Source organism: Gopherus evgoodei, chromosome 2, assembly GCF_007399415.2.
Source record: "Gopherus evgoodei ecotype Sinaloan lineage chromosome 2, rGopEvg1_v1.p, whole genome shotgun sequence".
Taxonomy (NCBI): Eukaryota; Metazoa; Chordata; order Testudines; family Testudinidae; genus Gopherus; species Gopherus evgoodei.
In genome coordinates this window covers 151979652-152123800 of record NC_044323.1, presented here as the reverse complement: position 1 = coordinate 152123800, position 144149 = coordinate 151979652, and the positions used below count along the sequence as shown (strand labels likewise).

Below are 144149 nucleotides of genomic sequence, written 5' to 3'. Positions count from 1 at the left end.
AAAAATCACATTGTAAGACAAGAAAGATAATAGATCTGCATTGCAGCAAGTACCAAGTCATCAGTTCTGGAGCAAAAAGTTTTTTAAACCTTAAGTGAACTGTAGCTTTGAGATATTTTTCAATTTTCAATTAAAAATTTGGTTTTCTTGGCAAAATCTCAATTCCCAGCAATTTTTCTCCTTCTCCCTGTGATACAGTAATATGTAAATAGTCTTTTAATCTTCGAAGTACTCTGCAAATATAAAGTCACCTTCAAGACACCCTTGTGAGGTACTGTAGGTGAATATCCCAATTTTGCAGATGGGATAGAGAAACAGAAAAGTAAAGTGAGTTGCCCAAGGCTGTAAACAGATTTGTTGTTAGAAGCCGGATTAAAACCCAGGAGTTCCAGCTCCCAGCTGTCTGCTTTTATGATGCCAATCTCAAATATATTTAGTAATAAAACATGAGTAAATAAATTTTAAAAGCCCTCTCAAATTCTCAAACTTTGACAAATGCTATAAATGAATAATGCCTACATAAACCCTAGAGACTTAAGCTCTGTTCTTGACTGTGCCAATGACATGGGTTTCTTAAGCTCCATGTGCCTCACTTTTCCATTTGTAAAATGTAGAGAGAACTATACACTCTTCGTGAAAAGCTTGTAAAGGGAGAATCAGTGTAGCCAGTGGAGAGGGCCCTAGACTTAGATTCTTCTCACTAGCTCTGTGCCACGAGCTGCATGACCTTAGTCAGATGCTCCACCTCATGTGCCTCAGTTTCCCATTTTGCTACAATGAGAAGGGAGGATTGCTCCCATTGTAAAGTGCTTAGAGATTTATACATGGAAAATGCTATATAATAATTGACTGCATTGGCTATATGTATATGGACTAATGCTATATATCATTACTTGCGATCTACCTAGTATAAATGTTGAGTAGTTGTGGTATGGTTACATTTGCAGCCAGATGTACTTGCAAGATTTTCCAAACACGACAGTCCTCTTTTAAAAGATAAAATTAAGCTTATTTTATGACTAGTCATTGGTGCTTTGTTCCAGTACTGATAATTTTAACTTGAGAGACAAGGTGGATGAGGTAATATCTTTAATTGGATCAACTTCAGTTGGTGAGAGAGACAAGCTTCTGAGCTTACACAGAGTTCATCTTCAGATTTTAACTTGAAGCACAGATGGGCGATATTGTCTGATCATATTGTTAAGAGAACAGGGTGGGGTTTCCTTGTTCCTTAACTCCCAAACTGTCTTCATGTAAAATCAACTCCTAACTTCAGACACACACAGCCCTTTTTGCTTTTTTAAATACAAAGCTGTTTAAAGTAAAATCTGAAGAGATAAGTATCTACAATTGTGGAAATAGGCTGAGGAAACATTGAAAAAAATCCATCACTGAAACTTTCAGCAAAAATGATTCTGTAGCCAGGAATATGCCGCAATGAACTCAGTGAGTTTATGTACCTATCAAAGGTATTTATCTGGCCCTCAACACACAGTATCTTTGCACCTCACAATCTTTAATGTATTTATCCTCACAACACCCCTGTGAGTCGGAGGTGCTATTAACTGAGACACAGCAAGATAAGTGACTTGCCCAGAATCAACAACTGAGATCAATCACAGATATTGTGCCTTTCACTTCATAAACATTAACCAGGCATAATCTGGAGTTAATTTGCTGATAGCCAATGGCAGGCATGACTGGGTGTTAGATGCATATTGTTATTTACCTAGATTTGTTAGGTGCAATGCATGCCTTGCAATAGCCAAAAAAAAAAAAAAAGCAAAAGATTCAGTCAAAGATACCGAGTTGCTTGTTACAGGTAAGTCAGATGATTTGCATGTAATAAGAAACTTGACCTGAAGCTTAAACCAAACCAAGAAGCTTCATGCTCTGAAAAGCAGACCCATAATACATCTGTAACCTACTGGTGGGTGGGAGCATGTGACAGTGTCCCTGTCTCTGCCAGATCTGCAAAGAAAATGAGTCTGTTACAGCCCCCCTCCCCAGTTGGCGAATCTTGGCTCTTAGCTCAAACTGTAGAGACTTTGGCTCTGTCTACACCTAAAAATTAGATTGACCTAGCTACATTGCTCAGGCTATGAGAAATTTCACATTCTCTGCGACATGGTTTAATTGATCTACCCTCGCTGTAGGTGCAGCTAGGTCGATGGAATATTCTTCTGTTGACCTAGCTATCATCTATTGGAGAGAGGTGCATTACCTACATGGATGGACCTTGTTCTACAACAAACCAGGATGGATTTAGAAGAGCTGAGAGGCAGTGGGGTGCTCCATGCGGCCGCCCAAGCTTTCTGAAGGCTGTTATCTGCTTCCTGCTCAGTCTGGAACTGTTCCCTTGAAGCTGGAGACACCAGTTCCTCCTTAGACTGTGGACTTGGGCTTGGTCCCTCTGGAAGCAATGTAGGTGATGGGGTTGTTTTCGTTGCTGGTGAACCGCTTTTCGCTGGTGCACCAGGTGGTATTTCAGGTTTTGGCTGAGCCTCTTGGGTATGGTTGTCTGCTGCTTCTGCCAGTTCAGGCTTGCTGGCGCCCTCTGGCGTTGGGGTTGAAGATGGGTTTGCAAGCGCTGGCATCAGTGCTGGCAATGATTCTGGTGCTGGTTGCTTTTCCAGTTCCTGGTCTAGGACTGGAGGCACTGTGGCTGTTTCAGTCATTGTCAGGGAATTCGGGTCCACTACCTCTGTCTGGGTCTCTGGTAACACAGACGGGGCCCCTGTGGATGGTTCAGGGACAGGGATGGGTCTGGAAGCTTGCCTAGTTTGGCTACATGTAACCTTTCCCACTCTCTTGGCCCGCTTCACTTGGTTGGCCAAGTCTTTCCCCAGCAGCATGGGGATAGGATAATTGTTATAGACTGCAAAAGTCCGCATTCCTGACCAGCCTTTGTACTGGACAGGCAGTTCAGCTGTAGGCAAATCTACAGTTTTTGACATGAAGGGGTAAATTGTCACTTGGGCCTTTGGGTTGATGAATTTGGGGTCCACTAAGGATTGGTGGATAGCTGACACTTGTGCCCCCATGTCTCTTCATGCGGTAACCTTCTTTCCGCCCACTCTCAAACTTTCCCTTTGCTCTAAGGGTATTTGAGAGGCATCTGGGCCTGGGGATCTTTGGTGTGATGGTGGTGTAATGACTTGCACTCGGTTGGGGTTCTTTGGGCAGTTGACCTTTATATGTCCCAGTTCATTACACTTAAAGCATCTTCCAGCTGACTGGTCACTGGGTCGAGGTGGGTTACTGGAGACTGGTGAGGTGGGATAATAGGTAGTCTGGGGCTTTCCTTAGGTTGTAGGTGGGGTCTTGGGCTGCCCTTGGTTGTAGGGTTTATTGTCAGTGTGCCCCCTGGGGTGTTCATTTCCCTTGGCAGTAGCTTTTTTTTTTTCTGTCACTTTCATTCATTTGGCTCCAATCTCCCCTGCCTCGGTTACCGTTTTGGGTTTCCCATCTAGGATGTACCTCTCTGTTTCCTCAGGAACACCATCTAAGAACTGCTCCATTTGTATCAGGAGGTGCAACTCGTCCATATTGTTAACCTTTGTTCCTGATATCCAGGCCTCATAATTCTTTGCAATGTGGTAGGCGTGTCGGGGGAATGACACCTCTGGTTTCCATTTTAGTGGCTGTCTGAACCTCCGACAGGATGCTCAGGTGTTATCCCAATTCTGTATCCTGGCCTGGTTTGTAAAAGTTTATTATTGTTCATGTTCTCCTTAGCTATCAGCCCCGCCACCCCTCTGCTAAGGGTCACTGAGCCATGGCCTCAGCTCTATTATGTACTCCGTCTTCAGAGATGCGTATTCATGGCAGGTCCTTTCAAATGTTCTAAGAAGGCTTCAGTGTTATCACAATGCCTTGTAGGGGGAAATTTTTGGGATGTGGAACAACAACTGGCGAAGTGTTGTTAGGATTGGCTGTGTTCGTTGCTTAGCCTGTTCTAATTCCATGGCCTGCTGTGTGCCTCCCTTTGGAGCTCTATTTTTTTTGTGGTTCGCGTCTTTGGCTTCTTGTTTTCTTTTGTAGGCTTCCTCTTTGGCTGCTTGTTCTCTTTTGTAGGCTTCCTCTTTGATTTTTTCTTCTCTTTCTCTCAACTCCACCTCTTTTTCTCTTATTTCTATTCTTTTTGTTTCTTTCCATGTCTCGCTTGTGGTCCGCCTCTCTGAGGTGTTCCTTTGGATCCAGTCTTGCCAGTTCCTGTTCAGGTCCTTAGTAGTCATGGTTCCTGCTTTCTTGTGTTGGGGTGCCCTCTGGTGTTTACTGCCTGAACTGCTGCTTATTTGTTGCCTTCTTAGGGTTGCTTAACACAGTGCCTTTCCCGGTAAAGTAAAAAGAAATGAAAAACCCTTTCATTTGCAGATGTACTTTGCTGGAGTCTGTTGCTGACCACTTAAGCCTGCTTTGTTTAACAAAGTCCCTTGTTAAACCTTAATGTGTGTGGCCCTCAGGCAGTCTCTCTGCACAACCAGAAAGGAGAAAAGGGGAAAAAAATTGTTCTGGTTGTAGTTTTCAAAAAAAACCCTTCTCTCTGCTTATAAGCAGCTAGCAGAGAAAAAAGAAAATAATAACCTTACTGGCTTTTTTGGGTCCTACTTATCCCACCTATGCCACCATGTCATGGTATTCTATCCCCAGTCTGAACTTTAGAGTCCAAAAGTTGGGGTACCAGCATGAATTCCTCTAAGCTTAATTACCATCTTAGATCTGATAGCTGCCACCAATCAGGGCTTGGAGTGCCTGATACACTCTGGTCCCCCCAAAACCTTCCCTGGGGACCCCCAAGACCCAGACCCTCTGGATCTTAACACAAGGAAAGTAAACCCTTTCCCTCACCAGTGCCTTTCCCTCCCTGGGTTACTCTGGAAGATCACTGTGATTCAAACCCCTTCTCTCTGCTTCTCAGGCTTCCCCTCCCTGGGCTATCCTGGAGAGAGAGTCAGATTCAAGCTCCGTGAATCTAAAACAAACAAGACCTCTTGCCAAACTCTTTGCTGAAACTTTCACAGCTGTCTTTCTCCTGCTTCTTTCTGATGTTTCATGGAGATTGTTATTGCCATTGATGGGACATCATGAATAATGTTCTTCAAAGCTGAATCATGCTACAGGGAAATATTGAAGTGTTAAGAATAACCAAATTGCTGGGGATGTCAACAGATGCTTTCAGTTTTTTCTTTATAAAGGGCAAAATTTGCAGTCACCAATTGTATGCAACCAGACACTCAGAGAGGATTGCTAGTGCTTTACAGGAGGTCAGACTCAGGAGAGATGATCTAATGGTTCCCTTCTGTCTTATATTTTCCAATTTATAGATTTTTATGATTATTATTAAGTTTAACTGTAGCATCTAGGAGACCCAGTTCCCATTGTGCACTGTGCAAACCAATTTTGTGATTTTTTTTTTTGTGCCCATAAATGCCAGGAGACAGGTTTTATGCAAAACAGGATTGCAGGCCTGAGCCAAACCCAATTTGTTTTCAATTTGCTCTTTCCTTGTGAACAGGCTTGCAAAAGTTACAGCTCTAGAACACATGCTGATAAGTGTTCTAGACGGGACCTTCTACCAGGCATGTTTCTTAAGGAGGTGGAGCAGGAACTAGACTAGAAACTTCTAAATCATCTCCCATGGTGGAACGAAAACCAGTGCTTTGTGAAGGGTAACTGGCAGGCCAACAATAATGCGTAGAGATATTTCACATCATACTACTTAAAAAAAATAAATTAGCTTGAGATTTGGTTTCTGTATGGAGGGTGTTTTCATAGGGCTGGTCTACACTAGAAAAGTTAGGCCAACCTAGCTTGTGACTCACACTCCTGAAAGATGCAGTTAAACTGATCTAAATCCAAACATTGACAGTGCTAGGTGGACAGAAGCCTTTTTCCATCAACCTAGCTACTGACTCTTGGGGAGGCGAATTTTCTACAGGCAAGGAAGAGCCCCTTCTCTCACTGTTGTGTTTCTAGTGTAGACGTAGCCTAAGGCTAGGAAAACATATCTTATATAAATGGCTCTGTGATTCCTCTAGGAACGTTGCTATGGTAATAGTGGCCATAGGTAACAGAAGCTGACTCCTCTCTCGCTTATACGTGGGGGAAAAAACTCTGTAGAATAATAATATCTAGCTCATATCTAGTGCTTTTCATCTGTAGATTACGAAGTGCTTTGCAAAAGAGGTTGGTAGCAATATTGCTATTACGCAGATGGGAAAATGAGTCACAGGGAGTTGAAGTGACTTGCCAAAGGTCACCTAGCAATCCCTTGGCAGGGCTAGGAATGGAACCCTGAGTCTTCGTCCAGTGCTCTAACCACTAGGCAACAAGCCAATGGAGTTGCAGCAGTATAATGTCATGTATGTATCAAGATTGTGAGAACTATAGCTTCTCACCCTCAACTTCTTACACACAGAGAAACGGATCCTTTGAAACCAATCCAAAGATGGGAAAGATTTCAACCTGGCTCTCAGTGAGTTAGGGTTAGAGTATTGCCCTGTGTAACAGGGAAATTATTCATGCCAAACTATTTTCGGTGAAAAATGCAGATTCAGCAACATCGAAACGTTTAGTGAGTTGTGTCAGGTATGCCAAGTGGTCTCAGTAGAAAACCAAACAAACAGAAATGTTTCATTTTGATCTTTCAAATGAAATGTTTCAATGTTTTGGTTCAAAAGAATTGTCTTTCAAAATGTCCCTGAATTTATTAAAAGAATAAACTCAAGTGTTCAAAGATGAGTCAGACTGAAGAAGTGGTCAAGGATGGAAGAAGTTTCTTTTTTGTCAAATGAAATGTTTGTCTGAACTGAAGCAAGCTTTTATTCCTTTTTGTGTGGGGCGGGAAGAGGTCTGCCAGTAAACCCCCTAAAATCTTTCTTCTCCCAGTTAGTTAGAGCTGGAAACGGTGCTCCATCTAAGAAGCAATGTGTGATACAGCATCCTGAGAGCAGTACAGGGAAAGGATCATGCTCCAGAAAGGCCTTGCCCACTTCCCTTCCCTTCTTGCTGTAGATAGGAAGGGTATATGGGAACGCTGGAGCTAGGGTGTTCTACCTATATATACCGAGTGCAGTGAGAACAGAATAGTGTCCTGGTGACAACATGTTAACAGCCTTCTACTTCTGCCATTTAATGCAGTTATTCCTTCAGAGAGGAAGGGTGGTTAGACCAATAGTCCAGGATTTGAGAGACCCTCATGAAATTCCCTGCTTGGTCATGGACTTCCTGTGTGACTGAGGGCAAACAATTTAGCCTTAGTTCCTCATCTGTAAAATGGGGTCACTAGTACTGCCCTGCCTCTGGCATGTGAGGATAAATACCTTAAAGGTTGTGAGGTGCTCAGGTACTATAGTATTGAGGCCATGTAAATACTTAGCTAGCTAACAGACAGTCTGTGTGGTATAAGCTTGTGTTTTGATTCTGAAAGTCGTAGGTTTGAAGCATGGCAACCTTTGGTGAGGGTCAATACATTACACTAGTGGTGCTGAGCCAATACAGAGAGAACTGGATTGCATTCTGGCTTGGGGGACATAAGAACAGCCATATTGGGTCAGACCAATAGTCTGTATAGCCCAGTGTCTTTGTGGCTGGTGTCAGATGCTTCAGAGGGAATGAATAGAACAGGCATTTAGTGAGCAATCCATCCCCTGTCATCCCAGTCCCAGCTTCTGGCAGTCAGTGGTTAAGGAGACTCAGAGCATGGAGTTGCAGCTATGACCATCTTGGCTAATGGCCAAGCTAGGAATAGAACCCATGTTTCCTCAGGCCCAGGCCATACTCTTCCCACTAGCCCACTTTGTCTCCCCAGAAAGATTTTTTGAAAAACAGCAGCAGGACCTATCATCTGTAAACGCATCTAATTCTTTTTTGAACCCAGTGATACTTTTGAGCCTTCACATCATCCCCTGGCAATGAGTTCCACAGGTTGGCTGTGCACCGTGTGGCAGTGCTCCCTTATGTTTGTTTTAAACCTGCCGCCTATTAAAAAGAAGCACAAAAAATAGCAGCTAAATCTCTAATTGTGGGCTCCTTGTTACTAGTGGTAATGCTGGAGATGAAAAGAACACGGGTGGATTTCCACAGCCCAAAAGGAACATGAAGCACTGTGAATTAAGGGGGGCAATTATTGTGCAAGTCAGGCAGGTTTGATCTGGATTTCACCAACAGAAAACTGAAAGAGGGAGGGACAAGTTGAAGTGCACTTTTAAAAATTGTTTAGACGGGGGATGACTATACATTACAAGGGCTTTGTTACTTTAAAATCGGCTCCCCAAGCTGTCCATTAATGGTGCCTTTTCAAATGATAGCAGTTGACTACTCCCTGGTCCTCTTTCTCTCTCTGCTTTTGCTGGATTTCAGTGGATAAACTGAATTCAGTTGGTAGAATGTCTTGTTGGGAAAGGTGCTGTTTATTCTCATCCATGCTGGGGAGCAGATTACAAGCTTGAACAGTTTCAGTTTCCAGCTAGGGCCCTTAGGAGCATCAAAAGACCCTACAGCTACCTCTGTAATTTTAAGCTTCTCTAACTGCAGCTGTCAGTAGTCCTTGCTTGTTTTTTTCCCTGCACTGGTTGCTAAACAAGCATAAAATGTAAGAGAAGGAGAGAGCGTTGTCTGTCTAGTGGAAAAAGGGGAGGCCTGAGGGCCAGGACTTCGGGTTCTGTTCAAATCTCTGCTCTGACTCATTGTGTCCCCCTGCTTGTATTCAAAAAGCTTTTTTTTTTAAGAAGGCAGAGTGGGCTAGTGGGAAGCATAGTGGCCTGGAAGTGCAGAAACCTGGGTTCTATTCCTAGCTTGGCCTGTGGTCTGCTGAGTGACCTAGGGCAAGTTATTTCACCTCTCTATGCCTCAGTTTCCATGTCTGTATAATAGGGATAATAAAAATGATCTCCCTTGCAAATCCCTTTGAATTTTACAGATGGCTTTGAGCCAGGACTGCTGGGCTCTATTTCAAGCTCTGCCATAGGGGGTGGGTATCATAGGCTAGGGGAGGCTGTTCTGGCGCTCCCCCCTTGCTTCTGCTTGGCATGGCTCCAGTCTCTTGTTCTTCAAAAGATCCACTCTTATAATGTATTAATTCTATTATGGTAGCACAGTTGGTGCAGATGGGGCAACTACTCAGCTGGTATAAACTGCTTTTGTTTCATTGACTTCAGTGAAGTGATAACAATTTACATCAGGATTTGCCCCCTATGTGTTGGACAAGGATACAGCAGGCAGATGAGATCCAGGCAGGAGACTGGGAGGGTGAACCCTGGACTCCCACAGTTTGCTATCCAGAAGCTTCAGCCTTGATGCCCTGTATTGTCTCAATGTTTTATCTCAGCAAACCAAGCTGTATTTACTGTATCACTTTAATAATGCACTCTGTCTGCCGTCCATGCACCCTGCTCAAGAGAGACTGCACTTCCAGAATCATTACACCTTCTCTTCTCAGCAAAGGGAATAATTTAGGGTAATTAAAAGGAATTATGTCAGTATAGCTCCAAGCTAATGTACTGTAACCAATGTCAGGATCAGTGCTAAACAGAAGCAGCTCATTGTGATCACACTTCATTTGCTTATAATAGGACAAACTCTACTTTTGTTGTGCTGTTTGCTTTATGCTAGTTTAAGTTCCCTGACTAAAGAATACAGATCTTTTCCCCCCAGCTGACTCCATTTGGCTCTGAAATTTAAAAATACATGATTGAGATTTTCAGGGGATTTAGAAAGAGTCTTCCACTAATTTTAATAGAAGATGTGTGTCTAAATCATCTAGGCAGCTTCGGAATCTTCTCTCCCAGGTACAAACACCCATATTCCAACATTTAAAGTAGATCTGACCCCGTCTCAATCAAGTTATTTATCTGTTCCATGGAGGATCTGATCATGTTTTCCATGCGGATTTGCTGCAACCCTTAAATCTCATTGCTAAACTCCGGTCTCCCACAATAGTATGGACTAGATGCTGCATCACTGAAGTCAATGGACATTTTGCTATTAACTTTGCTTATCGTTAGGTAACTGGTACACCGAGGCCACGTATTGTTTCCTCATACTCCCCCATCTATCTGTCTGTCTCCACCTGTCTCAAACATAGATTGCAAGCTGTTCATGGGAGGGACCATCTCTTTATTCTATGTTTGTACTGTACCTAGGACAAGGGAGCCCTGATGCATGACTGGGGCATCTTGGTGCTACCATAATACGGGACAATAATAATTACAATCCGTTAGAATGTTTTCCATTGCTCAAACATTCCAGTAAGCTCTTAGAGCAGGACTGTTGACTAGGAATCAAACACATATTTGCTAACATAGATGGAGCAACCACCATACTAGAACCAGGTGCAACTTTTTATCTGAATGATAAATTTGAGGAAGAATGTCATTTCAGGATGACTGAAACTGTTTGCAAATTTGGGTCGAACTCAGTGAATAGTTTTGGCTGAATAAAGAACTAGGGAATAATTTTTTTCCCCAAAAAGGTTGAAGTGGTTCTTTTAGACATTTTCTAAATGAATATGTGACATTTAGTTTTGGAACAACATTATCAAAACACAATGTCATTTTGAAAAGATGTTTGAAAGGTTTTGTTTGACCCCACCTGAATTTTTTTGGTTTTTCAGTGAGGGGAAAAAACAAAACTGATTGTTTTTGCCAGTTTTTTCAGATCCTAATGCAGCACACCCAACCTAGATTTGCTCATTATCAAGGTCTCCTAAAACTTGACTATTTCCCTCTCTCAAACTCTTTCCATTACCTACTTGGGGGCTTTAAGAAAATGCAAGCAAAATTATAGCCTGCTAGTACCTCTTTGGTAAACGTATAAAGCTAAGAGGATTATAAGTAAGAATTAGTCTGACATCAAGAACAGCAGGATAAACTCCTCAGTCTTTCCCTGATTCAGTTATTCTTACTTTCTCCCGCTGAGGTCAATAATATCAGTTTAGTACTGTCCAAGTTAGTTTAGCAATGTACAGCTTACAGTGTATTTCAGAGCTTCCAGGCCATTTGTATTTGTAAGAGAGGTTTCAAGGACACCACCTTGTCCTCAGGAAACAAGGAATATAGAAATACAGGAATTGCCAGACTGGATCCTGTCTCTGACTGCCTGGGAAAGCTAGGTGACAGTCACTGTTAACATGGCCTACAGAAGAAGAAATAACCCTACAGAAGGCATTTAATGGACAATGTGCCTGCAAAGGCCTCTAATGCCACATTAATTAGAGGTTGATTGTGAAGCCAAAGGGTTTGTTATATACATAGCCAAGACACTAGTGATTTTTGTCTGTTTTGTTTTTAGCCCTTACTGTTAACTCTTGATTTTTCCCACTGTCCAGTTCTTTGTTCTGAATCCTGCTAAGCTCTTGGCCTTGACAATATCTTGTGGCAATGAGTTCCACATGCAATTAGTGCATGTTGGGGGAAAAAATGTTGCACTGGGGTTAACTGCGTCTTCCCTTTGGGAAACTAACAGCCTTGGGATGCGCAGGTATTTTGTTTTCCTGTAACAGAGTTACAATATAACTTCTGTTATACTAACCTCTGCAGTTAATAGAACTGATGCATGTTAAACTATTGCTCCTGTATCAGCTCTTACTCTAAAACTTACCAGCGCTGAAGTATAACAAAGTTTTTTTTGCAATTGGTGATAGTCTGCAAAATATAAACACACTAAGAAAAATGGTTATGTTAATGGTCAATAAGTGTCTGACAGTTACTCCATCACTGTGCAAGGTGCCCGTTATATCTCAGGAGCAACCATAGCTTGCCCACTTTTTGCCTTGCCGATTGGCACAATCCAGGGACTTTGAAGGCTGTGGACAGGCATTTTGCATTGGCTGCTGAGGTCAAATGGAAAGAGGTTTCTCTTATTCCCGGAAACCTCTTGACTGACAGTGTTTTAATTCTACTTGCAGCAGTTTGGTTAAAACTGAGAATCTCAGGAAGTTATTTTGGGTTTTGAAATGTAACAAGACTGCCACCAATAAAACTGAATGTGGCATGGAAAATTCCATAGCTTACAGTGCTACTGAGAGATGGTTTCTTCCAAATTTTCCTTTGCTGCAGACAGCAGGGATTTTGGTAGCTCTCCCAGACTTGTGGAGTCTTCTACTTGGCTTATATTCTATGGGGAGTTGTCAAAAGGTGTTAGATAGTTCTCAAGACTCAAGTCTTCTGTTTATCCACAGGGTGGGTACAGACAGGGAAGTCTGGTAACTTTCCCCTGTGCAGCCCTACAGCTGTGCCTCAAATCTGATCAGGAAGGATGGCCTTAGGAGGGCAAATTTGGCCTGAGTTATGTTGATCACATCTACATTATATGCATATCCACACAGCACTAACAACCCTCCCAGTCTTCGAATTCTGAAGGAAAAAGATATGTTCTTAACGTGAGTTAGCTAAAATCCTAGTGAAGACGAGGAATAAATGCACTATCCTTCTCCCTTGTGAAGTAAGATTTTAAAACAAACCTTTAGCAACTTGTAGGTAATAAATTACTAAAAGGTTGCCTGAAAGCTTATGTGAAATTAATTCACACCTTTCTCAGGATGCTGGAACAATACTTCTTAATGCACTAATCTCCTAGATAACGAGGAGTCCAATGTCACCTTCAAATAAATGGATAACAGATTTATTTATGAAGAGCTCTCATGTGCCTATCATAAACAGATAGCTAAGGGTTAATGTCTCTTTCACCTGGAAAGGAGTAACCTGAAACACCTGACCAGAGGACCAATCAGGAAACCAGACTTTTTCAAATCTGGGTGGAGGGAAGTTTGTGTCTGAGTCCTTTGTCTTCTGCCTGTACTCTCTCTCAGCTATGAGAGGATTTCTGTCTCCTGCTTTTCTAATCTTCTGTTTCCAAGTTGTAAGTACAAAGATAGGTTTGTTTTTTTTGTATTTACATGTGTGTAGTTGCTGGAATGTGTTAAATTGTATTTTTTGTGGATAAGGCTGTTTATTCATATTTCTTTTAAGCAATTGACCCTGTATTTGTCACCTTAATACAGAGAGACCCTTTTTATGTATTTTTTCTTTCTTTTTATATAAAGCTTTCCTTTAAGACCTGTTGGAGTTTTTCTTTGGTGGGAAGCTCCAGGGAATTGAGTCTGTAGCTCACTAGGGAATTGGTGGGAAGAAGAAGTCGGGGAAATCTGTGTGTTAGATTTACTAGCCTGACTTTGCATTCCCTCTGGGTGAAGAGGGAAGTACTTGTGTTTCCAGGACTGGAAACAGGGAGGGTGGCATCCCTCTGTTTAGATTCACGGAGCTTGCTTCTGTGTATCTCTCCAGGAACCCAGGGAGGGAACACCTGGAAGGGAGAAGGGAAGGGAAATGGTTTATTCCCCTTTGTTGTGAGACTCAAGGAATTTGGGTCTTGGGGTCCCCAGGGAAGGTTTTGGGGGGGACCAGAGTGCCCCAAAACACTCTAATTTTTTGGGTGGTGGCAGCTTTACCAGGTCCAAGCTGGTAACTAAGCTTGGAGGTTTTCATGCTAACCCCCATATTTTGGACGCTAAGGTCCAAATCTGGGAATAGGTTATGACAGTGCCAATATATATTTGTGCCTGTTTCTGTAATTTTCACTCCATGCATCTGAAGGAGTGGGTTTTTTACCCATGAAAGCTTATGCCCAAATAAATCTGTTAGGTTTTTAGGTGCCACCGGACTCCTCATTGTTTTTGTGGATACAGCCTCCGATACTTAATCTCCTAGATGTGGCAAAGAATTGAAAGCAGCAAGGCTCTTTGGCTCCACCATAAATGTTTAAAGAGATGAGGCGTACAAACAGCATGTGTAATCGTGGCAGGAAACCTCTGCAGAGCACTAATAGATGTCAGCCTGCAATTGACTTCAGTGCAAAGACTCAGTGATAAGCAAAAAGCAGCTCTGCCCCATTACAAACATGGAGTGGATTTTCCTTTGAAAACAGGAGGGGAGGATTCATTAGTGGATTTAGTATTTATGGAAATTAAACTCCTTCAAGGGCTCTGCGTGAGGCCACATCAGCCAATTCCTTTCTTCCTCATTCCCTGTTGCCTACCTGTTCGTCTTTTATAACATTAGTTAACATAAGACTAGGAAAAATTTATAGAAAAATATCATTGTATTGCTTGTCCTGCAACCAGTTCCATCTAGTCAAGTGAAAGAATCACCACTGATTCTATGCATAAAACTGCAGGTGTTAAGAAGTTAATATCTTTGTTGCTATTTTATAAGAAGTCTTTGGAGTTCCATAGTCCCTAACTCCTATTCCTAGGGCTGGTCTCAAAGAGCATGAAGCAGAAGAGGAATGCCTTCTAAATTGCTCTAGGGCCAGATGTAGAATCCAGGGGGTGTCACTTTCAGAACTTTGGAACAAGAAGAGAAGAAGCCTGTTCCAGAGAATTCATCTTAAGTCTTTGTCAAGTGGAATTTTTGCACACTACTTCCCTAGACTGAATTTGAACCATCAACCTAGATGTGAAAGAGTCTAGAACCCCCTTACCTAGCTGCTGAGCTAGCTCCTCCTTAACAATTTGTTCCTCCTTTGTTTGCCCCACAAACAAATCAATATAGCTCCCCCCTCCCTGCTCCAACAACAACAACTTCTATCAACTTTGGCAAAGAGAAGCTTTTACTTGATTAATCAAGCTAAAAGGATTCAATATCTTATTGAGGTATTAAATGCTACACCAAACCTGCACTTAACTGTTTCTAGGAAAATACGCATGACACATTTTCTGCATTGCCTGTATTTGGAAAATTATCCAACGAATGGCAAAGTAAAGGGAAACAGGGCAAGATTCATTCCTGTAGACAGGGGAAATTAACCAGATCTTTTTCCTCCTACTTGCAGATGCTCAGTCGAATCCTGCCCATCTGATGATTCAACATGCCTCAGGCTTTGGGATAAACAAGGCTTTTGGTTAGTAAGAAAGTAAAAAATAATAATTGTGAATAGATTCTATTAAATGGCCATATAAAATACGAAAGCAGCAAAGAATCCTGTGGCACCTTGTAGACTAACTGACGTTTTGGAGCATGAGCTTTCGTGGGTGAATACCCACTTCGTCAGATGCATGACATGCATCTGACGAAGTGGGTATTCACCCACGAAAGCTCATGCTCCAAAACGTCAGTTAGTCTACAAGGTGCCACAGGATTCTTTGCTGCTTTTACAGATCCAGACTAACACGGCTACCCCTCTGATATAAAATACGAAGTGCGTCTTAGGTAATAAGACGCAAGGTGCTGTGATGAGAGCCAGCTAGGCAAATATATCAGGGACAATGGGTCGAGCCACTGTTCCTCTGCACAGATCCATTTCAGCCTGATTCTTTCTTACACTTCACCTTGTGTGGTCACTTATGCCACTGCAAGTTTGGGGGAAGATGCTGCCATACTCATCAGGTGGCACTTCACACCCATTTTGCACTGGTGTAAACAAGTGCATTAGCTGCAGGGTGGTGGAGATTGACGCTTGCTGGTCCCCGTTCCCCTCTGCTTTGTGACTGGGATGGTCATTCACACTCATGCAAAGTGGGTGTGCAATTCTCCCAAATCGCAACGAGAGGGCACCAATCGTGAGCTGCACCTGAACTGATCTTGGTGTTGCTTGAGTTGGGGGGGAGCAAAGCTGGCTATATTTACCATCTTTGAGAAACCTAGACTCTGGTCCAAGCCTCCGTGTAAGAGGAGTCTTAAGGGTAAGGTTAGGTATCTTCCCTACAACACCACCCTTCCATTCAAGCTTTTGGTGACATTCCCTCCTCTCCCACCTTTTCAAATGCTTACTTTTTTTTTTCTTAAATGGTCAACACCAGCAGCCCAACATTCCTGAGCAACCGTACAATAACACACCTGGGAGTACAGCAAAAGAAGAACACCCTGGTTGGTAAGGGCAGATTTTAGGTTCCCATCTATTCTGAAACATACCTTTTCCCTCTGTCCCTGTCCACAGGAGGGGAAACTTCCTTGTCAAAGCCCAGGATGCCAGTAGTGTAAAGGGAGTCCCTGGATTTCCAGAGCCACCATGGGAGGCCGTTTTGCCCCCTGCCTCCATCTAGTCTGTGATCAGAACAGCAGCTTGTTCCAAAGGGCAGAGGCCCCACAGACCCATTTAAGGGACACTCTTGCACCATTCTCCTTACCTCAGGCCCTTTCCGGTGGGTTCCCCCATGGCAAGGGACTAGGGAGCAATGACACAGAATACAGCACTCAATGGGCCAGACCACGTGGGCAGGTCTACACTGCCACTGAGTCTGCGAGTCTGGCTATGTGCGCAGGCAGACACAACTTAAGCCCTGCTAGTGTATCATTCTCAAGATAGCAGAGATGACGTTGTTGCTCAGGCTGGAACACGGGCTCTCAAGCGTAGGGGGTCAGTGGGGCTTGAAAGCCCAAGCTGCATTGTCCACACTGCTATTTTTGGTGTGCCAGCTCAAGCACTGAGTCTACCTGGGCTGGGCCGGGCCGGGCCGGGCCGCTTGTTTCCAGCTGCATTATAGACACAGATATGCTGCTGTTGTAGTATAAAGGGGCTGCAAAAGAGAGCTCACATTCTCCATGCAGAATAATCCCCCATTAGGGGCAGGTAGAGAGCCATGCAACTTTCCCTATCCCAGCTCCTGGTCTGCAGGGAGTGACTGGGAATAGCAGGAAGGGGTGTGGTCAGGGTGTCCTGGCTGAGATCTTTTCAATGTTTTCAATTTAAAAAAATGCCATTTCGTCCCAAACGGAAACTTTTCTTGGGAGAGGGTCAACGTTGATGAATTTCCAATTTTGGACAATGGTTAGAAGCCGAGGAAGCATTGCATTTTGACGCTTTTGAAATGAGAAGTTCTATTTTGGGTTCAAAATGGCCTTTGGTTTAGAAATGGAAGTTACTTTATAGTAAAAAGAAATTAAAAAAGGTCCAAATCAAAAGGAAGCATTTCAAAATGACGGGAATGAAATATTTTGACTGATCTGAAAAAAAAATCAGACTTTCACTTCACAGAATTTTGGTTTGAAGGGGTGAGGGAGAGTGGGAAACATTTTTGAAACCTTGAAAATGTTTCTGGGATGGGAAAACCATTTCCTAACTGGCTCTAGTGCTGTGCTCCACAATTGTGCCTCTCAGGCAGCAGTCATGCAAAACCCGTGTAGCTGAGAGCTGCCCCAGGAGTTGGGTACAGAATTAGGGAAGCACAAAGGTATCGGTTAAAAGGTACCGGTTTCCCACACCCCACATTGGATAGAAAGTATGCACCATCTGTCCTAATGTCCTTAAAATGCAAAAAATCTCCTTGTAAGTCAAGCTGCTCCCTTCTTGAATATTCATTTCAAATACACAGAATATGACGTGGTGTCCTCAGAGCAGTGAAATAAACAAAAGCTATTGAAAAGGATCATAACTCAGTGGTCATAAGGTGCTATTGTGTTTTTAAGGCTGTCAAGATTCTGTGGCTTATTTTATAGTCTCAAAAGGTCAATCTATTGTATTAATGCTGGGAGAGGCTGCTATTGATGAAAAAGAATGGATGGGAAGCAGCTAAAAACTATCGACATAATAGAAGGAGAGAGTCCTTTCAGAAAGGCTGTACTGCGGGGCATTCCGCACTCCCATTAAACCATTAAATGAAAACAGCAGAGAGGAAAAAAAAAATGTTGGAAATAATCATCTTGATTTTATCGTGTTATATACAAACAGAAAAGTGTCATCATGGTGAGTGGTGGGTTTCACATCACTCGGCTAATGATATCTTAGTTACTATGATTAGTATCTGGTACTGAAGGCAGCCAATCATCCTATGCGATGTCCATAAAAAGAGGTGTCATGGTATAATCCCCACTCTGAACCTTAGCGTCCGAAAGATGGGGTACCAGCATGAATTCCTCTAAGCTCAATTACCAGCTTAGTACCCGTAGCGCTGCCACCAACCAGGAATTCCAGTGCCTGGTACACTCTGGTCCCCCCAAAACCTTGCCTGGGGACCCCCAAGACCCAGACTCTCTGGATCTTAACACAAGGAAAGTAAACCCTTTCCTTCACCATTGCCTCTCCCAGCCTTCCTCTCCCTGGGTTACCCTGGAAGATCACTGTGATTCAAACTCCTTGAATCCTGAAACAGAGAGGAAAATGCACCTTCCCCTCTCCTTCTCTCTTCCCCTCCCAGATTCTCCCTGAGAGAGACAGTAATCCTAACACAGAGAGAATTTAGCCTCTCTCTCCCCCTTCCCTCCTTTCTCCTCACCAATTCCCTGGTGAATCCAGACCAGTCCCCTGGGATCTCACCAGAATAAAAAAACAATCAGGTTCTTAAACAAGAAAAGCTTTTAATTAAAGAAAGAAAAAACAGTAAAAATTATCTTTGTAAATTTAAAAAAAATGGAATAGGTACAGGGTCTTTCAGCTATAGACACTGGGAATACCCTCCCAGCCTAAGTATACAAGTACAAATTAAAATCTTTTCAGCAAAATACCAATTTGAACTCCTTCCAACCAAATACACATTTGCAAATAAAGAAAACAAACATAAGCCTATCTCGCTTTATCTACCTAATACTCACTAGTCTGAACTTATAAGAGCCTGTATCGGAGAGATTGGAGAGAAACCTGGCTGCACGTCTGATCCCTCTGAACCCCCAGAGGGAACAACCAAAAACTAACAACACAGCACAAAAACTTCCCTCCCTCAAGATTTGAAAGTATCCTGTCCTCTGATTGGTCCTCTGGTCAGGTGACAGCCAGGCTTACTGTTCTTGTTAACCCTTTCCAGGCAAAGAGATATGAAGCACTTCTGTGCTATTAACTTTTCTTATCTGTTTATGACAAGAGGGATTTGATTTTTGAATGGAAAGGATAGTGGCTACTGAGGAAAGCTCTTCTGCTAATCATTGTAGGGTCAGAATTGTTCCCCCCACCCATTCAAAGGATTAATGCACAAATGGGAACAGACTTAATCCTGCATTGGCAGGGGGATAGAGATGACACCCTATGATAGCTGGGTGCCTCTTCCTTCCTTCTGGATGCAGAATTTAAAAATACATCACCTTTAGGTTCTTGTTTTCCATGTTGCAAGAAGTTCTAATGGAAACCCTGTTAACTAAGATCAGCTTTACCTAGAAGAGGAGCTGGTAGAACAGTTTATACAAATGCAATATAAAAGGACTTCTTTCTGATATGTTTCTGTAGTGCTTATCACTGTGCTTTGGTAATTTTGACCCGCATCTCATAGGGGCACACAGGATGAGAGTCACACCTGTGCCAGTATAAAGCCAATGCACCACATAAGCGCATTTTTGAGGGTTTAAGTGGAATTTAATCGGCCTTGTGCTGGCTCTTTGCACAGGAGAGAACCTACTGTAACACAATAGGCAGCAGTGCTAAAAATAACAGCTCTCTCACTTGTGATGAAACCTGGAAAGTCAGTGAAGAGTGAAGAACTGGGTTGGCTCAGTGTAAAAATGAGCCGGCTTTTGCAGACTCTTTGTTGAGTATGGAAAAGAATTCATTGTGTAAGGGGACTGACTGGCAGTGGAGAGCTGCAGGAGCTTGCTCATACTTTAGGTTTGCAGCAGGCAAAGCAGACACTAGGATTTAGTAGTTCTCTTCATTCCCTGGGAGGTACAGAGAGCATTGTCTGTACAAGCTGGCAGGCTGCTCAATAGGAAGCTGACATTACAACCAGCAGGGAGTCAAACTCATATTCCTTCCATTTGTATTTTTCTTGATGCAGAGAGAGCTAACCGGAAGAGTTGTCTCACATCTAAAACTTTAAAAGCCACCCCTTCTTCTCAGACGTGGATTAACTCCATTGACTTCAATGGAGTTACAGCTGATTTACACGGGTGTAAGTGAGAGGAGAATCTCACCCTATGTTGATGCCTTAATGCCATTAAGATCCATCCAGCATTCAGTTCTGAAGATCAGCAGTACCTGAACCAGGAGATGAAAATTCTATTTTGGTGTGCTCCCCCGTTCTCATGGGGAAGGGAGTTGCCACCCTGGCAGTTAGGGAAATGGCTCTGCATGCGAACACTGGAGCTTGAGAACACGGGAAGGTAAACCAAAAAAAACCAACGCCAACCCCCCACCCCAAAAAAGAAGAAAACTCTACCAAAACAAACCGCTCGACTACACAATTCTGAGCAAATGAGAGAGAAAGAGAATGAACCTCACATGACAGATGTTAGTCATGTTGCTTAATGCATTACTGGAAAGTGCTCTGATACTCTGGTAAGGACAGCAGTCTGATAACTGATGTAGAATAGCATTTCTACGGCACCTTGGAAGTGGGTAGCAGTCCAGAACCACCTGAGCAAAAAAACCTCTGAACTTGTGGAACAAAGCAAATGGGCTTTCATCTCCTGTAGATACCAGTCCTGGTGCTGTTCACCACACTCACTAACATCACCCCAATTCTAATTTGTGTTAGTGCTCACAGACAGCAGAACCTCAATGTGTAGCATGTTCTAAGTACGGGGGCTCAGACTGTGCATGGCCTCTGCATAGTTATAGAGCAGCAGAGGGATAAACTTTCCATCCCTGCTTCAATGCCAGCTTCCCTCGCAGTGGGAACAAAACAAGCATTTTTATAGGCAAACCAAATGGAAGGTGGGGCTTGGGGCTAAGGTGCTGGATTGGGACCAGGAAACTCAGGATTCAATTCCCAGCTCCGTGGCAGGCTGCTTTGAGCAAGTCACTGTCTCCCTGTGCCTTGGTTCCCACATCTGTACAATGGGGCTATTAATACTCCCTTTCTTATTTAACATTTAATGCCTAAAGGTCACAGCCACCTTTGCAGTAGGCCTTATATAAACACACAGTAAATGACAGTCCATGCCCCCGAGTCTATACATTTTTGTCTGTCTTGTCGAGACTTATGTGTCTGTGAAACGCCTGGCACAATGGGGTCCCAAACTCACTTGGGGTCTATAATTACTATCACAGTACAGATATAACTTGAAGTGTGCAGATTCATTGATATAGGCATCTATATGAGACAATAGGGCTTTGCGCTGAATCAGGAACAGTTAATATTTCCCAGTACAGTTGTGATTTGTAACCACTGAGGATGGCTGCTGATCTGTTTTGCTGGGGCACCTAGGGGCTACTTAATACAGATCAGAAACAGATGATTGTTCTCTAACTTTTTGTTGTTTAAAAATTGTGTGAATTCAGTGCTGCAGAATAGCGCTGGCTTGAGAGACCTGAGAACAACATGTTTACACTGCAATAAAGGATCTGCGGCTGGTCTGGATCAGCTGACGGGGCTTGGGCTGTGGAGCTATAAAACTGCAGTGTAGGTGTTCAAGCTTGGACTGGTGCCTGGACTCTGAGACACCATGAGGGGGAAGGTTCCCAGAGATCGGGATCCAACCCAAGTCACTGCAATTGTATAGCCCTGCAACCCTGAGTCAGCTGGCCCAGGCCAAATGCGGCTGCGCTGCAGGTCTTTTATAGCAGCGTAGATGTGCTCCATGTCTTCTGTTTATCCAGACAACAGGTAGCTGAAGTGCAAACTGTTGATGTGCCTCAGGTATGGCCTCCCGGGTCCTTCTACAGCACAAGTAACTGTAAAAAGCTAGATTTCTAAGGCTGCCAACACAAGGACCAATTAGTGCCGCTTGCAGCAGTGTAGCTGTTGCTACTTGTCTGTGCTGGGAAGCAGCTTGAGAGAGACAGGGTCATTTGCAGAGGTTTTGGGCACTGGATATTTTGGCATCTACTTTGCAAAAACATGAAGAAAAAGAAGGCTTAGCAGTGCATGCATAATAAATTCTGTCCTGCCACCCTGAGTGTTAGATCTCTCAGGAGCACCAGTAAACAGAATACAAATACACATTACTAACCTTAGAGGTAGGTGAGTGATCTCCTATTTTCTCTATTCCTTTCCCTCACCTTCTACTCTCTTACTTCTCTCAGTTCCATTCTCTTTCCTACTTTTTTTTAACTCCCTCCTTATTTTGTTCTGTCTCCATCTTCCTTTGGGTCTGCTATGTTCATGGCATACAAAACAGAGAAGATAGATAAAAGGACTTTTGTTGGAAGCTTGCAATGTAACACTACTTTATTGCTTATAATTCAGAGTGATGTTTGCAGTGTTGTTGTAGCTGTGTTCGTCCCAGGATATAAGAGAGACAAGAGCTCTGTGGAGCTTGAAAGCTTCTTTCTTTCACCAACAGAAACTAGCCCACTAAAAGATATCCCCTCACCCATCATCTCAATTCAGAATGTTAGCCTGACTTTGGTCAGGTTGGCATACCTGGTTTTGTCTGCTATATCTTTATTCAGGCTAACAAGAACAATCACACACAACCACCCAAAATAGAGAGAGATGAAGCAGGCTGTTCCTTAAAACAGAGAGGCACCCCACCCTACTCTAGGCTGTCTGTCTGCTGAATGCACTCTGATCACAGGCTTCCCTCCAGAGCCTCTGCCTGAAAGCAGGACCAGAAAAAAACCTTGAGAATTGTTTTCCTTCTCTTGAGAGCCTCCTTTGCACCCTTTCACTTTTCTCCCACTCCAGACCCCACTTTTTCCCCCCGTTTTGCTCCATAAATTTGTGGGGTTTTTCCCCCTGAAAGAGGCATGGAGACTCAATGGAGACAGATCCTCCACTGGTGTAGCTCCACTGACTTCATTAGAGCTATATTGACTTACCCCAGCCAGAGATCTGGCCCAGTAATTCCAAGTGGGTATAAAGGCTGTGAGAGTGTTTGAGGAGGGGACCAAGGGAGATGTGATGTGGGAATGGGACAAAGGGAACTTAAGCCACTGTACTGTAGTTTGTATACCAACAGCCAGATTCTTCTAGTTCTCAGCTCCCACAACCGGGGACCGATTTCTTTAAAAGCATTCCACACCAGTTGTACTGGGCTGTAGAATTCTGTTCACTCATTGTGGTACCTATGAGTACTCCTACACTGCAGTAAAAAAACAACAACCCGAGCCTGAATGTTGACATTACAAATTTTAGTCCCACAGCCCAAGACCTCGGAGCCTGAGTCTAGGCCCACTGTGGCCATGCAGTGGGTCTTTTATTGCAGTGTAGACGTACCCTAAATGGGAGCTGAGCTTGTGAAAATCTGGCCCAAAGGGACAGGAATAAAAGCAGGAGACAGCAGGAAAAGCAGCTACCAGGAAGGTGTAAGAAGGTGGGAGTTAAAGTAGGGCATCCCCTACTTCGATATCCACTTTCTTCTGACCCTTTGTAGAAACAGCTCCCCACCCTAAGGTGGCCTAAACCAACTGTCATTTTACCCATCACCTCTGAATATATATTTACTTACTGTAAGTTCTTTGGGGGAGGGACCACCTTTTTATTCTGTGTTTGTACAGTGCCTCACAAAGTGCGGTCCTGGTCCGTGACTGGGATTCCTAGCTACTACAACAATACATATAATATTCAATCCATACTGGATTTTTTTTCTCTGTCTGAATTTTTTTTGGATGGTTCTTTCCTTAGTGAAAGTTTCTTGTGAAGGGGTGAGGTAGCAAGGATCATTCCTTGACACCCATCATTTTAAATGTCCCAAAGACTCCGTGTTTCATTTCTTCCTTCCATAATCCCCCGCAACCATAAAATCGGGAAAATTACACTGACGCACCTCCATAAAGTGCTTTGAGATCTACCCATGAAATAGTCTACATGGCTGGTGCTGGTGTTCTCAGTCAACAGTTTATTCTCCAAACATGTAATAGAATAGCAATTGACCTAACAAACAAACAAAGCCTCAAAGATGTGTAAACTTTTACTTCAGGGGCCAATTCCATGTAGCATTTCAAAAGCAAGTTTTTCTTCTCATTGGAAAGAAACGGCTTTACAACAGTAAGAGGCATGGATGCTAGTGAATTTTCACAATAAGGAAAAGATCACAATACACTTAAAACCCACCTCAAACCAGTAATTACTATATAGCATTGTGAGGCAGATACATTATTGACTGTAGAGTATGCAGGCAAGTGCAGCAGCAATATGCACTAGAAGAGTAGCTTCCAGTATTAAACAGACATCAGCCTTTCCTCCCGACACATGATGAATGTCTGTGCTGATGTGGCAAGTTGGTCATTCCCTATTGTTTCAGAACCGCCTCACAGGCATTCAGAATTATGGGGGACTTAGTGCACGTCCAGACTAACCCGCGGCATCGGCGGGTTAAAATCGATTGCTCGGGGATCGATATATCACGTCTAGTCTGGACGCGATGTATCGATCCCCGAGCGCACTTACATCGATTCCGGAACTCCATCAACCCGAATGGAGTTCCGGAATCGACACGGAGAGCCGCGGACATCGATGCCGCGCCGTCCAGATGGGTGAGTACCTCGATTTAGAAATTCGACTTCAGCTACGTTATTCCCGTAGCTGAAGTTGCGTATCTAAAATCGATTTTAATACCTAGTCTGGACGTGGCCTCAGTCTGCTTTCATCTTGGTGGCAATGAGAAGTCACTTCACTGAAGTCAATGGGGCAACACCTGTAGAGTTGGTCAGGAATTTTCAGCCAAAACCTTCTTTTTGTTTGACAATGCTGATTCGTCAAAACTGAAGCAGTGCATGGGAAAGGGTCGCTGCCAAGGAATCTCCCATTTCAAAACGTTTGTGAATTGTGTTTCCAAAATGGTTGGAAACTCCTGTTTTGACAAGGAAAGTTTTCATTTTCTGGTTCAAAAAGGCTTTTTTTCGTGCGTGTGAAATTTTAGTTAAATTTGTTATTCACTAAATCATCAGGTATTATTATTGTTAGGGAAAAATGAGCAAGACAAAATATTTCAATGGTTCCAATCTGAATTTATTTATTTTTTTATTCATAAAAATTTTGGAAATTTTGACTTTTCGGAATGGGAAAAAAATTCAAAATCTCAAAAACACACATGGGCTGGAGAAACTGTTTCCTGCCCAGCTCCACACACTGGTGTCAGATCTGTGTGAGAGCAGCAGCAGGCTCCACGGGATGTAACACTGTTTTGTCAGCTCAGGCCGCTGTTAGCAGCATGGACTCTTGAGCAAAGTCTGTGAAAGATGCCCTCTGCACAGAGCATGCTGTCTAGCCCCCACCCCCATGTCTGTGAGTCAGGTGAGAGGAGATGGTTCCTAAAACTAGATTTCCATGGTTCATGCATTTCCAGCTTCTAATTTACAGGGGTGTGTGTCTGATCCTGCAAGGTGCAAAGCACCTTCAACACCTACTAAAGACAAGGAGCCAAAGGTGCTCAGCGCCTTGTTGATCCAGCCCCAATTAACCTGATTTCTTTGGGATTGGATGGAACCATCAGCTCAAGAAGGGAGATGAATAAAATAATAATTAAAAAAGGAACATTCTACCTCCCTCTCTCCCCATCCATTTGGAAAACTGGCAGCCTTTTATCCTCTGAAACCCATCCATACCTGGTCCCATATTCCACAGGTTACATTTGAGTTGGGCAGCCAGAAATTAGAGTGAAATATAGAAACCAATGACTGAACAGAACACTGGAAATAGTAAAGCACTCAGTGTTGCTTGTTCCCATTGAACTGGATACTGCTCCGAGCTGCATAGTGGATTCTGCTCCCTAAAGTAAAGTTATTTTGGTCCATGAAGCACAGTGTGTACTTGAAGTCAGCAGCGATCACGCTGACTGTCCATTGGGCAGTATCTCCTTATGGGCACTCACCAGGGGGTAGGTAATGACCGCCACTGAAAGCACTGACTCCAGCTTTGCGGACGGCACCCGCTCACAGAGTCTCAGTTCCAGGTTCTCTGCACTCAGGTGACTGTGCAAGCTTCTGCCCTCCTTCCTGATGCAACAGGTTGAGGGTCTCATTTTGGCCCTTTCCAGCTGCTGGCTCTCCTGCGTGTCGGCTGGCTCAGAGCTCCGCAAGCTGCAGAAGAGAATAGCCACGAAGCTCTTCTTGAAGTTCTCGTTCATAAACGTGTAGACCACGGGGTTGTTGAAAGAGTTAAAGAACCCGACGGCCTGGACGATGGCGAAGATTATCTTTATGGTGACGTCATCGTAGCTTTCCTCCAGGTTATCTGGGGAGCAAGGGAATGGATTAGAAAGAACCGGAGGGTCTTAGTTATTAAAACCACATCTTTCTGTCTGTTACACTACATGCTCCCTTGCCTTATCATTCACCAGCCTCCTCTCCAGTCCTTCGACATGCTCCCACTGCAAGTAGGTTGAAGCTCACCCTGTGCAAGAGGCCAGCCTGAGGCCTATTCAGTATTTACAGACAGGACTTGAGAGATTAAAAAGGCCTCTTCACTGAGGTTAATTTCACCTGCAATGAGGCAACCTTCTCTGCAGTTCCTGCAATCTGGAATAGCCATTCAACCTCTCTCCAGTTTATCCCTTTTCAAATCTTACACCCCTGTGACTACCTGTCTCCCCAGTTCATAGACTTATAGAAGATCAGGGTTGGAAGAGACCTCAGGAGGTCATCTAGTCCAACCCCCGGCTCAAAGCAGGACCAACTCCAACTAAATCATCCCAGCCAGGGCTTTGTCAAGCAGGGCCTTAAAAACCTCTAAGGAAGGAGATTCCACTACCTCCCTAGGGAACCCATTCCAGTGCTTCACCACTCTCCGAGTGAAATAGTGTTTCCTAATATCCAATCTAAACCTCCCCCACTGCAACCTGAGTCCATTGCTCCTTGTTCTGTCATCTGTCACCACTGAAAACAGCTGAGCTTCATCCTCTTTGGAACCCCCATTCAGGTAGTTGAAGGCTGCTATCAAATCCCTCCTCACTCTTCTCTTCTACAGACTAAACAAGCCCAGTTCCCTCAGCCTCTCCTCGTAAGTCATGTGCTCCAGCACCCTGATCATTTTTGTTGGACTCTCTCCAATTTATTCACATCCTTTCTGTAGTGGGGCCCCCAAAACTGGATGCAATACTCTAGATGTGACCTCACCAGTGCTGAATAGAGGAGAATAATCACTTCACTCAATCTGCTGACAATGCTCCTACTAATGCAGCCCGATATGCCGTTAGCCTTCTTGGCAACAAGGGCACACTGCTGACTCATATCCAGCTTCTCATCTAGTGTAATCCCCAGGTCCTTTTCTGCAGAACTGCTGCCTAGCCACTCGGTCCCTAGTCTGTAGCAGTGCATGGGATTCCTCCGTCCTAAGTGCAGGACTTTGCACTTGTCCTTGTTGAACCTCATCAGATTTCTTTTGACCCAATCCTCCAATTTGTCTAAGTCACTCTGGACCCTATCTCTACCCTCCAGCGTATCTACCACTTCTCCCAGTTTAGTGTCATCTGCGAACTTGCTGATGGTGCAACCCATTCCTTCATTCAGTTATTAATAAAGATGTTGAACAAAAACAGCCCCAGGACCGACTCCTGGGGCACTCCGCTTGATACTGGCTGCCAACTAGACATCGAGCCGTTGATCACTACCTGTTGAGCCCAACAATCTAGCCAGCTTTGTATCCACTTTATAGTCCACTCATCCAGCCCATACTACTTTAACTTGTTGGCAAGAATACTGGCAAGAATCCTTTTCTTCTCCCTCATTACTGCTCTTATTTGTGCCTGCAGCTGTACTATTATTTCAGCATTTTGATTAGAGCTAGTTGGTAAATATTTCCTCTGCACCAGTGGCATTTTTTTTTTTAAATAATAGTTTTTTTGTCAACATTTTTCACAGAAAATTGACAGGGTTTTTTTTGTGACAAATTGAATGGGAAGCAGACACTTTGTACAAAAAACCCCACCTTTGTTTAGTCATGTTTCAGAGGGGTAACCATGTTAGTCTGTATCGGTAAAAACAATGAGGAGTCCTTGTGGCATCTTAGAGAATAACAAATTTATTTGGGCATAAGCTTTCGAGGGCTAAAACCCACTTCATCGGATACATGGAGGGTGTAAGCATGTGGACTCACCCCTGCGGCACCTCCTGCTGGTCTGTCAGGAATTAGCTCTCCAGCCATCAGAGCACCCTCTGCAGGCCAGTGATCCGCCTTACTGCTGGCCCTGTATCCCTCTCAGGACCCCAGTGCCTCAATCTCAGGGTCTTCCCTCCCAGGGGAACCTCCACTCCCTATCCCCACCTCACCTTAGTCTTGGCTACTGCCAGTCACCACTTAGCCCCCATTCACTGAGGCAGACTGCAGTGTATCAGCCACTTATCACAGGCAAGGAGGGTCTGGACCTGCTGCCTCTGCCTTGCCTACGCGGGGGGCTGCCTCCTGCAACCCAAGTGCCCCATTGGCCTTACCCTAGGCCTGCAGCCTGGGGCTTTCCTAGGTTGGAGCTCCCCGGCTCCCTTGGCATTTCCCCAGCCCTGATCCACTCTAGGAACTTGGTTAAGCTCCCTGCTTTCTCTCTCCGAAAGCAGAGAGAGATTATCTGCTTGAGCTCCTGGCTCAAAATATATATATACATATATTTTTTTTACAGACCCAGACCAGTGGGGTACAGTCTGGTCCTATTGGTATCCAGGAGGTGGGTGGGCAAAGCCTGCCCACTTCTAAAGGACCTCCCCCCACCTAAGGGGAGGATTCACAGGTCTGTGACACAAACTAATTCCGTGGGACAACTAATGAAAATAACAGGATCGGGAGTGAGGTCACAGGGCTAAACAAAGGAAACCTGATGGGGACACTGAGCAGAGAACTGTGGACAATGCCCACTGCTCCTCAAAGGCATCAAGGGAGCCAGTGGAGGCTGCCCAGAGGAACTCTGCCCGGATGAGTGAATGGATGGAGGAGCAGAAATAGGCCCCACAGTAGCAGGAAATCCTGTCAGCCAACCTTCTCAAACCTTTATAGGGCCAGCTGGGCCGTGATTGGGGCATGGCCCCAGCTGAGCCTACTTCCTACTCAGCCTGGGCTGTTCTCCCAGCCCTCTCCCAGGGCTGGTTTTAACCCTGTTAGGGCAGGAGAGGGTAGCCACCCTGCTACACAGGGAAAATTATTTTTCGTAGTGACCCAATCACTTCCAGTCTTTATTCAGGCCTAATTTGATGGTGTCGAGTTTGCAAATTAATTCCAGTTCTGCAGTTTCTCGTTTTATTCTACCAATGTGATATATGCCATCATGTGCTAGCAATGCCCCTCTGCCATGTACGTTGCCCAAACTGGACAATCTCTACACAAAAAAATACATGGACACAAATCAGACATCAAGAATTGTAACATTCAAAAGCCAGTAGGAAAGCACTTCAATCTCCCTGGATATTCAATAACAGACTTAAAAGTGGCCATTCTTCAACAAAAAAAACCTTCAAAAACAGACTCCAACATGAAACTGCAGAAATGGAATTAATTTGCAAGCTTGACACCATCAAATTAGGCCTGAATAAAGATTTGGAGTGGCCGGGCCACTACAAAAATAATTTTTCCTCTGTTGATACTCAGAAGCTCTTGTCAACTGTAGGGAATGGGCCATATCCACTCTGAATTGGCCTCATTAGCGCTACAAAAAGTAATTTTCCCTCTGCTGATATTCAGCCCTTCTTGTCAACTGTTAAGAATGGGCCACATAGTTTTTAGGAGAGGTGATGTACCAACAAGGGCTAGAGTCCCATTGAAACTAGCTGAGCTTCTCATTTGAGTAAAGGTTGACAGGATCAGGCCCCATGTCTGTACTGGGCTGAGGTGGGGAATGCTGGTATTTGAAGAGAACTGGGAAACTGATCGTAGGCCCAGACAAACATATTGAGGCCTAAATTGGGAAATGTTGCTTTTTTCCCCCTTGATCACAACACTACTTGCATCGCAACTGGACCTTCCAGGGAGTGTTTATGGCAGGGCTGTTAAGAGCTGCCCTATGCTCTATTGAAGTCCCACTGAATCTCTCAAAATAGGACTGTGCTGCTTGTCTGCATAGTGTTAATTTCACCGCAGTTAATCTTCACAACACCCCACTTACAATCAGGGCCGGCTTTAGGCCGATTCGCCTGATTCCTGGGAATCGGGCCTCACGCCTAAGAGGGCCCTGCGCTTTTGGCGCCTTTTAAATTTTTTTACTTACCCCGGCTGCAGTCTGCTCTGGGGTCTTCCATGGCCCCGCTCCCCTGACCAAAGCGCCGGCGGGAGCGTGGCTGCCCCACAGCCCCGCTCTCTCAGCTGGAGCTCTGACCAGAGCGCAGCAAGCCCCACGGCCCCGCTTTCCTGGCTGGAGCTCTGGCTGGAGCGCAACAAGCCCTGCGGCCCCGGCTGAAGCTCTGGCCGGAGCGCCACAAGCCCTGCGACCCCGCTCTCCTGGCTGGAGCTCCTGCTGGAGCGCGGCAAGCCCCGTGCCCCGGCTGGAGCTCCGGGCCCTTTAAATAGCCCCCAGAGCCCTGGCATAGCAGGGGGCTCTGGGGGCTATTTAAAAGGCCAGGGCTCCAGCTGCCTCTGCCACCCTGGTCCTTTAAATAGCTGCCGGAGCTCCGCCGCCCCCATGCATTCCCCAGGGCTCCCACAGCTATTTAAAAGGTCCGGGGCGGGGTAGAAGCAGGCGAGTCTCGGGCCCTTTAAATAGCCCCCAGAGCCCTGGGATAGCGGGGGCTTGGAGGCTATTTAAAGGGCTGGGGCTCCAGCTGCCTCTGCTGCACCCCCTGCCCTGCCCACACCATCCCTGCCCCCTGCTGCCTGCAGCCAGCTCTGCACCCCCTGCCCACAGCCAGCCCCTACCAAACCCCGTGCCCTGTCTCCAGCCAACCCCTGCCACACACCCCTGCCTGCACCAGCCCTGCACTGCCTGCCCTGCCCTGTCTCCAGCCAACTCTTGCTGCACCCCCCTGCGTGAAGCCAGCCAGTCCCATACTCCTGTCTCCAGCCCTGCCAACTCCCGCTGCATCCCCCTGTGGCCTGCCTGAAGCCAGCCTGCCCCACACTCCCCTGTCTCCAGCCAGCCCCACACCCCTTGCCCTGCCTGCAGCCAGACCCTACCTCCAGTCAGCCCCTGCCCTGCCTCGAACCAGCCCCATGTCCACTGCTGCCCTGCAGTTCCCAGGCCAGTAACCCTGCACACCTGCTTCAATGAGGGGGGCAGGAAGCAGCGGGAACCCACACATGTGCATGCCCCCAGGGAGGGGCGGGGACCCACACATGTGAAACGGCAGTCATTAATAACCAATCAACAGCATATATGATGCAATGTACATAATATACAATGTTATTATTTATATAGTTATGGAAAGTAAATAATACATGGAAGAAATGAAAGGCTTTTTTTTACACTTTTTTCTTTTTAAGTCATCCCTGCCAGGGCCCCGCCGAAAGTGTTTGAACTGGGCCCCGCACTTCCTAAAGCCGGCCCTGCTTACAATGGGAAAATGTTATCACAGTATTACAGCTGGAGAAAATGAGGCAGAGAAGTTGCAGAACTTGACTAGGGTTATGCAGTGAATCAGTGGTAGAGCTAGTATTAGACTGTAGGAGACTCCCTAGCTTCCATCCCTAAGTTCAAGCCACTTTTTCAATAACTTTAATAACACAGCATGTATGGGTATTGTTACAAACCACCCATCGCTGCCTTGCTGCCACAGACTGACTGATGTGCCTAAATATCCTTTTTTATATATGGAGATAGGCTGCATTTATGAATTGGAATGATTTTTGTGTAATAGAGGCTGTCAGTTGATGTTCTGATCATTCATGTGTTGAGTGAGACCTTGCTGAGTTGGCAGGATTTTGAGGAGCTGTCTACGGTCACATTGCACTAATCAGTGAATTACATGCTGTACTGAGGCAAGGCTGTCTCTTTTGCTGGCTATTTGAGAATCTTCTCTTTTATAATGTTCAACATTCCCAAGGGGATGGAAGGAGAACTCAGCTGTGCATGCAGAAAGACAAGTTTGGCAAATATCAGGCCAGTTCCTCCTCTCTTGGCATAGCTGCATTGTCTTCAGTACAGCTACACTGATTTACACCATCTGGCTCGTTGTTCTGCAATTTACTGCTTTCAATTACTTGTAAACCTGGGCCAGATTCAGATTTCATTCTCGTCAGCACAAAGCCAGAATAACTCCACTGGTTGCAGGGGTGTGAGAAGAGGAAATTACTTTGGATTTAGGATGGTGGACCTGTGAGCAGAAATGATCCATCATATTCATTCATCCATTGTATTCAATTCTTATGTTGAGTTCTGCTGAGAAGTTAGACTATGTGGGTATAATTGGTGTATTTAGTCCTTAGCCATAGAAGTATTATTGTTTTTATTTAAGAGACGAAAAAGGCCACTCTGGCTGGAGACCTCCCCTCTGAAATAATTGGAGTTGCACCCAAGCTGTAAAATTTGGATCTGGTTTGATCTTGGCTTCAGTGTATGGGTCCCGTCCATTATAGAAACAGGAACATATGCAAATGGATTTAGATTTCAGCCCACTCAAAGAGTATAAGACTATTTGGAATTAAGTTTTTGGTTCAAGCTCATGTCTAAATACAAGGAGTAATACAGGTAACTCCAAAACAGTGGGTGCTTTTTGCCTGGCAAAAACAAATGGATCAGGCATTCTACTCAATGTAGATAATAGTGTTTCCCCTCTGGCCCAGGCTGTTAGCTAAAGTTCAGGACTTTGCAGGATTGTTTCCATTAGGATGAGAAATTGCTACTGCAAGTCAGGTATACTCTTGGTGTCTGGTTTATTTACAAAAAATGTACACAAAGTCCTATCTCCCTGGAAATTTGTTAGTCTCTAAGGTACTACAAGTAATCTCGTTCTTTTTGCGGATACAGGCTAACACGGCTGCCACTCTGAGACAACAGTAGACAGTTTCCTTGCTCAGAAAGTCCCAAGTCTGCCACTTTAATGAACTCTGTGCCCAAGAAGCTCTGTCTCACTGCTCCCTCTCAGAGCCACATTCACAACTCCATCCCCAGGCTTTCTGCTCCAACACACATAGTCTGCTGCCCATATCCTAGCCATGTGTTTGCAGTCAGGGAACCCCTCAGTCCACACAGCTTAGCTCTAACCTGGCACGCAGCTTAGAGCCTTGGGCAGTAGCCTCCCAGCTGTCATTACTCCATTAAGAGACTTGATAGCTCCTTCTCTTGAGCCTAAAGGGATTTTATTCCAGAATAATTACACTGGAATAAAGTGATTCCATAATATAGTGTCCTTATAGGGAATTATTTGGGAATAGTTTTTGCAGAATAGTTTCCTTGTGTACACTAGCCCTTAGCTATCATCCCCAATGCCTGCAAACTGCAGTCAGTTCTGGACAATGCAGTATCAGAAAGATATGGACAGACAGACAAGAGTTCAGAGAAGACCATTAAGGAAAAAAATTAAGGGGTTTAAGCAATGCAGTTATGAAGAATGACTAGAAGAGCTAAGTATATATTGCTGCTAATGGACTATCTGAAATGGCAGCAGAGCTACTCTCTCAGGGAATGTCTCTTGTTTTATTTTTATTGGTCATTTCAGGACTTTTAGGATCACTCCCTCTCTCTCTCTCACACACACACACACAGAGTTTTTTATCAGTTCAATTGATATCTACTCACTGTATTCAAACAACATGTGGACAACATGAAAAGGTGCCCAGCATGCAGCGAAGAACAGCACTACAATAACCATCATCATCACGGCTCGTTTCTTCTTCCTGGAGGAAGCCATTTGAGACAGAGAGCAAGAGCTGACAAGGAGACATTTATAGCAGGAGGCAAGCAGAAATTCAGCACCTGATCATTTGTACTGAGAGAAATAGACTCAGTTTTTTTATTTTTTATTTTTTTATATTTTTTAATGCTAGGAGAATAAAAAGCATTCACTGTAAAGCATTTACATTCCCAATAAAAGGACAAGAGGATGGTCAATGAAATTGAAGGTGGCAAATAACCCTCCCACCCAGCAATCTGACAAAAGGAAACACCTTTTTTCTACACAATGCAAAATTAACCTGTGGAACTCATTGCCACAAGGCCTCTGAAGCAGCTAATACTGGCCACTGTCAGAGTCAGAAATCTGAAGTAGATTGACCACTGTTCTACTAGTATGGAAATTCTTCTGACTGCATCACAACCACTTATGACCATTATACCAGCCTGCTTAACATTTTTTCATTTGCCAGGAAATTAATATATTTTCTAGAGAGGTTGGATAATGCCTGAAAGGTTTGCAGCTTTGCTTCCAGTTGGATAAGCACCCAGAAAGCTCAGAGACCCCAATTCTGCTCTCACTGACTCTGATGTAAATCTGGAGGGTGCCCATGGAAGTGAATGGAGTTACACTGATGCAAAATGGGTGTTGAGGAGGAATCAGGATAAGGTGTTTATTTGGGCCTTAACAGAATTGCTGAATCCCTAGAGGCTTCCCAGGCTCTGGATAGTTCCTTCTGGGACACTCCAAACTTCCTCCCTCCCTTTGGCAGCTCTTGCTTCTACCTGTGTTCTTCAGGGTAGCTGAATAGGCCTCCATGGTGCATCAGTGCCCACTAGTAGTGCCCACGACTATATGCTCTCCATTTGCCTGTGCTACTTTCATGTCTCTCCCTTTGAACATCACTCTGTAGGTCTCCTAGGAAAAGGGTGGGAGTGGGAATCTAACCTCATGAAAGAATTTCACAGGTGTGGTACAAACGGCAGCCGAAATTCTGGGGAAGGTCTTTGGGCTGAGCTTCCCAACAGCATGGGAGTTAAGTGGCAGGGCTTATGCAACTGGAGAGAGAAAACTGAACCATAGAGAGACTCTTTAGATTGTGAGCTCTTTTTTGTTCTTGTTTGTACAGCACCTAGCACAACGGGGTCCTGGCCAAGGAATGGGGCTTCTAGGTACTATCGTGAATGAAAGATCTGATCATGCACTTACTGAAGTCAATGGGACTGAGTTCTTATTGATTCAGTGTGTGTTGGATCAGCCCTACAGGACTTGCCCAAGGTTCTACAGTAAGTCAATGGCAGAACAATAATAGAACCAGGAAGTCCAGACGACTGTCCTCTTCTAACCACTTGCAACATTGCCTACTAGTTGTCGCAGTGCATGCTTAAGCTACAATGCTTCTCCTCTGGTCTAGGGCTCCAAGCCTCAGGATTGTTCTGGAGTCTCTAGGTATTAAAGATGAATCTTTAATTAAAGATAATGCTATGTGATGAAACCAGGAATTCATCCAACCAACGTTGGTCAACCCTATGCCTGGTCTACACTGCGAGAGGGGTGGAGGGAATCAATCTAAGTTACGCAACTTCAACTATGTGAATAACATAGCTGAAGTAAACGTATTTAGGTCAACTTACCACGGTGTCTTCACCACAGTGAGTCGACTGCTGCTCCCCCGTCGATTCTGCCTGCACCTCTCACGGTGCTGGAGTACAGGAGTTGACGGGAGAGTGCTCGAGGGTCGATTTATCATGTCTAGCCCAGACGTGATAAATCGATCCCCGCTGGATCAATCACTGCCCACCGATCCAGCGGGTAGTGTAGACATACCCTATCTCTGTGCCATTTAAAGCCAGTCAGACAGGCGGCCACCCACCTTGTTATTTTAGCCATTTCGTGGTGACTCAGGGCATTCAGCACCGAAGAGTCTCCAATCCGTTTCTTGATCCACAGCTCGTATCCTATCCGGGAGTAGAGCATCAGCATGGCAGTGAGTGGGACCAGAAACAAGGCCACCAGGATAAAGATTGCGTAGGCTTGGCGCAGCTCAGTGCTATGCCAGGACTCCAGGCAGCAGACGTGATGAATATTATAGAGAAAGTCATATTTCACCTAAGGGCGGGAGGGTGGAGTGGAGAAAGATACAAGATCAGAGACTTACAGGAGATGATCAATGCATCAGATAGAGAGTGGCAGAGAAAATAATCATCAATGTGAACAAGAATCACACAATGCTGCCAAAAATAAAAAAAGGGGAAACGAATCAAATCTAAAACCAACAAGAGCCAGGAAGTGGGGAGGAGTCCCAGAAACTCTATGTAGTACACTGAGGACTTTGCTATTGCTATTGATTTTACGTAGATGTTCAGATACCATGGTGATGGGCTGCGGTATAAAACCCCAAGCTAGGTAGGTAGGTAGATAGAACAACACCTTAAAATTTGAACCCAAACCAGAAACACCAAGATTTAAAATATTTTTGTTGCTTATATATAAATTGTCACTGTACATAAGAACTGACATACAGGGTCAGACCAATGGTCCACTAGTATCCTGTCTCTGGCAGTGAAACTTCAGGGGAAGTGTAGAGAGCAGGGCAGTTTGGAGAAATCCACCCCTGACTTCCCCTCCTGGCTTCTGGCAATCAGAGGTTTATGGTCTCCTCGAACATGAAGTTACATCCTTGACCATCTTGACTGATAGCCATTGATGGACCTGTCATTCGTGGATTTATCTAGTTCTTTTTTGAACCCAGTTATGCTTTTGGCCATCATAACATCCCCCCAGGCAGTGAGTTCCACAGGTGTTAATTGTGTGCTGTGTGAAAATGTACTTCCTATTATTTGTTTTCAATGTGCTGCCTATTAATTTCATTGGGTGACCCTAGTTCTTGTGTTTATGTGAAGGTTAAATAAAATTTCCCTATTCACTTTCTCAGCAACAGTCATAATTTTATAGACTTTTTAATCTGCCCCTCTCTTTTCTGAACTGAACAGCCTCAATCTTTTTAGTCTCTCCTTGTATGGAAGCCATTCCATACCCTTGAGCATCTTTGTTGCCCTTTTTTTGAACCTTTTCCATTTGTTCCAATGGTTATTCACATGCACTGTTAAAAATGTGTGCCTTATTTCTAATTTGAATTTGTCTGCCTTCAGCTTTCAGCCATTGATTCTTGTTCTATCTATGCCATTCTCCACTAGATTAAAGAGCCCTATAGTGTCGGTATTTATACAGTGTAATCAAGTCAACTCTTGAGTTTGTTCATAAACTGAACAGACGGAGCTCCTTAAGTCTCTTGCTGGAAGGTATTTTTTTTCCAGCCCTTGAATCATTTTCAGGACCAAGTGATTTGCTCAAAGTCACAAGAAGAACCAGCAAATAGACCCAGGAACCTTGCCTTCCCTGTCTCCCCTGCTCTAGATGTCACATCCTCTGCATGGCACCCTTTGATGAATACAGCAATAGTTTAGTTCTGCCAGCTCCCTACTTAATTTTACTAACTGCGTCTTGGAAGTTTCTGTTACGAACTAGAGTAGCTGTTTTATAGTTCTGTCTGCTGTAGAGTTATAGTGAGATAAAACTCAGACAGGCCTGGCAGTTGGCATATATTGATTACCATGTAAAGTGGAAAATGAATGACATGGTTTATCAGTGAGGATGCTGCTTTACAAACTGATGTGCTACTGCTTAAGAAGCTCCTAATTGCTAGGATAGGATGCTTATAAAAGGCAGAGGGAACAATGCAAAATGCAGCAGAGAAACTGGCTTTGCAGAGGGAATGGGAGTTAATCACTTTTTCATGCCCATCCTTACTGTCTGACTGGAAAACGTAAATACCTTCTTTTTTAAAGGCTACTGGCAGGAAGGTATTTAAATAAGCTCTCAGATCTGTAAAATTAATTCTTGTAGTAGAGACAAGGTGGGTGAGGTATTATCTTTTATTGGCCCAACTTCTGTTGGTCAAAGAGATGTGCTTTTGAACATACACAAAGCTCTTCTCCTAGCAGGGCATTTAAATGACAATTAAATTACTCTGGGCCAGCTTGTCATCTGCTGTAAATTGGCACTGGTCCATGGGCATAAGTATGGAACGGAGTATGTCTTCAGTGAAGCTGCATGGCTGAGATATAGTTCTCTCTGTCTGATAATAGGATTATTTTCCCATTATGTTTTATGCATGTAACTAATGTAACAGCGTCTGTTTGACCCAAACATCTGCTCACTGGTTCATCACCTCTATGAAAACTCACTAGTTTTACACACTTGACATTTGCCATAAGGATTTAACTGGACTTGGACAGTTTCTGATCTCAGTTAGGCGGGGGTCAAAGCCTCGGAGCTGCTCCGGATTCACACTAGAAGAACAGAGCTAGGGGACTGGCTGGTGTAGATTGGTGAAGCTCCATTTAAGACAACGAAGCTATACTGATATACGACTGCAGGGGACCTGGCCAGTTGTCTAAGCTGTATTAAATGTAGTGCAGAACAAGATTTTAAGTCCTGATATCATAAAGCATGTTACTTCTGCTTGTCATATAGAACAGCAATGCGCAGTGCCACTGGGCATGGATAATTCCCACTTCTACAATGACACACTGGAAAGGAGGGGAAGGAGAGGAATTCTCAGTTGTTTTGTACTCAGACACCCCTATTAACTGTGATTAAAGTCACTGTCAGGGACAAACTGTGGGCACTGGTGGCTTGACTGACATCCAGTAGAAGTATCATTCTTTGAAATTACCTGCTGATTTCTCCCTCAAAAATTTTACTATTCATTCTGGGCCTGATTCTCCTCTCACACCAGTGTAAATCGCAAGTAACTCCACTGAAGTCACTGGGATTACTCTGGTATAAAACTGGCAGGAGAGGCGAATCAGGCCCCTCTATCTGATAACAGTGCTACATATTCTGCCTGCCAATCCTATTGTCATAAGCTTCTTAGTGACAAGATTTCAGACAAATAATTTTGTGAGTTAAGCCATCAGACTATTGCACAAGGATCCATAGGGCCTATCTGCACTGCAATCAGAGGCATGATTGCAGTGCGTGTAGACATATATAAGCTAGCTTTGATCTATCTAGGTCAAATAACAGAGCAGTGGAACAATGGCAGAACGGACTATACAAGCCCACCAGGGTGTGTATTCGAGCAGCTAGCCCAGGCTGCTATGGCTTTACTGTTATTGTTATTTAAACCAGCTAGATGAAAGCTAGCTCTATATGCCTACAGGTGCTGCAGTGTAGACATATCCAGCCCAAGCCTGAATGTCTACATTACAATTTCATAGCCCTACACCCCGAGCCCCACCAGCACGCATCAGGTGACACGGATCAGCCCTGGATGTTTTATTGCAGGTGGGCATACCCTAACAATAACACTGCATAGCAGTTTTCAGATGAGCATTCTCTTCCATGTATGGGTGACTGGCATTTACCTCCAGAGTCTGAACGTACAGCATGGGCAACCCAACAATGACTGCAATCGTCCATACAAATCCTGTTTAAAGAGTGAAGAAAGGAAGAATTAATTATTTCAATTATGACAGTTACTTTTCAATATTTATCTCAAGGTGTTTGTCAGTGTTTACTTTGCCAAGTGAATTGACTAGAATGAAAGAGTGGAGGATCTAGATTTCTGATAACGGAGAGCTTGCAAGTCAAGAAGCATCTTGTTTTTTCACTTTGTTAATTATGCATAACTGCAGGGCTCACACGGTGTTTCTACCTCTCTCTCCAGAGAAGTCTTCACTCGTTGTCAAGGTGAATCAGTTACAGATTAAAAATCTAATATCTAATCCTTTACACTTCTCCTGATTTAAAATGAAAGGTATTTCAGTCTCCAGATCCAACAACTCCAGATGTTATTCACTTGAAATCAAATTTTCAGAGTAAGGAAATTGTTCCAAAGTAATAATCACACAATGCTTTCATTCTGCCTCCCTTGCTCATGCTTAGTGATATCTTGCCTTGCAATAGTGCCATTGATTTAAATGGAGCTATACTAAAGAAAACTACTACTCAGTGTGAGTAAAGGAGCCTGATAAATCAGCAGAATAAGATTGTAGGCTGAAATTCTACTATGGGTTATGCACCATTTAAGTGCTCAAAATATGGTTCAAATGAGATGTAAATGGGGCATAGACCTTGGGTTAGCCCTCTGCACAGGGGTGAATTTCATGTGCAATGAAATTTTGGTTTGGTTATGTGTTTGTAAATAGGAGTTTTGCCCTGATTTATACCATTGCAGCTATTGTGTATCATGGCACAATTTGGCCCAATATATTGGATATCTTTTTTAAAAGGACTGACGTGTCTCACTCCATGCTACTTAACTTTGTATTGTTTCATCTGCACAAATTCTATATACTTATATTGGGAAATAACTGTGTGGTGTGAGGAAATTTCAGTGAAGTCAAGAAAAGCCTTTTCACTGGCCTCTTTGGGTGTTGGATCAAACCTTAGATGTAACTACTGGGGGTGGTGAATGGGAATTTTATTGTTAATTGCACCTGCTGTACAACTGTTCAAGAAATGTCATCCCATTGTGGGGTTTGAGATAAGATGAACGGAGCCTGCGCAATTCACCCAGGTCTCCCCGCAGCCTTTTGTGAGGGTGCGTGTTTCTGAGACCCCAACAGATTATTTTAGTGCCAGGACACTCAATTATGTTTTCATTTCAGAGGGATTTAAGAGCTCACAAAGTTTCCCACCTCTTGAGCTCTCTGTCTTATCCTTGGTCTAGTGCTAAATACTCATCCATCTCTTTCAGAAAAATTGCCTGAAACCTGCACAAAGCCAGATGCGGGATGCAAACAAAGGGAGATACCCTGCCCCCTTTTACATCCATTGAAATCAGTGGGGTCACACTGGCATGGCATAACTCAGGCTGAAGGATTTTCTTTCCCTTTTGCAAACTCACAGGTAATGCAGATAACTTTGCCCTATGCAGAGAGCCAGCGTGAGGACTATGCACCCTGAAGTCCCACTTAAGCCCTGTTTTGAGGATTTACATAGTGCTCAGAATTATGTACACTGGTCCTCTATGCAGGCAGGGGAAGGAAACAGAAAACCCCGTAAGCATGCAAGAAGTCCTGAACCGACAAGCTCTTCTTATGGTGAGCCCGACCTTGCCCTGCTGAAGGGAGCTTTGTCTTTGATTTCAGAGGAGGCGGGATCAAGCATTGAATAATCCAAGCTGCTGGATGCTGTAAAGCCAAAAATCACAGTAGATAACTGCAGTGCCGCTGGGCTATCTTTTGCCTGCTGATAAATGGGTGTTTAGAGTCTGGGTAGTGGGGTTGGGAAGCCATGTGCACCCCCCACAACACACCAATCACACCCAATCTCTTTCGCCTGGGCAGGAGGAACCCTTGCATTCCCCCAAGAGAGTTGGATTTTGATTTTAAAAATAAATGAACATTTCCAAACGAAAGTCATTAGAAATGAGAAATCAATGGAACAGCCTGAGAGTGTCAAATCGTTCCACTCTAGCATCATAAAATGTTGGGTTCCAATTCTTTTTCCTTGATGAAATTTCTATGCCAGTGGATACTTTCCTGCAGAAATTGTCTGTTTCAGTGAAACAGCATTTCCAATGGAAAAATGTTCTGCTGGAAATTTTTGACCAGTTCTAAAACCAAGTCATCTAGTCCATCCCAACCATGCAGGTTTATCCATGGATTGTGTCTCCCAGTGCTTTTGTGCAATCTGGTTTGAAATCACCAAGGCACAGGGACCTATTCTGCCCAGGACCATAAGAGTTCTATAATAAATTTAGGACCAGAGCATCATCATCTGAACCTGAGGTTCAATGGCTCCATGCCATTGAAATATCCTGTTTGGTTTGTTTTTAATTTTGCCAACTGCATAGCAAGAAAAAGCTGCATGAATCATTATAAATATTTATACGGAGGGTGAAGGATGTTATGATGTGCTGCTCAAAGTTCTCCTCTTTAAGACAATAAAATAGTGGAAAATAATGAAGCAGAATATCAGTGAAGGTCAGTTAACGTGTTAATATCTAGTCAAGTGGAGAAAAGGACAAATGTATCCAACTAAAACAAAAACACATATCACTGACATGAGACATTTTTTTGAAACCGATGGTTTTTAAATGCAAAAGTAAACCAGTTTGTCACAGTTGGCCACAGTCCTATAGCACTGATTTCAGTGAGCCACTCATGAACAAGCTGTTATTCAGGTGTGAGTAAGAGGATCAGAATAAACTTGCTGTGGGGAAGTCTAGGTTGGATATTAGGAAACTTTATTTCACCAGGAGGTGGTGAAGCACTGGAATGAGTTACCTAGAGAGATGGGGACTCTCCATCCTTAGAGGTTTTGAAGGCCCGGCTTGACAAAGCCCTGGCTGGGATGATTTAGTTGGGGTTGGTCCTGCTTTGAGCAGGGGTTGGACTAAATACCTCCTGAGGTCTCTTCCAACCCTGATATTCTATGATTCTGTGAATCAGTCTCACTGTCATTATAGTGCTGTAGAGATCGAAGCAGCAATATAAACTTGATTCTCCCACACTTCCATGGTGGAGCAGGGGGGGAATCAGGAATAGCTCCACTGAAATCATGCTGATGTAAAGATGGTGTAAATGAGAGCAGAATCAGATTCTTAGAGTGGACTCAAGAAATAGTGAGGATTAAATTGTGTAAGCACTGGTGTGTTTGTGTCAGAGATCTGACCTCTCTTAGATGGAATATCAGGTGTTGTGTTTAGCTAGACACAAAAGGAAACTATGTGCTTCAGTCTGAATGACTTGTATTTTGATGAAGAGAAAAACTAACCAACCTAGAATGGCTCAAAGCCAATGCTCATGGAAGTAATGGGAAGGCTCCCTTATTAGCTTCATGGGAATGTACCTATGTTTGTCCTAGAGATGGTATTGCCAACTCTCATAATTTGTCATGATTATTGTTTTCCTTAAAGCTCCAGCTCCTGGAGTCAAGTGGATATGTGATGATTTCAGCCTTCATTCTTAAAAAGGAAAAGAAGTTTCTAGCCCTTGTGGCTATGTAGAAAGCTTCAAAAAGGTGTCCTCAGTGCACCCTATAGGCTCAAAAGGCCTTAAATAAATAGAAGGCAAATAAAAAGAACCTCAAATCTATTATTTGTACATAATCTCATGACCTTTGAACATTTGGGGTTTGCAAGACTGTAGAGGTGCAAACTCCATGCCCCATTACCAGTTACCCTACATATATACACAGCCATACCTAGCATTTTGTAGGTTCTCTTGTTTGTGTACTGTCTCTTCATCTTCAGTGGGTGAACTATTCCTTGGTACCTCTCTACAGCAATGCATGTCATGGTAAGGGTGCTGGCCACAACTGCGGTGGTCTGAATGAAGGGGACCATCTTGCACACAAAGGGGCCTAGAAAGAAAGACACATTTTAGTGTGCTGGCTCTCATGGCAGAAATAAACCCTAACCCTAAGGCCTGGGCGAAAATTTCAGCAGGCCCCTCATTCATGCTGGTGGCTCAGTTCTAACTCAGATTGTCGCCTATGCATGGACTTCTTTTTAATCTTTGGGTTGTCAAAGAACCTGAGCTGATTCCTTACTGTGCAGAGATCTACTTAGCCCCAGGAGAGGAGGGGACAGTCAAGGGATTGGTGATAACTAGAGTCAGGTGAAATTTTTCAGCCAACACTTATTTTTGGTGAAAAATGGAGATTCAATGCCACAGAAACATTTCATGAATTCCTGCAGGTTTCATCAAATTGTTTTGACTGGGGGGAAAAGTTGGAACACATTAAATGGTTTGGATTTTTCAGTTCAAAATGACTTTTTGTTTCAAAATTTTCTTTAATTTTTTTTAAATCAAATATGTTTAAAAACTGTCAATGATTTTGTCAAATAAAATATTTAGTTTGACCTCAAACTATTTTTTTGACTTTTGGATTTGCCAAAACTTTTCAGAAAATGTCATTTGCATTCAACCCCAAACAACCCCCCTCCCCCACGCAGGTGGCAGTGGTTGGTTGTTGTTTTTCTGTTTCTAATTGCCAGCAAACAGAAAAATCCATTATTTCAACAACTCTAGCTATAACTAACTTCCTGATTCCTTCTAGCTGCCTTGGCCCAGCCCTTCTCTAAGTCAGAGCAGCCTAAAGGCTACTCTAAAATACACTAGGTAGTGCGGTCCCCAGGAACCAGGCATCAGCTGAGAACTGGCCAAGCTCAGGTGTGCTCTACCCCCCCGCCCTGACATTGCTCTACTCCAGATTGCGGGGTCAATAGGAGTATGCAGGCATTCCTATGCTGGGAAAATCTCAATGAGCCAATTAGAGACAGATTTTTGCCACTGGGCACCACCCTGATCATTGCAAAGTGGCAGGAAAACAGGGGAGAGAATCCCAGCACGTGTCCAGCAGCTTCTGCTTAATTGCAATATGAATTCAATGCTTTTCTTTCCTGCACACAGGTGTAGGATAATGGGCAATTGACACATTACTTTTGACCACTGGATGTCTGCCCAGCCTTTCAGAACTAAAACATACAATCAGCGAGGGCTGGGCGTGATGACTCTCTCAACATCCCTTCCAGCCCCTGTGAAAGAGGGGAAATTTTAGCCAACATGTCCTAGTGCAGGCATTGCTTTTGCTCCAGTGCTCCTCCAGCACCAGGTAATACAATAGCCCTTAGGATGGCAGCTACAGAGATATGCACTGGACTCCACGACACAATGCAGGAAGGTAGAGTTTCCTGCAAAGCCATGCAGCACCAAGCACCATTGGATCTTGGTTTATGATGGGCTCATAGGTACTCTGGTAACCCGAAAAACCCAATAATAATGAATAATATCACCTTTAAAACCCCTTCCACACACGCACCACCTTACATTTAGATACTTCTGTAGCAAGCTTCTTTGATGTCAGATCAATATTCCAAAGCAGCCAAGACCTCCTCAGTTAATGGTAATAGGGAAGTATCACTCTGACATTATATGGAGTGCACCAAGCTAGAGCATATCTTGAGCTCTGCAGGTATGAAATGCGGCCAGGCAGTGGAGTCAGTACAGTTCCACAGTGCAAACAGTGGCAGGATGGCGGTACACAGAGCTCAGCCCCGTGGAAAAGCCCCACTGGAGCCATCCAAAGAGGTCTGGGCAGGCATGGGTGCCATGACCTTATCTCCACAGACTGGGGAGGGCAAGGCCTGCCTTGTGCTCAGGCCAGGGGCTGGACTGAGCATTTTAGCCTTATGGTCTCATTCTCATTTACACTTAAACTTTCAGCTAAGTGTGGCCTAGGGAATAGAGCCCTGGACTGGGACTCAGGAGATCTGAGCTCTGCTGCTGGGGTGACGTTGGGCAGGTCATGCCCCCTCTTTGTGCCTCAGTTTCTGTGGAATGGGGATAATGATACTGACCACCTCTGTAAAGTGCTTTGAGATCTATGGGCAAAAAGTGCTATATAGGCAGGAGGTGGTGGAATCTCCATCCTAAGGATACGTCTATACTACCTGCTGGATTGGCAGGTAGTGTTCGGATGCAATAAATCGATCCGCTAATCGACGCCCGTACTCCACCTCGGCAGGAGGAGTAAGCGGAGTTGATGGGGGAGCCGCAGCAGTCAACTCGCTGCCGTGAGGACGCCCAGGTAAGTTGAACTAAGATACTTTGACTTCAGCTACATGAATAGCATCGCTGAAATTGCGTATCTTAGTTTGAACCCCTCCGCTAGTGTAGCCCAGGCCTTAGAGGTATTAAAGCCTCCTTCTGTTTCATTGGCAGCATGCAGGGGTCAGAAACAGTCTCCTGAAAATACCCCCTTTTGCAAATGCCTTCACAGCCAGCGTAGAGCTGCCTTCAGGTCTCTATGCCCAACCTGCTCCCAGAGCCTGGTGTCAGTGCCAATCAGAAGTACTATGGGTATTTTCTGCCTTCCAGGGCTGACAGGAGACCATGTGAAGCAGAGCATAAGGTAGAGTAGCGCCAAGGCTGCATTTACTTGCAGTAGGGGGATAAGATATCAAAGGTGACTTAAAAACCACCTTCCACCATACCCCCTGACCCTTCCTAAAGGCAGAAACAGAGCAACTGGATATCAGGCACTTAGGGCGGATAATTTATGGAATATGCATCATTCATCAGGCCACCAAAGTCATCATGCTGGGATTAAGCTACTCTGAAGGATTATAACACTGTTTTTAGGTTAGCATTCCCCAGCTCCTGAATCTCTTTTTAGCGTGCCACTCCATTGATTGAGGGCAAAATTTTACTATGATGATTAGAAGCATGGGGTCAAACTCTGCTCAGCTATGCTGGTGTAAATCCAGAGTCATTCCACTTGACTTCAGATTTACATCAGTGTAACAGAGCAGAATTCCCCACCACCAAAACCCTGCATTTCATAACAGTGGAATGAGAAGTTCTCAAGAGTGTTAGTGCTGTTGGAGAAGAGGGGAAAGTCTGACACTCAACTCTGATTGTGCCAGTCAAAGTTGAATGGCCTTCTGAACGAATCTGATCATATGGCTATTGTGTAAAGCAGACACAGGGATCAGCCATGCTGGCATCAGTAGATGGAGGTTTTATCTGGTTTTTCTTTTGCGTGAGAATCAGTTGAAACTGTGTTTTGTTCTCAATGCCAGATGCTGGGTACAATACTACCAATCTCCCAATATGATGCTAGAATATTGAAAGACATCTGCATGAAGTGAATACTAACTAACTCAATTTCCTGGCAGTCTTTGTGCCTTGAACATTGTTGATAAGAACGTTGTGGCTTGGCTTGACCAGCTTGCATATGCCAAATAATATAGTAAATAGTCGCCATGGTCATTAGAAGTTCTTTTCTGGGCTGATCACCCCATCACTGAAATGAATGTTAAACCTCCCACAGACTTCAGTGGGAGCAGGAGTGACCCTTTAGGGTAAATGTTTTTATTAGCTAGAAACAGAGGGTGTGATCTGGGGCCCTGCTGCAGTCCCCCTACATTGCTGCAGCAAATAGGGTGACCATATTTCTTAAAGTAAAAATGGGACAGACTGGGGCTCGCTTGAGGCCACCACCTTCCCTGTACACAGGGCTTGCCATAGCCACCCTCCTCCTGCCGCCTGGGGCACTCGAGCCCCAAGCCGCCCACAGATGGGGCTGAGGCTGATCCACAGACCTCAGAGCTGATCTACCAAACTCTGCACCGCCCAGGGCTGATGCTGAGTGCCCGAGTCCCGTGCTGCCCGTGGCTGGGGCCGACCCACCAACTTCTGCATTGCCCAGGCAGTCAGCTCTGAAGGCAACACTGCCTGCCAGCAGCAAATTTCTCTGCTCTCCTGCTGGCGGGCAACACTGCCTTCAGCTGAGCCCCCACTCCCCGGGTAGCAGCTCTCTGCTCTGCCTTGCAACTAGGACAAATGCCCAATTTTGGTGAAAAAGTAGAGACGGCCAGGACAGAGCTGAAAAAGGGGACTATCTCGGACAAAAGGGGAGGTATGGTCATCCTAAGCATACTAGAACTGTAAAAGCCCAGGAGATATCAGGGGAAGAATTCCCTTAGAGCAGGCACTGTGTAAAGCAGCCACTATTTGTGATAGCCCCAGAGGGGATGCCAGGATGGGAGTGGAAGGGGCTCTAGCAAATAGAACTATGGCAATTTTGGGTGGCACTGCCACCCACTGACAGCTTGGGCAGGCCGGGCTGTTTTAGAATCTGCCTGCAACAGATCTGCAATATCCTGGGAAAACCTTATTGAATTAAGTTTAATAGCCGGGGGGCCCAGTGTATTCAAAATGCAATTGTGTGTATGTAGATACAGGCTCTTATAAGATCAGAATAGTGAGTACTAGATAGATAAGGCGAGCTAAACTTATGTTTGTTTTCTTTATTTGCAAATGTGTATTTGGCTGGGAGGAGTTCAAATGTGTATTTGGCTGGAAGGAGTTCAAACTGGTATTTTGCTGAAAGGATTTTTAATTTGTACTTGAATACTTAGGCTGGGAGGGTATTCTCAGTGTCTAGCTGAAAGACCCTGTAACATATTCCATCTTAAATCTACAAAGATAATTTTTACTGTTTTTTTCCTTCTTTAATTAAAAGCTTTTCTTATTTAAGAACCTGATTGTTTTTTTTATTCTGGTGAAACCCCAGGGGACTGGGTCTGGATTCACCAGGGAATTGGTGGGAAGAAAGGAGGGAAGGGGGAGAGAGAGGCTAATTTCTCTCTGTGTTAGGATTACTGTCTCTCTCAGGGAGAATCTGGGAGGGGAAGAGAGAAGGAGGGGGGGAAGGTGGATTTTCCTCTCTGTTTTAAGATTCAAGGAGTTTGAATCACAGTGATCTTCCAAGGTAACCCAGGGAGGGGAAGCCTGGGAGAGACAACGGTGAGGGAAAGGGTTTACTCTCCTTGTGTTAAGATCCAGAGGGACTGGGTCTTGGGGGTCCCTGGGCAAGGTTTTGTGGGGACCAGAGTGTACCAGGCACTGGAATTCCTGGTTGGTGGCAGCGCTACAGGTTCTAAGCTGGTAATTGAGTTTAGAGGAATTCATGCTGGTACCCCATTTTTTGGACGCTAAGGTTCAGAGTGAGGAATTATACCATGACAAACGTTCTTTAGAAGGTCTCTCTAGAAGTCTGTAATATATAACTAAACTACTGTTATGTAAAGTAAACAAGGTTTTCAAAATGTTTCAGAAGCTTTATTTAAAATTAAATTAAAATGCAGATCTTATTAGTTTAGTGTGATCCTTGCCCTTGCTTTTCCTTGCTGAATTTTCCAGTGTCTGGTGGCACCTATTTGGATACTTTAAGCTGCACACAGGCTTTGGAGCAATCAGTTGATAACCGGCTGGCAGGAAGTCAGCAGCTGGAACCCCAGATCGGCAGCTGAGGTGAGTGGAGCTGGTGGTTGCTAGGGCTGAGCAGGGCCGGAGGCCTGGACCCTGTCTGGCAGGGGGCCTGCGCTGGAACTCCGACCAGAAGCAAGGTGAATGGGACTGCAAGGACCCCGGCTGGCAAGGGGCCAGCAGCTGGAATCCCAGAGTGGGGGTGGGCTAAGCAGGTCAGCCCATCCAGCTCTGGGGTTTCGGCAATGAGCTGAGTGTCTCCACTAGCCCCGCTCTGGTGTTTCAGCTGCTGGCTCCTGCCAGCTGGGGTCTCAGCCCCCTGCCAGCCTGGGGTTTCTTCCCGCAGGCCAGCAGCGGGTGCTGAGTGGGACTGGGGGCAGGACCTCGGCTGGCAGGAGCCAGCAGTGGAAAGCGCTAGAGCGGCGGCAGGCTGAGCTGCTCAGCCCGCCCTGTGTCCCATCAAAAATCAGCTCGCTTACCACCTTTGGCATGCTTGCCGTAGGTTGCTGACCCCTGATCTAGTAGCTTGAATAACAATAGCAGTGAAGCTGCAGCAGCACTGGCTAGAATATCCAGGGGCTCAGATGGGGTTCTTCTGCCCTTCCAGTTCTGGGCTAGTTGGGCTGCTCCCTCACTTCCTCTGGGCTGTGGACTTTGTACTTTGTGCCTCTAAGAAGAGAAGTGCAAAAATCACACCCAGGTTTTTTACATGGCTGCCTGGAAGAACGCCCACAAATTCTTTGGAAAAGATGAGTTTCTGTCTAAGCCCATCTGCTTTCTTAGAGCCAGGACTGGCAGCAGCGTCTGATGCTGTCGCTGGCTGATGGGGATGTATCTGCATCTGAGACTTTCACGGAGTCTAATGAAATTGTCGGCGTTTAAACAATTTTCTCCTCATTTTACAGCCTCTCTCCCGAGATGAAAGAACTTCAGGGGAGCTCATCTAATCTGTTGCTCATCTGCTGGGCTCCCTAGGAACTGATGGGGACACATGAGGCTGCCTTTTCTGAGCCTCGTGTCTGATTTGTACGGAAGTGTTAAGGAAATAGAGGTTTGAAGATTGTGGATGCAGATTGAAAGAACCCAACGGGGTGATGTGAGGCTGAATATATGCTTTCTCAAGTAGCAAACTCTCCAAAGCACAGTCCCGGCACGTAGAGGTGGAAAGATTGTTTTTAGCACAGACACTTCTGGGCTTTGAAACTGGAGTCCTTTCCTAGCCCTGGATCCGGAGATGAGTTATTCTTAAAGCCGCTGGCTAAGATAACCACAATGAGGAGATTGTCAAAGGCACCAATGGGAATTCGAAATTCTTCGCTGGTTAATTGCCAAAGGGAATTGGGCACCTTTGAAAATCTGTCCCCAGTGGGTGTGCCAGGAGCTAATAGAGTTGACTACCTGCTGTGGCTGGAGCTAGGAAAGCCAGGGGTTTTCTACTCTATGCTAAAGAACCTTTGCATTGGGGAGGAGAGTTGGCTTTACCTGGTACATCTCTCAAGCTGCACTACAGGAAGAGAGACCGTACAGTGTCCCCTAAATGACCCTGGGGGAACAGAAAGAGGGCAGGCTGCTGGGACTCACCTCAACACAAGAAATATAATTCGGGGTAGAAGGAGATGGATGAAGTTCCACTGGGCTAGGACTCAAGAGATGTGATTTTTGGTTCCCTCTTCTGCCATAGTACGTGTCATGTGAATGTGGACAAACCACTTAGGGGCTGTCTTCACTCCAGCATTAACATGCAGGGCCATCCAGAGGATTCCGAGGGCCTGGGGCCATCGGCAGCAGGCGGCTCCGGTGGACCTCCTGCAGGCATGCCTGCGGAGGGTCCGCTGGTCCCGTGGCTCCGGTGGAGCATTCACAAGCATGCCTGCAGGAGGTCCACAGGAGCCACGGGACCGGCAAGCGGCAGGGCGCCCCCCGTGCAGCGAAATTCTAGAGCCGGCCCTGTTTGGCGGCGGGGGGCCCTTCCGTTCTGGGACCCGCCGCCAAAGTGCCCCGAAGACCCACGGTGGGGGCCCACCGCTGGCGAATTACTGCCGAAGCGGGACCCCCTGCCGAAGTGCAGCCTGCTCTTTGGCGGTAATTCGGTGGCGGGGGACCCCTGCTGCGGGTCTTCGGGGCACTTCGGCGGCGGGTCCCTGAACAGAAGGGCCCCCCACCACTGAATTACCGCCGAAGACCGGGTTGCACTTCGGCGGCAGGTCCCGCTTCGGCGGTAATTCGCTGGTGGGGGGTCCTTCTCCCCAGAGCTGAAGGTCCCCCCCGCCGGCAAAGACTGAGAGCAGAAGAAGCTCTGGGGCCCGGCCCCGCAAGAGTTTTCCAGGCCCCCTGGAGAAAGTGAAGGACCCCGCTCCAGGGGCCCCAAAAAACTCTCGTGGAGGCCCCTGCGGAGCCCGGGACCTGGGGCAAATTGCCCCCCTTGCCCCCCCCCGGGCAGCCCTGTTAACATGAGCTCTTACTTGGATGTTGCCCCAACACCCTCACTCACCCCATCCACACACTAAACCCTCTGGCTCAAGTTTGGTGTTGCTTTAAAGCCAAGCTAGCTGGCCCGGCTGTGGGGAAAGGCTTGAGACCAGGTGCTGCTTTCACTTGGGCTGCTAATTCACGCACTCTGCAGTGAGTACACAAACTAGCTCACTCCAGTCCTGCTTAGCTTGCAAGATCCAACTCCCAGACAATATGGCTGCAGGCCACGATGCATTCGTGGATAGGCTGCTTGCCTTTGACTGTTCAGTATGGGGATTATACATGAAGGGATGGTAACTTTTGGCCACGTGATGAAAGGCACCAGTTCAATGAACAATACTGTTCTCCCTTTGCTAACACAAGAAAATTCTGCTGACAAGAATCTAATTGATTTTTAATGAGTCTGTGAGGGCTCCAAACCAAATAAATCCCGGTGTCACTCCATCCACTTGAACAGAGGTGCGCCAATGATTAATTTGTCCCAACATTTCTAATGTAATCTAGAAATTAAAAGGCCAGGTCTTCAGCAGGGTGTAAATGGACATCAATGGAGTGATATCAGCTGAAATCTGACCCATCATTTCGGTCTGGAATTGGGTTCCTGTGGCCCTGTTTGGCTTTTGCGTTAAGTTCTGTCAGGAAGCTGAATCCCTGAGGTTCAAGAATTGATTTGCAGTTTCTTAGATTCATAGATTCTAGAACTGGAAGGGACCTCAAGAGGTCATCAAGTCCAGTCCTCTGCCCTCATGGCAGGGCCAAATACTGACCATCCCTGATAGACATTTATCTAACCTACTCTTAAATATCTCCAGAGTTGGTGATTCCACAGTCTCCCTAGGGAATTTATTCCAGTGTTTAATCACCCTGACAGTTAGGAACTTTTTCCTAATGTCCAACCTAAACCTCCCTTGCTGCAGTTTAAGCCCATTGTCTCTTGTTCTATCCTTAAAGGCTAAGATGAACCAGTTTTCTCCCTCCTCCTTATGACACCTTTTTAGATACCTGAAAACTGCTATCATGTCCCTTTTCAGTCTTCTCTTTTTCAAACTAAACAAACCCAGTTCTTTCAGCCTTCCTTCATAGGTCATGTTCTCAAGACTTTTAATCATTCTTGTTGCTCTTCTCTGGACCCTCTCCAATTTCTCCACATCTTTCTTGAAATGCGGTGCCCAGAACTGGACACAATACTCCAGCTGAAGCCTGACCAGCGCAGAGTAAAGCGGAAGAATGACTTCTCGTGTCTTGTTTACAACACACCTGTTAATGCATCCCAGAATCACGTTTGCTTTTTTTGCAACAGTATCACACTGTTGACTCATATTAAGCTTGTGGTCTACTATGACCCCTAGATCTCTTTCTGCCATACTCCTTCCTAGACAGTCTCATCCCATTCTGTATATGTGAAACTGATTGTTCCTTCCTAAGTGGAGCACTTTGCATTTGTCTTTATTAAACTTCATCCGGTTTACCTCAGACCATTTCTCCAATTTGTCCAGATCATTTGGAATTATGACCCTATCCTCCAAAGCTGTTACAATCCCTCCCAGTTTGGTATCATCTGCAAACTTATTAAGAGTATTTTCTATGCCAATATCTAAGTTGTTGATGAAGATATTGAACAGAGCCGGTCCCAAAACAGACCCCTGCAGAACCTCACCTTTCCAGCAGGATTGGGAACCATTAATAACTACTCTCTGAGTACAGTTATCCAGCCAGTTATGCACCCACCTTATAGTAGCCCCATCTAAGTTGTATTTGCCTAGTTTATTGATAAAAATATCATGCGAGGACCGTATCTGTGGTGTATGCAGGCCTAGCGAGCGAATGGGTGAGAAAGCAATTCCAGCCACTTCCTAGGCCCTGGCCTCCCCAGCAAACTCTTTTAGGAGAAAAGAGAGACAGAGGAATTCAGTCTAGTCTCCTCTCCCACCTCCCGTTCGCCCACTCAGCCCGGCCCAGCAAAACACTGTGGGGGCCAGAAGCTCTCATTTTAAGGGTGCACTCAAGGATGGCACTGCAGTTAGTTCTCAGTATCTACCTTCCTACTCCTGCCTCAACTGCCTGTGTCGCTTCCGATCAGCATGGTCGCAAGTAATTTCAGACCACTGGGTGCTCAGTATATCATCTCTGGGCTACACCCTGCAATTCTCCTGGTGGCAATAACATCAGCCTGTAGGGTCTCTGAGATTAAGGTGCTTATCTCAGAACCACCCTATATGGTATTCTATGAGGTTCAGCTGTGGCAGCACCAAGCTTTCCTGCCCAAAGTAGTTTTACATTTTCATACCAACCAAGACCTATACTTACCAGTCTTCTTTCCATAACCTCGTAAATCAGACGAGGACCATAGATTACATTCTCTGAACATCAGGAGGGCGCTAGCCTTTTACATAGAAGGGGAAAGGAAAGGATATGGGATGGGTTGCGGAGGATTGCAAGGGTGAATAGGAATCGAGAGGACTTGCAGCCAGAGGGAACAGAGGATAGACCGGAGAATCGCACCGTCACCAGGAAAAGGCAGGTCTATGTGACTGGAGACTCCTTACTGAGAAGAATAGACAGGCCTGTAACCAGAGCTGATCCAAAGAACAGAAGGATGTGCTGTCTGCTGGGTGCTAAGATACAGGATGTGGACCTGAGGCTGAAGAGGATCCTAACGGGAGCAGGAAAGAATCCACTGATTGTCCTTGTGGGAACAAATGATACGGCTAGATTCTCGCTGGAAGGAATCAAGGGAGACTATGCCAGGCTGGGGAAGATGCTTAAGGAAATCGAGGCTCAGGTGATCTTCAGTGGGATTCTGCCTGTTCCTAGAGGAGGGCAACAAAGGTGTGACAAGATTATGATGATCAACAGGTGGCTCAGGCAGTGGTGCTATAAGAAGGGCTTTGGGATGTATGGCCACTGGGAGGCATTCACGGACAGAGGACTGTTCTCTCAGGATGGACTTCACCTGAGTAGGGAGGGAAATAGGCTTCTAGAATGGAGGCTGGCACAACTGATTAAGAGAGCTTTAAACTAGGAATTGGGGGGAGATGGTTGAGAGATGTCCAGGTAATTGCCACGTCAAATTTTAACATTGAGAGGAAAGAAAACAAAGTAAGAAAGGATACAGCCATGGGTAGGAGAATGGACATGTGGAGGAAGGTAGTATAGATACCAGTCTAATAGGTGATACTAGGAGTAGAATGTCTGGGCCTAATCTGGTAAATAATGTGACTGAAGCCAAACAGCAAGAATTAAGATGTTTGTACACCAATGCAAGGAGCCTAGGTAACAAAATTGAGGAACTAGAGTTATTGGTGCAGGAAGTGAAACCGGATATTATAGGGATAACAGAAACATGGTGGAATATTAGTCATAACTGGAGTACAGGTATTGAAGGCTATGTGCCGTTTAGGAAAGACGTACAATGCTACTGCACCACCTTTGCCTTTATTTCTATCGATGATGAGGTAGACTGTAAAGAAATAAGAAGGGATGGAATGGATAAGACTGAGTCTGTCTGGGCAGAAATCACATTGAGGAAGAAAGCTACTAGAGCCTTCCCTGAGATAGTGCTTGGGGTGTGCTATAGACCACTGGGATCTGATTTGGATATGGATAGAGATCTCTTTAATGTTTTTAATGAAGTAAATATTAATGGGAATTGTATGATCATGGGAGACTTAAAATTCCCAGATATAGACTGGAGGACAAGTGCTAGTAATAATAATAGGGCTCAGATTTTTCTAGATGCGATAGCTGATGGATTCCTTCACCAAGTAGTTGCTGAACTAAAATAAGGGGATGCTGTTTTAGATTTGGTTTGGTGACTGTTGAGGACCTCATAGAAGAAATAGTTGTAGGGGACAACCTTGGTTCGAGCAATCATGAGCTAATTCAGTTTAAGCTAAATGGAAGGATAAACAAAAATCAATCTGGGACTAGGGTTTTTGATTTCAAAAGTGCTAACTTAAAAAAAATTAAGGAAATTAGTTAAGGAGGTAGATTGGACTGAAGAACTTGGGGATCAAAAGGTGGAGGAGGTCTGGAATTACTTCAAGTGAAAGTTGCAGAAACTATCAGAAACTTGCATCCCAAGAAAGGGGAAAAAATTCCTAGGCAGGAGTTGTAGACCAAGCTGGATGAGCAAACATCTCAGAGAGGTGATTAAGAAAAAGCAGAAAGCCTACAAGGAGTGGAAGATGGGAGTGATCAGCAAGGAAAGCTACCTTATTGAGGTCAGAACATGTAAAGATAAAGTGAGAAAGGTCAAAAGCCATGTAGAGTTGGACCTTGCAAAGGGAATTAAAACCAATAGTAAAAGGTTCTATAGCCATATAAATAAGAAGAAAACAAAGAAAGAAGTGGGACTGCTAAACACTGAGGATGGAGTGGAGGTCAAGGATAATCTAGGCATGGCCCATATCTAAACAAATACTTTGCCTCAGTCTTTAAGGAGGCGCTTAGGGATAATGGTATGATGACAAATGGGAATGAGGATATGGAGGTAATGTTACCACATCCGAGGTAGAAGCCAAACTCGAACAGCTTAATGGGACTAAATCGAGGGCCCCAGATAATCTTCATCCAAGAATATTAAAGGAGCTGGCACATGAAATTGCAAACCCATTAGCAAGAATTTTTAATAACTCTGTAAACTCAGGGGTTGTACCGTATGACTGGAGAATTGCTAACATAGCTCCTATCTTTAAGAAAGGGGAGGGGGCAGGGGGGGAAGTGATCTGGGCAACTACAGGCCTGTTAGTTTGACATCTGTAGTATGCAAGGTCTTGGAAAATTTTTTGAAGGAGAAAGTAGTTAAGGACATTGAGGTCGATGGTAATTGGGACAAATTACAACATGGTTTTACAAAAGGTAGATTGTGCCAAACCAACCTGATCTTCTTTGAGAAGGTAACAGATTTTTTAGGCAAAGGAACGCAGTGGATCTAACTTATCTCGATTTCAGTAAGGCATTTGATGTGGTTCCACATGGGGAATTATTAGCTAATTTGGAAAAGATGAGGATCAATATGAAAATTGAAAGGTGGATAAGAAACTGACTAAAGGGGACACTACAATGGGTCGTACTGAAAGGTGAACTGTCAGGCTGGAGGGAGGTTACTAGTGGAGTTCCTCAGGGACTGGTTTTGGGACCAATCTTATTTAATCTTTTTATTACTGACCTTGGCACAAAAAGTGGGAATGTGCTAACAAAGTTTGCGGATGACACAAAGCTGGGAGGTATTGCCAATACAGAGAAGAACTGGGATATCATATAGGAAGATCTGGATGACCTTGTAAAGTGGAGTAATAGTAATAGGATGAAATTTAATAGTGAAAAGTGCAAGGTCATGCATTTAGGGATTAACAACAAGAATTATTGATATAGGCTGGGGACACATCAATAGGAAGTAACAGAGGAGGATAAGGACCTCGGAGTGTTGGTTGATCACACGATGACTATGAGCCGCCAATGTGATATGGCTGTGAAAAAAACTAATGTGGTCTTGGGATGCATCAGGCGAAGTATTTCCAATAGAGATAAGGAAGTGTTAGTACCATTATAGAGGCACTGGAGAGACCTCATCTGGAATACTGTGTGCAATTCTGGTCTCCCATGTTTAAGAAGGATGAATTCAAACTGGAACAGGTACAGAGAAGGGCTACTAGGATGATCTGAGGAATGGAAAACCTGTCTAATGAAAGGAGACTCTCAAAGAGCTTGGCTTGTTTAGCCTAACAAACAGGAAGCTGAGGGGAGATATGATTGCTCTCTCCAAATATATCAGAGGAATAAATACCAGGGAGGGAGAGGAATTATTTAAGCTCAGTGACAATGTGGACACAAGAACAAATGGATATAAACTGGCCATCAGGAAATTTAGACTTGAAATTAGATGAAGGTTTCTAACCATCAGAGGAGTGAAGTTCTGTAACAGCTTTCCAAGGGGAGTAGTGGGGGCAAAAGACATATCTGGCTTTAAGTCTATGGAGGGGATGGTATAATGGGATAGCCTAATTTTGGCAATTAATTGGTCTTTGACTATTAGCGGTAAATATTCCCAATGACTTGTGATGGGATGTTAGATGGGGTGGGATCTGAGTTACTTTCCTGGGTGTCTGGCTGGTGAGTCTTGTTCATATGCTCAAGGTTTAGTTGATTGCCATATTTGGGGTCAGGAAGGAATTTTCCTCCCGGGCAGATTGGCAGAGGCCCTGGAGTTTTTTCGCTTTCCTCTATAGCATGGGGCACGGGTCACCTGCTGGAAGATTCTTTGCATCTTGAAGTCTTTAAACCATGATTTGAGGACTTAAGTGGCTCAGGTTTGATACAGGAGTGGGTGGGTGAGATTCTGTGGCCTATATTGTGCAGGAGATCAGACTAGATGATCATAATGGTCCCTTCTGACCTTAAAGTCTATAATTCTATGAAATGCCTTCTATGAAATGCCCCCTTGTCCACGTTTGATCACCCCTTCAAAGAGCTCTATTAGATTAGTAAGACACGATTTGCCTTTACAGAAACCATGTTGACTATTGCTCAACAGTTTATGTTTTTCTATGCGTCTGATAATTTTATTCGTTACTGTTGTTTCGACTAATTTGCCCTGTACCGACATTAGCCTTAACAGTCTGTAATTGCTGGGATCACCTCTAGAGCCCTTTTTAAATATTGGTGTTACATTAGCTAACTTCCAGTAATTGGGTACAGAAGCCAATTTAAAGGACAGGTTACAAACCTTAGTAAATAGTTCCGCAATTTCACATTTGAGTTCTTTCAGAACTCTTGGGTGAATGCCATCTGGTCCTGGTGACTTGTTTAAGTTGAGTTGAGTTTATCAATTAATTCCAAAACCTCCTCTAGTGACACTTCAGTCTGTGACAGTTCCTCAGATTTCTCACCTACAAAAGCCGGCTCAGGTATGGGAATCTCCCTAACATCCTGAGCCGTGAAGACTGAAGCAAAGAATCCATTTAGTTTCTTCCCAATGACTTTATCGTCTTTAAGCGCTCCTTTTGTATCTCAATCAAGGGGCCCCACTGGTTGTTTAGCAGGCTTCTTGCTTCTGATGTACTTAAAAAACATTTTGCTATTACCTTTGGAGTTTTTGGTTAGCTGTTCTTCAAATTCTTCTTTGGCTTTTCTTATTACACTCTTGCACTTAATTTGGCAGTGTTTATGCTCCTTTCTATTTGCCTCACTAGGATTTAACTTCCACTTTTTAAAGGAAATCTTTTTCTCTCTCACTGCTTCTTTTACATGGTGGTTAAGCCACGATGGCTCTTTTTTAGTTCTTTTACTGTGTTCTTTAATTTTGGAAGTTGGGCCTCTATTATAGTGTCTTTAAAAAGCGCCCATGCAGCTTGCAGGGATTTCACTTTAGTCACTGTACCTTTTAACTTCTGTTTAACTAGCCCCCTCATTTTTGCATAGTTCCCCCTTTTTGAAATTAAATGCCACAGTGTTGGGCTGTTGAGATGTTCTTCCCACCACAGGGATGTTAAATGTTGTTATATTATGGTCACTATTTCCAAACGGTCCTGCTATAGTTACCTCTTGGACCAGCTCCTGTGCTCTACACAGGATTAAATCTAGAGTTGCCTCTCCCCTTGTGGGTTCCCATACCAGCTGCTCCATGAAGCAGTCATTTAAAGTATCGAGAAATTTTACCTCTGCATTTCATCCTGAAGTGAAATGTTCCCAGTCAATCTGAGGATAATTGAAATCCTCTACTATAATTGAGTTCTTAATTTTGATAATCCCTCTAATTTCCCTTAGCATTTCATCATCACTATCACTGTCCTGGTCAGGTGGTCGATAATAGATCCCTAATGTTATATTCTTATTAGAGCAAGAAATTTCTATCCATGGAGATTCTATGGAACATGTGGATTCACTTAAGATTTTTACTTCATTTGATTCTACATTTTCTTTCACATATAGTGCCACTCCTCCCCCTGCATGACCTGTTCTGTCCTTCCGATATATTTTGTACCCTGAAATGACTGTGTCCCATTGATTGCTCTCAGTCCACCAGGTTTCTGTAATGCCTATTATATCAATATCCTCCTTTATCACAAGGCATTCTAGTTCACCCATCTTATTATTTAGACTTCTAACATTTGTGTACAAGCACTTTAAAACTTGTCCCTGTTTATTTGTCTGCCCTTTTCTGATGTGCCAGATTCTTTTTTATGTGAATGTTTATCATCTGGTCTGGCCCCTACATTATCCTCTTCCTTCCTCTGCTCCTGACTATAACCTGGAGATTCTCTATCATCAGACTCTCCCCTAAGAGAAGTCTGTGTTGGATCCACATGCTCCTCTGCAGCAGTCGGCTTTTCCCCCAGCAGTCGCCTTTCCCCCACAAGACTCGTTATCTTATCAAAGAAAGCTATCAGATAGGTTTGACACGATTTGTTCTTTACAAATCCATGCTGGATATTCCCTATCACCTTATCACCTTCCAAGTGTTCGCAGATTGCCTTAATTACTTGCTCCATTATCTTCCCTGGCACAGAAGTTAAACTAACTGCTCTGTAGTTTCCTGGGTTGTTTTTATTGCTCTTTTTATAGATGGGCACTATGTTTGCGCTTTTCCAGTCTTCTGGAATCTCTCCTGTCTTCCATGATTTTCCAAAGATAATAGCTAGAGGCTCAGATACCTCCTCCATTAGCTCCTTGAATATTCTAGGATGCATTTCATCATGTCCTGGTGACTTGCAGGCATCTAACTTTTCTAAGTGATTTTTAACATGTGCTTTTTTTATTTTATCTTCTAAACCTACCCTCTTCCCATTAGAATCATAGAATACCAGGGTTGGAAGGGATCTCAGGAGGTCATCTAGTCCAACCCCCTGTTCAAAGCAGTAGCATTCACTATGTTAGGCATTCCTTCAGACTTCTTGGTGAAGACAGAAACAAAGAAGTCATTAAGCATCTCTGCCATTTCCAAGTTTCCTGTTACTGTTTCTCCCTCCCCACTGAGCAGTGGGCCTACCCTGTCCTGGGTCTTCCTCTTGCTTCTAATGTATTGATATTGGTTTAAGCAATCACAATTCCATTTCTGGCAGGGGTGGTCCCTGTCTTTCTTTGCTTTAGTGCTGTTCCCAGCCTTTCATATCTTCCCCTTCCTTTACAAACCTGGTGTTTTCCCTTGTTCGGCAAGACTGAGAACTCGTCAGCATTGGAGATTTTCCCTGATTTCAGTCATTGTTGACCAGCTACCAGCCTAGCTGCACCAGCCCAAACAGGCAATGCCCTTGTTTTTACCAGTGGAGACAACCCCTGCTTGACACAGAAGCCAGCTGCACCATTGCAAATTGCAGTTTGTAAGGGTTTCTGTTGTCTGCACTAGGGGTTGTCCCCAGTGTAGAAAAGATCTAAAACATGATCTAGTGGTTGGAGCAGAAGATCAAGAGCCAGGAACTCCTGAGTTACATTCCCAGATAATCGCTGGGATATTCAGCAAGTAGCTTAACCGCTTGTCTGTGCCTCAGTTTTCCCATCTGTAAAATAGGGATAGCTACTCTTAACTACTGCACTGTGGTTTTGCAAGGGTTAACAGATGTATGTGCAGACTTTTGGAATAGAAAAATGTATTATTAAAGTTAATTATGAAGAACCCATATGTTTATGGATAACACAGTACAATTCCTCAGCATATGTTCTTTCTCTGTTTTAATAGGATAACGCCTCCCTTCCACCACTGTTGTGAAGATTAGGAGGCATGGGGGTTCGCTTTGAAAGTGCAAAGGGCTATCCAAGCGTTAGGCACATGTATTGTCAGTGTAGTGATTCTCTGTGGGGGCTGGCATTTGTTAGTAAAGCCAGGGGATACAGCCTGCCCAGCAGGAAACAGGGATGAGAGTGGATAAGGCAAGGGAAGAAGAGAATCAAAGAAGGTGGGAAGAAAGGCAGATAAACAGCTGAGCTCAACAAAGCCCAAAGGCTAGATCCTCAGCTGGTGTAAATTGGTGCAGCTTCTTTGACTTCTCTGGAGCTATCCTCATTTACACTAGCTGGGGACCTGGCCTCAGGAGCAGTGCTAGCCCATTGAGGGGCCCTGCACAGGAATATATTTGCCCCCCCCCATACTAAAACAGGCAAGTTCTTATAATAAAAAAGGAATAAGGGGCTGCTTGTGCTGCTCAGGGCCCTAAGCAATTGCTTAATCTGCTTACGCCTAGCACCGGCTCTGCCCAGGAGTTATATGTAATGGTCCAAATCCTCAGTGCATATCAGTGTGGCTGCATGGACTGGAATGGAGCTACCCTGATTTACACCAGCCCAGTGAGCAGGCCCATTAACGTCACTGGATTTACTCCTGATTTAGTGGTTCAGAATCTGAACCAAAGGGTCCGATTCGCCTCTGCACTGCATCAGGTGGTGTTCACACCAGGGCAGAGTGAGCGTAAAATGCTACCATGTCATAATCACATCCATTTACATCCACTTTGCACTGGTGTAGGTGACTCCGCATGGTTCAAGGCAGGTATCCAGTTAGGTATTAAGCCATCTATTGATCTGAAACTATTGGCCAGATCCTCATCAGATGTAAACAGACCTAGCTCCTTGATATCAGCGGAGTTGCACTGATTTACATCAGCTGCAGATCTGGCCCCAAACTGCAGTAGCTCTTTTAAATGACAATGATCTTCTGTTTCAATTGGTCTAAAGATAAAATCCTTTAAATTTTATTTTATAAAATGGACTCAAATATATGGTAATAATATTTGTTTTTCAATGACTACTTTTTTGCTGTTGCTTTATTTCATCTCTTGATATTGGACTGGAAATACTTACCAGTAATTATTAATGGCTTAATATTGAATCTAGTTGTTAGAGCACTGGATTGGGGCTCAGGGAACCATGGGTTCTATTCCTGGCTTTGCCACTAGCCTGCTGGGTCACCTTGGGCAAGTAATTTCCCTCCTCCCTGCTTCAGTTTCCCCATTTGTAATGGGAAAAATGATACTGCCCTCCTTTGTACCATGCTTTAAGATCTGCTGATTAAAAACACTGTATAAGAGCTAGATAATAATAAAAATATTATAACAAATCAAATCAATGCCCACCAAAAGCATCACATTTCTTCGCAGGGGCTTTAGTCCCCCACTGCTGATGCCTCCCTCCCTGCTCAGAGGTCTGCAATGAATGTGTTAAAAAATTGACACATTAATTTTGCTTTCAGTTAATCACAGGCATTAACTGTAATTGACACTCCCTTTCTCACACTTTTATAAGCTCACCAATGAGTATTTGGGAGAAATTTGAACAAAGCGAGTATGTGGCTTGTTGGGCTGGGATATGGACAAAACAAGGAGTAATGGTCTCAAGTTGCAGTGGGGGAGGTCTAGTTTGGTGTAGATGTATGGACTCACCCCCATAGCGCCTCCTGCTGGTGACTTCAGGGAATTAGCTCAAATTCCAGCCCAGAGCACCCTCTGCAGACCAGTGATCCACCTGCCCGCTGCTAGCCCCCCTGTCCCTCCCTGGACCCCGGTGCTGCTTTAACTGGGTCTCCCCCCTCCCAGGGGAACCCTCACCCCACTATCCCGTTTGCCTCAGTCGTGGGTACTGCCAGTCTCTGTTTAGCCCCCATGCCCTGGGGCAGACTGCAGTGTATCAGCCAATCATCACAGGCAACAAGGGGTTTGGACTGGCTGCCACTACCCACCCTCCGGCTGCCCCTCTGCAAGCCCAGTACCTAGGGGTCCTAGAACCAGCTCTGCAGCCTGGGGAGTTGCTGGCCTAGGGCTTCCCAGCTCCTAAGGCCTTTCCTCAGCCCTGCCTTCCTCTAGGTCCCCTGGGTGAGTTCCCAAGCAGCCAGGCCTCTCTCCCTTTCCAGCCAGAGACAGACTGCTTGCCCTTGGCTTCCCTGGCCTTCTTATTAGGCCCTGTGGCTCAGTTTCAGGCATGGCCCCAGCTGCAGCCACTTCCCCAATCAGCCCAGCCTAAAGGCTGCTTTCTCCAGCTCCAGCCCCTTCCCAGGGCTGTTTTTAACCCCTTCAGGGCGGGAGCAGAGGTCCACCCTGCTACAGTTGGATATTAGGGAACACTGTTTCACTAGGAGGGTGGTGAAGCACTGGAATGGGTTACCTAGGGAGGTGGTGGAATCTCCTTCTGTCATAGTATAATTCCCAATTCTGAACCTTAGTGTCCAAAATATGGGTACTAACATGAATTCCCCTAAGCTTAATTACCAGCTTAGATCCTGTAGTGCTGCCACCAATCAGGACTTAGAGTAAAGTGCCTGATAAACTCTGGTCTCCCCCAAAACCTTCCCTGGGGACCCCCCAAGACCCAAATTCCTTGAGTCTCACAACAAAGGGGAATAAACCATTTTCCTTCCCCCTCCTCCCTTCCTCCCAGCTCCTTTCCTCCCTGGGTACACTAGGAGATCACCGTGATTCAAACTCCTTGAATCACCACACAGAGAGGAATGATACCTTCCCCCCCTCTCTTTTCCCTTCACCCAGAGGCAATACAGATTCAAACTCCGTGAATCTAAAACAAAGAGGAAATTCACCTTTTCCTTCTCCCCACCAATTCCCTGGTGAGTACAGACTCAGTTCCCTTGAGCCTCGAGGGGAAAAAATCAGACAGGTCTTAAAGCAAAACTTTTAATAAAAATGAAAGAAAAAAGGTAAAAGTTATTTCTGTAAGTTAGATGGTAAAAGTTACAGGGTCTGTCAGCTTATAGAAATTGGAGAAACAGCCTCCTCCAGCAGAAATACAATTTAAAATACTTTCAGCCAAATACACATTTGCAAATAAAGAAAAAACAAATAAAAAGACTATATTGCCTTTCTACCTTTGTACTTACAAACTTGGAATAGAAGATTAGAGAGCCTGTAGGTACGTGTTGTCACTCTCAGAGCCCAGAGAGAACAAAGCAAAACCCAAAAAACACAAACAAAGGCTTCCCTCCACCAAAATTTGAAAGTATCTTGTCTCCTGATTGGTCCCCTGGTCAGGTGTTTGGTTCCCTGTTTGTTAACCTTTTACAGGTAAAAGAGACATTAACCCTTAACTATCTGTTTATGACACCTTCCTTAGAGGTTTTTAAGATCAGGCTTGACAAATCCCTGGCTGAGATGATTTAGTTAGGGATTGGTCCTACTTTGAGCAGGAGTTTGGACTAGATGACCTCGTGAGGTCCCTTCTAACCCTGATATTCTGTGATTCATAACCCATATTGCAGTACCACACAGCAATGGAAGCAAAAATAGACTTCCAAAAGCACTGATATCTAAAGGAAAATCTCCATTATCTGCTAGCTGTATAGGACCTATGACACCCAGTTGAGCGGTTCTGTTTTCATCCTGGAGAGGTCAGTCAGATGGCACAAAAGCAAGTTCATTGTAATGTATCATAAAAAAGGAATATATTGTATTCTGTGACCGGCTGGTTTCATACACTCTTGTCTTGAGTTTCCTCTCTTTTGTCACACAGTGTTTCCTGGGCTGCAGTTAAAGGTTGCTATTCTCCTCCATTAATATTATTCTAACATAAGGAAGCTTTCTGAGGAGGAGACTCTGTGATTCCCTGGCTAGAGCACTGGCCTGGGAGTCATGAGACCTGTCTTCCACTCTCAGCGCTGCCACTGACCTGTTGGGTGGCCTGGGGCAAGTTGCTTCCCTGCACAGTGCCTCAGTTTCCTCATGGGCAAAGTGGTCCTGACTTTTCTTTGTAACATGTTCTGTGCTCTAAGGAAGGAAAGTGCCTATATAGGAGCTGTGATCATTTGGGGATCTGTCTGTACAAACAAGAGACAAAGTGGGGGAGGTAATATCTTTTACTGGAGCAACTTCTGTTGGTGAAAGAGACAAGCTTCCAAGCTACGTACAGCTCTTCTCTATGTGTATCCCCTGTGTCTTACCAGCCTGAAAAGTGTGTCTTCCTCAGGCTGAGGACAATGAGGAGATACTTAATATTAACCATGATGCTTTGAATGGACAATAGAGCTGTTAAATGGGTGCGCTCAAGATGAGCAAAGATATTTCCTCCTCTGATCTGAACAGAAGGTCACAGCAGTGCAGTGGGTGACCAGAAGGGGACTGGATCTATGACAGGAGCTAAGTATTATTAGTTTAAATAAAGTGGGGAACTGTTTGTGAAAGAGAAATGGACTTTCTACTCTTGTGGCTAATTTCTTAACTCAAACGCAATGAGATATTTCTTGTCTCCTGCTCAACAAGAGATAGAGACATCAAATGGATTTTTATGCATCCCATCTCAACCTTTCCCACTGCATTCTTTATTCAGACACAGTGACTTTCCACCCCTTCCTAGGCTGGGTGGATCAAATGGAATGGAAAATGATGAGTAATTTAATAATCTCATTTCCTACCAACGCGCTGAACTTAGCACTTGAAACTGATCTTGCATTTGTTAAAATGCAGGTGGAAATACAGTACAATGCCATGCCTAATTCACTTAAGGTGGTGAGTTCTGATTGACCCTTCAGGCACTGAATATTTGACAAGCGTCTGTCAAATCCAAAATATTAGGAGGCAGGAAAAAAAAAACTCTTAAAGTTCCTTGAGCATAAAAGAACTGTGAGGAATAAGCAGAATTAATTTCCAAGGTTCTAATCTTGCCAGATACGTTTTATGATTTTCTTGATGGATTTACAAAATTAATATGTACAGGGGAAGCAGTGGACATAATATATTTGGGGTATAGTAAAACATTTGAACAATAACTGATGTATTTTTTCTGGCAAAACTATAATTAAAATTTACTTTCATAAAATAACTGAGTTTAAGAATTTGACAGGTGCAAATTAGCATAAATTCAAAGGAGCTATGCTGAATTACATCAGCCAAGGATTTGGCCCATTCCCTTTTGGACAGAAAACTGGCTGCAATCCATAATATTTAGCTCTACATAGCAATTTCTTTTATAGATTGCAAAGCACTTTACAAGGGAGGGAATGTATCATTATCCCCATTGTACAGACGGGGGAACTGAGGCACAGAACAGCTAAGTGACTTGCCCAGCCCATCAGTGGCAGAGCTGCAAATTGAATTTAGGTCTCCTGAATCCTAGGGCAGTGCTGTCTCCACTGGATCACGCTACTCTCTTAAACAAAACCCAGTGTATACATCTATCTAGTGGAGAACTGCAAAGGTTTGTGGTAGCTTTGGTCTTATTTAACAACTTGAGTGAAATTCTGAATGGCAGATGAATTAACAGCCATTAATGGAGGTTACTTGGAACAGTGTCAGACCTATCTGCTTTCACACCCTGCCCCTCCTCAGTTTTCTTTTCCTGAAGTTCTCAAAAACTGCACCCTTTTACGTTGGAGTTTGGCTGTAAGCGATAACATCACAATTCAACGACTAACTTAAACCCGAGCAAATCTTTGTCCCGCTCTACAATTCCAACAGTTTTCCCTCAAACCCAGCTCCTGCTGCCCAATGTTTCCTCAATCTTTTTCCTTTTAAAGGCTTCTGCCCCCGCCTTTAACTGCAGGTAGCTTCAGCCAGGCTGTTCTATCCAGATGGTATGAAAAACCCCTGACACTGCACCTCCTGCAGAAGACTGTCTGCTCCCTGCAGATCTCGCTGTCCCTCCCTCAGCTCAGCAGAACTGACTCCCTTTTACCTGCATCAAATCCCACTATGGGGAGGCAGCTAATTAGTCATAGGTGAGGCTAAATTCACCTCCTTTAAAGGGCCATTCCAGATTGTAACTAACAATACAAAAATAGGAGGAGCTGCAAACTCCATTGGGGATGTATCATATAAAAATCCCCAGAGAGGCTGGACACATGGGAAGGAAATTAAGAGAAGTTCAAGGCTTGCAAATTGATAGGGATTTGATTGCTGAGATATTATATTTATGCAGCATCCATTTCTACCCAACCATCCAAATATACAAACAAGATACAAAAGAGTGTATGTGGTGGAGGCCAGGGTTCCTCTAGGGTGGAATATTGCAACTGTTCAATAACATATTGCAAGAGTGTATCACTTTTTTATAATTAAAGAAGTGCACTATCCAGTTGAAACTGATGTGGTAATTCATAGGCGGAAGATTGATTTGTATTGCATGTGTCCTGTGCATGGAAGCTCGTGGTGCTAGGCAAATATAGATAGTATATGATAAGTGATGAGTGCATTGTACTTCACATGGGCATCCTTTTCCCATTTATGAAACCAATGATCAAATATGCACTGATATATACAAGATTGCCCAATGTCTTTACGGTTGTCTTGGAGTACTGCCCAGAGAACATGTTCTTCCAGTAATGCAGGTTATCTCAATAAGTTTCAGTGACAGAAATGGAGTCATAAATACTCCTCATTTTGTTTTCAATTGGAAGATGATTGTTGCTCTAGACCTAGTGTGATGCAATGATGTACATCCATGTAATCTAGAGACATGCTTGGCCTCTGTAAAACAGATTTTGGATCAGATCATGAGCTGGTGTAAAATGGCATTTTCCCATGGACTTCAAAGGAGCAGCAGCTTACAATCTCAGTATAAGACAAGAGACATTATTGATAATTAACCAGCCTCTCTGGAAAGCTGCTTTGAGCTGTTACATATTACAATGTATAATCAGTGATTCATTATAATTAGCGCTGAGCAATTTTTTAATTATTTTTTTTATTTTGCTATTGGACTCATAAAGACCGTATCATTTTGTAGAGTGTAAGATTTCTTTTGTCTTCATTGATGGACTCAATTACCAGCTGACTCTAAAGTGAACGTATGCCACTAATAACACTCTTTATAATGGAACCTAGTAACATTGCTCCTTTCTGTAGCTACTGTGGCTCTTTTGCATTAGGTGGCACTAGATTAATGCAGGAAACATTGAATGATTTAATTACAGCCCACAATTTACAGATGCACCAAAATTCCAGAAGGTCGGGGTGACCTTGCTCAATATTATACTGAGTTGGGAAGAAGAAAAAAACATTAAAGTATGTTAGGGAAGAGACCACAGAACCAAGATGTGCCAACTCTAGTGTAAATACAGAGTAAACCAATTGATTTGAGTAGAATTACTCCAGATTTACATCAGTGTGAGAGCAGAATTTTGGCCAATATATCCTAAAAGTCTTAACACTTAGCAGTATAGGATCTGATTCTCTTTTCATTGACACTGATACAACTGACCTCAGTGAAGTTACTCCTGATTTACATCACTGAAATCAGGGGAGCTACCCTGGCATCAAACCAGTTTGAGGGAGAAGAGAATTGGGCGCCGTAATTTAAAACCCTATTGCTTTATCTTTTAGCCGAAACAATTGGGAAGTTTCCTTTGTTTGAAAGTTGGATTAAAGTTCTGTAGAAGTCTGAGCATTATTGATTTCTGTTTAAATATATATCTCTATAACTCTTAGGCAAACTGGGGATATGATTCTCTTCACACATTGGTTTTATACTAGTGTACCTTCATGGACTTTGCGGGAGTTATTTTTAATTTATGCCAGTGTACCTGAGACAAAAATCAGAACCTGGGTTTGTTGGATAAGTGCTTAATGAAAGGCAAACTTTGCTGATCCCTACAGTGATCGTTAAACATAAAGGTGCTAGAGATCAGTATCTCAACATTCTCTGAACTTTAACCTGTGCAAGTGTTGCCTTTTCTTTTCGTTTGGGAATTGCAGCTCCAATTCTCAGTGGGGGTACACTGGCATAGGTCCATTGAATTCAGTGGAGCTCCATGACATCAATGGAGCTAGCATCTAGCCCCGCTTGTGTCTTCCCAAGTGTTTACGCTCATGACTCTGGATGAACCCTTTGCAGTTTGCTTCACTTCAGACACTTCGCTGCAGTTTTGCTTTTTCATCTATAAGGAAGAATTTCATTATCTTCCTCATTCCCCGCCTTTGTTTCTTATCATGTGAGGTTTTCTTCTGGGACAATAAAGTTTATGACAGCTTCTCAGAATGAAAATGAAACATTTGCATAACAAATACAGATACAAAATCTAATGACATTTCCATTCAATGTCTGTCCTTACTTAAGTTTCTGCCATAAGTTTCAGTAAAATATTGGATTTAGGAGAAATGATAGAAGACTATATTTCAAATGTCAGCTGTATTTATTGCCTGGTGGTTAGCACTCTATGTGAATTAATCATTGTCCTGTGTGGTATCACCGAGGGGCATTGTACACTCTCTTTCTCTATGGATTGTATTACTTGCTGAAAATCTAACAAAATATTAACTTCTACAGAAAAGCCAATAGCCATTAACTTTTCATCTCCTACCCGTGCTGAGTCTGCTAAAATGCCTAGTTATTTAAAATCCCCTAAGCCATATGTGTTACTGTGGTGAACGTTGTGTAGCTGAAAAATGGCCAAATCCTTCCCTCATGTCTGTCTACAGTAGACCCCTTATTTCATAAACTAAATGGAAGTGGAAGTGTTCATAAAACTGAACATCTCAAAACTGCAGAGAAATAGCAGCTTGCCCAAGGTGTCATACGGAGCGTGTAGTTAGGCTGGGAGTCAAACCCAGTTCTCCTATAGATCAGACTAATGTCTTAACCACTAAACCATCCCAGCTTAAAAGCAAAATACTCCTCTCTTTCTTGCCTAGTTGTTTTTAGGAGTCTGTATTAACACACAGTCAAAACTCTGAGGTCAATTCTGGACTGATGCATATTCCATGTGATTCCAGTGACATAAATGGGTTTGCATTAGGTGCAGGTCAGTGCAGCATTTTAGACCAGCCCTGACTTCTGTTGGAGTTCTGACTGAAGGAGGGCTACAAGGTTGAGCTCTGTGTCAAGGGAATAATCAAGGCTTCTTTTTAGGATGGGATGCACATGGGATCTGCTTCTGGCACCGTTCAAGGATAATGCTCTTGAACTGGGTGCCAACTTGACTTATTATGCAACACTGCAGAGAGTGGAAGCATCATAGATGAGAAATATAGAGAGGTGACCCCAATTGCAAGAGGCTTTGGAGTGCATTGTGTAGCAATCCGTTTGTGAGGACTGGTTTATTTGGCATAGAAAACAGTCTTGAAAGAACTGGATGGTTGCAAAATGAATATGGAGGCAGAGAAAAGAGATATGCAGCATCTAGCTATCCTGAGAAAGAAAAGGAGACCTGAGTCTAAAACCTCATCACCTTACTCCTGATTTTCCCCACGTATAGCTTAGGTTAAGACAAAATGCAAAAAGTGTGTGCAGCAAAGAGACTGAAGGGCTTAGACAGCGTTTAGCAGAATGGAAAGGAAAAAGATCTGATCTGGGAAATGTGGCAAAGGAAAAGGTGACAAGACTTGGATACAGTTAGGATATGTAGGTTAAAAGAGAAGGCAGAATCAAAGTTCTCTTCTGCCCTGAAGCTTGCACCATCATTCACACTTATGCAAAGAGAGTGCCAAGAACTACCACCGTGTTGCCAATTCTTGTGATTTTCACCTGATATTTGGTGCTTTTCCTGAAGATCCAGCTCCTGGAGCCCTGTTATTAGGTGAGACTATCAGCTTTCATATTAAAATAAAGTAAGTTTCTTGCCCACACTTCTGTGGGGAGAAGTTTGAAAATGTAATTGCTAAAGACAACGACACCTGAAGACAAATAAAAAGAACCCCAATGTTATGCTTTTAAAACATCTCATGATTTTTTTGGGGTCCAGCTCATGAATTTTGAACAACTAGGATTGGTGATGCTGCTACAGTTCTGATTTGTTAATGTTCTGCATGTGGCATAAGTGAGAATGATTATACACAGTGTAAGGCAGTGGTGAATCAGGGCTGTAACTGGACGGCTTCATTCATTCTTGTCGATTCCAGCCCCATTCACCACCACAATTCAATTTTTGAAAATGCCTCATCTGTTCCATTTTTTGCCATTTTATGTCAAGATGAGTTTTTTGTCAAAAAAAGAAAAAGAAAAGTTTGTTTGTGACAGCTGTGATTTATAGCAGCACTCTCGGTTGGGACTGAATTTCCTGGGTGAGAAAGAAGGGGACCAGAACACTCCTCATCTTAGGTTTTTTGACTTTTTTTTTTAAACCGAGGCTTGGTTGTGCTGACATAATTGTGTCAGCTAGGAATGTGAAAAAATCACACCCCGTAGCCAACATCTAGTTCTTCAAAAAAGAACTAGATATGTTCATGGAGCATAGGTACATCAATGGCTGGGATGGGCCAGGGATGGAGTACCTAGCCTCTGTTTGCCAGAAGCTGAGAATGGGTGATGGAATGGATCACTTGATGATTCCCTGTTTTGTTCACTCCCTCTGGAGCACCTGGTATTGGCCACTGTTGAAAGACAAGATACTGGGCTAGACAGACCTTTGGTCTGACTCTGTATGGCTGTTTTTGTGTTCTTATGTTCAACATGGTGATGCCGATAAAACCCACAGCAACTATGTCGGTGTGGATGCAACTGCAGACAGATGAGTGCTTTTGTGGACATAGCTAATGTTGTTCATGGAGGTGTCACTATGCCAGCAGAAGAATCCCACTAAGCTCTTTAATGTGAATATGGCCTTCGGGATGCTGAATTCCCCTGGATCTCTCTCTTATCTTCATTATTATTTTTTTTTTCATCAGTCCATCCTAATGCCTGCTGGGATGGGATAATACAGCATGTTCCATGCACAGTGAAAGATGTAGCAGAGTGGGGTCTATGCATCAAACTACCCGAGAGGGCATTAGCAACGAGAAAGCAACAATTATGGTGGCATCCGGAATGCAAGCAAGATATTAAAAGCTGATTCCTATCAGCCTGGTCTCTGCATGAAATTCCGGTATGCCCTTAAGAGTTGCTGAGCAACAGAAGCAGAGCAGAACCTTCCTGTATCTTATCACTCATGTTACCAGGAACACTTTGTTCTGAAGGGATGAGTTGACTTTTCTTCACACTTACTCTGTAGGCTTACAATGAGCCAATTCCTGTTTCCTCCACCCTCTGGGAACGAAGGAGCCCTGCCCCCTTGCCCATCAAAGAGCTGCTCTCTGAGGCTGGAGGAATTTCATCCAGGGTAATGTAGATGGAGGAGGGAGTTAGGCACATAGGCCCAGATCCTCAAAGATATCTAGGCTCCTAACTTCCATTGTTTGCCGAAGGATTGGGGCCCCAGACGTTTGTCACGGACCCCCCAGAACTGTGCTGTGCCCCAGCTTTTGAACAGCCTGTTGGAGGGACCCCCCTTCAATGTGCCAGACCCCAACAGGTCTCACTCTTTCTTCAGGAGAGGCCATGCATCTGGGGCTTCAGCATTCCTGCTTCTCTCTGTGCTCTTTGCTCACTGGGTCCAGCTGAGATGGACGGCTGGTAGAGACTTGTCCACTCTTCAGGGATTAATGCCCGTCAGTAAGTATTTGCAATGACACCAGGCAGCCTTTTTGAAACAGTAGGGTTTATTAGTCAACTGGAACACAGCACTGGAAGTCCTTAGGTTAGTGCAAAGAGAGACATATTCCCCACTGGACAAGTTGGTCCTTTGTTCTCCAGGCAGGGCCATGCTGAGTTCACAGCCCCCCTGGATGGAGCTTTCCGCTGTTGCATGTCAGTTCCTGAGTCACTGGAACTTGCATTGCCTCCCTGGACCCCTTGGTAGTCTGAGTCAGTTTCAATCAGTTCCTTAACAACTCAATTCACCCTACCCAGACAGGGAGGTGACACCCACACAGCTATATCTCTTAGTCTACCCTGAGAGCAAACTTAGATGTTTTCTCCTCACTGAGTAGCAGTGCAAATTATAGTGGGGAAATTGAGGCACATGTAGGACTCATAAAAATATTACAGAAAATTCCCACGTTGTCACAACATTCCTTCTTGCTATTCAATGGCTTGGATTCGCTGGGCATCTCCCCAACATCAGCCATATTGGATACAACAGTCTATGTTCTAGGAACCCAAATGTGACTCTGATTTCAATGGAGCTGCCCTGATCTACAGCAGATTAATATCTGACCCAATCTCATGGAAGATTCAAGTGAAAGTGGAAAAGATCCTCAGCTGGTGTAAACTGGCAATGGAGCTTAAGAGCAGAATGCCAAGCTGGGACCAGAAAAGGATAAAATTTTTCATCCAATTTTTTTTTTACAAAAAACAGCCTTTTTCCTAAACTCACAGCACAAAACCCCTATTTTTTCCTACATTTCCAGTTTTTTGTTGACTTCCAAAACATTTCCAAATGTCAGATGTTTGATATTTTGACTTCTTTTGTGTGTGAAAGTTTAGAAGATAGGCCATTTTTTGTTCCCTCAAAAAAGAGATGACAAATTGTATCCCATTCTGGTTTCAGTTCAAACATTCCGCTCTTAATCTAAAGAAAGCAGTGTAGACTATTCATGTGGACTGCATTCTTGTTCTGCAATAGGGGAACAGAACGGCAGCCAAAAGGCGCATTATTTATTTATTTATCTATGGGAAGAAATATTTCCAGCATAATCATTTATAGCACTACTGCCCACTTGGTAGACTACATGGCTTTTACAGGTCCTTCAGGCCTTCTCTATACTCCCACACATCTTGTTCTGTAACTTTGTTCTTCCTTAACTGCTAGTGCTTCTTTACTTTACAATTAGCAAAAACAGCCATAATCTTCCAGGGTTCTGGGAGCAAAACATCTAACCCTTATAACATTTCCTCACCCCCCCAAAAAAATGCAACCTGAGGCAGACACCTGCAATGTAAAATTTCAACCCAAATACTGGCAGTTTGGTAAAGTTATGAGTGATTAAAAATAGGGTCTTTTAATGGCTTCAGGCAAGCTTAATAATAGGTACCGTGCACCTTGTCGCTTCTCATGTATGTGACATTGAAACACTTGCAGCTAGATTCAATCTGTCCAGCTTAACTATACAAAGGATGACTTGATCAGAGCTTATAATTGCCTACATGGGAACAAAATGTGATAATGGGCTCTTCAGTTTAGCAGGCAAAGATATAACAAGGTCCAATGACAGGAAGTTGAAGCTAGACAAATTCAGACTGGAAATAAGGCAGACATTTTTAAAGGGGGGGAACTAATCATTGGAACAGCTGAGACACTTTGGGGTTCACCCAGGCAGTAAGGGACTCGGTCACCACCTGCTTTTGCAACTCTGAGTGCCTAGAATGGCATGCCACTGTGGTTCGCAGCCCTGAAATCAGCAGCCAGCCTACAAGCATGGATCTCATCTGGGCTTCCCCTAGGGTGGCCAGGTGCTCGATTTTCCACCAGAAAGTCTGGTAGAAAAGGGGACCTGACTGTGTTCGGTCAGATCTACTGACCGGACACCCAAAGTCTGGCTATTGTGAGCAAGGGAGGTGGGGAGGTGCTGGATCATCACCCACTCCAGCCCCTACTCAGCTGAGGCCACTTCCTACCTTAGTCGGGTGGCTGCAGCTCCCAGCCCCGGTTCTGCAGGTGAGTCCCTCCTGACCCAGGGGGCAGGGGGCAGGAGGGGAAAATCAGCGAGTGATGGGGGGAGGAGAGGGGAGAGGAGGGGAAGGGAGAGGAGTGGGTGGGGCAGGGCCTCAGGGGAAGAGGAGGGGCAGGGGCAAGGGCTTGGGGGAAGAGGTGGGGCTTTGGGGGAATAGGCAGAGCAGGGATGGGGCCTCAGAGGGAAGGAGTGAGGAAGGGGTGGTTCCAGGACTCCTGCTGGAGTGTCAGTTTTTAAATATTACCAGGTTGGCAAACCTAGCTTCCCCGCTCAGTTACCCTGAGTTCTCCCCCAGAAAACATCTTTCTGCGGGGCACAGCTACTTTGACCAAAGTGTATCAAGTTTGCTGTTTATTTAGGGGCAGTACATAGCAGCCTTTTAGTCTAACTGGGGTTATCACCACCTTCCCTTCAATCATTGCACTGAGCTGGTTTATAATGAAACAAGTTTATTAACAAAATGGCATAAGTGATACCAGGTAGAAGTAAAAGGGATAGAAATGGTTACAAGTGAACAATGAAGTGAAAATACGCTACTAAGACTAAGGGTACATCTACACTACAGGATAAATTCGAATTAGCTAAAACCGATTTTATAAAACAGATATTATAAAGTCGATTGTGCGCGTCCACACTAGGCACATTAATTCGGTGGTGTGCGTCCGTGGTCCGAGGCTAGCGTCGATTTCTGGAGCGGTGCATTGTGGGTAGCTACTGTAAAAGAATGAGGCCAATAATGTCGATTTGCGTCCACACTAACCCTAAATCGATATAGTAATATCGATTTTAGCGTTATTCCTCTCGTTTTGTAGGAGTACAGAAATCGATTTAAAGAACCCTTTAAATCGATATAAAGAGCAGTGTAGTGTGGACAGGTGCAGCGTTAAATCGATTTAACGCTGTTAAAATCAGTTTAACAGCATAGTGTGGACCAGGCCTAAAATTCAATTTAACAAACTAGAGATTTTTGTTCTAAGTTTTCTCCCCCAGTCATTTTTGCTGCATTGCTGGCTAGTCCTTAGCCAGGATCCAATCACAGAGCCCAAAATGCTTGGTTTTCTCTGTCTCTTCAGGTGAAGGATAACTTCAGGGTTCTGCCCTCTCTTTAGAGTCCGGGAAACCCTTGAAATATATTCTTCTGACTTGTCTCCACAGATAAAGTTTGGGTGACCAGATGAGAGACGTGAAATATCGGGATGCGGGGGGGGGGGGGGCAGTGCCGGTGGAGCAACAAAAACAAAGAACCAAGAGCTGCCGGAGCATAGGAAAAATTGGTGGGGGCTGAGCGCCCACCAGCAGCTCCACGCCCCGCTTTCCCCACACCAGCTCACCTTTGCTCTGCCTTCTGCCGCGTCCTGCTTCTCCCCGCTGCCTCCAGCGCTTGCGCCGCCATATAGCTGATTAGCACAAGCCTGGGAGGGAGGGGTGAGGAGGAGGAATGCGGCACGCTTGGGGAAGAGGCAGGCCCAGGGTTGGGATTTGGAGAGGGATCCAATGGGAGAAAGAGCGGCAGAGTTGGGGCGGGGCTGGGGTGGAGTTGGGGGGGCACGAGCCTACCTTCTGCCTGTGCATTGGAGGGCAAAATATCGGGACAATTCGTGTCCTGACCGATGTTCGGTCAGGATGAGAGACAAACAAGTAAATATCAGGACAGTCCCGATAAAATCGGGACATCTAGTCACCCCAGATAAAGTTCCTTTCCTCTGCTGGCTGTAGACCCCATGTTATCATGTTGATGCCAGGCTGGCTTATCCTCCATTTGTGATTTTTATTGTGCAAATGATCTTCCTGCAATCTCCAATGCAAATGAATAGCCCACCATCCCTGGCCATGCCTGACTTGAGGTGTTGACACCTTTCCTTTGACTGGAGAAAAAAACCAGTGTCCCAACTCCCGCTAACGTGCCTGCTTTAAACACATTTTAGTCACATATTTCCAGCACATCCGTATGATTATTTATAGGATAACCATACATACATCATGTGAGAGGATTAATGATCAATGAGTTATTATTTTCTACTGATATGTTATGTGCCATCTTGTGAATAAATATCATGGCAACAGTGTGTGAGGTGCAGTGAGCTGCTTAGGCCAGCTAGGGTCACTGCTACATGCCATCTGCACTGGGGGGCTCTCAGGGATGTATCCACTATTCAGTGACATCTGTTTATTGTAGTGGTGAATTTGCTCCCAAGAATATAAAATCAGAGAGCAAAGGGCAGCCTTGTGATTAAGACACAGGAGTTGGCAGTCAGAAGTCTGGTTTCAATTGCTTCCTCTGCCTCAGACTTCCTGTGTGACCTTGAGAAAGTCACTTAGCCTTTCTGTGCCTCAGGTCCCCTGCTGTAAAATGGGTTCTTCTGTGGATAAATAGATTAATGGATGTGAGGTGCTTAGATGTGATGGTTATAGGAGCAGCTAAGTACTCAACTTAACATATATTGTAAATGGAATAACCATCTTGGTACTGGATATGTTGGTTGAGATGCAATCTAACAGATAAAGCACTCGAGTGGGACTCAGAAGACCTGGGTTCTAGTCCCAACTTGACCACTGTCCTGCTAGGTGACCCTGCACAAGTCATTTCACTTCTATGTGCCTCAGTTTCACCATCTGTGAAATGTGGATAATGACACTGCCCGCCTCTGTAAAGCACTTTAAGCTTGACTGCTGAAAAGCCCTGTATAAGAGGTAGGGAATATTGATAGACAAGAACTGTTTGGGCCTGTTTCTCTTCTCACATGCACTGATGTAAAACAGGAGTAAATCCACTGAAGTCAGTAGAACTACCTTGTTGGAGAAACAGGAGATTTGAGTCAAGCTCAGGGACCTTGTGGGAAGAAATAAACCAAATGTGGACCCTACTAAGGGCCTGATCCTGCGTCAGTCAAGCCTGTGAGAGTTCTGCCACCAACTTCAATGAGAGCAGCGCCTAAGAGAATAAAAGAAGTTTTATGTATGAATAGGAACACTTGCTTGGCTGCCATCCTAAGGCTAACTAGCAACTCTTTGAGATCCATTTTTTTAAGGCTGAGATCCATGTTTAAGGCATCAACATAACTACATCTCTGAGGCCTGGTCTACCCTACAGATTTAAGTTTGACACAAGGCATCTTATGCTGACCTAATAATGGAGGAATCTACACTTAAATTTGAATCCCACTGACATAACTTCCCATCTATGCTGACTTAATAACTCCACCTCCATGAGCAGTGTAGAGTCAAGGTCAACATATTTAGGTCAACACAGCATCAATCTAGACACTGCATTGCTTATGTCAACTGTTACTGGCTTTCAGGAACCATCCTACAATGCCCCAGACTGATAGTACAAGCGCTGGTGAGGATGCACACTGCCGACACAAGGAGCAAAGTGTAGACGTGCACAAATGATGTGACTACTCTGGCGGATGGATGCTGATGTAAGTTAGGTTGACTCAATATGGTAGTGGAGACATGGCTCAAGAAGCATGAAAAATACACACCCCAGAGAGATGTAGCCATGTCGAAATAAACCCTAGTGTAGACACCACTAAGTCATCAGAAGAATTCTGTGGACCTAGTACGATTTCTTGGGAATGTGGATTAGCTACAGGGATAGGAGAGCCCCACCTATATTTTTGTAGGTTGTGTCTACACTGAAGCGCTAAAGTGGTGCAGCTATGCCACTGTAGCGTTTTCAAGTGCTGATAAGCCCTCTGACACGATTTATACCTAAAATGCTGCAACAGGGCGAGCCACTGGGCATGAACTGAGCTACATAAAATTCTATCAGCTCTGATGAATATCTGCAAAGTTTTAACCCTGAACAAAAGATGCTCTATTAGCTGTTGGTAAACTGTTGCCCGGATGTTATCCATTAGCCTCTCAAGGACTTGCTGTGACACAGGAGCAAGCCATGCAGTATATTCAACATTTTTGCTAGCAGTTCATTTAATTTTCCACTCGAAAACAATGTTCCTCTTTGTTCTTAGTGCTATATGTCTGAGCATAATACCATCAAATGTTTGACTACAGATATTAAGTATGTGATAGGGCTGCCCTCAGCTGTATTTCTTAAGCTCCAATTGAAGAAGGCTTTATGAGTCTTTAGAAACAATTTAACCCAGAGATCGTCCATCAATGGAATGGCTCTTGCTTTGGATTAAAAGTCATCATGACTAGGAGTCTGTGAAATGAGGTGGAATGTCATGGTAATTACAAGTGATTCAACTCAGTTGTGCAGGAGGCAAGAATGACTCTGTCCACAGCTGGAATCATGGGGTGAAACTCTTTGGCCTGTGTCACGCAGGAGGCCAGACCAGTAGATCACAGTGGTCCCTTCTGGCCTTAAAAATCAAGAGGGCTGGGTAATTTCATGAATTGGAGCAACATCCTGATTTACTTACTCAGGGAAATCTCCTGCTGAAGTCTCAAGGGGAGTTCTGCCCTAAGTACAGAGAGCAGCTGCAGTTGTCAAAAGCACTTGTCTGTGATGAAGTGGGAATTTTTGTAATATTTTTTACTAAGTCTCTGTGTACCTCAAGTTTCCCCTGTGTTGCATGGCTACCCAGTTGCGGGGCGGGGGGGGGGGAGAGAAGGACTAAGATTGATCTCAGGGCAGACTAAGAGACATAGGTGGGTGGTCACCTCCTTGTCTGGCTGGAATGCAGAGTCATTAAGGAGATGGTTGAAACCAACCCAGATCAATAAGGGGGCCAGAGAGACAATGGAAGCTCTGATGACTCATGGATTTCACTGCTACTCAGTATGGAAGCAGAGCAGAGCCCCCAGCTTGAGAACAAAGGACCAGAACATGGAGGATGCTTGGGAGCTCTTATCTAGGAACTGACTATGGAGGTCAGAAGGAGAGACAGACAGAGCCTGACCATGGAGTTCAGTAAGCTTGGCTAGGATTCTGGTCTGACCAGAATGGATTGTGCTTTAATTTGTATTTCTCTGTGCTAACTTAAGGACTGCTTATGCTGTGCTCCAGCTAACTAATAAACTCTGTTGTTTTGAAAAGGCTCCCAGGTGTCACTGTGAATACTTGGTGAGATGTGTTCATCCCTGAAGAGCAGACAAGTCTCTGCCAAGAGTGTTTCAGCTGGACTCACTGGGCACAGCTCACAAGTAGGAGAGCTGAAGTTCCAGAGGTTCAGTCTCAAGAGGTGCTGTGGCCATGTGACTTACCCTGAGGATGAGTGAGACCCTTTGGGGTCTGGCACATTGAAGGGGTTCTTCCCAGAGACTGTGACAAAGCTGTGGATCTGTGACACCTTCCTGTTATAAAACAGAGCAGGCTGCTGGCAGGGTATTTTCTATGAGTGATCCAGAAATCTGAAGCTAGTTCCACCCCAATTGGGCCTGAAATAACCTGAGCCTGATGACCTTCCAAACATGATGCAAAAGCCATTTCTTTGGCAGGAGTCTGAAGGTGCACTGAGGGTGTGTTCCTGGAATGAGGGAGGGAGGGGGTGAAAAGGAATTATTTTGTAACTAGTTGGCTGGCTGAGTTATTTATTCCTATTTGAATGAATGCTTGTTTTTTAAAGCTGATTGGGTGTATTATGCTCTAGATTTAAATTAGTGTCAGGATGCTTAGAACTCTGGTATAAACATCTTTCTTTCTTTCTTTCAAATCTAAAGAAATAAAAATAATTGTTTCCTCTGGTTATAAGGCCCCTAAGTCACTTCTCACCAAAGATTCTGTCCCCAGCAACTTAGAACAAAAGCTGTATCACAGAACAGCTCATGAATGCTGGAATGGTTACCTAGGGAGGTGGTGGAATCTCCTTCCTTAGAGGTTTTTAAGGTCAGGCTTGACAAAGCCCTGGCTGGGATATTTAGTTGGGGATTGGTCCTGCTTTGAGCAGGAAGTTGGACTAGATGACCTTCTGAGGTCCCTTCCAACCCTGATATTCTATGATTAATTTCGGAGGGGTTGGGGGATGACCTAATATTTAACCCCTCCCATTGCATCCCAAACTGGTACTGTATCTTCCAGTACGTCACAGATTTTTGTCCAGTTGGAGGATTGTGTGCCAAGCCTGTTATCTCCTCTGCACTAGGCTGCTGCTTATTTTCCCCTAAATACTGATTTGCAGATCATGATGCTTCTTATCTTTATCGTCCATTAGTTCTGTGCTTCCACAAAGCAGCACACAATGCAGTATATTCACTTGTAGGGTTTTCCTCCCCTGTTATTCTGCCAAAGGGCCTTCTGAGCTCTAAGGCATCAGCTGAAGAAGCATCACCAAAAAATAAATATTTTTCTTTGTCATTTCCAAGCAAGGCTGTGCAGAGAGGGACGGGAGGGAAGAAATGTGGTAGCCATCAGACCCTCCTGTAGGCTAAATCTTTCTGCCATTGAAGCCAGCAACAAAACTCCCCATTGCCTTCAGTGGAGCAGGATTAAGTCCCATAGGTAGAGCTGAATGAAATTTTTCAGTTACAACTTTAAAAAACCCAACCACCTAAAAATGCAGATTTGGGTCGACCAAAACTTTTTGTGAATTCATGTTAGCTTGAGCAAATTGTTTTGATCCAAACCGGAAAAGGAAAAAAAAATCTGAAATGTTGCAACAAATCATTCAGTAGCGATTTAGTTACCATTCACCCCAATACTCCACCAATTGGGGCACTCAGCTAGGCTGGGGGAGACCCAGCTTTGAATCCCTGCTCTGGAATAGGCATTGGAAAACAAGTTTTTGTCTTTCTCTCCAACCACCATGCTATAAGAACGGCCGTACCGGGTCAGACCAAAGGTCCATCTAGCCCAGTATCTGTCTACCGACAGTGGCCAATGCCAGGTGCCTCAGAGGGAGTGAACCTAACAGGCAATGATCAAGTGATCTCTCTCCTGCCATCCATCTCCATCCTCTGATGAACAGAGGCTAGGGACACTATTCTTTACCCTTCCTGGCTAATAACCATTTATGGACTTAGCCACCATGAATTTATCCCATTCCCTTTTAAACATTGTTATAGTCCCAGCTTTCACAACCTCCTCAGGTAAGGAGTTCCACAAGTTGACTGTGTGCTGTGTGAAGAAGAACTTCCTTTTATTTGTTTTAAACCTGCTACCTATTAATTTCATTTGGTGACCCCTAGTTCTTGTATTATGGGAATAAGTACATAACGTTTCCTCATCCACTTTATCTACATCACTCATGATTTTATATACCTCTATCATATCCCCCCTTAGTCTCCTCTTTTCCAAGCTAAAGAGGCCTAGCCTCTTTAATCTTTTCTCATATGGGACCCTTTCCAAACCCCTAATCATTTTAGTTGCCCTTTTCTGAACCTTTTCTAGTGCTAGAATATCTTTTTTGAGATGAGGAGACCACATCTGTACACAGTATTCGAGATGTGGGCGTACCACGGATTTATATAAAGGCAATAAAGATATTCTCTGTCTTATTCTCTATCCCCTTTTTAATGATTCCTAACATCCTGTTTGCTTTTTTGACCGCCTCTGCACACTGCGTGGGCATCTTCAGAGAACTATCCACGATGACGCCAAGATCTTTTTCCTGACTCGTTGTAGCTAAATTACCCCCCGTCATATTGTATGAATAGTTGGGGTTATTTTTTCCAATGTACATTACTTTACATTTGTCCACATTAAATCTCATTTGCCATTTTGTTGCCCAATCACTTAGTTTTGTGAGATCTTTTTGAAGTTCGTCACAGTCTGCTTTGGTCTTAACTATCTTGAGCATTTTAGTATCATCTGCAAACTTGGCCCGTTCACTGTTTACCCCTTTCTCCAGATCATTTATGAATAAATTGAATAGGATTGGTCCTAGGACTGACCCTTGGGGACCACCACTAGTTACCCCTCTCCATTCTGAGAATTCACCATTAATTCCTACCCTTTGTTCCCTGTCTTTTAACCAGTTCTCAGTCCATGAAAGGACTTTCCCTTTTATCCCATGACAGCTTAATTTACATAAGAGCCTTTGGTGAGGGACCTTATCAAAGGCTTTCTGGAAATCTAAGTATACTACGTCCACTCTATCCCCCTTGTCCACGTTTGTTGACCCCTTCAAAGAACTCTAATAGGTTAGTAAGACACGATTTGCCTTTGCAGAAACCATGTTGACTATTGCTCAACAGTTTATGTTTTTCAGTGTCTGACAATTTTATTCTTAACTATTTTATTCTTAACTATTGTTTTGACTAATTTGCCCGGTACTGACATTAGACTTACCGGTCTGTCATTGCTGGGATCACCTCTAGAGCCCTTTTTAAATATTGGCGTTACATTAGCTAACTTCCAGTCATTGGGTACCTAAGCCGATTTAAAGGGCAGGTCACAAACTTTAGTCAATAGTTCTGCACCTTAGTTAATAGTTCCTCAGTGAGAAATAGTTTTCACAGTGAGAAAAAGAATCCATGGTGGGTTCATAAGACTTTTAGAAACTAGGTCAATTACAGAGCAAGTACTGTGATACTTGCAAGGATCGCAGGGAAAGCTCTTACAGTTATTCAGAGTGAACACTTCGATCAAGGTGCATTCTTGGGTATCACACTCAGGGCCAGTGCAACCATTTAGGCAACCTAGGAAGTCACCTAGGGCGCTGGATTTGAGGGGCACCATTTTCTTCAGCAGCGACTGTGGCGGCTGGCTCTTTGGCCACCCCGCTCGCTGCCAGCATTTAGGCGGAGGGAGTTGGGGCAGGGGCGGGTGGGGAGGGCCGTCTGCAGCAAGTAAGGGGAGAGGGCGGCATGCAGGGGAACTCCCTGCTCCAGCTCACCCCTGCCTCGCCTCATCCCCGAGCATGCCGAGGCGGGAGAAGTGAAGCAGCCACAGCATGCTCAGGGAGGATGCGGGGCAGGGGTGAGCTGCTTCACTTCTCCAATCAGCTTAGGCACCGCAAGCCTGGGAGGCAGGAGAAGTGAAGCAACGATAGCGTGCTCGGGGTGCTCGTGCACGGAGCAGGGATGAGCTGGGGCGGGGGGGAGTGCCTCAGGGTGGAAGGTGGGGGATGGGGGGCTGCTGCGGAGGGGCACCTCAGGGCAGAGGGGGGAGCTGCCGTGGGGGGGACACCTCAGGGTAGGGGCGCCGGGGGGGGGAGGGCGCAAGGTGGAATTTTCACCTAGGGCATGAAACATCCTTGCACTGGCCCTGATCACACTGAGTTGAAATCTGACAGATCATCCCAGACTCCTGCTTGGAATGGCAGATGACTGAAGAAATCAGAAATCTGCTTAAAGCAAGGAAGAGTGAGGAAAGTTTGCCTGAGTCCAGGAATTGAAATTATTTCCTTGCATTTGTTTGAAGTTCTGTAGTTATTGATAAGAAACTTCCATGTATGATAAGAAACTTCACTCAGCCTAATAAAACTTTGTTGGCAGGTTTAAATCCGCTGAAAAGCAAGTGCTGACATACAAGTCTTCATGCCATGGTGGTTTAGAAAAAAGAACTACAGAGAGATTTACAGAAGTTAGATGCTTTGGGGACATACTTTAGCCACACATCTAGCAGCTACATATTTGTATTTTGAGAGGCCCAAATGGCCTACCAGGTTAAGTAGGGAATGAGAATCAAAACATTTGGATTCTCTTCCCAGCTCTGCCACCGTTTGTCTGTGGGCCAGTCTCTTCACTGCTTTCTGACTCAGTTTCTCATCTGAAAATTTGGGCTAATACCTACCTCACAGAGGGATTGGAGGGTTAATATTTGTAAAGCATTATGAACATTTCAAATGCTGTATGGATGCTGTTATTAATTGAAAAGGAATTATATTAACATAGAACAAAACCCAGGTTTCTTGTACCCCGGAAGCATTCTGTTCACTTGGCCACCTTGACTCACAAAAAAACAAAACCAAACCCCCCCACAAATGTTTGTGGGTTATTTGCTGGTCCAAAGTTTCCTGTGAGTGATGGAAATGGAACAGCTGTTCTACCTGTCTTAGAGTTTTATATTGTCATCCACCTGAGCACCTTAAAATCAATAACACCAGTGAAGACCTGATTGGAATCTCTGGCACGTCTCCCTTTCTAGGATAAAAACCTCTGCTTTGGAGTATTTCTTTTTTGACTTGTTTCTTTACTTTTTTTTTTGGTTAGTTGATTTGTTTGGTTGCTACAGGTTTTTGTTTTTAATTAACTGCTTTCTTTCTGGGGGGAGAAGGTGTTGTCCAGGCAAAGGAGAGAGTCAATGTTGTGAGTGGTTTCAGAGTAGCAGCCGTATTAATCTGTATCCGCAAAAAGAACAGGAGTAAATTTGTTAGTCTCTAAGGTGCCAGAAGTAATGTTGTGAGTGACATTTTTGCTGTGGTGGAAAGACTTCTACGAAGAGGAAAGTCACGCAGGTGATCTACTATAACCTTAAACCCTACAGCACCAATGACACTTCTGCACCATGCTTACAATGGCAGGCAGATTACAGAAGCATATAGCCTGATGCCCCAAGGAGCAAAGATCCCACTGACTTCAGTGTGAGCAGGATTGAGCCCATAGAGACTAGAGATGCAAAAATCAATGCCGGGTTATTTCTGATTGTATTTTGGGTAGTGTTTTGTCCAGTCTAGCTTTGAATGCATCAAACACCATGCAGACACCAAAGACCATCATCACAAGAGCCAATTGGTCACAAATAGACTGTAAAGAATTTTAAGCTCCAGAGCTCTACTATCCATAAAGAGATGTTTTAGAAATCTCAGGAGAGACACATGCATTTAGTCACACCTCTGCCTTACTTGTCAGTGTGTGCTTTAAGGGCCAGATCCTCAGCCAGCGTAAATCAGGGTAGCTCCATGGACTTCAACAGAGCTCTGCCGATTTATAGCAGGTGAGGATCAGCCCCTGTGTATTTATGTAATGGCAGTTCGTGTTCTTTCCTATTTGCAGAAAATTAAAAGATCAGGGTCTGAATGAATTCTAACATGCTTAGCTAATACTCATTAGCATGTAGATCTTCAATAGGACAGACTGAAGAAAAGGCATGAATCTGTGCCAATTCCTCTGTTAATTAGCAGCAACAAATTTGCTTTTCTGTTGCTGTTGCTGACCAAAGGAACTGGTATTTCAGAGTGTCTCAAGCTGTGCTGTCTGAAACTGGGGTAGATTTGAAACCAAGAAGAGAAGGAAACTAGCTTCACAAGAATGCAGTGTTCCATCAGTCCTGTAAGCTTATTCTTATGTGAGTACATGTGAGTGTTCACAGCAGTATTTTGAGTAAAGCTTTCTTGAATCAGTGAGAGCTTGCAGGATCAGGTCCCATAACTTTACAGGCTGGATTTTCAGCAGGCTGCTTTAATTATACCTTGTTAAAGATCCAGGCCAGCTGGGTACAGCAGAATAGCAGAAGGCAGATATACTGGCCATTGGATTAACAGTTTTCTGTTCCCTGACTGACCAGAGCAGGGGCTGCTCCAGGCTAATTAGAACACCTGATTCTAATTAACCTGCAAAGAGTCAGGTGAGGCCATTAAGTTAATGTGACCACTTGACTCTAATTAAGGTCCTGCTGATACTATAAAAAGGGCTCACTCCAATCAGACAGGGGAGACCCAGGGAGCTAAAGGAGAGGAAGTGTGGCTGAAGGGCTGGTTAATGAAGACACCCTCAAGCCATTGGTAAGGGAGCCCTAAGGTAAGGGTGAAGAAGAAGAAGAAGCAGAAGCAGGAGAGCTGTGGGGAAGTGGCCCAGGGAAATGTAGCAACTCTGGCAGTGAAAGGTTGGCTGCCAACAGTTGCAACCATTAGGGTCCCTAGGCTGGAACCCAGAGTAGAGGGTGGGCCTTGGTTCCCCGCAACCCACCACTACAGGAACATTTCCTGGGAGGGGAAGTCAGGCCCCTGTCAGGACAGGAGGCTAAACTGTTCTGAAATAAGCCCCCAGGGACAACAGAGACTGTGGGAGTTCTGTCACCAACCTCCTTGCAGGCCTATGATGAAAAGGGCTCAGTAGACTGTAACCCTGGCCCTAGAGAGAGAAGGGCTATGTAGAGTGTCACAGTGAGCCACTGAGCTTAGCATAAGTCGCCTAGTAGTGCAGGACCCACGGGAGCGAGGTCAGAGCTCTGCCACAATCTGCAAAATGGGCAAGTATAACATTGTTGCATGCAAAAAAAAAAAGGGGAGGGGGCATGGTTGGGGATGCACTTCCAAATATTGAAGGTATAGCTAAGGAGGCATGTTGAAAATTTCCCCCTAATTATAAAGTGACTTATAATAGTGCCTTATCCCAAGAAAATAATTTTAAGCTAAAGTGAAGCTTTTTAGACATTGATGGTGGCTTCTGAGAACTCCCTTATATCCATATTTGTGGCTGAGCATGGGACTTAGAATCATAGATTATTAGGGCTAGGGTTGGAAGGGACTTAATTGGTCCTACAATAGGAAATCTCTCCCCATTGTCCACAGTGTTTGGAATATGCCAGGTTAGGTCAGGGGTGCTTTTGGCCCACTGTGTTCAGTCAACATAACATGAAAGATGAACATGCAGGTTTTAGCCATGGTACTTCATGACCTACTAGAAGGTGCTCGGATATTATAGCGATGAAGGTGGTGTAATAACCTTTATTTGTATTATAGTAACGCCTATGAGCCTCAGTCATGGACCAGGAGCCCTTGGTGCTAGCCTCTGTACAAACAGAAAGATGGTCTCGCCACAAAGAGCTTACAGCTGAAATATAAGAGACAACAGATGGATGCAGGCAAACAGGGGAATATAAGGAAACATGAGGCAATGTCGGTTAGCGTGATATGCAGTTGCTTCAGCACAGCAGCATTAACAGAAGAGAACACAACAGGTGAGTGGTGTTGCTGATCATTGTATTTTCAATTTGTGAGTGCAAAAGGGGAGATGAGCTTTTAAACATCTTGGGTGGGATTTTCAAAGCTGCCTCTGCGGGGACTGGGCACTCATTTCCCACTGAAAATTGGACAGCCAGAGCCCTTTGGTAGCTTTGATCAATCTCAGCCTGGGCCTCCAACGTGTATTGCCAGTCAACGTCTGTATTCACAATTATGTGTAGGAAGCAGTTAGGAGCATTTGGGTTTGTTGGTACTGCGTAATGCAAGATTAGGCTCAAGTTTTGGTTTTCTTTTTACACCAGTGCTGCACAGGGGGACTGGGTGCTTGGGGGATTGTTGGTAACGCACAGTGTTGTTAGCCTCTAGGCTGCTGGGCTGAATCAACCTGAGATTATTAGTGACAGAGTTACCAATGGCTATTCAGTGTCCTGTGTGAAAGGAGTTGGCAGTTTCTGTCTAGATCATAATTGATCCCCATCTTCCCACCATGCCTGTTGGCAGCCTCAAGAGAGGTGCTGAGAACTGAATGAGGTATCATAGATATGTCAGGCTGGAAGAGCCCTCAAGAGGTCATCAAGTCCAGCTCCCTGCGCTGAGGCAGAACCAGGTAAATCTAGACAATTCCTGACAGGTGTTTGTCCAACCTGTTCTTAAAACTTATGATGGGGATTCCACCGCCTCCCTTGAAGCCCGGTCCAATGTCTATCTCTCCTTACAGTTAAATATTAGGGAAAAATTTCTAACCTCAATTACCCTTGCTGCTCACAAAGCCCATTGCTTCTTGACCGACCTTCAGTGGACATGGAAAGCAATTGATCAGTCCTCTTTATAACAGTCCTTAACATATTTAAAGACTTATCAGATTCCCTCTCATTCAGGCCCCCTCTCAGGCATCTTTTCAAGTTTTTTAACCTTTCCTCACAGATCAGGTTTTCTAAAACTTTTGTCGGTTTTGTTGCTCTTCTCTGGACTCTCTCTAATGTGTCCCCATCTTTCCTAAAGTGTGGTGCCCAAAGAAATTGGACCCATACAGTAGTTGAAACCTCCCCAGTGCAAGTAGAGTGGGACAATTCTTTCCTGTATTTCACATACAACACTCCTGTTAATACACCCCATAATTAGGTTTTTCACAACTGCATCACACTTGACTCAGATTCAATTTGTGATCCACTGTAACCACCAGATTGTCTTCAGCAGTACTGCCACCTAGCAAGTTATTCCCCATTTTATACTTGTGCATTTCATTTTTCCTTCCTAAGTGAAGTACTCTGCACTGCTTGTCTGTCTTGAATTTCATTCTGATGAATTCAGAGCAGCTCTCCAATTTGTCAAGGTCATTTTGAATTCTAATTCTAATGAAATTGAAATGCCCTTTTCTCCTTAGTAAATAGTCCAGAATTTAAGGAGAGGCTTACGCTGCATCTACTCTGTGCATAAACAGAAGTCTTTAGTCAGCAGACCTCTCAGTCTGGAACCTTTCGCAGGCATTAGCATGAATGAAATTCACCCTTTTACAGCAGAGCCAGCATGCAATCTAGGCACCCTAGAAGCCCCATCGCATTACACTGGAGTGAATTTCAGCAAGTTTATTTTTGTTTTTTTTGTAACACATGTAACAGCTCTGTGCTATTACTGGGGCATGTTACATTATTCAATAAAAAAAGAGAAATATTACAGTGAAATTGCATAGCTATTAGCTAATGGCTGGTTCCTCCCTTCCCCACCCCCTAGATTGCTTTAGCACTCAGATGACAGTAATGTACACAATATGATCTTAATAGCTAGAGATAATTAGCAACACTTTCAATAAGAAGCAAAGTGATGCTAACAGCAGCTATGGTTCGTAATATGCTCAAAACAATAATGCTGCTCAGAGAGACTGTGAGAGTTTTTGTTGAAAGCCGTTACCTTTTTAATTTAATAATCAATAGGCAGCCCATGGTCCAAATCCAGACTGCAGGAGGTGCACTAGGACTGAAGACCCCCCTCCCCAGTCCCCCCCAGGTTGAAGCCCCGCATCCTGGTGCAAGTCTCTGTGGGTTGAAGCCCCGTATCCCAGTACGGCTGAAGCCCCATGGGAGGCACATCCTCGGGGCTTCATCCCCACCGGGATTCACAGGTGTGTGGCTGTCCATCCATCGCTGGGCTGAAGCCCCGAATCCAGGCACAGCCCACGGCCTGCTGAAAAGGCTCTGGTGGCCCAGATTTGGACTGCAGACTGCCTATTGACTATCCCTCCCCTAATCTACTGTCTAGTCCTGTAGGCCATCCCCTCCAATATGATGCCACAGAAGAGTGGTACAAATAATAAATGTATACCTGTGCACTGAAAACAGTGGGCCAAAGGTCTTGTCTAAACTCAAAAGTTGTACTGCTTTCAGGGCTTACTGGGGGGGGGGGGGCAATTTGCTCCAGGTCTCGCAGGGGCTCCCACTATAATATAGTATTCTATAGTATTGCAACATTTTTTTATGGAAGAGGCCCCTGAAATTGCTTTGCCCCAGGGCTCCTGAATCCTCTGGGTGGCCCTGACTGCTTTAACTATACTAGTATAGCTGAAACAGTATTCAGCTCTATACAGGATGCAGAATAAGCACCTTCATACCAATGTAACTCTGTATACACAAAGGGTTATACTGTTTTGGTTTAAAAAAAAATCATTTCCCTAATTGCAATAGTTATACCAGTATAAAATTTGCTTATAGACCAGACCAAAGACTGTGGGCCAAATGTTGTTGTAATTCAATACACATGTGTGTGCTTATACCAGGTCTGAATCTGCACCCCCGAATTAAACATTGTTTTAATCCTTTAGAATGTTGGATCACTCCCATGCTGTTGTTGCAAGCAGTGTCTTTTTTTTTTAAACAAACTTCCTATTTTACAGGCCTTGCTAGGTATATTTGACAGAGAAAATCAATACTGTTGGGGAAACATTGTCGGCCTTTATATTAACCAGTGCTCATTCATAAAGGGGCAGCTGTTCAGTGTCAAATGATAAGGTTTCTAGAGTGAACAAGATAGCCCTTGTTCAGGTGACTCACAACCTTCAAATTACTGTGCAGACTGGAGTGTACTTTGGAAGGATGAGAGCACAGATGATGTACATGTGGATAATTACATCTGGAAAGTACTGCAGTAATTACAGGCTCTGAGAAAGAGCAAGAAAAAGATACCTGTGACACATATGGCAATTTCCTGCTATATCTTTGGGAGATCTGAGTGCCTTAAGTTTATGTATCATTGTGGGCAAGAGCTAAAAACAATGAGTGGTGATTAGATAAATTCACTCAGGTTGTAACTCCTCCCAAAGAGGCTCCCATGTACTGATTCTCCAGAGACCAGCAGACAAAGAAAGGACTTTTGGATAAATAGTCAGAGTTTAAAATGATGGCTGGCCTTTGTTCTGAGCCAGCAAATGGACAGGACCTTCTGTCCAAAGGGATGGCCCAATCCTTAGGGAAAGGTTGGGGGAAATGATGCCAGACATGGCCTTTGTGCGGGTGGGGGTGGTGATCTCTAGTCAGCTTATTAGGATGTGGGTAGGTTCTTTTACTGTTTTTTCATGTGTTTTGTCTGTAATGCCTTCACTATTGCAGTTCATGTAGACATACCTGAGCTAGCTTTAATTGAGCTAGCATGGGTTGCCATGCAGGTTAGTCACTCAAGTAATTACCCAAGGTTCCAGGAAGACTTCTCCGTCTGTGCTGGAGCCCATGTTGCCGTGACTTCACTGCTTCAAGACCCATCCTCGCTTTGGCCTAGCTGGCTCAGGGATGTTTACACAAGCTGCAATGACATCCATGACTGCAATGTAGACATACCCTCAGCACAATTGAGAATCGGCCCCTCCCACTGCAGAGCAGTTCATCTCCTTTTTACCTGTTTCAAGGGAAACACAGAGCCCTGATCTCTGGTCTTTGCAGGTTAAAAAAGCCTTTTGATTGATCTTTAAAGCAGACTACAGAAAAGACTCTCAGAATGCTGTTTGCAGCATTTGTTGTAGCTGTATTGGTCCCAGCAGCTCTTCCAATAAAAGATATTAGCTCACCCACTTTGTCTCTCTCAAAATGATCATATTCTGAATGCTTGCTTTGACACCCTGGAATTTAGAATCAGACACTTCAATGCTTTCATAAGATGTCTTTTCTCCCCTCTCGTCTTTGTGGAGTTAAAACCAAATTAATTGAAAAATGGCATAGAGAGGGGGCTGACTGACATGGGAGAAAACAAACACAGCTATTTACCAGGCAGGAAAACATGCTGTTCTCTGGCAAGCATCAAGGCTCTGAGAGAGGAAAACAAACCAGGGAATTCTAACGTTCTGTCATCTCCTCCAGCTCAAATTATGAATCCTCCAAATTCTGCAAAACATTAGCAACAGCCACCCATTGGCAGTTGTGGAATTCTAACCATTATGCTATTTGGCAATAATCCCAGAGGAGGGGAGAGAAGCCAGAGGGCACATGTGTGCTATTTGGAAGTTGCAATTTGCTGACTCTCTGAAACCCTTCAATAATGTACAGAGTAAAAATAAATAACACAGGGCAGATTATAGTGATGCCATTATAGACCCAACAGAGGGGACCATTTTACCCATAGAGGTACAATGATTTTGCAATAGAACAAATTGAAGTTGTCATAAACAGATAGTTAAGGGTTAATAGAACAGGAGTACTTCATGTCTCTTTTGCCTGTAAAGGGTTAACAAGTTCAGTGAGCCTGGCTGTCACCTGACCAGAGGATCAATCAGGGGACAGGATACTTTCAAATCTTGAGGGAGGGGAATTTTTGTGTGTGCTGTTTTTGGTTGGTGTTCTCTCTGGGTTCTGAGAGTGACCAGATGTGCAACCAGGTTTCTCTCCAATCTCCCTGATACAGGTTCTTATAGATTCAAAATACTGAGTACTAGGTAGATAAGGCGAGTTAGGCTTATGTTTGTTTTTCTTTATTTGCAAATGTGTATTTGGCTGGGAGGAGTCCAAATTTGTATTTTGCTGAAAGGATTTTAATTTGTACTTGTATACTTAGGCTGGGAGGGTATTCCCAGTGACTATAGCTAAAAGACCCTGTACTTATTCCATTTTAAATTTACAAAGATAATTTTTATCTTTTTTCTTTCTTTAATTAAAAGCTTTTCTTGTTTGAGAACCTGATTGTTTTTTTTATTCTGGTGTGAGACCCCAGGGGACAGGGTCTGGATTCACCAGGGAATTGGTGGGGAGAAAGGAGGGAAGGGGGAGAGAGAGGTTAATTTCTCTCTGTGTCAGGCTTACTTTCTCTCTCAGAGTCTGGGAGGGGGAAAGAGAAGGAGGGGGGAAGGTGAATTTTCCTCTCTGTTTAAAGATTCAAGGAGTTTGAATCACAGTGATCTTCCAGGGTAACCCAGGGAGGGGAGACCTGGGAGAGGCAACAGTGGAGGAAAGGGTTTACTTTCCTTGTGTTAAGATCCAGAGGGTCTGGGTCTTGGGGTTCCCCGGGCAAGGTTTTGGGGGGACCAGAGTGTACCAGGCACTGTAATTCCTGGTTGGTGGCAGCGCTACAGGTTCTAAACTGGTAATTAAGCTTAGAGGAATTCATGCTGGTACCCCATCTTTTGGACGCTAAGGTTCAGAGTGGGGATTTATACCATGACAGAAGTCTATTCACTTATAGTAGCCGCCCACGCTGGAACACAATGTATTTCTAAAGACCGGGAACAGATTCTTCCTACAGCAAGACCAAAACACATAATTTCAACCCTAAGGCTTTACTTTGCTTTCACTCCCTTGGATAGCTATTTTTCCCCTGTAAATATTTCCAGGTCTGTTTTAGCCTGTTTTATTGCTTATGAAAGGTGCCAGGCTTGAGCACACAGGAGATTCAAGCTTTACTGGGCCTAACCAGAAATGCAGGCATTATAGCAATACCCATGGTTTTGCATTTCAGCTGGAGTCCAGGAACTGCAAATCCATTCTTAGCAAAGATGATGTTTAACAGCACCTAAAATTTAGTTTCCAGCAACTAAAGACATAATTGTGAAGTTTACATCTGTGCTGGACTGGAATCATTGCACCTGAACATTCCCCAGGGGGTTATTTTAGACCCAGATTGCTGGCAAATTTAGAAGCACATTTGCTATAGAACGTGTGTCCTGTTGTTAGAGTATAAATGACTCCCAGCTGATTAAGATTGTGTTAAAAATAAAATCTACGTGACACAGACAGCTCAGACTGTTACAACTGCAAAGAAATAAAGAACCCACTCATTCTTTGATTTTACATAGCACAGCAATGTAGAAATGACCAAAATACTTGATTAATCACATACAGAATCATAGAATATCAGGGTTGGGGAAGGGACCTCAGGAGATCATCTAGTCCAATTCCCTGCTCAAAGCAGGACCAATCCCCAACTAAATCATCCCAGTCAGGGCTTTGTCAAGCCAGGCCTTAAAAATCTTATTCAAGCGTGAGGTTACTAGTTCATCTTTTAAGAGAATTAACGGATAGCTCCTGGTCAGACCTTAGCTCGTATAATTCAGAGCACAAATGCTCAGTTGCAAACTTGGAGCCCTTAGTAGAGACTGAGGGCATGTCTACACTACAGAGGCACAGCTATGGTGCTGCAGCAGGGCCCCTATCGCACTATAGTGTAGACACTTCCTATGTTAACAGAAAGGGCTTTTCCCATTGATATAGTTAATCCACCTCTCCGAGCTAGTCGGCAGAAGAATTCTTCCATCAAACTAGCTGTGTTTATTCTGGGGATTATACTGCGAACTGCATCGCACAGGGAGAGAAATTTTTCACAGCTCTGAGTGACCTAGCTAGGTCAATCTAATTTTTAAGTGTAGACCAGGCCCGAGTGCTTTGGTACAGCAGGGGATGTTCACAAAATCAGCTCTCAGTTACCTGGACTGTGTTTGCTTGGTGAGGTAGTCCTTTCTCAGGCCAGGTCTATGCTACAAAAGATTTGTCAGTGTAGCATGTCAATCGAGGTGTGAACACCCGCCTCGGTTCCTAGCTGACAGCTATGCCAGCAAAATTTCCAGTGTAGAAATAGTTATGGTGACAGCAGACTGCTTCTCTTTGCACAGCCAAGATCTTTCAAGGAAGGGGTGTTATGAGGACAGAAAAACTGTCTATCTGCATCAGCTGCATCTACTTTAGATAACTCTGCATTCGTAATGTAGACAAGGCATCACTTATTTGTCACCTGCATGGGGGCAGAGTTGGAGGTGGTTGAGGTGAAGGTGGCTTTAAACCACCTTTGTGCTCTCTATGCTCTGGGATCATGCCCTGCCTGGCTCCTGGTGCAGATTAGAACAGTCTTATGGCTACTCTAAGTTATGTTTTGCTTCCCAGCCCCCCTGAGAAACAAATTGACTGTATTGTAGTACACTCTAATCTCACCCCTTATGTTGGGGGCTGGGAGCAGAGCCAGTGGTAGAATCTTGACACCAGTTCTGCACAGGGTCTATTCTCAGGAGGCTATTTCTGACCAGTTTCAGATCCCTGCTGCTGCTAGAGTCATGAGTCTCAGAGGGCTGGAGTCCAGGGCTGGCTTTAGGCACTGTGGGGCCCGATTCAAAGGAGCTGCCACCAAAATCCCGCTGCTGTCTTCGGCGGTAGCTCAATTGCTGCCACGGAGGAAGGTCCCTCTGCTGAAATGCTGCTGAAGACATTGATTGAGCTGTCACCAGCGACAGTGCTGGGACTTCAGTGGCAGCTCCTTCGGACATTGCGGGCCTCTTAAGGACGCGGGGCCTGATTCCAGGGAACTGGCTGAATCGCCCTAAAGCCGACTCTGCGGGAGTCTAATGTTAAACTGTAGCATCCCAATAAAGAGTTAACTGCCCAGCTTTGCACAAAACTCACTGGGGTTTCTACACTTCAGTCACCATTACTACTATTCCCCATCAAATTGCAGTGATTTGACTGGCTCAGCATTACCAATGTCTTCAAGCCCATGGTGCATTAATGTAGAACTCATCCAAATAGAATCACCCAGGAGATCATAAACAAGTCCGCTGCCCTGCTGCTGTATTCCCTTGGAACTGCTGTAATGATGTGTCAGGGTAGCTTGCTTTTGACATCAATACTGCTCAGGTGGATTATTGGAGTGAATTATTGTGGCAGCCGTACTGTGAAGTGGCCGTGCCATAAATGTATCACAGCAGCATTGCTCTGAGCATGTAGCTGATCTTTTCTAAATGAACTGTATTGTCCTGATTGACTCCAGTTTCAATGGCTATTCCCGTGCTGTCATCTGTTCAGTTTCCTTATTCTCTTGCCCAAGAAGTACAGCTCCTGGGCTCCATCTTTTCGGTAGTGCTGGACCAAAACTTTTGTAGCTGAAAATGCAGATTTGAGTCAGTCAAAATACTTAGTGAATTCGTATCAAATTTGTCTAATTGTTTGTCAGGGGGAAAAAACCTTCAGAAAAAATTCTAAACATGAACATTTTCAATTCAAGATAACTTTTTTGTTTAAAAAATGTACTTCAATTTTATCTTTTTTTTTTTAATCCCAAAATGATAAAGCTTGAAAATGAAACAAAATGTTTTGTTTTGGGTTGAACAAAATGTTTTGTTTCACTTGCAACGTTTTCTAATAACTGGATATATTCTTACATCACATACACCTCTACCCAGATATAACACAAATACGGATATAATGTGGTAAAGCAGTGCTCGGGAGGGGGGGGGGCTGCGCGCTCCAGTTGATCAAAGCAAGTTCGATATAACGTGGTTTCACCTATAACGTGGTAAGATTTTTTGGCTTCCGAGGACAGCGTTCTATCAGGGCAGAGGTGTGTGTGTATACATACACATACACAAGGGAGGAGAATTTACAGTGCACATAGGAAAGGTGCAACTCATCAGCACACGCTCTGTAGAACTCACAGCTGCAGGAAGAGCTGGTCAGAGGAAGAGGTGTTCAGAGATGACCTGACCCAAACCTGAGAGGTCTGGTTTGTTTTCAGACCAGACTCAAACCCGACACTTGTAGTTGGGTTCAGGTCAGGTTGCAAGACTCTAGTGTAGATCAGCCCTTTGACCTTGCCTGTACTAGAAATCTGAGCCTATGCACTGATCTCATTAAACAACCTGTAAAGTTTAAACAAAACTGATTTTTAAATCAATGTATTGATGCTAGTGAAGTTTTGTACTATAGACAAGGCCCTAAAAAAAGCAAAAAGGTGGAAATATGTAAACACTAGGCACTTTTATGGCTCCTTCCCCTGAAAGTTCTCCAAGCACTTAAGAAGCATTTTTTAATTAAGCTGCAGAACACTAGTATCCTCTAGTGAGTAATTCTGTCTCGCTAGCCTCATTTAACACGTCTCATGCACTTGATTTGTACTTTAAAACTTTTCTTTACACTGGTAGCTTTGTCGGCTGTATGCTGATGACTGATTTGTGCTGAAGGCCCCGTAGAATGATTCTACACAATTGGTTTTCATATATGCAGAGATTCAGATTCTTAAACCTTCAAGGCTGCTGAATCTCCTTTGTGATTTTCCCTCATTTCTAATAAAAATCTGTCTTCTCTGATTTGTGTTTAGTATTTTGAACATCCTCCTTTATGGATCTTTGTGTCTAAATGGATTAATTATTTTGCTTGCAACCAGTGAGCAGCTATAATTTGCTCTAACAGACTTTTAAATACCTGGACCTTCCTGAGAGCTGTGGAGCTATTCAGCCAACTCACTGTGACATCTAAACTCCTTGGAGACAGGACTGCCTCTTACATGTTTATACAATGCAAAGCGCAATGGGACTCAGCCTGAGTGGGGCCTGTAATCAGTGATTTCTCTACACCCCTCCCAGGGGGGGTGTACACGCGCCCTGAATTTCCCCAACACTCCCCTCCCAAGTTTTGTGAGCTAGTTACATACCAATTTAGAGACTGTTTGGAAATCTGAATTTAAACTGAAACATTAATACACACTTTAAAAGCTTATAGAGTGTATGATAACATGTGTATCTGAAAAAGCATAATAGATTTTAAAAGTATGAACATAGACTAGCTTCCTTGCTTCCTTATACAGCTGTTGTTTTTTATGTCAGTGCATTCATTTCGGTGATGTTGTCCAACCTAATTGCTTACAAATCATAATTTGAAATTAAGTCTAAATGAGCTCTCCCTGACAGCTAATGATGAGCTGGGGCTCTGGGGAAAGGCTTCAGGGCCAGATTATATTTACATTCAAACCTAATCTACCTAAGTATCCAGCAAACAGAGCTGTGTTGCCCAAGTGGTAGATTTTGGCTGGGGTTGGGTTACAAACCACTTGAATGTGGGGGGAATGGGGGATGAAATGTTGTTGTTCTTATTGTATGAGTAAAGGGCAGTAGAACTGTACTTAACCTGTGATTTGAAGGCATCGAGAGAGGGTGGGGACCTGTTCCTCTCCACTGTTTTAAGACAGAGCTGATTAGGCTCCATAGAGAATCTTTTGTTCTGTTACGTGATCACTGTAGCTGAAATCACTGATAATCAGGTCTAAGTGCTTAGTCCTGTTGTGGGGACAGTGTTCCTGTGGGTACAGTGTTTTTGTGTAAGAGATAGTCCAGACTGCACTAGCAGCGAGCGAGGTTCCCACACTGAGAGCTCAGCTGAAATCACTGAGAGCTGGTGGAACCTCAAGAGACCAGCTCACAGAGGTCATAGTGGCAGGCGAAGGTGACTGCGCAGGGCCATTGGCAACAGAGTGGTGGAGTGAACGGTGGCACAACGAACAGCAGTGGCCAGAGCGAACAGTGAGCAGCTGGAGGAACAAGCAAGGTGCCTTCTTGTCCCCCACCTGGCAGGTGTACTCATGTGAAAGCACCTCTGAACTCTGAATCTCCACTGGCCAAGGACAACACCAGTGAGTGGAGTGCGGTGATGGGAAAAGTGAGGGGCATGTTAAATAAACATTTGTTTGTTGGACTATATTTTAGTCACTTTGCTCCAGAATGCTAGATTTGTGACTGGGAAAGGAAACTTAAATAAATGTTTCCTAGTAGGCCGAGATTTTTTAAATGCATTATTTGCCAAGGTTGTTATCTCACATTGTTGTTATCTTGGGAGGTCATTATGTTGGAGTTTCTGTACTAAACATTTTTATTATTATTAATTTTTACATAAGAATGGTCATACTGGGTCAGACCAATGGTCCATATAGCCCAGTACCCTGTCTTACAACAGTGGTCAAGGCCAGGTGCTTCAGAGGGAATGAACAGAACAGGTAATCATCAAGTGACCATCCCCTGTTGCCCATTCCCAGCTTCTGGCAAACAGGCTAGGGACACTCAGAGCATGGTATTGCATCCCTCCTCATCCTGGCTAATAGCCACAGATGGACCTGTTCTCCAGGAATTTATCTAGTTCTTTTTATAATCCTGTTATAGTTTTGGTCTTCACAGCATCCCCTGGCAAAGAGTTCCCTGGGCTGATTTTATATTGTGTGAGGAAGTACTTCTTTTTGGTTTTTTTTTAACCTGCTGCCTATTAATTTCATTGGGTGACTGCTAGTTCTTGTGTTATGTGAAGGATTAAATAAAATTTCCTCATTCACTTTCTTTGCACCAGTCAAGATTTTGTAGACCTCTATAATATCCCCATTAGTCATCTCTTTTCTAAGCTGAAAATTCCCAGTCATTTTAATCTCTCCTCCTGTTTCATACCCCTGGGACTTAACTATCTTGAATAGTTTTGTATCATCTGCAAATTTTGCCACCTCATTGTTTACCCATTTTTCCAGATCATTTATGAATATGTTGAACAGTAATAGTCCCAGTACCAATCCCTCAGGGATACCACTATTTATCTCTCTCCATTCTGACAACTGATAATTTATTCCTACCCTTTGTTTCCCATCTTTTAACCAGTTACTGATCCATCACAGGACTTTCCTCTTACTCCATGACGGCTTACTTTTCAAAAGTCAATTTAAATTAAATACTTTTTTTTTAAATGTATTTTTTTTAGAAATCTGGACCTGTTATCTGTTTGGTGCAACTTGCATTATTCTTATGTTAACTTTGCATAATCCTAACAAAACATTTACTTTATTCATATCTTTTATTTATCTCATTGGTCCTGATACCCCCCCCCGTAAATGCGAACACCCTCCCCCCCCCAATTTCAATTCCTGGGGAAACCACTGCCTGTAATATAACCAGTAGGGCTCTGTACTTTGCTGATTCACCCTAGCAGTCAGAACAGGTAGGTCCTATTAGATCCAACTTGGATGCATAAAACAGTTTCTCTTTCCAAAGCAGAAGGCGAAAGGGACAAGGATAGAGGAGGTCCTGCATGGGAAACTTTGGAGGAACAGTCAACCATTGATGAAAGCTTAGGTGTATCTTGATAGGTTAATAGTGTGTATGTGCTGTGCTAGGAGAAGAATGGGAACGCTCTTTGCTTATACTTGCCTTAGCTGTCCATGTGCTCTTTAAGCTGGGATTTTTAAAGCTGGTGGAACAATGTTCCAATAAGCTTTGCTAACTCCTTGACAAAATATGGATCTGCGAAGAAATTCCGCCTGACTTTAAGAACGCCAACATTGTTACAATATTCAGGAAAGGGGACAAATCTTTGTGTGGGAACTACAGAGGTATTGCTCTTCTCTCCATCACAGGGAAGATTCTTGCCCAGATCCTACTAAACCGCCTCCTCCCCCTTGTCGAGGAACTTCTCCTCGAATCACAGTGTGGCTTCAGGCCATCCCATGGCACAAGCATCATGATCTTCATGGCACGACAGATTCAAGAGAAGTGCAAAGAGCAGCACCAGGAACCGTTTATGGCATTAATTGACCAAGCCAAGGCTTTTGACTATCTATCATGATGCCCTATGGAAGATGCTATGTAGGTTTGTCTGTCCACAGAAATTCATTTCCATCATCAGACTACTCCATGATGGGCTGACTGCCACCACTTTGTCAACGGCTCAGACTGAATCATTCACCATTCGCACCTGTGTTAAGCAGGGCTGTGTCATTGCCCCACACTCTTCTCCATTTACTTGCTATGACCCTGATTCTCATCTGTCACTGTCTTCCCGACAGAATCAGGATTGAGTATCATATGGAAGGCCATCTCCTCAATCTTCGACACCTCCAAACAAAATCTAAGATCATGAGAATTGGCATCACTGACTTTCAGTATGCAGATGATTGTGTCATTCTTGCACATGCAGAGGCCGACTTGCAAATCTTTTTGCAGATGCATATCACATCCTGGGTCTTTCTCTCAACATCAGAAAAACCAAGGTACTCTACCAGCCCTCACCTGTGCAAACTACTCTTCATACTCCACAAATCACCATCAGCAGAGAACCCCTGGAAAATGTGGATCATTTTCCGTACCTTGTCAGCCATCTCTCCCAAACAGCCAGCATTGACACAGAAATTGAATACAGGATCCTCTGTATCAGCACATCCTTTGGAAGACTACTCAATGATAAGGATCTACGAACAGGTACCAAGATCTTGGTTTACAAGGCAGTTGTCATCCTCACCCTTCTCTATGGGGGTGTAGAACCTGGGTAACCTACAGACGACATCTCAAGCAGCTGGAGTGGTTCCAGCAGCACTGCCTCAGGAGGATTCTCAGGATCAGCTGGGAAAACCGACACACTAACATCAGCATTCTCTCTGCAGCCAACACCAGCAGTATAGAAGCGCAGGTCATGAAATATCAACTCTGCTGGGTTGGCCACTGTGTACATATGCCTGACACTCGCCTCCTGAAGCAAGTGCTCTTCTCTCAGTTAAGTCAGGGAAGAAGGGCTCACGACGGACAGTGGAAGTGTTTCAAAGTCATACTGAAAGTACATCTTAAAAAGAAAGACATCAACCCAACAAACTGGGAGGATTCGGCGCAGAGCAGAATATGGTCGTGCCACACCAGACACCAAGCCACAGCTCACTTTGAGGAGAACAGATGTGCTCATGAGACAGAGAAGCAACAAAGGAGGAAAGAAAGGGCACAACACTCCAGACAATAACTGTCTCCTCCAACATCACACCTGGCACTTCTGTGGGAAAATCTGCAGGGCAAGAATTGGGCTCTTCAGCCACTTAAAAACTCACCAGTGAACCCCCTTGGCAGACATCATCCTTGCATCAAGGGATAACCGAAGAAGATCTTTGTCACAAGTAGGTCCTTATTCATACATAGTCCCTCCCTGTAGGTGGCATGAAGCTGTACTGCTCCAGGATGAGCTTCAGGAGAGATGATGCCACCAGCAAGCTGAACTCCTCCTAGAGACACTCAAAGCTCTAGGGGAGCATCCTGCTGTACCAGCTCATGGATTACATCTGCACTGTGAGGTAGGACTGGGATTCCTAGCTCACATAGACAGACTCGTACTAGCTTTCAGCAAGCTCGTGTACTAAAAATAATCATGTAGCTGGGGCACCATGAGCCTTCGAAGGCTGAAGTGTGCCCTGCTCTCTTGGCAAGCCTGTATTGGAGGTGGGCATCATGGTCCCTCCCCTTTTGCAGAGCTGTCCTTGTACTCAGGGGACTACAGAGATTGAAACAGGGCAGGTGCATGAAGGCTCCACCCCCCTTTTCATGGAGGTTGAGTGCATCTGTCCCTAGTTAAGGGTTCTTTTGGAAGTGCCCCTCAATCATCTGCTAGTAAGAAGAGCTGGTTGAAAATTTTCCATGGGAAAACGCTGATTCAATGACATTAAATATTCTGTGGGAATGTATTGTGACAGATCCAAACCAGTGGGGTACAGGAGTCTGGTAGAGGGCAAATATACTGGTCACTGGATGAATAGTTTTCTGTTCCCTGAGTGACCAGAGCAGGGGCTGCACTAGAATAATCAGGAACCTGCAAGAATCAATTAAGGCAGACAGGCTGATTAGAACACCTGCAGCCAATCAAGGCAGGCTAATCAGGGCACCTGGGTTTAAAAGAGAGCTCACTCCAGTCAGGGAGGGGGGAGCCAGAGGAGAGGAAGTGTGTGTCAGAAGCTGGCAGCAAGAGGTGCAAGGAGCTGAGAGTGAGAGGATGTGCTGCTGGAGGACTAAGGGTATGTCTACACTACAGGATTATTCCGATTTTACATAAACCGGTTTTGTAAAACAGATTGTATAAAGTCGAGTGCACGCGGCCAAACTAAGCACATTAATTCGGTGGTGTGCGCCCATGTACCGAGGCTAGTGTCTATCTCCTGAGCGTTGCACTGTGGGTAGCTATCCCGTAGCTATCCTATAGTTCCCGCAGTCTCCCCTGCTCCTTGGAATTCTGGGTTGAGATCCCAGTGCCTGATGGGGCAAAAAACATTGCTGCGGGTGGTTCTGGGTACAGCCTCACCCCTCCCTCCATGAAAGCAGCAGACAACCATTTCACACCTTATTTCCTGGCTGAACTGTGCAAACGCCATAGCACAGCAAGCATGGACCCTGCTCAGATCAAGACCGCAATCGTGGACATTGTAAACACCTCACGCATTCTCGTGCACTCTATGCTGAACCAGGACCTGCAAAGCCAGGCGAGGAGGAGGCGGCTATGTCAGAGCGGCGACAAGAGTGATGAGGACATGGACACAGAATTCTCTCAAACCTCGGGCCCCTGCACTTTGGAGATCTTGCTGGTAATGGGGCAGGTTCTAGACATTGAATGCCGATTTTGGGCCCGGGAAACAAGCACAGACTGGTGGGACCGCATAGTTTTGCAGGTTTGGGACAATTCGCAGTGGCTGCGAAACTTTTAGATGCGTAAGGGCACTTCCATGGAACTTTGTGACTTGCTTTCCCCTGCCCTGAAACGCCATAATACCAAGATGAGAGCAGCCCTCACAGATGAGAAGCGAGTGGCAATAGCCCTCTGGAAGCTTGCAATGCCAGACAGCTACCGGTCAGTCGGGAATCAACTTGGAGTGGGAAAATCTACTGTGGGGGCAGCTGTGATGCAAGTAGCCAAACCAATCATTAAGCTGCTGCTATGAAAGGTTGTGACTCTGGGAAATGTGTAGGTCATAGTGGATGGCATTGCTGCCATGGGATTCCCTAACTGTGAGGGGGCGATAGATGGAACCCATATCCCTATCTTGGCACCGGAGCACCAGGGCACCCAGTACATAAACTGCAAGGGGTACTTTTCAATGGTGCTGCAAGCACTGGTGGATCACAAGAGACGTTTCACCAACATCCACGTGGGATGGCCAGGAAGGGTTCATGAAGCTCGCGACTTCAGGAACACTACTCTGTTTAAACGGCTGCAGCAAGGGAATTACTTCCCAGACCAGAAAATAACAGTTGGGGATGTTGAAATGCCTGTAGTTATCCTGGGGGACCCAGCCTACCCCTTGATGCCATGGCTCATGAAGCCATACACAGGCAGCCTGGACAGTAGTCAGGAGCTGTTCAACTACAGGCTGAGCAAGTGCAGAATGGTGGTAGAATGTGCATTTGGCCGTTTAAAGGCATTCTGGCGCACCTTACTGACTCACTCAGACCTCAGCCAAACCAATGTCCCCATTGTTATTGCTGCTTGCTGTGTGCTCCACAATCTCTGTGAGAATAAGGGGGAGACCTTTATGGCGGGGTGGGAGGCTGAGGCAAATCACCTGGCCGCTGATTACGCGCAGTCAGACACCAGGGTGATTAGAAGAGAACACTGGGAAGTGGTGCGCATCAGAGAAGCTTTGAAAACGAGTTTCATCATGGGCCAGGGTACGGTGTGACTACTGTGTTTGTTTCCCCTTGATGAACCCCACCCCTTGATTGATTCATTCCCTGTAAGCAACCCACCCTCCCCCTTTGACTACAGATTGCTTAAGAAAATAGTCACTATCGTTTAAAAATCATGTATTCTTTATTAAACAGACATTAAAAAAGAAGGAGAGAACTGACAAGGTAGCCCGGGTGTGGTTTGGGAGGAGGATAGGAGGGAAGGAAAAGGCCACTAAAAACATTTCAATGTAATTACAGCCTTTTGGTTGGGTTATTCATGGAGGTGGAGTGGACGGGTGCATGAAGCCTTCCCCTAGGCGTTCTTACACGTCTGGGTGAGGAAGATATGGAACATGGTGAGAGTGGTTACACAGGGGCTGCAACGGCACTCTGTAACACTGCTGCTGTTCCTGAAGCTCCACCAGACGTCGGAGGATGTCAGTTTGATCATGCAGCAGCTCCAACGTTGCATCCCACCACTGCTGATCTTCCTGCCTACACCTCTGATCTTCCTGCCACCACCTCTCATCTTGAGTGTCTCTCCTCTCCTCACGTTCATCCCTGCTTTCCTCACATTGGTCCCTCCTGTCCTCACGTTCAGTGGCATCTTTCCTGTAATTTGATACCACGTCCTTCCACTCATTCAGATGAGCTCTTTCATTACAGGTCACTTCCATGATTTCCGAGAACATTTCGTCTTGCCTCTTCTTTTTCCTCCGCCTTATCTGAGATAGCCTTTGGGATGGAGTAGGGAGACTTGAAGAATGTGCAGCTGCATGAGGGAGGTAAAAAAGGGAGAGAAGTATTTAAAAAGATACATTTTACAGAACAATGGTTATACTTTTTCACAGTGAACAACACTATTCACCTTACATAGCACATGTGATTTCACTACAAGGTTGCATTTTGCATCTTAATATTGAATGCCTGCAGCTCTGGTGTTAGAGATTACACAGACGCAGGTCCAGGCAGCAGAATTCAGCTTGCTTGCGGCCATGGTAAGACATTGTCTTTCGGCTTCTGCAGTCTTCATATACACAGTGCCCTCCTTTCCCAAATACCAAGCAAAGCCTGTTTAGTGCTGCTTCTTTCCTGTTAACATGCAGCAGCAGAAACCACCCCCCCATCCAATTCTCTGGGATGATCGCTTTACCTCTCCCCCCACCGCGTGGCTGGTAGCAGGGAAGATCCCTGATAGCCAAACGCAAAAAAGCTCAGCGCCATTACCCCCCTTCCCTCCCCCCGCTTGGCTATCTGCAAGGAAGGATTTCTTTTAAGAAACTGGCCAGTAGGAATGGCCGTCTCTATCTCCTTACTTAAATTGCTGAATTTCAACCAGGTTACCATGAACGATATCACTCTCCTGAGGATAAGACAGTGAGATAAAGAACGGATGTTGCTTGAATGCCAGCAATCACTGGGACTATACGCAGCTAGGCTTTGTCATGCAATGATACCCGATTACTTGCTACATGCATGGCGTGGTAAAGTGTCCTACTATGATGGACAGAATAAGGCTGCCTTGCCCAGAAACCTTCTGCAAAGGCTTTTGGAGTACCTCCAGGAGCACTTCATGGAGATGTCCCTGGAGGATTTCCACTCCATCCCCAGACATGTTAACAAACTTTTCCAATAACTGTACTGGCCACGAATGGATCCCAAGTCCTCAGGGAAAATCAATCACTAAAAAATGCTTGCTTTGAAACCATGTTTTATATTTACAAAGGTACACTCACCAGAGGTCGCTTCCATGGCTTCATTGTCTGGGTTACTGGCTTGGAAGGGCTGGGAGGGTAATTCCATCTGGGTGAGAAAAAGCTCCTGGCTGTTGGGGAGAACTGAATGCTGTGTGCTCTCTACAAGCTTGTCCTCCTCTTCCTCCTCCTCATCTTCCTCATCCACAGAATCCTCAGCCACAGCTGAGATTACCACCCCCACCTCGGAATCCATGGACAGGGATGGAGAAGTGGTGGCGGACACCCCCTAGAATTGCATGCAGCTCAGCATAGAAGCGGCATGTTTTCGGCCCTGACCCGGACCTTCCATTTGCTTCTTTGGTTTTCTGGTAGGCTTGTCTGAGCTCCTTAACTTTCACTCTGCACTGCACTGAGTCCCTGGTGTGGTCTTTCTCCATCATGGCCTTGGAAACTTTTTCAAATATTTTTTCATTTTGTCGTTTGGAACGGAGTTCTGTTAGCACAGAATCCTCTCCCCATATAGTGATCAGATCCAGTACCTCCCATGCGGTCCATGCTGGAGCTCTTTTTCGATTCTCAGGAGACTGCATTGTTACCTGTGCTGATGATCTCTGCGTGGTCACCTGTGCTGGTGAGCTCTACACACCGGTCAAACAGGAAATGAAATTCAAAAGTTCGCGGGGCTTTTCCTGTCTACCTGGCCAGTGAATCAGAGTTCAGATAGCTGTCAAGAGCGGTCACAATGGTGCACTGTGGGATACCGCCTGGAGGCCAATATCGTTGATTTGCGGCCACACTAACCCTAATCCGATATGGTAATACCAATTTCAGCGCTACTCCTCTTGCCGGGGAGGAGTACAGAAACCAGTTCAAAGAGCCCTTTATATCGATCTAAAGGGCCTCGTTGTGTGGACGGGTACAGCGTTAAATCGGTTTAATGCTGCTAAAATCGGTATAAACGCATAGTGTAGACCAGGCCTAAGGAGTTCAAGCATTATCAGACACCAGGAGGAAGGTCCTGTGGTGAGGATAAAGAAGATGTTTGGAGGAGACCATGGGGAGTAGCCAAGGGAGGTGTAGCTGTTATGCAGCTGTTACAGAAGGCACTATAGACAGCTGCAATCCACAGGGCCCTGGGCTGGAACCCGGAGTAGAGGGTGAGCCAGGGTTCCCCCTAAACCTCCCAACTCCTGATCAGACACAGGAGGAGATGATCCAGACTGTGAAGAAGATCACTGAGGTGAGCAAATCTGCCAATAAGTGCAGGACCCACCAAGGTAGAGGAGGAACTTTTGTCAGTGTCAATTCTACTGAAATTTCGTTTAGGGGAAAAAACACGTAATGTTTCATTTTAGACTTTTTTCCATTTCAAAATGACTTTTTAGCATAGACTTTAATATTTGTATGATCATTTATATCCTCTTTATAATGTACTATAAAAAGTCTCCATCGAAGCAAAATGTTTTGCTAATGTCGAAACAAAATGATTCAGCTGACCCCAAAAGCGATCGCTTGGAGGTTTCATTTTGTGGGAGGTGCCAAATGTCGATGTCTTATTCTGATTTGAAATGAAAGCAAACGTTGTAAGTATCCTGGCTTAGCAAAGCTCTACTGCTGAGGCTGTTTGTTGGATTCTCGCCGCGGCTGTTCGGGAGCTCCCTAGGGCCACGTGCACTGTACAGCTAACATTAATAGCTGTGACAAGTACATGGAACCGGGATGAACAGAAGTGTTACTCTGTGCATTGTTCTGAGCAGGGCAGTGGGCCAGGGACCCCAATCACACAGCTACATACTCTTGCCCCCAAAATAACAATCAATGTTACCAGCAGAGAATCTTGTTGACCAAGTTTCAACAAGTAGCAAATATCTATTTCCCTAAACACCGTGTAAATAGTATAGTTTCAACCCAGTATGTGACAATCAGGGCGGGGAAGCAGCACTAGAGATATGGTTATTAACCTCTGTGTTCTCCATAAAACTCAGAGCCCTCACTGCATACTTATGTACCTTATAGGTTCTTTTCTAAATGGAGGAGATCGTGTACAATTAGCCGAGGCTCTGAAGAAACAGAGCAAATGCTGCAGAAGCAGGGACTGGATCCTGAGCACAGTGACGCCAATGTAAATCCAGAATCATCCCACTGACTCTGCAGTTGTACTAGAGTAACTGAGATCAGAATCCAGCCCTTAATCCCTAGCCTGAAACACTTAATGAAGCACATGTTCTTCACTTTTAGTAGTAACAAGGGAGGAAGAAGAGGGGTGAATCACATTTTGAGTTTTCACAGAGCTTCTCCAAAACCCTTTAGAGCCAGATTCTCTGCTTGTGTAAATCAGTGTAGCGCCAATCAGCTCAGCTGAGCTATGCTGATTTGTACCTGCTGAGGGTCTTGATGAGTAGTGTCTTGTGTTGTCTGTCTTAAACCAGGTAATTTAAAAAACAAAACAAAAACCCAGCTTTCTGGCTGGAACAAACTTTGTGCTAGCAGCTCACAACACAGCACGTGTGTGTGTGTGTGTGTGTGTGTGTGTGTGTGTGTGTGTGTGTGTGTTTTAAACTGACCATGGGGAGTTGAAAGTCATCCAGCTTCTCAGCTTTGTGGGTTTTGTTGCAATGTATATTTCCATGCTAAACACTTTCATAAACCTGGATAAAGATCTGCTCAAAGAATGCACTTTAGCAAATTTAGCTGGATGTAAAGGACAGAGTAGACTAAGGATAAGAAAAGGTGAAGGAGGAGAGGAAAGGATAAAAAGGATCTTGGGGTTAATTTTTCATGAACTTGGCAGGGAAGATAGGGTATAATTTATAGGAATGGTGTGTGATGACATTTGAAGGTGGCTGCCATAAAGATGTTCATGTGAGATCAGGAAAAGCAAGCACCATCATTGGAGGGATGAATATCATCTGGTGAAACAGAGGTTTCCGTACAAAACTGAAGATCAGATTATACAGTACAATTGTACTGAACATGCTACTGGCCAAAGCAGAAACTCGGCCAATGACAAAAAGAAGTTGGAAGCTGTCCGCCACAGAGGGCTGAGGAAGACAGAATACTTTTCATGGAAGGACAAAGTAACAAATGCAAGAGGTGAGGGAGCTGGTGGAGCAGGCTATGTTAGAAAACATCATCAAAGAAAGATGGCTCGGGGGGAGGGATATGTACTCTATGGAGATGGGAGTCATGCTAGGCAAGCATTGAATTGGATGCCAAGGGCAGGAAAGAAAAAGTGAGGAAGATCAAGGCAGAACTGGCAGTAGACAGTGACAGAGGATAGTGAATGCTCTGGTATTGCCTGAGAAGAAGTATCACAAGTAGTGAGCAATTGTCATCAGTGGAGGAACTGGATGGCCTGATGTGTCAGCCGTGCAGGAGAAACTAAGGTCTATGATAGATGATGTGTGCCGAAGAGAAAGTTGTCCCTACGTTATCTTGCCAGATGGCTGGAGCGGAATCAGCTTTTGTTGTATGCTAATCGTGCTGATGCCTTTAGGAGACAATTGCATGGATTACAGAAAGCATGGTCCTGACCCAGAAAAGCATTTAACCTTACGTTTAACTTCACGATGCCATCAGTCCCACATTCTTATAGCTACTGTTAGGCACTTGGGTCTCACGCCTGCAAAGATTCAGGCCATGTGCTTAACTTGAAATCTGGTTGAAATCAGTGGGATTACTCATGATATTCCCCCCTTTCCTTGACCCCTTGTCTAGTTAGATCACAAGCTCTTTGTGGCAGGGGCCGTCTATGTTTTTACAATGCCTAGCACAATAGGACCCAGTTTTCAGTTGGTCTCTGGGTGTGATAGTAATATATTAATAATGGCTTACAATAAAGCACATGCAGAACTTTTGCTGGATCTGGACCTACATGAGTGTGTCTGCACTGCAGCTGGGCGTGAACCTCCCAGCCCGGGTAAAGAGACTTGGGCAGACAGGGCTCAAGCATGGGATGGAGCATTTCCACATCCTTGCTGCTTTTTGGCGAGTGGCAGCCAGCAGAGTGGCTAGGGAGCAAGCCAGCCCTGTTGATGGCCTGATGCTGGGCAGGAGTATCCAGCGGGGAGTCACTGGGGAGCAGGTCAGCCCCCATGGTTGCCTGTTGCTGTTCCTGCCCCCCTGCTTTGCACCTCACCCCGAATGCTGGGGGCAGCGGGTGCAGTCTGATGGGGCTTGGCTGCAAGGCAGGGGAAACTGGCTGAGGCTGCAGGAGGGGGTGGAACATTGGGGAAATAAGGGGGTTGGATGGGGCCAGGCTGGGGATGCAGCAGAGCGTGCATGGGCATGGGTCTCCAAGGGGCAACGTTGAACAAAGTTATGGAATTTCTGCTTTAGAGCTGTCCTAGGTGTACCTCATTTGTTCTAACTATGCACTGGAAACTTGAATTGCACTCTTATCTTCTATCTCCTAGTCCCAGACAGTTTTTTGCCTTTGTGCTATTTATGGTTTTGCTTCTTTTGTTCCTTTTTGTATCTGAGGGGGAAAAAATTAAGATGAAATAAAAATACATTGCCAGCATACAGGGGGGAAAAAAACCTCAACAAATGTGGAGAAATATGAATGCTGATAATATTGTAACTATAAATTCAGAATAACCCATATGTTTCTGGCACTTTTCCTTACCTATCTCTGAGTGTTTTGCAAACAATTAATGGTATTATCATAGCACCTGGGGGCCTGAGTCATGGATCGGGACTCTGTTGCGCTAGGTACTGTACAAAACAGAAGACCTTCCCTGATCCAAAGAGCTTACAACCTCAGTACAAGAGAAGAAACAGATGGGTGCCGATAGATGGGGGACTACAAGGAATCGAGACAATAGTGGCCAGCATGATAGCAGTTAACTAAGTTTCACAACACCTCTGTGATGTAGAATCTTCCAAAGGCACAGAGCAATTAAAAACTTTACCGTTGGTCATATGGGGCCAGGTTTCCAAAGATATTTAGGTGCCTGAAGATGCAGAGAGGCACCTAGAGGGATTTTCCTGAGCGTCAGAGCAGGTTAGGTACTTAACTCCCCATGGATGGTCTTAAGTGCTTTTGAAAATTCTATTAGGTGCCCTTCTGCTTCTTTAGGCACCTAAATACTTTTGAAAATCTGGCTTATGGACCCTCCCGCTCTCCTCCGCAATCCAGCAAAGCCTTGCAGCACATACTTAATGTTAAGCACATGAGCAGTACCGTTGATTTTACTGTCATTACACCTGTGCTTAATTTTATAATAATCCCTAGCTCTTAAATAGGACTTTTCATCAGTAGGGTTCCAAGTGATTTATAAAGGAGGTTAATGTCATTATCCCCATTTGTCAGATGGGGAAACTGAGGTACAGAGTGGGGAAACTGAGGCATAGAGTGGGGCAGTGACTTGCCAAGGCCACCCAGTGGCCAAGCTGGGAATAGATGCTCACTCAATGGGTTTCAGAGACTGGCCTTCATCTGAAACATCTACGCTGCTAATTTTAGCCCCATGACCCAAATCTGTTGCCCCAGGCTCTGAGGCACTGTGGGATTTTCTTTCCAATGTAGACATAATATAACATAAGAATGGCCATACCAGGTCAAACTAAAGGTCCATCTAGCCCAGTATCTGTCTACTGACAGTGGCCAATGCCAGGTTCCCCAGAGGGAGTGAACCTAACAGGCAATGATCAAGTGATCTCTCTCCTGCCATCAGCCTCCACCCTCTGACAAACAAAGGCTAGGGACACCATTCCTTACCCATCCTGGCTAACAGCCATTTATGGACTTAACCACCATGAATTTACCCAGTTCTCTTTTAAATGCTGTTGTAGTCCTAGCCTTCACAACCTCCTCAGGTAAGGAGTTCCACAAGTTGACTGTGCGCTGTGTGAAGAAGAACTTCCTTTTATTTGTTTTAAACCTGCTGCCTATTAATATCATTTGGTGACCCCTAGTTCTTGTATTATGGGAATAAGTAAATAACTTTTCCTTATCCACTTTCTCCACATCACTCATGATTTTATATACCTCTATCGTATCCCCCCTTAGTCTCCTCTTTTCCAAGCTGAAGAGGCCTAGCCTCTTTAATCTCTCCTCATATGGGACTCTCTCCAAACCCCTAATCATTTTAGTTGCCCTTTTCTGAACCTTTTCTGGTGCCAGTATATCTTTTTTGAGATGAGGAGACCACACCTGTACGCAGTATTCGAGATGTGAGCGTACCATGGATTTATATAAGGGCAATAATATATTCTCTGTCTTATTCTCTATCCCCTTTTTAATGATTCCTAACATCCTATTTGCTTTTTTGACCATCTCTGCACACTGCGTGGACATCTTCAGAGAACTATCCATGATGACTCCAAGATCTTTTTTCTGACTCGTAGTAGCTAAATTACCCCGCTGTCATATTGTATGTATAGTTGGGGTTATTTTTTCCAATGTGCATTACTTTACATTTATCCACATTAAATTTCATTTGCCATTTTGTTGCCCAGTCACTTAGTTTTGTGAGATCTTTTTGAAGTTCTTCACAGTCTGCTTTGGTCTTAACTATCTTGAGCATTTTAGTATCATCTGCAAACTTGGCTAGTTCACTGTTTACCCCTTTCTCCAGATCATTTATGAATAAATTGAATAGGATTGGTCCTAGGACTGACCCTTGGGGACCACCACTAGTTACCTCTCTCCATTCTGAGAATTCACCATTAATTCCTACCCTTTGTTCCCTGTCTTTTAACCAGTTCTCAATCTATGAAAGGACCTTCCCTTTTATCCCATGACAGGTTAATTTATGTAAGAGCCTTTGGTGAGGGACCTTGTCAAAGGCTTTCTGGAAATCTAAGTATATTACGTCCAGTGGATCCCCCTTGTCCACATGTTTGTTGACCCCTTCAAAGAACTCTAATAGATTAGTAAGACATGATTTGCCTTTACAGAAACCATGTTGATTATTGCAGTTTATGTTTTTCTACGTGTCTGACAATTTTATTCTTAACAATTGTTTCGACTAATTTGCCCTGTACTGACATTAGCCTTACCGGTCTGTAATTGCTTGGATCACCTCTAGAGCCCTTTTTTTTCCCCCACTGTTACTATTTTTACATACTCTTAGTGTAGGCAGGGATCTGTTGTGTTTAAAAATATTTTGGCTGGTTGTGGGTCTCTGGAGTTAACCGCACTGAAACGCAGCTATCCTTGTTCACACAAAGGGCAAAATCACGTTTAGCCTCATTCTATCAAATGATGTAGTTAATGTATTTTCCCAGTCCAGGTAAAGCCACGTTTTAAATGGGAGCCTTGGAAACAAAAGTGGATTGATCCTTTTCCCCAAAGGTTGAGTTAAATATGCCACAGAACAGAGGGTTAGACACCACTCGTGCTGTATGTCCTTACTCAGACTGCAATCTGCTATATCAAAGTCCGCTTGGTTACTCCACCAGAGAAAGGGCCCAGTCACAATTTATCTGATCTTTCAAAGTCTCTAATACTCCCCTGAAATTGGATTTCATGGCTGGAGATACTGTGGCCAGCAAAGCAATTTGCTGACATTTTTTTTCCTCCCAAATCACTGAACGATTCTGGTTCAAAGAGGATCAAAATGCTGGATAAAAACATGCTGTTCCCAGTCCAAAAGTGCTAATCGGCTTCAACAGCTCGGAGCTACTACCCCCCTGCATTTCACTCGTGACCCTCCTCCTGAGGCCAATCCAAACATTTTAACTGACACTCTCATCAAGCTGGGAAAGGTTCAGATAGAATGAAGTTACTGTTGCCTGTATAGAGTTTTGCAGCAGCTGATGCGTCCAGGGAAACAAAAATATTCTATTGGCAAAGATCAGCTGGCTTATTTATTTTTATCAATTTCCACTTTAAAATGTCATTGAAATCCTCAGACTTTTAAACCAATGTATAAAGGGCCTGATCTTGGAATGTGTATCTCCTACTGACCTCAGTTACAACCAGGGGGCAAGTGACCTGAAAATAGACCCAGGCTGTGTCTACAATACAGTGACACAGCTGCAGCTACACAGCCTAGACACTTGCTTCAGCGATGGGAGTTTTTTTTCCATCGCTGTAGTAAATCCACCCCCTCCAGAGGTGGTAGCTAGAATTCTTCCATCAGCCAAGCACTCTCTACACTGGAGCTTAGGTCTCCTTAATTATGTGTCTTGGTGCTGAGAATTTTTCACACCCCTGAGTGACGTAGCTAGGTCAGTCTAAGTTTTAGGTGTATACGAGGTCACAGACTGCAAAACTACTCTCACTGTTGCATCCCTTACAATATCACCAGCCAGAGCGACACAAAGGCAAAATGAACACACAGAGAAGAAATAAACAAATCCAATGTCGGCAGCAATACATGTGACCTGATGGCCACCTAACCTGGACCTTAGTGACCTACCCTGAAAGAGTGCATTCTGAAGGTTCAGGGCTCCCTTTCCAGCTCCTCTTGGTAAATTCAATTCCAGGCAGTTATGTAAAGTAGCTACTATTGACTGTAAGGTGTGGGAGGTGGCTGGAGGGGTTCAGGGCTCACCATTTACATGCAGTGCTGGGCTCTGCGAATGCACATCAGGGGAGATGACAGATGCCTGCTTGTGGGGTTTGAGTTAGCTGGATGTGAAGCTGAGATAAAAGTTGGCAATAACTTCTCCTTGCTTTGATGTGAAGACAAAAATACCCAGACAATCTTAAGTAAAGCTGCTTGAACGGGCGGGAGAGAGGGGAATGGGGAAATTTTTCTCAATTTTCCCCCTTTTTATGACGTTTTCAAAAATTTTGCCAGCTCATATTGGGAAATCACAAAAATGTCATAGGTACTTTCCTGATTTCCCCCCGCATCACTAGTTTTGAAATTTCAAAAAATTTCAACCAGTTCTGATCTTAAGTGAGTGGACGGGGTATAGGTAGGGTTAGCTCATGGAAGTAACAGGACAGGAGAGATCCTGTGAACCATGAAGCTATGCTTTGTTGGGAGTTTGTAAAGTTTTTTAAGAACAGGTTAGACTGATACTTGTGAGGGATATTCAAGTGATACTCTGACCTCAGTGGTTCAGGAGCCAAATTAGCAATCAGCATTACCCAAAAGAGCCGTAGTCGTGTGAATTCATTGTTTCCTTTACCTACATATATTCATTCTCATGTCAAAATGACTGAACAAGTATTTTATCAAGTACCATTGGTTAATAACATAGTAGAAGCCTCCTGATTGATTAATAACTTTGGTTAATAATTCAAGCACACAGTGTTTTAATAGTGCTGCAAAGAACTGCAGGAGATGCATTCAAGAGCCACTTGTGGCTTGTGAGCCTCAGTCTGAGTGTCACTGATCTGGGTATACTTAATTCGGCCTCAGCGTGGGGGAGGGATGGACTTGATGACCTCTTGAGGTCCTTTCAGCCCTACGTTTCTATGATTCCCTGAGCCTAAGAGCTAGTCTACACTAGAAAAATTATGCCAGTATAACTATGTCAGTAAGGGGTATGAATTTTTTACTGCTATAGCTAAACCAGTAAATGTGCTACTGTGGATGCATTTATACCTGTATAAAAGTGCCCTATATCAGCATAGCTTATTCAGCTTATTCTCCTTCCCCTGGAGGAATAGTTATATAACAGTAAGGGAGATAGCCCAAAATAGCTATTCTGCATTACCTCTCCTTGTGGACATGCTATTCCGCACTGAATGCATTTGTTCAGTTTAGTTTAGTCCACTTTGGAATAGCTATTGTGCTTTAAATTCATACCCTAACTTATTCTGCACTACTTTCCCCATGTAGATAAGCCCTAAGACAGAGAAGAGAAATATGAAGACCAGAAGAAAATATATCATAACCAATACCAGCATTGTTCCTGCATAAGCATTTTTTCCCAAAACATTTCTATAAAACATCGGGTTCTGCTTTAAAAAGATATTTCCCCTTGCTCAGTTGAATTGAGACAGAATATTCCAGAGGCACTAGGCATTTAAACTAACCAAACAAAAATAGCATGTACTTTTAATATAACACCTGGAATTTGTATAAAAGGATAATTAGTTTCAGAGCCTCTGGAGCACTGGCTTAGCCCAATAATTAAATAAATCAAACTTAAAATAATATTTATTGAATTAGAATCCTTGAGTGTCACTTAGTGCCAGAGCCAGGCTGGAGGAGATACGTTGCCTGAGACACTAACTGGAGGCAGCCTAAAGAGGTCAGGAGAAATAATAATGCCTTCCAGGGATGCTGGAGGAGGTGCCCTCTCTGGGAGCCTTTGCTACTCTTCTAGGACTCAATTGTTTCCCAAGGACACAGTCTCAATTCCCTTCTTGCTCAAGGGAAATAGTAGTTTTGCAAGCAGACTTTACCAACAACAATTCTCTGTCTCTCACGCGCACACAGAAAAAACAAACAAACTGCACGAGTGAACCAGTGCCAAAGAAAATGGGTCTCCCCTAGGGACTAAGTGGATTTTTATGGATTTTGGAAAAGATGTAAAAAATTGTTCTCAGTGAGGACAAGATGCAGTTCAGGAGAAGATCTACAGGTCAGGGAGGAACCAAAAGTAAGTTCTTTAATTAAACAGTAGCTGTAATGCATGTGCTATAGCAAAACTTATGGTGCAAGGATCTGAGGCTCAGGGCACTGCAGGTGTGCATCGTAATTGGATGTGTGATTAGGCAGGAGAGGGAAGCAGATAGGAGGTGTGGAGAGTGTGTTCAAGCTGAAGAACTGATTGAGATGCTGAACTTGGCATTCTGCAAAAGACAAGCTGAGCTACACATCGCTGAGCTGCGGCCTTTGTTACACCCACATCTGTTCCCTCTTTCAGTGGCACTTGTCAGCGTAGTATCTGAATATCTTGCAAGGTTAAAGATTCAACCTTTACTCCTAGAATATGGGGCTCTCCTCTTCAGTTTCTCCCAGTGAGAGAGCTGGTGATTGGTTCCTTCTAAATTGGGGCAAGGCTATTTTCAGAATTCCTGAGCGACTGCAGTTCCCGTTGAAGCTGACATGCTTAGCAACCCTGACAAACTAGGCCTTGACTATTATTGCTCGGGAAAACTTTAGTTGCAGCGATGTCTCGCGCCATGTGTCTTCAAGGCGGTGAAAATTGGGTTTGGCCTCTTCCCCTGCCAACATTTGATGCCCTGCCCCCTGGCTGTCACGACTGATGTCCTTTGAACTCTGAGATCCCCTTTAAGACTCCCTTCTTATTACAATTATGTTAAGAGTTTTATAACAATTTGTCTCATTGTAATAGGTATTGGAGAGAATCTAGATCTGTTAGAGAGTGGAATAGTTTCTCCAAGGGAATAATATTATTTGTGGTTTGCAGTTATCTAGCACAGTGCAGCAGGGATTTGAGAGCACTTGGCAAACACTGATGAATCTAGCCTCATGACACTGTTGTGAGAGAGGAAGGCGTATCCCATTTTATGAGGGGAGAATTGAAGCACAAAGAGGTGATGTGACTTGGCCTCACAAGGGGTATGTTTCACCATTTCCCTGTGCCTTGTGCAGTTAAAATGCTGCCAGTCTGGTTTGCTAGTGTGTTACTTTGCACTGGTGCGAATGATCTCCAAAAGTGCAGGGTAAGTGGATCAGGCCCAGGAAGTCTGTGATTAGGGAAATAACAGAACTCCTAGTACTGTGCCTTACCTACCCTTTCTCTTCTCAAGTGCTAGATACCCCAACACTTGAGTGATTGATAGTCAGACTAGATAAATTATGGGATGGAACAGCCCCGCATTCCACAATCCACAGATGGCACTAGAATAAGAGTTCCTGGTTGTGGGAAATATAACTGATCCTCAGTCATTCTTCTTAGATATAAGGACTAGAGAAGATTTCCAGGATTTGCTCATTTAGAGCAGTACTTGCAATGATTCAGATGAAACACCAGCTCCCGAGACTCATTTACCACCCTACAAATGCACATGGTCTGCATGATTAAACAGGAGAGAGCTGTGTTTCCACATAGGAGATGCATCACCTCATTTAGTAATAAACAGAGAGCAAATTGGCTGGAAACTACTTTCTGATGATGCACTCAGAGCAATAGGGAGAAAAAAACCTGATTTGAAACGTATTCTACAAGAAAACAAGTACAGCCTGCGGACTTTCCAGCCTCAAATTTGGAGAAGGGGAGCTCTCTGCAGCCCTAGAGCCCCCTCCATTGGAGAACAGGAGCAGAGAACCCCAATGGCAGGAGAACCTCCAGTCCAGCATGTCCATTAAATGAGCCTCTCAAGGAGCAATCCCTCATACTGCATAGGGAGTACAGAAACTCAGAGCACGGATTCCTAGCATCCTGCTCCAGGATGCAGCGGAGCCCCAGTGGTTCAGTTGTGTTTGGGGCCTTTCTGGACTGGAGGATGAGCAAGCAGCATGTGGGATACAATGGATGGTTTAAGATGTTCTCCTGATGTTGGGTTATCTCCATTTTTTCCCACCCCTGGATTAATATGAAAAGTGTGTGTGTGTATTTGTGTGTATATATATAAATAAAATGCCTAGCTACACATACACACCAGATATTTCTCTGGGGTAAACTGGCATTATACTGTTGATTTCATTGGAGTATACTGATTTACCCTAGTTGGGGATCTCACCCATATACCTTTTGTAGAGAAGGCTATAAAGCCCTGATTAAAACATAAAGAATTCTGTGATTTTCTATGTGCCTTAAGGGATGAAAGAACCGATAATGAAAACAAGAGAAACTGTTTTGCCAGTTGCTAAAGAACAGATCATAGCACTGAGCACTATTACAGCTGGAACTACCGCACCATTGATCAAAGATGTTAAAAGTGAGAGAAAACAGCTGAGTCTTTCCTTTGCAGCGGGAAAGCTTGGCACAGGTCATTCCAGCTTAAGATCAACATGAAGAAAACGTTTTGCAGAAGACTGAGGAGAAGAGGAGAAACCATTTAAAGCTGATGGATGGGACTTCGGGAAACACCAGAGAATGAAAGTATTATTGAGATGATACTGAGAATGTGGAATTCACTCCCGTGCAGAATGCCATCATAGGGACTTGCGTGGTGCATAGATTTCTATATGGGGTTGAATTTCACCCAGGGGTTTTTGATATAACTCGGGTGAGAAAGTGAGCCTCTCAGTCCGGGTATTATGCTTACGCTGTAACCAGGGGTCGAATGGCAGGTCGTGTAGAAGTCCCTGTGCTAGCTTGCTAAAAATAGAAGTGAGGATGCAGAAGTGCAGGCATCAATGCAGGCTGCACAAGTGAGTACATACGTGGAGGCCCAGGTGGGCTTATTCAGGAAGGGTGTGGCATCTTCACTTCTATTGTTAGTGAGCTAGCCAGAGTAGAGCTGGGCTGGGTCATCGACATGGGCTGCCATTCACTCCCCCGACTGCAGAGTAGAGATGAAGTGTACTGAGGTGGGCAGGCAAGTACACAGGGTGGCCTAAGTGGGAGTTCATAATTATTTCAGTAGAGGGAAATGGAAGCAGGGGACCATGTCATGGAGATTAATCATTTTCCTTTCCAGAAAGCGCCATTACACAATAAGAAGGCAGCAATGGCAGAGAGCCATGTTAAACATGCATCAAGTGCCTGGGGTTAGAGGAGCATTTTGTAAAAGTGCGAGTGGACAGCTTCTGCTTTACCCTGTCAACCAGGGGCTGAGGTGCTTTAGGGGACGACTTCAAGGGACACTGCCCTAAACATGGCACAATTCAGCAAAACGTTTATGGGCTTAAGTCCACCCCATTCAGCAAAGCACTAAAGCGTGTGTCTTAAGTATAAGCATGTGTCTTAAGTCCCACTGAAGTCAGTTAAGCTAAAGGTTCAAAATGTGCTTATGCTCTTTGGTGAATGATGCGCTGCTGAATTCAGGACTATGATAAGGACCTACATGTGAGGATTCCCTGTTCTTGTTGATCAGCAGCCAAATTCTGTTGTCTCACTCATGTAAATAGTCTCATTAACTTAAATCCACAAACCATCTTGGACTTTTCTTAATTATCTGTCTTTAATCTGGAATTAAAAGAAAATATAAAAATAGAATATAGCCATCTAGAAAAGTGGTACCAGTCTGTTACCGTACCTGCAATGCTGAAAAGCCCTGGAGGCTTATCCAAAGGAAATATTGAGGGAACATTATTTTCAGCAAAATAAAACAGCAGTAACACCAAATAATTACATGGATCAGAAAGAAGCCCAGGGAGAAACCAAAAATCCTGACCATGTTGAAACTGCTAGAAATAGTGGAAGATCTGGCAAACAAGCAATGTCAATTAGTCATAGAGGTCTATGCAACTCTAGGACAGGAATCTGAGACTAATTCTAGCCTGCCTTGTCACCAGATCAGAATTATCCATTCATCACTCTGGTGAATGAATCAAGCCCCAGAATAGAATAAAAAGATGTAGTGAGTTACTCACATGGGCAGCTACTTAAAATGAAAGGTGAAAGGGAACGATGCATAAACATAAAATGTGTCCTCACTTCCCATACTGCCTAGACAAAGAAACAAATACAGTTTTTCTCTCCGTGATTCATCCCTGAAACAAAATGAGTGGAAAGATAAGCAACACAGGCAGTTTTTTGGGCGCAGTTCTCCCTCATTTGCATGGAGTAAATCAGGAATAGCTCAGTTATGATCAGTGAAGTTGCAGAAGTAAACTCGTGTACATCAGGCCCTTTAAGGCAATTAACATTGTCACTATTAAGCAGAGATGAAGGGGGAACATTGTGTCAAGACACTGCCCAGGGTTGACTGGCATCTTGGCCCCAGAAGCGGGGATGAACCGGGGAGCACGGACATGAGTATCTACTGGAGTGGCTGGGATTTTTTTGACTGTGTGTTTTTTTTCTTTGGAAAATGCCAATTTGTCAAAACAAGAACATTTGGGGGAAACGTACCTCTTTCTACCAATGTTCATGATGAAAGTTTCTCACGTCCAGGATGGAATTTCTGTGGGGAAGGAGAGGGACCCCAGAATAGCTAATAGCCTAGTGGTGAAGGTATTGACGCAGGTTGGGGGAGACACAGACTCAAGTCCCTGCTCTGTCTGATTTGGACTTGCCCTAGCCGTATACATGCTCTTTCTGATTTGGAGCAGGGTCTTGAACTTGGGTCTCCTAAATCTTGTATGAATGCCCTAAACATCAGTCTCTGGGTCTGCCCCAATGAATATTTCATTATTTATACAAAGTGGAACAGTTCCAATAGGAGAGACTGACTTTCTACCCCAGTGGTTAAGGCTTTCATTGGAGATGTCAACATTCTGCTTCCAGTTCCTGCTTCAAATCAGGCAGAGCTAGGACATAAACCTGTTTCTTCCGCATCCCAGGTGAATGCCCAGGTGAATGGGGCTATTCTGATCTTGCTGAGGTCTCTTTCTCCCTCTCACATTTTTTCCATCACTTTCAAAAGGTCTCAGTTTTTGTTCTAAATGAGAATGAAAGAACAAAAGCTCAGCATTGTTCACAAAATGGAATTCTTGTTTGCCAGCCAGCCCTAGCCTCTACAGCTGTAGCTGAAAAGCCAGGCTCTGTAGCTCTGGGCTGTAAAAGCCCATATCTTCTGTGGATCAGATACAGAAGCGTACATGTATAACACACACTGCTACAGGTTTCAGAGTGGTAGCCGTGTTAGTCTGTATCAGCAAAAAGAACGCGCAGTATTTGTGGCATCTTAGAGACTAACAAATTTATTTGAGCATAAGCTTTCATGGGCTAAACCCACTTCATTGGTTGCATGCAGTGGAAAATACAGTAGGAAGATATATACAGAGGACATGAAAAAATGGGTGTTGCCATACTAATAGATAACCATTTCTTAACTCAAAAAGTTGTGCAGCCAGCATGTGGAAACTCTTTATTAGACCTTGTGTGACAGGTTAGATCACAGAACCCCCCTGGTTTCATTAACACCTGGGGGAGCAAACAACTGTGCCTCTCTCTCTATCAGTGTTATAGAGGGCGAACAATTTATGAGTTTACCCTGTATAAGCTTTGTACAGGGTAAAAAGGATTTATTTGGGTTTAGACCCCATTGGGAGTTGGGCATCTGAGTGTTAAAGACAGGAACACTTCTGTTAGCTGCTTCCTGGTAAACCTGCAGCTTTGGGGCAAGTAATTCAGCCCCTGGGTCTTTGTTGGAGCAGACGGGAGTGTCTGGCTCAGCAAGACAGGGTGCTGGAGTCCTGAGCTGGCAGGGAAAGCAGGGGTAAAAGTTGTCTTGGCACATCAAGTGGCAGCTCCCATGGTGGTTTCTGTAATCCAACCTGTCACACCTTCTCATAACAAATAAAGAGGAACTGATTATAGAACCAAAAATTAACAGTAATTTAGGTACAAATGATCATGACTTGATCACATTTATAACCTAAAAATATGCTCTAGGAATTATTTTTAGGGAATTTCTATCTTTTGTGCTATACAGGAGTGTTAAACTAGATGATCACAATGGAATATATGGGTATGTCTGCACTACAAAATTAGGTCCATTTTATTTAAGTCGACACTGAGCCTCCGATTTAAGCAAGTCAATTTTGCATGTCCCCACTATGTTCATTGTGTTGGCAGAGCACATCTTCACTAGCAGGGCTTGGATCGACTCACAAAGTGCTGCACTGTGGGTAGCTAGCCCAGCGTGCACGTAGCCAAATAGAATGTTGGGTTGGGCGTGCACTGCCGCATGGGACCAAAACATTTGTGCGGGTGGTTATGGGAACATGGCATTAGCCTCCGATGATGCACTTATCTCCCTCCCTCCCTAAACTCAAAGGCAAACAGACCACGCCTTTTTTCCTAAGCCTGGGTTACCCATGCAGACGCTATAGCACAGCAAGCATGGACCCTGCTCAGCTGTACACTGTTGTTGTGAGCATTACAAACACCTCATGCCTTATCCTGCAGTATTTACTCAGCCAAAGCAGGAGCCACCATGCAGAATAAAGTGATGCCATGCAAGCAGCCCTGCTGGAAGCCATGGAGCAGAGCAATTTGCAGATGCTGGCAACAGTCACACATCACCTTAACATGGTGGAGCACCACTTCTGGGCCTGGAAACAAGCACTGACTGTTGGGACCACCTAGTTATGCAGCTATGGGTTGATGAGCAGTGGCTGCAGAACTTTCGAATGCGCAAGGCCACTTTCATGGAACTGTGCAAAGAGCTTTCCCCAGCCCTGAAGCGCAGCAATACTAAAATGAGAGCTGCTGTGACAGCTGAGAAGCAAATGGCAATAGCTCTGTGGAAGCTTGTAATGCCAGACTGCTACCGGTCATTGAAGAATCAATTTGGAGTGGATAAATCTACTGTGGGGTAGCGACTCTGGACAAAGTGCAGGACATAATAAATGATTTTGCCACGATGGGGTTTCTTAACTGTGGTGCGGCGATAGTCGGAATGCATATCCCTATCTTGGCACCAGACCACTTTGCCAAAGAGTACATAAACCGAAAGGGATACTTCTCAATGGTGTTGCAAGCACTGGTGGATCACAGGGGCTGTTTCACTGACATCAACGTAGGATGGTCTGGAAAGATGCATGACACACACATCTTTAGGAACTCCAGTCTGTTCAGAAAGCTGCAAGCAGGAACTTTCTTTCCAGACCTCAAAATAACCATTGGTGATATTGAAATGCCAATCATGATCCTGGGAGACTTAGCTTACCCCTTGCTCCCATGGCTCATGAAGCCATACCCAGGCAGCCTGGACAGCAGTAACCATAGGCTGAGCTAGTGCAGAATAGTGGTGGAATGTGCCTTTGGATGTTTAAGAGCCCAGTGGTGTAGTTTGCTAACTATGTTAGACCTCAGTGAAAGCAACATCCTCATTGTCGTTGATGTGTGCTCCATAATATTTGTGAAACAAAGGGAGAAAAGTTTCCAGTGGCATGGGCATTAAGGCAGATCACCTGGCAGCCAGTTTTGAGCATCCAGACACCAGGGCAATAAGAAGAGCACATCGAGGCACACTGTGTTTCTGTGAGGCTTTGAAAACTAGTTTCATCCATGACCCACAGTAATGTGACACTTATGTGTGTTGTTCCTTACCTAGCTGTCCCCTTCATTGCATGTCCTCCCCTGTAAACTCCTCCCCCACTAATCACTGTGTGCTGAATGAATAAAGAACCTTTTCTCCTCAATCCATTTATTTTTTGTGCTCACAAACACAGAGAGACAGCAAAGATAACCTGGGGCTAAGGGGCTGATAACACTGGGGGACAGGGGACGTAAAGGAAGAAACCAGGACAGCTTGTTCACAACTGCACTGCAATAACAATCAAAGATGATGGAATGGGTGCCTTCTGGTCCTTGTACCCTCCCCTGGAGTTGAGTGCAAGGGATACCAGACCTCCCCACCCCCGCCATATCCTAGGATGTCTGGGAAAGGAGGATGTGGAACTTGGCGATGAGGGAAGCAGGTTCAGCATAGGCTGCAGTAGGACTTTAGTGACCAGCTGGCTTTCTTGAACCTCAACCAGATGCCTCAGCTTGTCTGTTTGCTCCCTCATAATCTGCACCATCTCATTCTGCATGTCACACCTGTGTTCCCTGCATGCTTTCCTGTCCATGTGGTCATTGTGCAGGCTGTCAGACGATGCAATCCTCCATGTGCTGAGCTCCGTCTTGTCACTCTTGGAGGTGCACATTAACTCACTGAACATGTCGTCCTGAGTTGTCTTCTTCCACCTTCTAATTTGGGAAAGTCTCTGTCCCGGCATGGAGGATGCTCTGGAGGACAAGGTTTCAGCTGCAAAGAAAACAAAGCACAAGGGTAGCATTGACAGTGCATACATTGTTTCTGGTGCAAGGTTAAATCTTTTTATAAAAGAAACACCCCTCAATGCACTTCCCTGCAAGCCACAACATAAGCAGAACTGCTGACTACTGCAAGAGTCGGTTTGCTGCTCCAGCCATGGTAAGGCCATGAGGCATGGACGAGAGGTCTTGTGCTGCATCTTTTATTAAGAAATCCTTGGGATCAATGGTTCCAACCTCAGCACAACTCCCTTTCCCATAGCAACCTGGATGGCGCTTAAGGATGGGCACCAGCATAAAGCCCCGCAAATAGTTTCATTGTTACAAAAGCAGCACCGGGTCGGGGTGGAAGGGAGACGAACAGGAAGTATCACCCCCCACCACTTCTTTAAATGCCGGCTGCAATATGCAGTGATTCCTTCCAACCACAACCGGAGCACGCTCAGGAAACAGGGTGGCTTACTTATCAAATTGCTTGTGGTTTAAGGGCTAGCATTGAAAACTTCCCCCGTTTCCCCTAGGTAACCATATGTGATATCACTCTCCTGAGGGTAACAGAGGTGGAAAGGGAGCAGATGCTACAAGCGTCTGGGTACAGACTTGGTCCTTATGCTGCAATGTTGTGTGCCACAATGATGCCAGAAGAGTTAATACTGGAATGGTGCAGGAAAGTGTCCTACCGTGGTGGATAAAATAAGGCAGCCCTTCTCAGAAACCTTCTGCAAAGGATTGCAGAGTACTTCCGTGAAAGCTTCCTAGAGATCTCCATGGAAGATTCCCAGGCCATCCCCGGGCACATAAATAATCTTTTTAGGAGTGCACCTTCTGCATAGCCAGAATGGCTACCAATAACCACTATCCCAATTTTTAAAATCAGATTCAATATTTAAAATAATAGCATGTAATCCATACAGTTTGATTGGAAATGTGTACTCACCAGAGGTGCCTTCCCCAGAGTCATGCTCCGCCACCAACTGGTTTTGTGAAGGGATGGGCTCCAGAGTTTAAAAAAAGTTCTTGGCTTTTCAGGAGCATGGATTCTCCACTTGCCTGCTGCACATTCTCCTCCTCCTCCTCTTCTTTGTCAACAATGTCCTCCTTGTTGTTGCCCAAGGTCACCCAGGGCTCCTGGGAGGTATCCACAGAGCGTTTTGGGGTAGTGGGGGGTTGCCACCTAGAATTGCATACAGCTCCTCATAGAAGTGGCATGTCTGTGGCTCAGAACCAGAGTGACTATTCACCTCCCTTGTCTTCTGGTACGCTTGCCAAAGCTCCTTTATTTCCACGCGGCCCTGCTATGTGTCCCTGGTGTAGTGCTTCTCCCCCATGCAATTTTGGCATAGATATTAGCATTTCTTCTGTTGATTTGGAGCTCTTCCTGCACAGACTCTTCTCCCCGCACAGCAATAAGATCCACCACCTCCTGTGTGCTCCACGCTGGAGCATGTTTGCAGCCTTGAGCATCCATGGTCAGCTGTGCTGATGAGCTCTCCATGCCAAACAAACAGGAAATGAAAATTCAAAAGTTCCTAGGGCTTTAACAGTGGGTGGCTGTTTCCTGTGTACCTGGCAGAAGTGCAGTGGAGTTGAAAGTGCTCTCCAGAGCGGTCACAGCAGAGCACTGTGGGACACCTCCTGGAAGCCAATTCCTTTGAATAACCTAGCACAGTGTCTACACTATCCACATGTTGATGCGTGGATGTTGACTAAAGCACTATGCCTCTTCTGGAGGTGGAGTACAGAAGTTGACTTTACAAAACCTTTAGGTTCGTGGAAGGGACTCGGTAGTGTAGACACATTATTAACTTGACCTAACACGGCATATGTCGACCTAACTTTGTAGTGTAAAACAGGCCTGTGAATCTAAGAGGATGCACTGGAGTTTGGTTTTAGTGATGACATCCTCCTAGTTGATCCTGTAGTGATTAGTCAGTTACATATCTATTTAATTTTATGACTAAGATTTTGCCCCTTTGTCCAACCAGTGGGGCATTCATATTTTAACAATCAGATTGGCCACATTTTCCCTGGTTTTCCCTCATGCTTTCAAAGGGAAATATTTTTTGACAGTAAGCAGCAACTAGAAAATGTTACCGCTTGGGGGCATGCCACTTAAAACCAATAGAAATGCAACTGAACTCACTCTAGTCTTGCCTAATGAAAACTTCACTTCTAGGCCCATTTGTGACGATCCCCGTGTGATGTATCTTGATGTACTGATTCAGTTATCATATTCTTGTCACACCTTATGTGCATAGCTTGATTTCAGTGGGTACTGATCACCATTTGACTAGTGTCCTGGTGATTATTTACTCCTCCCTGCTGAATGTCAGAGCATGCCACATTTTCTTTTGTATAACTAGGAAGCATATAACACAAAGAGGTCTTAATATATGAGTAGGGCTCATAGGCACTCTGGTAATACAAATAAATAATAATATAACACCATAGCCATATACATGCAAATTTAAATGATAAAATGTGGATACTAGCATAACCTTTCATACCCTGCATAAAGGGACACTCATAACTCATTTGTGACCCAAGAATATGTTTTCCCAGTCTAAGTGACAGGTCCTTAATTGTAACTACAAAGAGAGACTCAGAAAACAATTCAAGCTGACAAAGATAACAGAAAATAAAGAGGTGGTGATTGCAAATTGTTTGCAAAACACAAAACCATCTGGTGCGAGTTTATTGCATTTTTATTTTTTAAAAGGTTATGTGAGTTCATTTTTCTGCATGTGACCCCAATTTCTTTTAAAAAACCAGAACTATCAACAATTTGTTGAGCCATTTGCAACATGACAGAGTTGTGACAGAATTTGCAAAAGCAAAAGTACAACTCCCTCCCACACCCAGTGGCTGATGGAATGATTTGTTAAGTGTGGAAGGAACTGAATTATTCCAACAGCTTTTCAAATGTTTCCGCTTACTCAGCTAAAGAGAAGGAACATCTGGTTTTGAAACAGCAAAGTATGGGCATGGTCTACAACTTGACTATAAGGCAGGGGAAGGGGCGATTGGTTAATGGAAAGTAGACAACCGTGGCAGGTCTCAAGCCTTGGGGAAAGAAGCAAGGGGAAGGGGGGGAGGGGGGAGCCCACTTGGACAGACTTACCACCTAGCCATTCGGAGGAGACGTTCTGCAGGAGAGTGAAAGGGATGCAGAAGAAAGTGACCAGCAGGTCACTGCAAGCCAGGGAGCAGATGAAAATATTGGTGGCTGTTCTCATGGCTTTCTGCCGGATGATGATGTAGACCACCAGGCTGTTGCCCAGAAGAGCAAGTGCGAAGATGATGATGTAGAGCACCAGGAAGACAACCTTGGCACTGGGAGGCAGCTCTGGGATGTACACGAGAGGTTTGAGGCCATAGGCGGCAATGAACTGTTCCCTGGTCATGTTGTGCTTCTCCAGGAGCCTGTTGAGCGCCTCGGGGGTCACGTTCAGTCTCCTCTCCATGATGCGGGTCCCTGGTGGGAGCTCAGTTCATGGAGCTCTCGAGAACGCCCGAGCCTTGTCCTTAGTGCTGAATCCCGGCACCCCGCGCGCTCAGGGCTGTATCCCGCTGCCTACCGCAGAACCGATGCGCTCTCCATGGTGCTGACCTCTGGAATGGCTCCGTGTCCCAGCCCTGTCCATGGTGCTGCTGCCCGCATCTGTCTTCTCTCCTGGCTGCTCAGCTCGCTCTTCACTCCATGCTGCCAAACTGTGCGCTCCGCGCAGCCAGCGAACCAAACTACAAGCGCCCTGCCCGTCTGCTCCAGGGACGCAGCGTGCGCTCTGGGATTGAAACAGCACCTCCTGCCACTGCCCCCTGGGGAAAAACAAATCACCTTGTCAGGCGAAGGAGAGTTCCTGAGCAGCTGTAGCTTGCTAGAGAGTTGCGCTGCTGGACTAAGCACTGTCTTGGTGCTCTGCAGCCTGATTTTCCCTATCTCTGTGTCTCTTTCCTTTAGTAGCCTCGCTTCTGAGCTCTGAAGACGTGAGTGATGGCTTATCACTCCAGTTCTGGCAGAGCAGTTTCTCTCTTCCTCCCAGGAATAGGGAGACACAGAGTAAGCCTCATTCCCATCCCTAAACAGAAATTGTTGCATGAGACATTCCCATGGTATTTCCATGCACTGTGGTCTGATTGACAAGTTGGTGACACCAGGAGTTTCCTCTAGGGCAGAGGCGATCACAGGCAAATGTCAGAGTAGGCAGCTGTCAATCCTGGCTCATTAAACATGCAGACCTCTAGACTCCAGTCAGAAAAAGAAAGCAGGGCTCAAATAATCTCTCCTTTCATTTAACCTCAAATGCAGCCACCTTGGCCACATGCAGCCACCAGGGGATTTTCTTGCAGCCACAGCTTCCTGGGCAGTGATTTTTTTTGGAGGGGGAGCAGCAGCCCCTCCCCACGGGCCACCAGCAGTGGTTGGGCCCCTCTGAGGAGACACAAGCCAGAGGAGCAGGCAGCCAATGAGTTCCCCACCTTCCCAGGGGAGCTGGGGTTGAGCTTCAGCCCTGGGGTGGTGGGTGGCAGGCTCCAGCCAGGAGACTTTGGGTTCTGTCCCTAGGCTCTGACCCCTGGGCGTGGGGCTTTGTGCTCTGTTCCCTGGCTGTGTGGTGGTGGGCTCTGGCCTGAGCTCACCCCCCATCACCTCTGGCCTTGCTGCCTTCCCCAGTGCACCATCACTCTTGGCCCCCACTGCCTCTGTACCCACCTCCCCATCCAGGGCTTAATTTGTCCCAGGCTTGCCAGGGCTGAGTAAGTCTGCTGTGAAAAATGATATTAACAAACATACAAATATCACTTTTCACAGCACACACACACACACACACACACACACACACACACACACACACACACACACACACACACACACACAAGACTATATATATAAAGAAACAAAAAGAAAAAAGACAAGAACATTCAAAGCACCTTATTTGTGTTTCTATTCTTTTAAGGTCCAGTAAAGAACAGAGACAACTGTACATTATTTTTATTATTGAGTCTGCAAAAAGCAACCCTACACAGATCAATTACAATGATTTGGACATGTATATTGTGACAGACCCAGACCAGTGGGGTGCAGGAGTCTGGTAGAGGGCAAATATACTGGTCACTGGATGAGTAGTTTTCTGTTCCCTGAGTGACCAGAGCAGGGACTGCACCAGAGTAATCAGGAACCTGCTAGAACCAATTAAAGCAGACAGGCTGATTAGAACACCTGCAGTCAATCAAGGCAGGCTAATCAGGGCACCTGGGCTTAAAAAGGAGCTCACTTCAGTTTGTGGTGGGCATGTGAGGAGCTGGGAGCAAGATGTGCAAGGACCTGAGAGTGAGAGGGTGTGCTGCTGGAGGACTGAGGAGTACAAGCGTTATCAGACACCAGGAGGAAGGCCCTGTGGTGAGGATAAAGAAGGTATTTGGAGGAGGCCATGGGGAAGTAGCCCAGGGAGTTGTAGCTGTCATGCAGCTGTTACAGGAGACATTCTAGACAGGTGCAATCTACAGGGCCCTGGTCTGGAACCCAGAGTAGAGGGTGAGCCTAGGTTCCCCCCAAACCTCCCAACTCCTGATCAGACACAGGAGGAGTTGACCCAGACTGTGGGTTCTACCAGAGGGGAAGATCACTGAGGTGTGCAAATCTGCCAATATGCGCAGGACCCACCAAGGTAGAGGAGGAACTTTGTCACAATATGTGCTTATTTATTTGTTTTTTCTAAAGTTAATTAAGTATTTTAGGAAAAATTGTCAGAGTGGCCATCAGCAAGAGTTGGTGGTGGCACTGTGAGGCCACCAAAAATTTTGTTGTGAGAACCCCTGGAGGAGACCTCACAGTTCACTGCAACTTCTGGCCCGAGCCTGGAATTAACAAAAGCATGCACAGCTTAGTTTTAGGGCATCAAATTAAAAGCCTTAAAAGTCTCTTTAAAGGCTCCAGCCTTGAACTTCCTTTAACAAACAGGCAATGGGGACAATATTTTCCAAGCTGCATCATGAATAATCCCTTCATGGTCATTGATTTTTGTTTTGTTTTTAGCTTAAAGGTTTATTAATGACTTCCCCAACAAATCATTCGGGTAATTAGCTTGCTTATTGCTCTGCAATAAAGCCTGATTTGTAAATCCATCTTTCACTCTTCTTTATCAGCTAGTATCACCTGTAGTGTAGAGACACTGAATGCAAAACATTTTGCTCAGATGCCCTGAATCAAGGGCCCGTGTTGCACCATTTCCTCCCAGATTTACACTGGTGTATCTCCACTGACTTTAGTAGAGTTGTAGCAGTGTAAAACTGGAGTAACACTGTAGTGAATCAAGCCCCAAGTGTTGATTATTATTTTAAAGGTTTAAAAAAATAAATATTGAAAACTATGTTAAAATAATATTTCAATTATTCTTCTGATTTTAGAATAAAAGATATCTGTTCTATATAGGTTCTTGTGCCGCCCTGGTCATTGTAGGTTTTGAGTTTCTTTCAGTCATGCATAAAGCAATGTGATTAATATCTGTTGTATGTGGTTCGTTCTCTCCCCAGGGTGATGATAGTGTATGCAGTGAAGTGGTTTGTTTTGGTAGGGTTTTGTTGTTTTTTTGACTAGCAGCCATAGCAGTACAGGACGTAGGCCCTAAATTAGCTTCAGTTACACCAGCTAAGATTTAGCTCAGAGCTTCTGGCCATTATAGATCAAATTCAGAACTGGTGTAAGACAATGACGTTCTATTGAATGGAACTGAATCCTCCTATCACAGGTGTGAATTTGATTATGTCAGCTCCTTAAAATTATGGACACTTAAAGGGAAAACAGGCACCTTGAGCATTTAAGAATCATATGACAGTACTGCAGTTTGCTATAGCTTGTCAAACTGCTTTTATAGCTCCCATAAGAATTCTGCCCTATTGATCCATAATGTAAAAGAATCCAAGTGGGAGGAGCTCTCCCACAGTGGGCAGTGAATATGCTTCCTTCTTCCTCCAAATGGGGCAGATGCTGGCAGGAGAAGGGAGCTGGAGTCAGAAGGCTGGCCTCCAGGTAAAAAGGGCTGAAAGTGGTGGTTTGCGAAGAGCAAGCTGGGGCAGGAGAATATCTCTGTGTCTGGGGGGTGTGCCAGAGCTGAGTATGAATCTTTGTGTTATGATGATGGATTTTATTTGTAGGATTTTGAGAATTATTTTTGAACTATTGCACTTACTAAACTGGCCCCAGGTGGGGGTGGATGGGGCAACCACAAGAAATATTATGGGATGTCAAATATCCGAAGGGTAGCCATGTTAGTCTGGATCTGTCAAAGCGGCAAAGAGTTCTGTGGCACCTTATAGACTAACAAACGTATTGGAGCATGAGCATTTGTGGGTGAATACCCACGTCATTGGATGCATTTATGGTGTGTGTGTGTCATAAAAGGCTCTGCGGAAGAGAAACAGAGGCAGGGGCATTGCAGGACCACCTCTGGCCATACTGAGATGCTCTGGAGGGGCTTGCCCTGTTAGAATATGAATTGTTGTTGATAAAACGTTGACTTTTCCTTCAGAAAATAAGTATTTGGGCTAGTTTCACTAGCTAGCACAGGAAGGCTTGTAAATTAAACTTCTCCATGCCAGCCTAGTTCCTTCATCCTAGCAGGCTGGGAGTCACTCCAAAGAGGATAAACTGATACCACCTCCAGCTTCCATCCCAGTTTCCCATCAAGGTTTATAGGATGGCTAGAGCTCCATAGCAGGCCCAATAGCAGAGATTGCTCAAAGGAAGACTCATTCACTGCTGTAACTCTAGTTCTTAAACTGGAGTCACACAATGGTGGGCGAGTCCCAAGAGTCACTGAATCAGCATGTTCTCTGTTGGCCTTAACCACCCCCCTTCTTTGTCTAGTACTGCTTGCAGTTAGTGCTGCAGAGTGTTGTTAAGGATGCGATGTGCACTCTGCTGTCAGCTGCACTAGCAGACAGTGCATCTGGCTGATTTAGCTGACCTCAGTGTTTTTCATAAAGAAAGACCACTGGCTCGGTTCAATGGCAAAGACACTCGGCCAGGCTTACTGCTGATGAAGCACAGTACTAGTGCCCCTGCTCAGAAGTTACAGTACACTAATGCATGTATGCTTGTGACAATGGTACCAGCTTAATCAGCACATGAGGGTGCTGTTCCTTCGGCAAGAACGGAGATGCTCCTGCTATGATTTCTTGTTTTATATGTTGATACTAACAAATTATGTATTACACTCCAGATGTTAATTACCATCCTTATGCTAGTTGGAACAAAATATCCTCATTCACTATCCTATCATTCACTCTTTATCTTAGGGGGGTTAATGTGTTCTTGTTCTTAGGAATGTGTTCACGTGGCTTTTTCAAGTAACTGTATTTTCTGTACCATCCTCTCTGGTCAGGAATATCCTTATTTGGTTAGCTGACACCTAGTGCTGTTTTGCCAAAGCCAGGCCTACTCTGGCTCACAGCCTTTGGTTCATACTGTTACTTATGCTTATGGCTCCAAAAAGGCCTACATTACTCATATTCTGAGATGTGTTCTCTGTGGTTGCAATTTATTCAGGTTAGTTTTTACCAACCACAATACGAAGAATGTCCATTTAGTGGGAAATTCCAACATTTCCTTTTCTCTCAATACTGAACAAAAAGTTGAAATTTTCAAAGATCCCTGCAGTGGGGCAGACTGCCCCACTACCTGGGAGGATGGGCTGTGGCAGGCCAGGGAGCCTGTGCAGCCCAGGAGCCAATCAGAAAAGGGCTTATGGGAGCCAATCAGGGCCCAGATTGGAGGGAACCAATCAGGGCCAGGCTCACCCATATATAAAGGCTGACCAGAGCAGGAGTGGGCAGTCTGTCCCAGGCCTTTGACAGGGGAAGGTCAGTCTCCAAGGGGGAGACTAGCACTGCAGACAGCGCAGTGTTGGGCAGGCTCAGGGAGGCTAGAAGGCTCTAGCCCATAGCTGCCAGGCTGCAGGCCCTGAAGGGAAAGACCTAGCAGGTGCAAGGGGCTGTAGGGGAAGCGGCCCAGGGGAAAAGACAGAGGAGGGGAAAGAAAGAGGACAGCGAGACTGATGCCAGAGGGTCCCTGGGCCAGGACCCAGAGTAGAGGGTGGGCCTGGGTCCCCCCCTTCCTCCTTGCAGTACACCCAGCCATTAACCATAGGGAGCGGCCATTATAGACTACGCCCGATCCCTGACAAGAAGGATTAGACTTTGGGGTGTGTGGTTGCATATGGTGGCTGGAATGTCGGACTGCTGATCATCGATCCCCAGAAGGGAGTCCAGATGGACTAAGGGACACTGCTGGATGGCAGTGGCCTCGAAGAGGATGCCGCCAAGCAGGGAGCAATGCAGGTCCAGCGACAGCAGCGGAGAGCAGAGGGCTGAACAACGGATGGGACACCACCAGGAGGGGGCGCTCCACTGGAATTGAGCTAATTCCCAAAATCACCAACAGGAGGCGCCACAGGTGGTGAGTCCCAACCCATTTACAGTCCCTCAGAACAAACATTCCCCAACTTCATTTCAGAAATACTGAAACAACCTTATTGAAACCTTTCATTTCAATACAATTGAAGCACTTCCTTTTGATATTACCATTTTGGCATCTAATGTCATTATGATCAAAAGGAGAGTGGGAAAGAATTGCTTTGCCTTATTTTGAAATGACACGCTTTCACTTTATTGAAATAAAATTTCAATCATTTTTCATCCAGAATGTTGACAATCCATATGTTCCATTATGATTTTGTTGAATTGGCAGTTTCCAGTGGAAAAGCTTTCATCAGAAAGTTTTCACCCAGTTCTATGAGCCTAGCCCATCATCAGGCATCACCTGAGTGTCAGGTTCCTCAGTGAGAGGGGAATTTGCATCTGCATTTCAGCTACGCAGCCTTTAGTGTACCACTGCGGTGGAACCTGCCATAAATATTGGGTGAATTTAGCCTTTCAACTGCATTGATGGGAAAAATGCATTTTTTTTCATACTAGTCTAAATGATATCAAAAATTACAGGAAACTGTAGGGCTAAAATCAGACAAAGCCAATTATTTTTACGGATGTCTGGAAGCACTTTCACGGCTCAAGAGAAGTTAGAATTTGCTAGTTTTGTTAAACCAGTATTAGTCTATGACTAATTCTGCTCCTTATTATGCCTTTATCAAATAAGTTTTAAAGAGGAGATGTCTTGGAGAAAAAGGTATCCACAGATGCCATAGCTAGAGGAAGAACTCAGAAATTCTGTTTCCCCATGTGAGACTCATCAGATTGATTAAATTATTCATCATCTATGTTGAGAATGTTTAGTCTCATTCAAAAATAGATTTAGTTTTCTTTGATTGTTTTCCTCCATCCTTGGCAGACATGGTGCACACAAGGTAGCTGCTACTTAGCTACCTATTGAGAGCATCTTGCTTAAGCACCACAGTCCTGATTTGCAATTGTATCTGTCTGAGTGAGTGGGCAGCCGAAAAGTTCAGGAAAATCTTATTCTTGTTGGTGTGATCTTGTTTGATTGATCCTGGTATTTTATTCCATGCGTGATGATGAGCAATTAAAACCACCTATTAATTAAATGTAGGTATAATGGAAATGTCCAGGCCATGGCTGCTTTGAGTCATAACTCTTAGGCCTGGTCTACACTACGCATTTAAACCAATTTTAGCAGCGTTAAACCGATTTAACGCTGTACCCGTCCACACAACAAGGTCCTTTATATCGATATAAAGGGCTCTTTAAATTGGTTTCTGTACTCCTCCCCGATGAGAGGAGTAGCGCTAAAATTGGTATTACCATATCGGATTAGGGTTAGTGTGGCTGCAAATCGACGGTATTGGCCTCCGGGCGGTATCCCACAGTGCACCACTGTGACCGCTCTGGACAGCAGTCTAAACTCTGATTCACTGGCCAGGTAGACAGGAAAAGCCCTGCGAACTTTTGAATTTCATTTCCTGTTTGGCCAGCGTGGAGCTCTGATCAGCACAGGTGACCACGCAGAGCTCATCAGCACAGGTAACAATGCAGTCTCCTGAGAATCGAAAAAGAGCTCCAGCATGGACCGCATGGGAGGTACTGGATCTGATCGCTATATGGTGAGAGGATTCAGTGCTAACAGAACTCCGTTCCAAAAGATGAAATGAAAAAATTTCCAAGGCTATGATGGAGAAAGGCCACACCAGGGACTCAGTGCAGTGCAGAGTGAAAGTTAAGGAGCTCAGACAAGCCTACCAAAGAAGCAAAAAGAAGGTCTGGGTCAGAGCTGAAAACATGCCGCTTCTACGCTGAGCTGCATGCAATTCTAGGGGGTGTCCGCTACCACTTCCCCACCCCGTCCATGGATTCCGAGGTGGGGGTGGTAATCTCAGCTGTGGCTGAGGATTCTGTGAACGAGGAAGATGAGGAGGAGGACGAGCTTGCAGAGAGCACTCAGTTCTCCCCAACAGCCAGGAGCTTTTTCTCACCCAGACGGAATTACCCTCCTAGCCCTCCCAAGCCGCTAGCCCAGACAATGAAGCCATGGAAGTGACCTCTGGTGAGTGTACCTTTGTAAATATAAAACATGGTTTAAAAGCAAGCGTTTTTTAATGATTGATTTGCCCTGAGGACTTGGGATGCATTCGCGGCCAGTACAGTTATTGGAAAACTTTGTTAACATGTCTGGGGATGGAGCGGAAATCCTCTAGGGACATCTCCATGAAGCACTCCTGGAGGTACTCCAAAAGCCTTTGCAGAAGGGCTCTGGGCAAGGCAGCCTTATTCCGTCCATCATAGTAGGACACTTTACCACGCCATGCATGTAGCAAGTAATCGGGTATCATTGCATGACAAAGCCTAGCTGCGTATGGTCCCAGTTACTGCTGGCATTCAAGAAACATCCGTTCTTTATCTGCTGTGTTATCCTCGGGAGAGTGATATCGTTCTTGGTAACCTGGTTGAAATTCAGGCATTTTTAATTAAGGGGACAGAGATGGCCGTTCCTACTGGGCTGTTTGCCTGTTGTTTAAAAGAAATCCTTCCTTGCACATAGCCAAGCGGGGGGAGGGGAATAGTGCTGAGCTTTTTTGCGTTTGGCTATCAGGGATCTTCCCTGCTACCAGCCACGCTGTGGGGGTGGGGGAAGGGGGCTGATTAGCAGTGATCTTCCATGATACCAGCCATGGGGTGGGAGGAGGGGTAAAGCAATCATCCCAGAGAATTGGATGGTGGGGTGGCTTCTGCTGCTGCATATTAACAGGAAAGAAGCATCACTGAACGGGATTTGCTTGGCATTTGGGAAAGGAGGGCACTGTGTATATGAAGACTGCAGAAGCCGAAAGACAATGGCTTACCATGGCCGCATGCAAGCTGAGTTCTGATGCCCTGGCCTGTGTCTGTGAGATCTGTAACACCAGAGCCGCAGGCACTCAATATTAAGATGCAAAATGCAACCTTGTAGTGAAATCACATGTGCTATGTAAGGGGAAAAGTGTTGTTCACTGTGAAAGAGTGTAACCATTGTTCTGTAAAATGTATCTTTTTAAATACTACTTCTCTCCCTTTTTCCCTCCCTCATGCAGCTGCACATTCTTCAAGTCTCCCTACTCCATCCCAAAGGTGGAAGAAAAAAGACACGAGACAAAATGTTCTCGGAAATCATGGAAGTGACCCGCAATGAAAGAGCTCATCTGAATGAGTGGAAGAATGTGGTATCAAGTTACAGAAAAGATGCCGGTGAACGTGAGGATAGGAGGGACCAACGTGAGGATAGGAGGGATGCTCGAGACGAGAGGTGGTGGCAGGAAAATCAGAGGTGTAGGCAGGAAGATCAGCGGTGGAGGGATGCAATGCTGGGGCTATTGCGTGATCAAACTGATATCCTCCTATGTCTGGTGGATCTTCAGGAGGAGCAGCGGGGTCACAGAGTGCCGCTGCAGCCCCTATGTACCACCCTCACCACTCACCATGTCCCATGTCTTTCTCACCCAGATGTGTAAGAATGCGTGGGGGAAGGCTTCATGCACCTGCCCACTCCTCCCCCGTGGACAGCCCAACCAAAAGGCTGTCATTACATTGAAATGATTTTAGTAGCCTTTTCCTTCCCTCCTATCCTCCTCCCAAACCACACCCGGGGTACCTTGTCATTTCTCTCCCTCTTTTTAATAAAGAATACATGACTTTTTAAACGATAGTGACTTTATTTCCTTAAGCAAATTGTAATTGAAGGGGGAGGGTGGGTTGCTTACAGGGAATGAGTCAATCAAGGGGGGGAAAGCATTAAGAGGGAAACAAACACAACAGTTACACCGTACCCTGGCCCGTGACGAAACTCGTTTTCAAAGCTTCTCTGATGCGCACCGCTTCGTGGTGGGCTCTTTTAATCGCCCTGGTGTCTGGCTGCTCATAATCAGCAGCCAGGTGATTTGCCTCAGCCTCCCACCCCGCCATAAAGGTCTCCCCCTTACTCTCACAGAGATTGTGGAGCACACAGCAAGCAGCAATAACAAAGGGGTAATTGGTTTGGCTGAGGTCTGAATGAGTCAGTAATGTGTGCTAGCGCGCCTTTAAACGGCCAAATGCACATTCTACCACCATCCTGCACTTGCTCAGCCTGTAATTGAACAGCTTCTGACCACTGTCCAGGCTGCCTGTGTATGGCTTCATGAGCCATGGCATCAAGGGGTAGGCTGGGTCCCCCAGGATAACTACAGGCATTTCAACATCCCCAACTGTTATTTTCTGGTCTGGGAAGTAATTCCCTTGCTGCACCCGTTTAAACAGAACAGTGCTTCTGAAGTCGCGAGCGTCGTGAACCCTTCCTGGCCATCTCACGTGGATGTTGATGAAACGTCCCTTGTGATCCACCAGTGCTTGCAGCACCATTGAAAAGTACCCCTTGTGGTTTACGTACTGGGTGCCCTGGTGCTCCGGTGCCAAGATAGGGATATGGGTTCCATCTATCTCCTCCCTCACAGTTAGGGAATCCCATTGCAGCAAAGCCGTCCACTATGACCTGCATGTTTCCCAAAGTCACAACCTTTCATAGCAGCAGCTTAATGATTGCTTTGGCTACTTGCATCACAGCAGCCCCCACAGTAGATTTTCCCACTCCAAATTGATTCCTGACTGACCGGTAGCTGTCTGGCGTTGCAAGCTTCCAGAGGGCTATTGACACTTGCTTCTCAACTGAGAGGGCTGCTCTTATCTTGGTATTATGGCTTTTCAGGGCAAGGGAAAGCAAGTCACAAAGTTCCATGAAAGTGCTCTTACGCCTGTGAAAGTTTCGCAGCTACTGCGAATCATCCCACACCCGCAAAACTATGCAGTCCCACCAGTCTGTGTTTGTTTCCCTGGCCCAAAATCGGCATTCAATGTCTAGAACCTGCCCCATTACCAGCAGGATCTCCAAAGCTCAGGGGCCTGCTGTTTGAGACAATTCTGTGTCCATGTCCTCATCACTCTCGTCACCGCGCTGCCGTAGCCGCCGCCTCCTCCTCACCTGGCTTTGCAGGTCCTGGTTCAGCATAGACTGCATGAGAATGCACGAGGTGTTTACAACGTTCACGATTGTGGTATTGATCTGAGCAGGGTCCATGCTTGCCATGCTAGGACGTCTGCACAGTTCACCCAGGAAAAAAGGGCGTGAAATGGTTGTTTGCTGCTTTCACGGAGGAAGGAATGAGTGACGACATTTACCCAGAATCACCTGTGACACTGTTTTTGCACCATCATGCATTGGGGTCTCAACCCAGAATTCCAATGGGCAGGGGAGACTGCGGGAACTATGGGATAGCTACAGGATAGCTACCCACAGTGCAACGCTCCAGAAATCGATGCTAGCCTTGGACCATGGACGCACACCGCCGAATTAATGTGCCTGGTGTAGCCGCGTGCACTTGACTTTATACAATCTGTTTTACAAAACTGGTTCATGTAAAATCAGAATAATCCCGTAGTGTAGACATACCCTTATTCACAGTTTCTTGGTAAATTGAGATCTTTCTGATTACTGAACACACACAAATATCCTTTTAAGAATTCAGTTGCCTGGCAGCCTAAAAATTGTCAGAAGTTTAAGGGTTAACATTTATTATACTTTTTTTTTCTTCAGTAAGTGTTTACATATGTTTAACTATGGTGCGTTTTTAGATGCTGATCTGATCTTCAATGCTTAATTATGTTGGAATGTACATTGCTATGAAAATAATCTCATTGAATTTATGGAGATGATGGATGGTGCAGTGGTTATGGTGCTAGCCTGAGTTCAATTCTTTGTTCTGTGGGGAAATCATCTAGACCAGTGGCTCTCAGCCTTTCCAGATTATAGTATGCTTTTAAGGAATCTGATTTGTCTTGCCTACCCCTAAGTTACACCTCACCTAAAAACTACTTGATTTTAAAATCAGACATAAAAATACAGAAGTGTCCCAGCACACTATTACTGAAAAATTGCTGACTTTCTAATTTTTACCATATAATAAAATAAATCAATTGGAATATAAATATTGTACGTACTTTTCAGTGTATAGTATATAAAGCAGTATAAAGCAGTCATTGGCTGTATTAAATTTTAGCAAATATCTAGATGAGTTGATGTACCCCTGAAAGACCTCTGTCTACCCCCAGGGGTATGTCTACCCCTGGCTGAGAACCACAGACTAGACCTAAATTCACAAAGGTGCTGACTTCTAAATGCTTAGAAAACCACAGGAACACAGTGCAATTCCTAAAGCCTGAATTAGGTACCTAGGTTCCCTATAAAATGAATGGGGAGAGAGAGGCACCTTTGACTGTGATTAACAAAAGCAAGCATGCTAGGCGTGAAACTTCCTAAACTAGCCAATGGGAAACCTCAATGAGAAAGATGTATGCTAAGCTCTGTCCCTCCCATGGCAACAAGGGGTTATTTCTGTTAGTGATTCGCAGCTGAGCATCTTTTTTTGCAGTTAAGCACCGAGGTTGTTTTTCTGCAACAAGGAACTTCCCCCATAACCTTTAGCCAGAGGTCAGAGTACTCCCATAGGATGTTGGAGACTCCCAGTTCTAATCCCTCTGCCACCTAATAAGGAGAAGGGACTTGAACAATCATCTACCACCGTAACCATTGGGCTGTTCTGATGTGGAGTTCTCTCACAGTCTCCTGATGTAGCTATTTCAGTCTGGATAAATAGAGAGTTATTGTGGAGGAGCTGGATCCTCACATAGTTTAAGGCCAGAAGAGACCACCAGAGATCATCTAGCCTGATCTCTTCTGTCACAGGCCACCGACACATCCTGCACCCACACATAAACTCAGGGGTAGCCAAACTGCAGCTTGTGAGCCGCATGCAGCTCTTTTACAGTTTAAGTGTGGCTCGCAGAGCCCTTCACACCCCTTTGCCACAATCTCCACCTACCAGACTGTTGGGGGAGCTCAGGGCTTCTGCCCTGCAGTTGAGTTGTGGGGCTAGCGGCTTCTGCCCAGCAAGGAGGGGGGTCATGGGACTTGAGCCCCAGAAGAGGTGCCTACCAGGGCTCAGGGATTCAGTGGGAGAGGGGCTGAAGCCCTGAACCCCAGCAGACACGCCCCAGCTCTCAAACGTCTGAAGATTGTCATATGCGGCTTGGCGGGTCAGTATGTTTGGCCATCCCTGCATAAACCCAACATCCTGGATGAGTCCTCTAACCACAGATTATCGAGTCATTCTCTCTTGGGCCCACTCACTCGCTGGCCCACTCGGTAGGAATGTAAAGGTGTCATTTTGGCTCTTGGAGAGAGCCCATATAGTTCCATGAATGGAAGAGAATTATGTTGGAGATACAAAATTAAAAAAAATACATTTTAAATAAGAATGATAGTGTTTCTAGGAAAAGATTTCTGGTTCATGCCATGATCTCTCAGCATGCAAAATGTGTTGAGAGAGAGATTTTACTAATATACAGTGTGTCTGTCTCTCTCTCTCTCTCCCTCCCCCATCCCCCCTCACATGTATGTATAAAGCCAACATTTTCAATCTTAGATGTTTAAAGTTAAGCACCTAAATTTGAAATTTTTGCCCCTAGTAATTAACTGAAATTACAAGACACTATGTCACTCGTGTATAACAGTTAACTAGTTATGGTAGGATTTTCAAAGTCCCTAAGGAAATTAGGTTTCCAAAGCCTATTGGCTTTGGGGTCTTGGGTCCCTAAAGGTCCTTTGACCATCTTACGTTTTAGCCCTTTAGCAGAGCATAGGAACAATTTGAACTAATCACATACAACGAGGAGTTCTTAAATCCTCTCCAGATATTACACAGGTTTGTTATGTGCAGCTCAGTGAGACATCTGCTGAACATGCTGCTGTGGTCATAAAAGTAAACAAGTTAGACTGTATGTGGACAGAGAGAGAGAAAGACTAAGGATGAAATATTGCTCAGTTGTATCAGCTGGAATTATGACATGAACTTAAATGCTGTGCTCTCTTTTGTTTCACATCTCAGAAAGGATACAGTATAAATAGAAAAGATCCAAAGACTGACATTGAAAATAATGAGAGGCATGAAAAGACTCTGGCATGAGGAGAGATTGCAGCGACTAGGGCTGTTTTGCTGAGAGAAGACATGAATAAGAAAAATCATGATAAATGTATGTAAAACAATGTGATGAATGACATTCACAAGCTTCCATTTACCATTTTTATGATAAAATAATAGGGGGAAATGCACATTCAGATTAAAAACCAACACATTTAAAATGTTTGTTTGTAAACAATTATCCTGTGGAACTCAATGCCACAAGATATTACTGAAGCAGGAAGTTTAGCCAATTCCAATAAAAGATTACACATTTATATAAAGACAAATATTCTCCATGGTAATGCTAGCTAAGATCAATAGATATGATTGTTGACTCTCATGGTTCAAGGCATAACCCAATCACTAACTCTCTGTGGTTGGGAAGAAACTTCCCCCATAGGCATATTACTACTCAAGTGTACGTTATTGGAGTTTTACACTTCAGAAGCATCCCATACTGATGATTTTTTGGATCCAGGGTACCAGGTAAAGTGAAACATTGATCTGATCCATATGGCAACACTGATGTTTCTTAAAATTCCTAGCATGGTTTTAGTATTATTTTAACGATTTATATTACAGTAGTACCTAGGCACCCCAGTGATGGATGAGGACTCTGTTGTGCTAGGCATTGTACAAACAAAAGATGATCCTTTTTTAATTTACACTATTCTATTCTACATAGATTCTTATATCATGCTCATCACTGTAAGATCCTTGCCACTAAGAATTTGCAATCTAAGTACAAGAAAAGAGACAACAGGTGGAGAGAGACAGATGGATGGAACAGATGGTCAATATTGGTCAGCATGATAGGCTGTGGTCTAAGCATGCCAGTTTCCTAACCATTGTCAAGATTATTAATAATAAAAATAATAATAATATTTGTAGTTTTCACAGCAAAGAAGAGATTTAAGAAGGCATTTGAAGGAGACGGCCAGGTAGCCTGGCAGGTGTTTATGGGGAGTGCTTCCAAGTGTCAGGGTTCGAATGGGAGAGTTTGGATTTTGTTGTTTTTTCTTGGTATGATTGATTTCTGGTGGAGGGCACCAGATGACAAGCCTCTCCGCTCTTTATTCACATCAGACCCAAGTGTGTAGGTAGCAGCAAGGCGAGCTTCCCTTGCACTGCCCTGCTAGTAAGAGTCCACACTTGATCTGGGGTTAGAGGGAGAGTTTAATCAGCATGGCCTTTTCAGTCCTATTAACTAACAATTGGTGCCAGTTCTGCTGTTCGTTTTTTGTGCTTTAGCTACGTGTTCACTAAGAACTGGGCAGAGACCCACCAGACTCATTTCACGTAGGCCACAGAACAGCCATCAGATGGTAATAACTTTCACCCTCTTCCTACCTAGCCTGGATTTGAATTGGCAGCCTAGATCTCGATATTCCAGTCCCCTTGGCCACCTAGTTGAAATCAATGAAGTAGTGTAATGGGAATAGCATTCTTCTTATTGCTTTTCTGAAGGCACTGAGTGGCTTTTTTCCTCCCTCATTTCTCAGAACAATAAACTTTCTCAGCAGAGTAACCTTCTCCACATCACTAAATTTCTTTAGTACCATACAGAGAGGGGAGATTAAGAACATAAATATATTTATCAGTCAGGAGTTGAACTTCAGAACCTCTGATGTTTGTCAGACATACAGCACCAGCAGAACAGCAAGTGTCTGTGTGCGAGGTTTGACAAAAAGACAATAGATCTAGCCCGGCATTAAACAAACCTGAGATTGGCTCTGCCCTTACTGCGGCAAACTCAAGAGCCTTTCTCTTGTCTCCAGGATACTGCACATCCTCACTTCCCCCCTGTCTCTGATTAGTTGTAATAGCATCTAGAGGTGCCAGTGGAGACAGGAGGGCTGACTGTGCTAGGCACTGTGCAAACACATATTTAGAGACTGTCCCTGCCCCAAAGAACTTTCAGTGTGACTGACAAAAAGTGGATGGGGAAAACAGAGGAAGAGACTTGCCCAAGGCCACCCAGCAGGTCAGTGACAGAGCTAGGAATAGAACCCAGGTTTCCTGAGTCCCTCACCACTGCCCTATGTACTGGTGCATGCTGCGTCTCCTGTTCAGAAGATAGGGGAGGCCTTTCAGATCCTGTCTGACGCGCATCTTGTGCTCCATGACACTTGGTCCAGTGGGCTGAGCATCAGACTCGGAGTCAAGAGTCCTGGGATTTTTTGCCATCTCTGCCATTGTCTCAATGTGGAACATGGGGAGGCAGATCACTTCATCTATCCATGCCTCAGTTTCCCCAGCTGTAAAACAGGGGTAACAATATTTCCTGTGTAAAGTGATTTGAGATCCTCAGATGAAAATTATATTGGTGCTTGTTAAGAATCATTAATAATTAACTGCTTGTTTTAGTGCTGGTTTTGATACTGACCATCAGCTTACATAGCTATCTAATCTGCTTTTATTGGCCATTGACATAGGATCTGAGCACCATGTAAAATCAACAGGAATAGTGAAGTCACTAGTGCACTTAATGGTGTCCCTGGCACTGCTCCCTTGATGGGGTCAGAACTCTATCTGGGGTAGATTTTTCTGTTTGGTTTTATTAGGATTTGGGAGTGGGAATAAAAGGGATGTTCAGATCGTGAATGTCACTTATGGCAGAAAAGCTTTCTCGAAGAGAAAGGCTTTGTGACACAGTCTAAAGATAGTCAGATGCTAGATTTGCCTGGTCTCCTCTGAAAGACTGCTCTATACGCAGATCCTGGCCCCAAAGATGTCCCCAGCTTT

At 44.6% G+C, this 144149-nt stretch overlaps 1 protein-coding gene across 2 annotated transcripts; it reads right to left on the bottom strand.

Annotated features, from left to right (window-relative positions):
- Positions 1-25301: 25301 nt before the first annotated feature.
- Positions 25302-127877, bottom strand: LOC115645115 (pyroglutamylated RF-amide peptide receptor-like). Of its 2 annotated transcripts, XM_030549516.1 has the most exons (6): positions 127034-127877; positions 42706-42864; positions 38919-38980; positions 35360-35595; positions 33393-33490; positions 25302-25978 (listed from the first exon to the last, which is right to left on the bottom strand). In XM_030549516.1, the coding sequence occupies exons 1-6, from the start codon at positions 127374-127376 to the stop codon at positions 25572-25574; spliced, it is 1305 nt and encodes a 434-aa protein (XP_030405376.1). In that variant the 5' UTR covers positions 127377-127877; the 3' UTR covers positions 25302-25571. The 2 variants fall into 2 exon arrangements, with proteins under 2 accessions (XP_030405376.1, XP_030405377.1); XM_030549517.1 differs by lacking the exon at positions 42706-42864.
- Between the last annotated feature and the right edge of the window lie 16272 nt (positions 127878-144149).

Excerpts from the sequence above, each read along its gene's own strand:
- LOC115645115 (XM_030549516.1), bottom strand. The coding sequence starts at position 127,376 with ATGGAGAGGAGACTGAACGTGACCCCCGAGGCGCTCAACAGGCTCCTG. Across the intron at positions 35,596-38,918 it reads TGTACGTTCAGACTCTGGAG|GTGAAATATGACTTTCTCTA; the intron begins GTAAATGCCAGT and ends TCCCGCCCTTAG. Across the intron at positions 33,491-35,359 it reads GAAATGGCTAAAATAACAAG|GAAGAAGAAACGAGCCGTGA; the intron begins GTGGGTGGCCGC and ends GGCTTCCTCCAG.